Source organism: Typha angustifolia, chromosome 2, assembly GCF_048772165.1.
Source record: "Typha angustifolia cultivar Huaian chromosome 2, ASM4877216v1, whole genome shotgun sequence".
Taxonomy (NCBI): domain Eukaryota; kingdom Viridiplantae; phylum Streptophyta; class Magnoliopsida; order Poales; family Typhaceae; genus Typha; species Typha angustifolia.
The window spans coordinates 6,199,800-6,322,838 of NC_133240.1; the positions used below are offsets into that span (position 1 = coordinate 6,199,800).

The 123,039-nt window shown below is 34.8% G+C and overlaps 7 protein-coding genes across 9 annotated transcripts; 4 read left to right on the top strand and 3 right to left on the bottom strand.

Moving 5' to 3' along the window:
* The first annotated feature begins 17,962 nt into the window (after positions 1 to 17,962).
* LOC140777629 (ABC transporter G family member 45-like) lies at positions 17,963 to 44,536 on the top strand. 3 transcript variants are annotated; one of them, XM_073121868.1, is made up of 22 exons: positions 17,963 to 18,264; positions 18,375 to 18,495; positions 22,823 to 22,911; positions 30,364 to 30,448; positions 30,562 to 30,721; positions 31,747 to 31,823; positions 31,918 to 31,968; positions 36,075 to 36,165; positions 38,084 to 38,385; positions 39,385 to 39,983; positions 40,073 to 40,233; positions 40,309 to 40,412; positions 40,537 to 40,690; positions 41,057 to 41,223; positions 41,314 to 41,646; positions 41,734 to 42,024; positions 42,545 to 42,628; positions 42,707 to 42,840; positions 42,927 to 43,154; positions 43,254 to 43,425; positions 43,569 to 43,823; positions 43,911 to 44,536. In XM_073121868.1, exons 1-22 carry the CDS (start codon positions 18,185 to 18,187, stop codon positions 44,178 to 44,180), a joined length of 4,008 nt encoding a protein of 1,335 aa, XP_072977969.1. In that variant the 5' UTR covers positions 17,963 to 18,184; the 3' UTR covers positions 44,181 to 44,536. The 3 variants fall into 3 exon arrangements, with proteins under 3 accessions (XP_072977969.1, XP_072977978.1, XP_072977988.1); XM_073121877.1 differs by lacking the exons at positions 17,963 to 18,264; positions 18,375 to 18,495; positions 22,823 to 22,911 and adding an exon at positions 23,376 to 23,573 and having other exon boundaries at positions 43,911 to 44,535; XM_073121887.1 differs by lacking the exons at positions 17,963 to 18,264; positions 18,375 to 18,495; positions 22,823 to 22,911; ... (2 more) ...; positions 31,747 to 31,823; positions 31,918 to 31,968 and adding an exon at positions 35,396 to 35,535 and having other exon boundaries at positions 43,911 to 44,534.
* A 335-nt stretch (positions 44,537 to 44,871) lies between these two features.
* Positions 44,872 to 76,767, bottom strand: LOC140777623 (probable protein NAP1). The gene is made up of 24 exons (XM_073121855.1): positions 76,607 to 76,767; positions 73,994 to 74,398; positions 73,844 to 73,918; positions 72,879 to 72,959; positions 72,700 to 72,780; positions 72,511 to 72,593; positions 71,596 to 71,680; positions 70,524 to 70,649; positions 70,304 to 70,411; positions 65,409 to 65,453; positions 65,177 to 65,319; positions 62,896 to 63,028; positions 62,311 to 62,421; positions 62,154 to 62,232; positions 57,202 to 57,395; positions 55,941 to 56,086; positions 51,910 to 51,991; positions 51,675 to 51,785; positions 50,542 to 50,667; positions 50,344 to 50,459; positions 50,172 to 50,268; positions 48,310 to 49,301; positions 46,284 to 46,493; positions 44,872 to 45,627 (listed from the first exon to the last, which is right to left on the bottom strand). Exons 2-24 carry the CDS (start codon positions 74,387 to 74,389, stop codon positions 45,135 to 45,137), a joined length of 4,113 nt encoding a protein of 1,370 aa, XP_072977956.1. The 5' UTR covers positions 74,390 to 74,398; positions 76,607 to 76,767; the 3' UTR covers positions 44,872 to 45,134.
* A 4,836-nt stretch (positions 76,768 to 81,603) lies between these two features.
* On the top strand, positions 81,604 to 87,147 carry LOC140770201 (DEAD-box ATP-dependent RNA helicase 7). The gene is made up of 14 exons (XM_073111261.1): positions 81,604 to 82,190; positions 83,351 to 83,485; positions 83,563 to 83,703; positions 83,809 to 83,920; positions 84,206 to 84,276; positions 84,408 to 84,562; positions 84,642 to 84,753; positions 85,216 to 85,317; positions 85,406 to 85,466; positions 85,543 to 85,714; positions 85,820 to 85,916; positions 85,992 to 86,086; positions 86,337 to 86,470; positions 86,700 to 87,147. Exons 1-14 carry the CDS (start codon positions 81,669 to 81,671, stop codon positions 86,951 to 86,953), a joined length of 2,163 nt encoding a protein of 720 aa, XP_072967362.1. The 5' UTR covers positions 81,604 to 81,668; the 3' UTR covers positions 86,954 to 87,147.
* A 3,044-nt stretch (positions 87,148 to 90,191) lies between these two features.
* Positions 90,192 to 93,902, top strand: LOC140772636 (cytochrome P450 704C1-like). The gene is made up of 6 exons (XM_073114801.1): positions 90,192 to 90,555; positions 92,078 to 92,293; positions 92,383 to 92,667; positions 92,792 to 93,139; positions 93,219 to 93,422; positions 93,595 to 93,902. The coding sequence occupies exons 1-6, from the start codon at positions 90,223 to 90,225 to the stop codon at positions 93,772 to 93,774; spliced, it is 1,566 nt and encodes a 521-aa protein (XP_072970902.1). The 5' UTR covers positions 90,192 to 90,222; the 3' UTR covers positions 93,775 to 93,902.
* Positions 93,903 to 94,346: 444 nt separating this feature from the next.
* On the bottom strand, positions 94,347 to 102,824 carry LOC140772645 (uncharacterized). Its single transcript, XM_073114813.1, has 5 exons — positions 102,548 to 102,824; positions 102,405 to 102,457; positions 98,841 to 99,061; positions 94,987 to 95,113; positions 94,347 to 94,881 (listed from the first exon to the last, which is right to left on the bottom strand). The coding sequence occupies exons 1-5, from the start codon at positions 102,708 to 102,710 to the stop codon at positions 94,750 to 94,752; spliced, it is 696 nt and encodes a 231-aa protein (XP_072970914.1). The 5' UTR covers positions 102,711 to 102,824; the 3' UTR covers positions 94,347 to 94,749.
* Positions 102,825 to 105,390: 2,566 nt separating this feature from the next.
* LOC140770152 (nudix hydrolase 14, chloroplastic) lies at positions 105,391 to 111,806 on the top strand. Its single transcript, XM_073111186.1, has 7 exons — positions 105,391 to 105,675; positions 105,884 to 105,989; positions 106,377 to 106,454; positions 108,092 to 108,184; positions 108,381 to 108,473; positions 110,951 to 111,049; positions 111,403 to 111,806. Exons 1-7 carry the CDS (start codon positions 105,413 to 105,415, stop codon positions 111,640 to 111,642), a joined length of 972 nt encoding a protein of 323 aa, XP_072967287.1. The 5' UTR covers positions 105,391 to 105,412; the 3' UTR covers positions 111,643 to 111,806.
* Positions 111,807 to 114,755: 2,949 nt separating this feature from the next.
* LOC140770146 (alpha-L-fucosidase 1-like) lies at positions 114,756 to 117,185 on the bottom strand. Its single transcript, XM_073111172.1, has 3 exons — positions 116,175 to 117,185; positions 115,851 to 116,090; positions 114,756 to 115,778 (listed from the first exon to the last, which is right to left on the bottom strand). Exons 1-3 carry the CDS (start codon positions 116,699 to 116,701, stop codon positions 115,106 to 115,108), a joined length of 1,440 nt encoding a protein of 479 aa, XP_072967273.1. The 5' UTR covers positions 116,702 to 117,185; the 3' UTR covers positions 114,756 to 115,105.
* Positions 117,186 to 123,039: the final 5,854 nt, after the last annotated feature.

A 123,039-nucleotide genomic window follows, 5' to 3' on the forward strand; every position in this document is an offset into this window, starting at 1 on the left:
AGGTTTTTTTTATTCTTATTGACACTAAAACCTATTTAAAATAAAGTATTAACAATTATAATGAAACCATTTGACTCTTTCAAAACTATCGTTACATCCAACCAACCAAATTAATAACGTACTTTTTTTAGCTCTAATTACCGTTAACACCCTATTATATAGATATTTATCTTTGGCTATTTTATTTTGCTTTTCGGTATTTTACTTTCATTATTTAGGTATCCTAAGTAGAGCAAGCACTAACTTTTAAATCTTAATACCTAAATAATATTATGAAAATTATAGGCATACATATGATATTGTTATATATATATATATAATTAATTTTCCCCAACTCTGGATCAAACTTAGAGTGCCTCAACTTTTATTTGTGTCACTTAACAACATTAATTTTGTAATATAAAATAATTAAAATCTCCTTTTTATTTTTAATATACAGTTACTAAAATATTAGAGCATCAAATAATTATCAATAATTTCATCTTGCATAAAAATAAAAAATAAAAAATAAAAAATAAAAATTTCCTCCTTGTATCAAGGTACTTGTAACCTCAGATAAAATTGTTTAAACCAATTTAGAATGGTCTTTTCCTAGTCTTAATTTATATTTAATCATATAAGTAAGACTTAATTAATGTAATAATATTTTTTAAAAAAAGCACCATAATTTTAACGGCGGCAATGTAAAGATCACTAAATTCTAAAATTAAAGAATCGTCCCAACCACTCTTGTCCAAGTCTTTCCTTTCTTGTCTCTCATTTAGGGCTATATGTGGGTCTCATGCATTGCATGATCCCCCCCAAATCTTTATTAGATCCCATAGAATCTTCCCCCTAACATAGTAAAGTAGTAAAGAATCCTCCCTCTCTCTCTCACTCTCTCTCTGCTTGCCAATTGGCATTATCTGGTTGCATCCTTACAAAGGAATTGGATTGGAATATAATACCCACCTGATGTCCAAGTTAGGGGGGGGTCATAGAGTTCACTTGGAAATTTGAGACCTAGATGGCCCATCAATCAAATGGACCCATTCGCATAGAAGAGATAGGATACTAGTTCTATGGACGGTCCATGTTGCATGACAAACATTATCAGCAACTGTAGCCACAAATGTGTCTGCTTGGTCATAATAACGTTAGGAAATTATGGGGAATGATGAGTCACAGTTGGACTTTCCCTGAAGCCAATGGAGTGGTCCGGGGCCGGGGCCGGGGCCAGGCCGGAGGGAGTTCGTATCGGTTTAACTGGGACACTATTAAGTTTAAAAAAAGTTATCCAAACGGAAACTTTTAGCTATGGTGTAAGCAAATGGAATGAGTGTGAATCAGGAGCTTTGTATACATTTTGTTGCCAAGTATCTTCTCATTTTTTACTCCACTCCCATAATTTAACAATCAATTGCCAGGTATCAATGAATTGCTTGGCAAACTCTTGGAAACGTTGTTCTCAATGGAAAGAAGACTTGGAAGCAAGTGGTGTAGGTGATGGTCGTTGGATAAACGGATAGGAAGAGAAAGTCCTGGTTACAAACCTTTTGGCCCTATTAGTTGATTTGAAACATAGGGTTCTGGAAAGTTTCAATTGATTCTTGTGGTGTTAGCATTATTATTATTCTTATTATTATTTTCTTTGGATGCCAGAAAATAACGCGAGTAATAATCTTAATGCTCTTAAAAAGAGTATACGGTACACAAGAGTATTAAGTATAAACTTGCTAAAATTAAGCTAGCTAATAGGGCTCGGCTCGGCTCAGCTCAGTCAGGTCGGAAGATATAATGAGTCAGTCAGCTCAAGCTCGGCTCGAGAGTTTTTTGAGTCATCTTTCTCAAACTTAGGGTTCCTCTTACCAATTATTATACAATGTAGTCTAGTGCTATTGTACATAATTAGTTAGTATCCGGGAAGGTTAATTATACTGGAATAATCTATGTATATTATTACATATAATGATGTTTGTGGAACAAAAAATAAACATGCTATAGATAGGGAAGCAAAGTTATGTTTCAGTAAGTTTTACTAACCATCTGAGCATAATCCCATTGGCTTAATTCATCTTCAATATTGTAGTGTTATAAGACTACAATGTACTCAATATATCTTATGATCTTATATGTGGTGACATGTTTTGACATGAGTTCTCCATCTAATTACATATATTTATGATGGTAAATCCAGTCACATTATTTTGTAGGCATGGATCTCAAAGCTAAGCATTAGTAGATAATAGACAATATGTTATCTTTAATTATGTGAAATGTAATTAGTTAATTACAAATATATATCATACATCAAACCAAGGAAAAGAGAATAAATCAATTTGATCATTCTTATCCCTTATTCTTATCCTAAAAAGAAAATAAGAATGGCACCATCCTTTATCCAATGATAAATACAACCTGACAAACTTAGCACAATAGCAGTACTTCATTCATTTTGTAAAACATAATCCATTTATTATGTTCTCTTCTCATCATAAATATCATCAAAAACACACTATACACAATAGGAATAGCACTCAACTATTGGAAATAATCTAACAATTTGGGATTCACAAACCAAAAGAGAGATGCTTGCATGACTTAAATTCTCAAACTTTGGAAGCTTGTTAAACCTTCTACCGGGTCCAACAAGAAACAGACCAAAAGAACCAACTTGCAAAAATGGGAAGGCAAAGAAACAAGAGCAAGACAACGACTAACAAGAGAGAAAGTATAAGATTGGAGATTTGTACCAAATATTTAATGAAGAGATGGTCAGTTGCGGCCTTTGTCCCGTCCAAATTGCTCCAAGGGATAGAGGAGTCTACAATGTGACAACCAAAATTATATTAGTAAATAAGAAGAAAGAATGTCTGTCTGAATTGTGCCTGTTAATAGATTAACTGATTTTTTTAACAAGACTAACTAGTCAGGTTAGTTTCAAGCTCTCAATGAAGAATCGAGTGTCTCGACTACTAGAAAACCGATTAAGAGACGACAACTAGTCAAGTTAGCTAAGTAAAAAATTTTTGCAGTGATACCTATTTGAATAGGTAATGGCACCACTTAGTGACTGTAAGACTAGCACTTACTAGTTTGAAAACAAAAGGAATAAAGACCCTAACATTGTGTTACATAGCATGGACTCTTATAATGGGCCAGGAACAAGCCTAAGTTTTTTTGGGCTAGGGTTTAGACTGGTTGACTGCATTAGTTTACTTCAAGCTTTCGGCCCACTCTGTTCTTGATTTAATCAGCAGACATTGAGCTCATGCAGAATCCAATCAGACCTAAACGAAAGATCCAATAGCTCATCATTTATTATATTCCAATCAGTGGAGGATCACAATAGTAATGCTCTAATGATAAATTAACAGGCAACTTTGGCAGAAGTCACATAAAAAAGGGTCAATTTGAGGGGGTTGGAATTTCTACATTTGTCCTACAAGATCCATCCCTTTCTTTCTTTATCGTGATGAGTAAGTAAATTGTCCTAGTTATGCAAAGTCATCATCCAACAATAGACAAAAAATTGGCAATCAACTATAACTTACTTCTATACAAGCACAACAATCTGAAGTAGCTCCTATCCTAGATTAGGCTTGCTTTCCACTAATTTCTCATATTTACCTAACAACACTTATGAAAACAACAAATATCGAGATTCCAATAATGATAGCTAACGTAAAATAAAACAAAGATTAGGAATCCAAGTTATTGATTGAAATCCCTAGTCCTACTCCTGCATTAGTCAGAAAATTACATGGATATAACAGAAATAGAATTTCTCTAAAGATTATCTCAAAAGACTGTAGTCCTTAAAGCCAAGCATAAGACCCGGAGATACTCAACATGTCTAGTAGACTGAAAATCATGCAAGATCTCAAATTGCCCCAAACTTTATGGTTAATAGCTATAATAGATGTCCAGAGACCTCATCCAGTTGCAAGCTACCAAGTTACTATTAGTATTCTAATTTAGAGTCATTAACCTATAGTTCACATCCCAGTACATTCCATAGAATGTCTAGATTAATAACACCTAGTATGCTAACGATAAATACAAAAACAGGAATTGGTCACAATTGAATAGTTGGAAGTTATGTATTGTCTCTTTCTTTTCAATTAAGAACCACCAAGTAATCATAAAATACAATGGATCAAATACTATTATATTGAAAGCTTGAAGAAGTGCTGTGTAAACTTGAGCTCCATCACAATCACTGAATTTATACAACGATTAGACCTTCTAGCTATCCATCTTCTAGTGGACCTTTATCTATTTCGTCGTTATGATCTTATTCCAGTTCACTATTCTAGGCAGATAAGGATCTTAGCTTTATGTCTTATGATTAAACTATTGATCTTAGTAGGTCAAGATCTTTTGCTGCAGAAATAAATCACCATAAAAAAAACCATTTGGCTCACCAAGTTGTCATTACATCCATCTCTTCTAATCAGTGTGTCACTATGTGTATAAGTTCTTTTCAAAACAACAAACTGTGCATTGAGACAATGCCTTACACACTGAAACTATATCAAGTCAATGATCTATAGAAAGTGTTTACAATGTAATATTGCAGTAAATGTACCACATCAAGTAGGAAAATCACTTTTCTGGAGGTGGATGCTCAGACAAAGTCAATGAAATACACAAAAGGAAGATATGTGGCATGATATTAACATTTTAGTTGGATTGTCACCATTGCAACCTCATCGCCAAAGAATAACATGGAAAATATATTTAAGTAAGCAAACCATATCCCCCTCAAACATAAAATAAAGCATCCTATCTCCGATCCTGTTTGATCACCCTAAACTGTTAATTAATAATTATATTCATCTGTGGGCCAAACAAAGCTGGTTGATTAACTTTACAGGACAAATTGCACAGTATGCCAATAAGCAATCTATTTAAGGCAGGATTTATTATATTTGACTAGCATTTATACTTATTCTAAAGCTGACCAAAGCTTCTTTTTCTTCGTAGGGTCTATTTTTCCCACATCAACATCTTCTTTATATTCCCCCACTTCACACTATACTGCAAGTTTTGACTGTTGCACTCATGATTGTCATTTCATTTTCCCTATGCCATCATTAATGTATTATTTTTCCCTGTGAAATCATCAATTCATATTTACAACAACCTGTTACATGCCCACACTTGTTAGAAGCTCAGGATTGCTATCACCACTAAGGCACTAATTTATCTCACAAGATCCCGTTGCAAATTTTGTATGATATATTAGCTAATTTTCATTAAAAAAAAAACTATGGTACAGCATGAGCAGTAATAAAAAAAACCAAATGCATACTTCATAAGTTGTTTGTTATAGTCAAAGAGGTTAAGGTGCTTAAAGTATTACATCAATTGGGTGAATTCTTCTAAAAGAAAAGCATTAATTGGATGGATATATTAGGCTGGCCAATAGGTTCTTTTTGCTAGTGTACCTTTCGTACTTAGACAATATTTTGTGTGTGTATGTGATTGAGTACTTGGAAAACAGTTGTGTTGAATGTCTATGTCATTGACATGAAATAGATAGATATATGTGCTTTGGTCAATACCACCACACATACATTACTTTATAACTTGCATTTCCCTTAATTTTCAATAGTGATAATTGAACAGAAGATGAAACTTTCATCATTGCTTTCGATTTACAGGGCCAGTTAAAGTTCCTTAAATCACAATTCAATTCCTAATTTTCCCTTCATCGTATACCAATTGATTTAACTAAAAAATTATTGTGATTCATGATTTTGATGTTCTTAAGTTTCGTCTACTAATTAAGACGATAATAGTTGTGTGTCACACCAAAGAATAAGTAGCCTCCATTCTCTTCATCTTGTTCCTATCTTCTCAGATTTCATTTCTTCAATTCTTGAACAACAGTATAAACCATGTGCATTCAATTATTTTAGTTGTCCAACATTTTTTGCTACATTATCTAAATTCGGATCAGTAGTGTAATGACAAAGATTGTTCCAGTCAGGTGGAGATAATGTTAATAGCTAACCCTGCTACTTGGACTGTTTTAGATCAGATGATTTCACAGTTAGGAGATGTTGCTAGTCCTAAACATATTGAAGGGACATCAGATAAATGTGTGGAGGGGATTTGTCAATGACTATCTTGCTTTACAATATATACCAGTCATTGTGATCCTTCATGCTAAAATTATCAAATTACATTTGTTTCTCTATCACTTCAGCATCTCAAGTATCTGAATTTCCAGAACAAATATTAGCTGAAATATAGCTTTCATGCCAGCACAAATAGAATTTCCCGAAGCAAGTTCGAGAAACATCATGCTTGTTACATTCTACTGGTTTGGCAAAGGACAAGATTGTATGTCCTTTTCAAAATATGTTTTACCTAAAACATTATCTGCTACTGTATATGAAAAGGAATTACATGACTAAGGGCTTCAAGGATTTAAAATTCCTCCAACAAAAGAATATGGGAAGGAAGATGGAAACTGGGAGTGGACACTAAATGCAAGACGGTTGCGTAGGATGGCAAGAAAGAAGAGTAGAAAGGTCTGATCAGGAGTAATCTTACTTACATAATACTGATAATAAATGTTCCACTTGTAGCATACCATGTGCACATGTCTAACATAAGCATCACAACACCGACAACCATTTGGTTGGAATTGGAACCAAACTTCATATGCATGAATTTAGCACCTTTGCACATTGCAAGGCCCAACTGAAGTACCTCAGAAATGCAAATAGGACCAAAAAGACTATGATTGCAGGCATCGATCATATAAGGTAGACGAATAAGTATTCCATAGTGAAGCAAGTGGATATGAGAATCTAATACAAACAGATTTAAAAATCTGTTACAAACAACACTCAACATTATGATTAAAAAAAAAAATAGTAGGCAGTTTAGAGAACACGAAGAGCAGAATGTGATGTCTCTGAGACAAAACAACAAGCAACTGGCGGACTACTTCACAAAATTCTATGATTAGTCATAAGTTCTAATTTGCCCACTTAAAATATAGCTACCGATAATGTTAAAAGGTAAAACTAAGTTAAAAATGGGAACTTTGGCAAAAGGAGACCTTGAATCGAAGGAGAGCTGTAGGGTTCAATCTCGCTTCGGCCATGTTGGAGTTAAAGACGCCACAATTGAAGCCAACCACCTCGAATGACAGCGAAACACAGCACACTTCCGGCCCGGGATGACCAAAAAACACTAACAACAGTAGCTAGAAAGTATAGGAAAGAAAACAACAAAGCTAGATTAGCAAGTAGCAACAACAATAATTTATTAATTCAAGCCTTTGATCCTGAGTCCCAACTAGCGGGAGATTTTGACCGACTAGATCTAAAACTTATTTATGAAAATAGATGATAGATCACCCCAAAACTTAAATACTAAAACCGGTCGAATTTACTGTAGCTCTAATTAAAATGCTTATCTTTTAAGCGGTTTTCTAAATAGACACATTCCTAGCCTAAGGGATATGAAGTATTATCCAAAGTGTTTTAATAAAAACGCTAATAAGATTAGCATTTTAGTTAAGAAAATACTAATCTCATTAACGTTTTACTTAGAGTTACAATAAAATAGATCAAATTTAGTATTTAAGTTTGTGGGTGATCCATTTTGATAAATATATTTAAAAAAATAGATCTATTTTGGTCAACAACTCCTATTAACAGTTAAAAAGTAAGTTCTAGAAAGTGGAGCAGGAAAGTAAGATTTAGAAAATTGGAGTTTCTAGAAGTTATTTGTTACGCTATATGTATTTGGATACACATAATCGTACACATGGTTATGTGATTTGCATGAAAAGATCTTCTAATTATGGTATTCTAATTTTGGGCTAGCAAATTTGACTTTTTTTTTTTTTTTTTTGCTCATTTAACCTTTATTGAAAGTATATATTTAGATGTGCAAAGTAGAAGCATACATTTTGCATACTTTTTTTATAATTTATGTTGGTAATGTATGTTATTTTTTTATTAAAACTTGAATACATATCTTAGCAAAATTGAAATGCGCTACCTTTTTTAATATTCTTTACTTATAGTTTTAGGATACGATATTTTTTCGGGGTTAAATGCATTTAACCCCCAATACTTATACCCAGATCATTTTACTCTCCTATACTTTTAAAAGTCTCAAACTAATCTCTATACTTATGGCTAAAGTGAAATCGTTAATAATTTTATTAAACTTAACTAAACGACGTCAAAATAATTCAAATGTCCCTATCATATTTGTTAGGTAGCAATGCAGATTTTGATATGATGCAACAAAATTACTAAAATAGTCGTAATAGTAAGTTAAATTTAATATAAAAATTGTCAGGCTCACTTTAATCATAAATATAGAGACTAGTTTGAGACTTTTTAAAATACAGAGGAATAAAGTGATTTTGAGCATAAACACAAAGGGTAAAAATATATTTAATTTTTTTTTTAAACTTTCTTAGGGCTAAATGAGTAAAAGAGGCATGAAAGTGTAATCAAAATTTTTATTATAGTTATTTCTCTATCAGTTTGTTGTGGAGAGCACTATGCTTATGAGGAAGCATAGCTATCCTAAAGCAATATGATCCTCATATAATTTCTAGGAACACAATAAGAATAAGATAAGATTTAGTATAGAAGATATCTTTTGCACACTAAAATATGGAGTTGTTCTGCATCATTATTCTAATGCCAAAGTATTGTTTCCAAAGTGCAAGTCACTTTTTAATAAATATCAAGTAATACAATTAAATAGTTTTGAACCATTTGAATAATTATGATACTTTAAATAACACAGTAACAATTATGATATTGTTTGTTAATAAAATAAAGATCTTTTATAATCTTCAGAAGGTTAGGCAAGAGACTTTTAATTGATCATCTATGCAATCCTATAGCCAACCCAAATAATTGGAAAAAAAAAATGTAAATGTTGTTTGCTAGCATTGATTGATTTCTATTTAAAAATATATAATAATATGTTGGATTGGACCCTATAAATATATTAGGCCAAACCCACCAAACTTTGAAGGACAGAACTCTCCAAGATTACTCAACTGAGAGTGTCTCAAAACTGGTGTCTTTGGTATCTTACTTTCAGGGAGTAACATGTATGTGTATGTATGTTGTCTCATAGTATAACATCAAACATTACTAGGATGTACTTCTTGGTGCCCTAAACAGTAGCCCAAATTTAAGTTTTTTGCTACAGAAATTTAAAAACCTTTTTTGTCACATTAAATTAAGATATTTGGAAGTCATGGAGTATAACTCCAACCATAGATTTTGATTACTAGGTAGATTTAGTCCCATAATTGAACCACAAAACCTTTTTTTTGCTACTAACAGTGTATACCTATTGGTCCTTGTGAGGTTGGTCTGAGTTATTGTATTCTTAGCCATTTTGGCTCAACTTGGAAAAGAAAAGAAAAACATGGAATACTATTCAATATTTAAATGGTTAACTATAGATGAGTTGCTTTACTTTGAGGGTAACTCAACTCCTAAACATGAGAAAGATGAGGCTAAATGGTCATAAAATTTGAATATTAGGGTTGAATGGTAGTGATAATAAGAGCAAAATGAATCATTTATCTTCCTAAGATGGTCATAATCTGACTTCAATAAATCATCACTTCAGTTTTAAGATAGTTTGAACCGAAAGCTTAAGTTGTTAATGAACGATATTTTTTTATATTTTGGGAAATTTGTATATAACACCCTACCTTTTAGTTAAATTTGTATTTACACCTTACGTTTTCACTATTTATAGATTGAGCCCTATGATTTAATTAATATTTGCAGAAAGCACCATGTGTTAGATTTTAACTAACACCGTTTGGGCAGATGGGAATATTCCGTCAAATTTACAATTAATTTTTTTAAATGATGAAGATACCCTTACACTTCTTTTTCCTCCCTATTTCTACTTCTTCTCTCTTCCTCTCTTTTAGGGTAGAACCCTATAACTTCTTTCGATCAAGAAAATGTAGGATTTTCTCTTCTAACAACTCTCTCTTCTCCTCCTCTATCTTAGGTTTGATATTTTCTTTAGATTTAGTTTTAGATTTGGGAAATGGCATAGCTTCCATTTTTGGAAATGGCACAGCTTGGGTTTTACTTTTTACAATAATTTCACTAATCAAATCCTGAACCTACATCCTATTTGAAATGTTAAAGTATAGATTTCAGAAATGGCATAGCTCAAATTTACTTTTTATGTAGCTCCTAAGAGGATTAATGTCATCATCAATGAGCTCAAATTTGAGTTGCAATGATGTGGGCGAAAACTTTAGTTGCCCTTGTGGTAGGGGTGTTTGCAAAATAAGAAGAATAAAAATAGAAGATTTTAAATTAACAATGATCGCATTGAGGGTTTTTTGAAATCTGAGATAGATTTGGGTATTTGTTGGGTTAAGTTTGGTTAGGTTAAGTTAAGTTAGGTTAGGTTAGGTTAGGCTAGGTTAGGTTAGGCTGCGTTAGGTTGGGTTGGGTTTGGGTTAAATTGTGTATATGTTGGGTAACTTAGACGAGGGTATTTTGGTAATCATATTAGTGTAGTTAACTTAATCGTGGGGTTTGATTAAGTTAAGCTAACAGAACTAACAGCAGGGTGTTTTCTGTAAATATTAATTGAATCATATGACTCGATCTGCAAAAAGTGAAAACGTACGATATAAATGCAAATTTAGCTAAAAGGCAGTGTTATATACAAATTTTTCTTATATTTTATTCTAACACTACATGCAAAGATTTGAATCGACGACTACTGGTTTTGATATAATTTTAATTCATTGATTACTTTAAAAACTTTAAACGTTAAAGAATAATAATTTTTATAATTTATATTCTAACAGGAGACAGTTGTGACTAAGTTAGCTATATGATTCTATCAAAGAGAAGGGTTCAATATACTTCATTAGCTACTCTCTTTCACATAATAAATGCACATTCAAAACTTATCAATTGGCAAGAAAGAGACCTCTCTCTCTCTCTCTCTCTCTGAACTCAATTATAAACTTGGTGGCCACCATCAGGTATATCATGGCCTTCAAATCTGCAAATTAATCATGCCGTGTGAGAGGTTGTCTCCTCTTCTGTTGAGCATTAGTCACATTATGGGGAAAATATTATGCCCACAAATATCTTATTGAAATATGAGTCATGAGATGTTGCCACATTGCTAAGTTTATTAATGGCATGACATAAATTTTTAGTTTGCCGTCTAACAACTTAAATTCGTTGACCAAATTAATTATTTAAAAAAAAAATCTATCGAGAATATCTTATATTTTACTTTTATCATCGTTTACGCACCGCCATATATATATTTACTATAAGACTCTCGCATTTAGCTTAAAATACTTCTTGTTAAACGATCGGTTACTGTATAGATGAGTTAAGATAACTATAGAAGCAAAATTACATAATACCTTTAAAATTATTTTCTAGGTTAAGGTAAAAATAAATTGAGAAGTAGATTTTTAAAGTTAAATTAGTGGGTTTTTAGGTATTTTAAATTTTTTGAAATTAATAAAATATTCTCTATTGCATTAATTGTTATTACCATAAAAATTAACCAAATGTGTTTTTGCTCTCATCCGACCATGTGGATCGAGTTAGTCGAGTCGAGTCAAGTTGGCCTAATTTACTTATTATTTTTAATTTTGAATTAAAATAGATAATCTGCATATAAATCTGTCTTGCTGGGATTTACTTCTATAAATATGAGTGGTTATGAGTTAATTAGAAGGCGTAGAATGATATTGAATATAGTTATTTTTATTATCTTATTTTTATTTTTTACCCTTATCATTGAAAATAATAGATCTAACAAGTCAAAGCCTAAAAAACATATTAGACCGTCATTTTATTGGGAAAATATTATGCCCACAAATATCTTATTGAAATATGAGTTATGAGATGTTGCCTTATTGCTAAGTCTATTAATGGCGTGACATAAATTTTTGGTTTGTTGTCTGACAACTTAAATTTGTTGACTAAATTAAATTATTTTAAAAAAAAATCTATCAAGAATATCTTATATTTTGCTTTTATCATCGTTTACGCGTTGCCATATAAATATTTATTATTTGATTCTTGCATTTAGCTTAAAATACTTCAAAAGCACACTAATGTTAATTTTGTTAAATGATCGGTTACCGAATAGATGAGTTAAAGACAACTATAGAAGCAAAATGACATAATACCCTTAAATATGTAGGGTATGAGTGGTCATAAGTTAATTAGGGGGTGTGGAATGATATTTATCTTGTTTTTAATTTTTATCGTTACCATTAGATCGTCTTTATCTTCTTAGGGGTATATCGTAATTCTATATTCATTCAAAACTTCTAAGTCCTACCCATCATCCTCCACTACAAGCCATCCTACCTATCTTACGGCCGTCCACTATCACTCGTGGTCGTCCGATACCCTCCGACGATCGTTGATCTATCCAAATTTAATATTCCCTTATTATTTTATTTTTAACTTTTCACATAGACCTCAGATTCACATGAAACTAAGTCCATTAGATCCATAACTCGTGAGGCTACTATCAATAAAAAATTCATAATTTTCTTACATCCTGATCTATCAAAGTCTTATTTGTAACAGTTTTTGAGACATTTAAAACAAAATACAGGTGGTCAAATAATAAATGCAAATAGTATTGAGTGCAAATGATAATAAAAATAAAATATAAGGTGTTTTAGATAAATTTATCATTATTTAAATATAGTATTGGAGTTGTTGGAAGTATAATATATATATATATATATATATATATATATATATATATATATATATATATATATCCACGACCTAAGTTATGAATTTTTTATGGTTGGAACCCTACATTATAGTTTTTTTATAAGAACCCCTGTCTTTAATATTAAAATATTTAATTATCATTATAACGCCTTAATATTGCTATCATAATTTTAGGTTCTGAAATTTCTAAACACCCCTGGTAAGAGAACAAATTTAGTACCCAATGACATGAGACTAATTTCAAATGAAAATTTTGGAAAACATTTCCATATGAGCAAATTATGGCTATTAATGAGCTTTACTTAGGAACTTAAGAAATATCATTTTGAAAAAGAGAATATATATTTTTTTCTTACAAGTCTAATTAGGTGAGTTAAAATTAATCCAAAGTTTTAAATTAATATTTTCATAATATATATTATAAGTTTATTACCTAATTTTAAGTTTTTAGATTAACTAGTTATCTAATACCAGCAAATTTTTCAAGAAATAATTACACGAAGCTTAAATCATTGGCTTAGTCTCACCAAACACCGAACCCAGTTGTGCACATCCAACAGTTCTGACTATATCCGACATATCTTTAAATCCCTATACACTTAATCGGATGAAATTAGCAAAGTCGGATGCACACAACTTATTGCATTGTTATGCATCCGACGACCACTCGGGTTGACCCACACAAGATTAGCTCACATGAAAACCGAGCAGGTGTGTTAAAGTTATGATATTGATACATACCAAAGTTAGTTTCTCTTAGGTAAGACATTAATTCCTATAAGTTATAAAGGGTGATAATATGCAAAGTTGACTATAATTTGCCAAGTCATTGTATCAGTAAGTAAGTTTACCCAACATAATGTGGAGAACAACGTTTCCAGTGAGTTGTTGCTCCCATGCATTCATAAGCAACTTACATGCAAGCCATTAGGTACTCCATTTGGTTTCATGCATATGTTTATTATATATTTATCATATGAACCACGATTTAGTCACATATAACAATATACAAGTTATCCTCTGAACTAGCTATAAAGAGTAAGTGAAAATATAATAGTTTAGACTTTTATTATTATTATTATTATCGAACTCTCATTGAGACAGGAGTTATGTATAGGGAGAGAGTTCGAACTCCCAGCACAACGGACCATACCATGTTGGACAACGACTCAACATGATATAGTACCATTTGAAACTCGAGAATTAGGGTTTAAGGTTTAGGGTTTACGTTTAAATTTTTTATTATTTTAATACTTTTTTGACAATAAAGAACCTCAAACCGTTAGGAACTAATTCTTTAAGCTAAGCCTAGGTCAACGGAGAAGTCTATTAGGAGAGACTTGGTAAGGTAACAAATGAATAAGTTTAATTTGATAAGGGTGGAGCATGTGGTGGTTGGTAGTTACAACGCCCGCCATGGCTATGATCTATTAATAAGATCCATCTTGGACCACTATTTCTAATGCATTATATATGAACACCTCCTCGCTTTAAATTTTCTCATCCAACATCTTACTAATAGTCACCATATATAATGCCAAGGCATGTGCATACGAACATGTATATGTTTTTCATGTAAAGATAAACGATTCTAGATCGGGTCAAATTTAAGTCAATACCTGTGTAACTCGTTTACTAAATGGGTCGCAAGAATTATTGTACATGTTAATTGAATTATAAATGTTTCATGTCATAAATACCTTATTATATCTTAGATAGATAGTCAGGTCATGAATAAGATTGCACCACTCGGAGCCAATAACTATAATGAAATATGAAATACTATATAAGCGAATCGAGTCTAGTGTGTTTGACACTATATCCTTATAAACAATTACATATTATAAAATATGAAATACTATATAAGCGAATCAGAAGAAAAATACATAATATTTTTATACTTTTTTTTTATATAGACTCTTATTCAATTTAAAATAATGAACAGCCACTAGTGAAACTAACAATGAGCAACTACTTACTTTAACTTATGATTTAATTCTTTACTTAAGGTGCATTGTATCTATTCAGATAATATACATACAGAGGAAGGGTCGCATATCCTGTTATCTATTTATGCACTCTAAGTAGGGGTTTAATATTGATGACCGAAAGAACCGAGTATCTTATTGAATCAGACTTATTTCATCAACTTCAAAAATATTGGGCACGACCAAACTTAATTTAGCAATGCATCTTAATTATATTAGAATATAAGATAACTTATAACTTAAGTTGAGTGTTTAATAGTGAACTTAAGTTGTTTTCAACCCTAAGACACTCTCTTTCTTTCTCTCTTTTGTTAATTATTCATATCATGCATGCATCTCTGAGATAGTTGTCAGTTATTCACATCATTCATGCATCTCTAACATGGATTTGTGGTTGATTCGTCAACTCATGTCATGTCATGTCATGATGCATGTCAACATCCATTATAAATTTGAGTAGTGGAAGCCCATCCTTAGCATTCATGATCTCCATCCATAAACATATTAAAATATAAGATCTAGAGATTTCCTGTAACATGAACGTACGTTATTACATGTATGATAATGGATCCATGTGCATGTGTGCATGGCAGCTGATGACATGCATGGAATAACATTATTTAGTTGTCAGAATCCGTTAGTTTTAGTTTCTTCTGATTTAATGACAGACAGTACGCTTCATGCAACAGTAAGAGAATTTACGTTGCATGCATGCAACTTGGTTTAAAACGGAGTCCATTTTTACGTATACCTCTTTCTATTATATATATATATTGACCTTTTTAACTATATAAAATGTTTTATTAAAAAGTAATATGTGAGTGTCACATGATTGATATTATTCTCATTAGGAACTATTTTATCCTTATTTTAGATAAATAGAAGGAAAAAAAAATATTAAAGATAAAGTGATGAGAGGTTTGGGAATAAATAAACAATGGTTCGAGAGATTTTATTATAATTATTTCTTTAGAAAAATTATAATACTAAGAAAATTTAATGAAATTCATTTATATTCATGTGCCTATTAAAATTTATGTTCGATCCGTACATTATTATTTCTTGAACTAACCATTTAAGCATCCTAAGATCCTTTGAATAGGGTGGTGGTTTTAGTGATTTATTGGGAAGAAGATACAATTATCGAACTAATAAATAGCGATAAGACGATGTCTAAACCACGCAATAAATATAATAATGAGTTTGGTTAGATCAATAGTTCCTTCATTTAGGGATTAAATTATTTTGTTCGACTCTTATGAATTTTTAATGTCCCAATTAAATCGATGCAGAAATACTAACATGATATCAACTTATTTTATCTTGATATGCACAATAATTTGGAGTAACTCATACCATGAATCATGTTCTTGAAAGTTAAAATAATCTCACAGACATAAATACAGACAAATCTAATTATATGTAAGATTTTTACATAATTGCTACTAAAAACTTTCTTAAACATTATCATTACCACTGAAAATATTGAGCTCTTTCAAAAATATTATTTTATTAGTTAAATCTAACTAATTACTGTTCAAACTAAATTTAAATTTAAAAGATTATTTTACCACTGTATAAATTGTTTAAAATTGTTCTAAGGTTAGGAATATTATATAAATATTTATCTAAAATAAGGATTAAATAGTTCTTAAAGAGCATAATATCAATCATGTGACATTCACATATTACTTTTTAATAAAAAATTCAATGAATAATTAACCAAAGATGTATTTTGAAAATGATATATATATATATATATATATAAATTAGCTCAATTTTAACTTACCTCTTTATATTTTAAACTTAAGCACTTATCTCTCCCCTCCCCCACACCCTTTGCAGTTGTCAGCACCAATATTGCAATAATTTTCCATCCAAAATTAATAACTTTTAATTGACACCAACATTTTTCACTATAAATAAATTGCAAAATAACTGAGCCCCTACCATTTGTATATTAGACTCTACTTCTTGAATGGTAATTAAGGTTTTTTTTCTTTTACGTTCTACAGTTGACTAATAGTCGCAACTCAATCTAGACGGCAAGAGGATTAAATATTTAAGTTCAAAATATATGAGGTAATCAGGTCAAATCATAAGAAGATTAACTAATATATATATATAATTTGCTATCTATATCTAAAGTTAAATATAGACATAAGATTGCATGGCACAATTAAAAATGGCCCACCACAATGAAAAAGGGGGGGGGGGATCCAAGTAATAGTATTCCAACTAGCCCATTCAATCTCATCAATGCCTCTCACCTGTCTGAAGGTTACACTAGTGGCAATGACACCTCCACCCTCATTTATACCCTTCACCAGAAATCAACTACTCCCATGCAACCTTCTCCCTCCACCTCCTATGCTGCTATAAGCCAGTAACAATTAAGCTTAATTGGATTTGTTTTTCTCTTTTTCTTTTTCTGTGTTTATTTGTTGAACACCCTACTTGGGAGTTTTGGTATTTTTGTGCTTTTATTGGCGATAATTAAAGGAGAACTCTCCAACATGTTGCCCTATTTATGCATGTTTTTTCTCTCTTCGGTATACATTGATCAACTTTGATTTCTTTCTCTCTTCTGAAAATAAGAGTAAAATAATTTCTAGAGGACCTAAAATTGATCGCTTGATATTTGTATACTATAACTATCGCTCATTCATACACTCTATAATGTTTCTTTTGGTATATACAAACCCCACTTATTATGCAAAAATCTCTCAAATCTCCATTCAATTAATTTTTATTACTTTCTCCATCCATAAGTTATCATATGATTAAATTTGTGACCTCTATATCCTTATTTTAATTTGGAGGGAAAAAAAGAGAAATATTAATACACAAAGTAGAGGGATATTTTTGTCTTTTAACATTTAACATTAATAGCACCCGACGGTCAGAGAATTTTGATTTATATGTACCAAAAAAAAAGTTTAGAAGATAAATATGAAAATGAGCAATAGTTCGAGGAGTCTATGTAAATGGAATTATATATCCCTAATTATTATTCCACACCTCCTGTTACCGCCGCATAGAAATATATATATATATATATATATATATATATATATATATATATATATATATATATACTGCAGTAGCTACTACTACATCTAAAGTGGTGAGTTTCTATGGGGACCATCTTCCACACTTGCACTATAAATTCCTCGGCCCACCTCCTCCTTCCATTCTCATGGCAGTAAACCAAGCCAGAGACCCAACTATTTCAAGTATAGTAGATAAGGAATTATAAATGTCCCATTAGAGTTGTGTATAGATAACTCTCTCTCTCTCTCTCTCTCTCTCTCTCTCTCTCTCTCTCTCTCTCTCTCTCTCTCTCTCTCTCTCTAAGTGCTCTTCTATACTATAGCATTCCATGCAATCCTCCTAGTTAGTCTCTTGTTCATTGGTGAGTGAGTGATTGATCTCGTAGTAGTGATGGAGAGGAAGGGGGAGTCTCCGTTAACTTACGCTGATAACGAGGAGTTCCTCCAGATGCTCAAGGAGAAGAAGATGAGGTGTGTGTGTGTGTGTGTATATGTGTAGAGAAATTAAGTTTGTTATGTATGTGTTTATTTAGATATAGAAGATGATGATATTGAATTATGAGTATTGGAATGGTACGTAGCATGGGGATCGAAGCGCCGAAGGTGGAAGTCCGGTTCGAGGGATTGACCGTCGAGGCCGACATGCACGTCGGCCGGAGGGCTCTCCCAACCCTAATCAATGCTACTATCAATGGGCTGCAGGTATCACCAAGTTTCCATCTTTCTTTCTTTCTTTCTTTCTTTCTTTCTTTTTCTATCTATCTATCTATCTATCTATCTATCTATCTATCTATCTATCATGTGTGCATGAAAGAGGTTGGCATGAAGGGTTTATGGAGACAAAACTATAAGTTGGCAGTTACTTCGTGTAAAGTTGAAAGATGTCTTCCTGAAGATAAATAGCAAAAGGAAGGTAGTGAGAGAGAGATAGAGATAGAGGGATAGGTGGAGACATTTAAAGTACTCGTAGTTATGGCATGGGATCTAACCAGTATACCGTATGCAACTTGAGTGGTACACAAAGATCTCATCACCTCATTCCTCTCTTATCTGGTCATTAAATAGGCCCTAATTAAATAACTATATATATATATATATATATATTAATATATGGTTAAACTAAAAAATTTGTGTCCAATTGTTAAGAATTAAATATTTAAGAGATTTATAAGCCTCCAGATCAAGAATAATAGTAGCTCGGATGTGGTAAAAAGAATTAGTTTAAAGAATTTGTCTGAAAAATGGTGATAGTTTGGATGACTAAGTGTAATTAGTTTTATTTTATTTTTATTTGAATTGTTGACTAAACTACTGTTCCTCCCAAAATATACTACCATTTTATTATAGTAATAAGTGTTTATAGTTTCATTAGATGGGAAGATGTATATTATTTGTATGTGTTGGATGTTATATGTGAGGGAATGCTTATATACTCCTATCTAATAATTTTAGCTTTTTAGGTTAAATTAAAATTTAAAATTTGTTCTAAGCATTACTTTTGACTCGAATTATTTGTATGTCTTCTTTTGACTTTGACTCGAATTCTTATCTTTATAATTATCATTCATAATTACCTTTTTAATATTTATCATTCAGCCTTGTACAACCTCTTATGAGAAAACTTAATGATAAACAGTAAACAACATGAACACACAAGATTTACCTAGAAAACCTCAAACTAGGGTATAAATCATGAATCATTTTTGCTATGATCAAATCAACCACTAATAAAGAGCAAATACAAGAACCATTTACAAATTACTTGTTGAATCCTACAATTATATCTAAAGTTTTTTTGTTCACTAGATTCCACAATGAATTGCTTCACGTAATTGTTTGCACTGATTTCTTTAACCCTTGAGATCATACGAACTTATCTTAGTAACCCTTGAAATAATGAGTTGTTTCAAGAACAACGATGAAATAATCAAGAAAATTCTTTAGGTGCTCAAGTCTTTTATCTTCTTGATCAATGAAGAACTCTTAACCTGATCTTCACTAGAGCTTCAATTCACATTCTTCAATTGAGTCACCTATTCTAGGGTTCAAGTGCTTATATAGGTTTCCAAAATATGATAAACTTAGTTTATAAATCAGTCCAGAATAAGTTAGCTTTGTTAGTGCATTCGAATGCCCTTAGTGAAATAAACAATTCAACCAAGGCCATTCGAATGGCCCTTGTATAAGACATTTCTATTCTCTAGGAAATGCATTAGAACACCCTCAGAAGCCCGCTACTCTCGGGCATATACGTTTAAACACTTACAAAAGCTATTTGAACGCCAAATTGGTGGTTCTACTCTTGACCTTTAACATTCAAATGCCTTGCATAGAGTTCTATCCTCCGGCAAGAGAGTTCGAACACCTCCAAAGGCTGTTCGAACACTGAAACGCTAATACAACAAACTTTAAGCATATCTTTTATAATATAATCTTTATACAAGTCTATCAACACAATGAAAATAAGATTTTATTCACTTAATTGCCAACAAAATAATCTTATACATTGAGTTAACTGTAATCTAATAACAAGTAACGAAATCGAGAATAAAATGCTAAAATCTCTAAATACCCACGATCATCTGCCTTTAAAACTCCTTTTAAACACTTACTTACTCAAAATATTAAGAATATTTTTGCATCTATAGTTAACTGAATAAGGCAATCAAAAGTCAATTTAGCTTGGTTCTATAGTGTTATCTTAAAAGTCATAACAAGAACTATAAATGCACTTTAATTCCGTTTGCTTCAAAGCAAACTGCAATAAATGATACCGAATGGATGACATCAAATAACACTGTCCTTTGGCAGTATACAAAGAAGCATCATTAGGATTAAATAGAGGAAGTGAATTACTGATAAAAAATTACTACTAGACCTCTTCATATCTATCTATCTTTCTTTCTAGATGAAAGAGGAATCCAACGGTGATATACTTAAAAGGTATAATAAGAACACTAAAAAATTAAGTGCTATAACCGATTCAACATATTATTATTTATTGTTTAATTATAATAACTCCAGTTTAAGAAAGAGCTCTTTTTGCATGTAAACCTTTGTAAAATAAGAGTAAAATAATTCTTAAAGAGTTTGATCACATGTGATAATTTATGTTTTAATATTTGGTTAAAAAATTAAGGATAAAGATTACTGATGAGTGATTCATGTACAAACCCTAGAGAACAAACTTCATCTTTATTTTTAGTTACATTTCATGTATAAAATCAGGATTTATCTGCAGATAGAACCCCTCTATTCTATGAATAAATGTTAGAAAAAATTACTTTTAACTATAGCAAGCATGTACCTTTTCCTATTAAATGTTATGGTTAGTTATATTTATTGAGTTGATCCAGACATCATGTTGATAGAAAAATATCTTCCATTTTTAGATGTAGCATATATCCATACATCAACTACTGTAGCTGGGCCTTGAGTAGTATTTCCAAAAATTAGAAACTTGGGAAATTAGGTCGGAGAGAAATAGATTATGTTTTACTCTCACGTAGTTAGGTCTAAGTTCACTTTACTCTTATCTTTTTATAGTTTTATTTATGTCACTTTATCTGTCAAGACTAAAGTATAATCGTTTTATTTTCCGTCATACTAGATCATATTTCATGTTGAATTTGATAATATCTATTAGACAAAAATTGTTGAATATTGGATAAAGTTTTGAATAATATCGATTGGATGATAAATATATTAAATATACGCATGTGTTTGTAGTGTTTTTATCATATGAAATTCATCAGTTTTATTTTAATACGTCGAAAAACATACCTAATTCTCTACAACTTAGTCTCTAAATAAATATCTTTAAATTCGATCTATAATTCGAGTGGCGTTACGAAGTAGATCTGGAACGATTTGAAGGTAAGAAAAATATGATATTTTTATATAAGAAAATCTTAAAGTCACAACGTAATATCTCCTTGAGTCAATCCGATTTGACATGATTCACATTAAACCATAGTCCCGGGGTAACTAATAATATGTTATTATTTACTAAAATCGAAATGCAATATTCTTATATATATATATATATATATATATATATATATCCAAGTCAAAGAAAGAGTTATTGACTAATATGATGGGAATAGATTTGGTGATAGATATTGTAGATAAGAAAGTCTTATCCAACCGTCATCAAAGCCAGGTCCAATTTCGGATAAAAGGTGGGGTTATCTATCCCTCTCACGATAGGGGACCAAACAAGGATAAAGAGGTCCGATAAGTGTTCACATTTCAAGCCCCATATATTGAACTGTACTGATAAAAACATTATATAATTTACACTTATATGGTCGATCAAATCAAAATTAATAGTGCCACTCTGAACTTTTATTTATATCACTATACTCCATTGTTATTCTAATATATATAATTATCTAATAAATATTAATTTTATAATAAATGAATTAAAAATACTCTTTTTTTATTTTACAACAGCTAATTAGAAAAATTATAAAAAATCTAACATAATTAAAGTTTATAGAGATATTTAATAAAATACTCCAAGTTAATCAAATTTAACATTAAAACTATTAAACCAGAAAATTTTAATGAAATTTTCCAAAAAGAACCTTATATTATCTCTCTAGAAAATATAATATAAGAGGGTAGTTTTGTAATATCATGTCCGCTTCTAAAAAAATATTCGGCTTTTGATGCTTTCCATCAATTCAGGTTAATATGGGGTGGATTTTGAAAATGGGTAAAAACATAAATATATGAAATTGTAGGGTGCAAAATGTGACTTTGAATAAATAAATAAATAAATAATATACGATGAATTGTTTAATTTGTTTTGCTCGATTTTCTTTTTATTTCACTTTGTAACACTAATTTACGCATCACCGAATTATTATTACTACAAATATAAGCTTCTTTTTAACTACCTACAGACTCTGTAAATAATTAAAAAAAAGTTTGAGTAATTATGCAAAATAGCCCATATAAAATTTAAATTTTGATTAATTTGCATCAACTAATATTTTTTATTTTTTTATTTTGGAAAAAAAAGGAAGTAGCAGGATTCTCGCATTTATTTTCCAAAAAGAAAAGAGCTGTCAAAATTCTGAAAGGAATGAGTGGGATTATAAGACCATCAAGGTAAGTACATGCTTCCTATTTCCATTTTAAAGATTTAAATTTAAATTTAAATTTTTTGAGAATATTTTCATTAAATCTTCTTTCAATGTATGGAGAACTTGCATAGGACACCCTGCATTTAATCAATTTTGTGGTTCAGATCCTGCAATCGCATTTTTAACTAAGATTTAGAGCTCATAATAATAAAGTGACATAAATAAAAGTTTAGGTGAGTAGTTTGATTTTAGATTAATTCAAAAAGATAATTTGTACTTTTACGTTAGAAAAAACACACACCGAGGGTTATTAGTGAATAAATAGGCGTTGTTGTCTTAAAAATGTCACTAAATAGGAGGTCTCATTTATAAATAGTCAATAAAGAGGAAAAGCTACAATAATGCAGAAAGAACCCCAAGAGAAAAAAAATAACTTGGAGTAAGCTGGGAATTGGGCTTGAGAGAGAGAGAGAGAGAGAGAGAGAGAGAGAGAGAGAGAGAGAGAGAGAGAGAGAGAGAGGCATTCTACTACCTGGAGTAACCGGGGAACTGCAATGGCGAGGCGAGATGATCGCGAAGATACGATCGCCACGGACGGCGACTGGGCGAAGCTGAGTAGCCGAAGAGTGGCGATCGCCATGGCCTTCTACTACTCGATCAACGGTCGACAGCGCAAAGAGGAACCAGGTAAGGCATAGAGGAAGGAGAAAGAGCGATGGGAATGTCATGTTTTGGAACCCTAGAAATCACAAGGATTTGTTTTGTTCAATACTAAATGCTTATAGCAAGATGTGATATTTTTCGGGGTTGATTAATTTGCTTAGAAAGTCTTGGGTAAGCAAAATCATGGGGAATTAATTACACCAAGAACCCCGACCAGTTTTACCTATTTCAGCTGTAAGATGACGACAAATACTTTTGTAAGTATTTAGGTGGACCACGCTACCATCAACTACAACACTAAATGCCCTTGTCTTTTCTAAATTTAAATGCTGTATTTGCCTTTTCTATGTAGAGGATGCTTCTATCTTTTCTATATAAAATGCTGCTGTTGTCTTTTGTTCGTTTTATATTCATCAGGAAATAGTATATGTACGTTCTAAAGAAATAGGGTATGGAGAGACAGATTAGTTCTTATTTTTTCTCCTCCAGCAATATAACAACACTCTATTCGTATTCTTTTCATTAGAACCAATCTGTCATACTATCTACAAGTTTATTATTGGTTACTATATCTATAATTGAATTTAATGAAATATGTCATATTATCTACAAGTTTATTGCTGGTTACTATATGTATAATTGAATTTAATAAAATGTTTCATATTATCTATAACATAGTGTATTTGAAATTATTTTCTTTGAAATCTCTAGTTAGTATCTATCGAATTCATAGTAATTGCCACTGTTTTGAAAAGCGGAAAAGGCAGCCGCCATGGCGGGGCAGTGCACCGGCCGCCCCGCCATGTAGAAAGGCGGCCAAGTGCCTTGGCAGGCTGCCTAGGCGCTATATAGCGCTAGGCGGGCTGCCTGGCCCGACTTGGCGGGCTAGCGCTTCGGCCCGCCAAGTCGAGATGCGGTTATTAGTGAGCGGGTCAGATTTTATAGCGGACCGGGTTTAATAAAACTAGCCAATATAAAAATACCAAACACTATGTTAATCTCTCATTCTCTCTCTCTCTCTCTCTCTCTCTCTCTCTCTCTCTCTCTCTCTCTCTCTCTCTCTCTCTCTCTCGCTGCACATCTCTCACCGACAAACCCTAGAACTAGCTCTTCCATAGCCGACGGTAGCAAAAGGCGGCGACCACAGCGAAAGCAGCAAGTAGTTGACGGCATCAGGCGACAATGTGCGATGCTCTCTCTCCCACTCTCTCTTAGTTAGTCTCTCCCACAAGGGTACTCATCTCTCCTCTCTCTCTCACTCTCGCAGTCTCTCTCAGTTTCTCTAACTCTCTCCCACTCTCTCCCATTATGAATCAATGGGTTTACTGTTTTCTTTTCCCGAGCTTAAATGTTCCCAATTTTTCCTAACTTATTTTTTCAATTACTCTTAATCTGCTATAATATATAGTTATAGGAATTAATTAGAAACTTAGAGGAGTTAATTGCTAATTACTTTATAAATTATTGAATTAAGATTACAGAGAAGGAATTTTTTTTCAGTGTCATGCATTATTAATTGGGGGAATTACTAATTGCCTGCTATTTAAGTATATAATTTCTGATTAGAGGATTTTGAAATGTGATTCATGTGAATAAACTAGAGTTAGTAAACAGATATCTCAGTTATTTAGTTATCACTAATAAGCAATTAGCCAATGTGAAAATGTTATTTAGTGTTTTGGTTTAGTGCACTATTAAAATTTCTGTATATACTATATTTATTTATTTATTTATATTAAAAATGCTAGACCGCCTTGTCATCAGCCTTGTCGCCCGCCTTCCGCCTAGGCGCTAGATGGTGGGGTGGCCGCCTGCCACCCGCGGCCTCTTTTTAAAACATTGGTAATTGCTTAGTTATTAATTATAGAATCCATAGTTAACAATTATGGAATCCAGAGTTTTTTAATGGTTTTTCCTCTTTAAAAAAAGGATAAATAGTCATTCTCAGCGTCGAGATCAAACACTGGCTTGCGTACTTCATCCTCCGAGAATGGTAGGGCTAGGTCAGATAGGTCAAGGTCATCCTTAGGGAATAGAGAGGGCTAATTAATTATAAACAAATTGAAGTGCTCCTTGTAGGCAGAGAAAAAAGGGTTGCAAATTTCTATTCAATTGGAAAAATGGCGGTCCTCATGTACCAAGTTAGAGATAAAGTTCCTTCTCCGTCTACCATATGTATAGGAACAGAAGAATAATTTGGTATTGGCATCCAATTCTTTGAGCCATAACTGGCGGGATGTTTGCCTCAAAAAGACTTCTTCTTGAAGGAGAATATCACTGAAGTTATGGATAGGTCAGCCCTCATTGCCCAGTCAAATAAGGAGAGGGAGGCCACATCTTCTTGTCTATCAAAAGAGAAATATTAGCAAGAAGAGCCTTTTCAGTGCCAAATACTATTAAAATCTGTAAAGCACCAAGACTGAAGTCTGACCAAAGGAATCTGAGCTTGAGGAGGAAGGAGGCAGACGCATTCGCTGAAGAAGGGGCAGAGATCCACCATTGGCGAATGAGGCTCTTAAGGCTAGGGTGGAGGAGCCAAGCCTTCTCGAAGCGATAGAGTTTAGGAGATTGAGGAATGAGATCCAAATCAAGGTGTAATTAGATGTGAGGCAAAGGAGGGTATTAGAGTAGGATCCCTGGTAAGAAGCGTCATAATCCGATGACATGAGAGCCCTATTGAGCTTTGACAAGATTGATGGTTGGATCACGCAAATCATTTCTCTTTGAGAGAGCAGTCGAGGAGACCATGAGTGGTATAAAATAATTGAAAGCGGTAAGGTCAACCAAGGAGAGCCGTTGGATTTTTCATGGGAGAAGTGGACGGCGTTGAAGTCACCACATGTACAAAAGTTATCCTTGACCACGGAGATAGAGTAGTAGAGCTCAACCCAGAAGGCAACCTTGAGATTGGAGGCTGTAGGATTATAAACATTGATAATTGAGAAGAGGACCCCTAAATAAACCAAAGCAAAGAAGGGCTCAACCTAATAGAAACCTAGTTGTCGAGACGATGACCCCTAAATAAACTGAAGCAAAGAAGGCTCAGGTCAGCAAGCTTTATTTTTTGAATGCAGAGTAATCACACGAAGAAGATAACACTAAGTCACAAAGGCATCTTTCTTTTTTACAATTTCCCCCCAGTCCTCCGATACTCTAAAATACAATCTTTATAAGATTAGTAAAAAACCCCAAACAAACACTAGGAAGGGTAAAAAAAAAATGCAAAGCCCAGTAGACAGCTAAGCAAGGCCTTTTCCATTAGCCTCTCTCATTCAAATAAGGCCCACGACCTCGACCAAATTTTCGAGCTTGATAGAGAAGCTAAGCGCTTGGGCTAAGGACGTGAGTTGGGTTGAATCCAAAATGCAGGCTTCGTCGTCGAGTTGGACCGGTTGAGCAATAACAACTTGCCCAGCAAGCCTCCCCCTTCTTGAGTGGCTCTCTCAGGAAGGGCTATGTAAGCTGAAGATATACTTGGACGATTGGCCCATGCTTCCACCAACTTCCGTAGGTAGTGGCTAAGAAGCGTCAAGGATTTGACTCATTGCCAAAAGGGTGATAGTTGTAGCCTTCTAAGCCAACATCAGACCTCAGAAAAGCACTCAAGTGAGGCGGTGGGCCTAGGGCATTTAAGGCTGAGTCGAGGATGAGAACAGTCCATGCCACATGGCCTCTAATGATTCGTCTGTCTAAGGAGATGGTGTAGAACGTGAGGAGGCCAATCTTTCAAGATTCACCTTGTTCACTGAAGGGGGGAAGTGGTTGGTCAACCTATTTAGGTTGGCTTTTGAAAGGACAATAGAAGCCACCTTAGAAATAGTATCCCAGGCTAGGGAGGGTACAGGAGCAGTAACCTCTCCAGCAGTCACGTCGAGCCCATGCACGTGATGAGAATGTTCTCCACCATGTCACTAGGGTTGATCTCAACCACTCTTGCGCAGTGGAGATGCTCCATCTACAAAAGGCACTGAAACTCCTTAACTGTCGAAGTGTACTGCCTGCACTCGTTAGCTTTCACTGTATTACGGTAATGATACTCTACTAGGGGCAGACATTGCTCCTGATGGATGGCTTGGAAGTGAGCAACTTCCTCAAGCCATCGGCTCCAATTGACCTTGGAGTCAGAGGGAGTTTAGAGGGAGGCAGAGATGGGGCCCTCGACCTAGGCTTGGAGTTGACCCTAACCGGGTGACTAAAGCCTGCTATAGAACAAGGACCTTCTTGGTGATGATGGAGAGGTCTTCATAAGATACTATTGTCTTGAACGCGAACAAGTTACAGTGCCACAAACAACCAACATCGAGCAACTCTAGATGCTACAGGTAGAGATGGAGAGGACAACCTACTTCTTCCAACAGTCGAAATGTGGGTCATGATAAGAAACCCAGGCACAATATATAAAAGCAACCTTAGAGGACCCCTAAGAGACACTCTAGGGTTGCTAAATGAATTTGGCTCCATGAGCATGAAGAACATCTTGTTGAGCCACCTTCCACGGTAGCTCACAAGAAGAGAAAGGGACCAAAGAAAGCTCATCCGAGAGTGGCCAGGCTAAGTATTCCTGGCCGCTGAGCTCTACTAAGCTTGCTAAAGTTATTTGAGGCTTTCTTGGTCAATGCCCCTCTTGCGATGGCTATGTCGAAGAGAAGGAGAGTCTCATAATCTTGGTCGGCACCCGTGTGAGGAGGAAGGATAATCCTACTGGAAGGGACTTGACCGATAATAGAGGATCTAGAAGATGAGGCCATTGGAGCTTGGAAGAAGAGCAACAGCTCTTATGATCAAGCTTTCCACACGAAAGACACCTTTCAGCATTCCTAGTACCCAACAACATGATGCCCCTGTTCACAACGGAAGCATCAACTGGAAAGAACTCGAAATGGAGGTTGAGAGGTGATGAGGGTTCATTGACAAGGATGGTAGGGGGAGGGGAGTTGGCAAAAGAGGAGGGAGTCTGGATATAGGTGATAAAGGAATGAGGCAATGAAAAAGAAGAAAAATAGTGGACACAGAGGGCTAGTACAAGAAACTTTAAAGGAGTGAGGTCAGGGAAACGGGAGAGGGGAATGTGTAGGGGATAGGAAAGGAGGCAGGTGGAATGGATTTGACAAAGGAGGCGAAAGGATGCCAGGCTTAGGCTAATGCTTCGAAGGGAAGGTAGAGTGCTGGGAGTGCCACCAAGCATTCGACAATTAGAGGAAGGGTCCACTAATACAAGGACAACGTTCCAACCGACGAGAAAGAACTCGTCAGTCATTATGAGATGAGATTAAGGGGATGTTGAAAGAAGCAGGAAGGGTAGGATTGAGGCGTGGGCATGGTTGACAACGTCCAGAGTGCTAGAGGTTGCGTTGAGAGCCATCGGTCTGGCCGTAGTGAGCATGCTCACGAAATGCCGATCGGTGCAACCAATTTCATCACTAAATTGCTTCAGCTTTGCCAAAGCCTCACTCTATTATAAATCTCTTCGGCTTCTACTATAGTTGAATGTAAATTTAGAGATTTTACATAGTCAAAGAGGTAAATGCACCACGATAAAAAATATAGTCTATTTGAAAATAGGCAAAAGCTCAGGTAACTAGGTCTAATTATCACATTTTTTCCCATTTCTAAATATAACTTGAAAAGTACCTTTTGTATATTTAGTTGTTTATCTTGAGTACCTTTTTGTATGTTTAGTTGTTTACCTTGAGTTTTTAACCAAACTAATTGCCTGCAAAAACTTGTTACCCAAATAAGTTGGTCCTTGAACGAAATACCTAATTAGGTGATTTTTTAGAGTTTTTGACCAAACTAATCCTGTTCCAAATTATATTTATTAATATAGATTGTTCCTCAAACTTATTACCAAAATTGATCTATTTTACTATAGCTTTATAAAACATGTTGAACCTAAAAACATTTTACATCTAGGATAAAAACGCTACCAAGATAAGCATTTTTATATAAAAGCAAAATTTTAACTTAAGCTGTTAAAATACTAACTTAATTAGACTCCTACAAATAAAACATTAAAATGTTCAGCGTTTTAGTGTCAGATCGCTGAATTGATCAAACGGTTGTGTAAAAACATAAAACACAAATTATTTCATCATTTTAGTTAGGGCTATAGTAACATAGATTCCTTTTGGTAATAAGTTTGAGGAGCAAATTATTTTAGTAAAAATAATTTATAACGGGGCTAGCTTGGTCAATCGCTCAATTTTTTATCATACAGGTATCAAACTTTTGATCTTCACACTAAGTCGCTAATCCAGAAACGGTTTATATGCTAAATAGGAATTGCTCTTTGGTTTGACGCTAAGGATAAATTGCTATTTTGGGTGTCTTATTTTGCATGTAATACTATCCTTCCCTCTTAAACTCAAAGACCAAACTATAACTATTACATATGTAACCAATCTAGTTGATTAAGTAATACTGAAACTAAAATTTAGTAAGCATTACTGTAATTGAATTGTACACTTGTAACCAAGTAATACTACTTAACAGTTAAAACATATAGAAAAATAAGGACTAGTTACTTCTTACTTATAATAGCATTTTTTTTTGTATCTTTAACCATTAGTTAACCATTTTATGCTCGAATATTAATTTTCCATTTTAATCGACTAAGAACTAAACAATATATTCTTAGTTTAAAGCTCATTTACATTGTTATTCTCTTCAGATTTGTATAGTATTCTAATGCAGTTGTAAGAGGAAACCAATAATAAGTTAAAGAGATCTATATATGATATAATCAATATATCAAATATCAATTCAGTCGTGCTTGGATAAACTTTATGACTTGTGACGCATTTTTTGCGATCAGGATGACACTTGTCCTTGGACCACCAGGATCAGGAAAATCCACTTTTTTAAGAGCCTTATCTGGAAAGTTGGAGAATTCGTTAAAGGTAAGCAAGCCATTTTTTTTTAATGTTACAACATATGCCTTCAAATATTAATCTTCATATGATTAGTTGACCTGTAATTTATTTTTTGCTTGTTAAATGATATTTGTTGCCAGTTCCATGGAAGGGTAACATACAATGGAGAAGAACTTAGTACTTCAAATCCTCAGTACATGTGCGCATATGTCAGTCAATTCGATCTTCATCATGCTGAGATGACTGTGAGGGATACAATAGATTTCTCTTCTCATTTGTTGGGAACAGAAAACGATTTCAGTAAGAATTTTTTTCTGTTGTCCTTATTTATTTATATGAGAACAACTAAACAATGATCTCCTTCATTCCCAGAAGAAATTATTTCTTTATGTTTAATAATATAGGATGCATGTGATATTCTCATTTTTTTTGCATAATAATACAATCAAGTTAAACTTTAGAAGATCAACTTATAAGGTCTCAATTGAAATCGAAAAGTATAAAGAGCAAACAAGAATTATTAAGGTGTAGCATATCATCTAATGTGGTAATTGTAAAAGATCATAGCCTCTTGATTCGGAATCCAATTTGCATAGTGGTTTCAAAGTAATTCAATTAGACGTTCCGTGGATAAGCTTTCCTTTCAAATGTATGTGAGAAATTTTATATTTTTCTAGGTAGTGATAAAATTTTATACGATAACTAATAGTGTACATTTGCACCTGTTTCATTTAAAGCATGGTTACTTTGTAGATATACAGCTACTATTTAACTCCTTAAATAGATTGATAAATACCAGTCAGATAGTTATTGACTTATTTTAGATATCTAAATAAACAAACAGATGGCTATTGTATATAATGTATATGTATAGGAACAATCTCCAAACCATGCATTAAAATCTTTTTGGAGGCCTTTATGTATATGTATACTCTCTCTCTCTCTCTCTCTCTCTCTCTCTCTCTCTCTCTCTCTATATATATATATATATATATTTATGCCCTCTTGTATATGTACACCTAGAAGCAAGGCATGTATAAACATATTATGTGATTGTAGATAAAGTAAGAGAAAATATTCAATTATAGCAGGACTTAACTGCTTTTAGGAGTATCTTAACCAATTGAAGGCTTACAACAGTTATGTGACTCTAGGTTTCAATAATATATATGCATAGTCATTTCATGTATTCATTTCCTTGTCCATTAAAATTCATAATTCTTCTGGTTAATTATGAAGTCATCATCAGACAAACATTATTTGCCAGAAGGAACACTAATTTTTTATGATGAATTTGATAAGATAATTTGGTTACTTTACTTTAGAGATGTTAGGAGGAGCAGTAAGAAAGAAAAAGGCTACCGTCAACAAGTTTGACTCAGAGATTGATGCTTTTCTCAAGGTGTTGTACTATGTCAATTTTTTTTTATCAAATTTGACTTCAGTATTAGTATTTAATCTACCAGTTGGTTTAACTTCTGTACTTATTTTGTTAGGCCACCACTTGTGGAGAAGGAAGCAACCTTACAACAAATTATGTTTTGAAGGTAATTTCATTTATTTTGTCAAAATTTGCAGTTAGAAAATTTAATGATAAGTTAATATTTCTCTTATTGGAAGAAACAATGAAGAGTAACTTTAAAATTGTCTTCACACTGTAATGCACTTGCATAGATAGACTTTGCAAAGGATGTCCACATAAACTTTTGTTCCTTAACTTAGTCTCTTCTTACTATCTAAAAGTTGTCTTTGAGAGAAAATCTCAATGGTAACCGGTCCATCTTCTGATGATTGAGGTCTTCCATTCATATCAGGTTCTTCCACTTTCTAGCAAGTAGCAAGTAACAAGATAAACAGATGACAAGTAGTATATGGGTTTATGATGAGTAGGATTCTATGAATTCAGAATCCACAAGGCTCCGTTCACTTGTGGAATAAACATAAGCTTATTCTAATATAAGCCTCTTTATACTAGTATAATAACTAAACAACAATGTATCTCAACATTAGTTAATTAATAACTTACCTACTTCTCTCTTCTTTCACTTTGCACCACTAAAAGCATAAATTGTTAGAGTAGTTGGTAAGTTAATATGATATTATAGCAAAGGTCCCGAGTTTGAATTTTGCCAGACCCATCTATCTATTAAAATATAAAAATCTCCACCCATTTAAATCAAATCCATCTTTTGGCCCATCATAATGACTCAGCCCTGAAGTAAGGGAGAGTGTTACATAGAAAAAATAAAAAACTATCATTCTCTAATAGAGTAAGCTTTTAAAGTAGTTGGTTTGTTAACATAAAGGTTTCCTTTAAAATTATATTGAAGTGAGTATTTTAACTATCAGAAGTGTTATAACTGTGAAAGATCTTATTTCTCAATCTAGATTTTGCTCTTTTAGAAGATTATTGATACATTTCACGTAAGTTTCTTTTTAAGTAAAACTCTTATGACCTAGAATTTTATAGCATTCATCTATACTGGTATAATCTGGTGGATGATCTATAAGTTGTGAATATGAAACTTAGCTCAAACAAAGTTTTGTGGATCTTCTTTCAATTATTTATCTTGCTTTTAGTTTTCTAGAAGCTGCTTAGAGTAACTGTCAGAATGCAACAATTTCACTTTGTTTACCTGTTATCTATTTTCCTTAGATGACAACTTAAAGTTGGAACTATACTTGGCAATTGGCATTTCATACTAAGCATATGAAAATTGTTTCTTGATGACAAGTTATTACTTTAAACAGCGATTTATTCCATATGCATCTCCATATTTTATTTCTTTTAGTTGAATAGTCTTATCTTATGCAATTGAACCAAAATTTACATTATTACAAAAGCTTTCCAAAGAATTTTGAGGCTTGCCAGTGGTCACTAGACTCACTACAACTGCCAAGAGTTAACTACGTTAATGGTTACCTCAATTGGAGAGATGATTAAAATGGCATCCAAGTGTAACTTCTATTGAGTTGCATTGCTAGTTATCTCGTGTGCCTTTTCAAACATTATCATTTTGTTATTCCCACTTGATTATAATAGGAATTTCATTCTCATAAGGGTCAGAAGAAGGGGTTCTCTATTCAAAGGCAGGATAACCTAAGTCTTAAAGGGAACAAACTGTCACCAAGCATTTTTTGACCTTCTTTATGTTGTACATTGATGTAGGAGGAAACTTTTCCTGTAGGAATTCCCAGTCCGAAAATAAGATGACCTAAGGAGCAACTATCACCGAACATCCAGTGGTTCCAAACTTCCATTGTTTATCTTTTTTCACTGCTCTAGGAGTTAGAGGAAGTTTTTCTCAGTGGCTTTACAAGTAATAAAAAGAGAGGTAATAATTGAAATTCACAAAGGGAAACTATATGCAATTTGATGTAAACTAGCACAATGGATGATCTAACATTATTATTGGTTGAGATTTTGAGAATTGCAACTCCAATTAATTAAAAATAAATTGTATAGGTGGAGGGCTTCTGGGTGAACGAAGTATTTATTTGCACAAGCAAAAAGGGCAGTCTTTAAGGTCAAGAGTCACAGACATACTGATAAAAATATAAAATTGAGGGTTTCTTGCATGTATACCCTTCTAAACTCCCTTAGTTGCTTTATATACCCCTCTAAAGTTAATATTTATTTATATACCCTTCAAAACACAACTTCAAAACACTTATTTTTTTGCATGAATGCCCTTTAAAGCTAATCAACTATGAAGATTCAATCCATTTAATGTATTTTCATCTTAGTTATGGGTACTTTTGTCTTTTTGCCTATTGAAGGGTTTAGATTTGACCTATAACTGTCAAAAAGTAACCTGAAGGGTATTGATGCAAACAAACAAAATAAGAAGGGTTTTGAAGTGTATATATGCAAATACTATATTTAGAAGGGTATACATGCAAATAAGAGAATTTTGAAGGGTACGCATGCAAAAAACCCTAAGATAAAAGCTCTTATAGTAAATTAAGATACAATCAGAAGAATTTAAGAGTTAAATTAGAAGGTAGAAAAATCTTTGAAATGAAAAATTGGCAAGAGTGGAGGGGGAGGGGATTTAAAGAGTGAAAATAATATATGAATTTCTGGACAAGAATATGCTCAATATATATGCAGGACTATGTATCAATGGGATGATATGCAAGACTCTATGGTTGGTGTATATGCATTGACTTCCACTTTTAAGAGGCACAAGCATCAATAATCACTTCAAAAGTTTTTAAATCAAACTCCTCTTGAGTGTTGTCTATGTAAATTGCTTCACACCCAGTAGGAACAATCAGTCTCTCCTCAACTTGAGGCATTATTCATCTCATGGAGGAGAGGAAGAAATGTGTCTTGAGATGACGGATCAGCATCCATTATACTGAAACTTATGCTCTACCATGGCTGATTGGATTGCCAGAGGCCACCTAAATTAAGAATACACAAAAACACATATTAGCAGCAATAGGGAAGAATAAAAATGAGGATATATTCGTCCATTATTTTTGGACCAAAATAAACTTAAGTTCTTTTCCCCCAACAAGGACATCTAGGTCATTTTGCAGTTGATGTACTCTAATATAACTGCCATATAAGCTGAGTCGCCCAATTCTGATGGTATACTAATGGATGAGTGACATGGAAATGTTTTCAAAGTTTAGGGAGGATATTATAATATGAAAAGCTTAGAAGATCCTCGTGAAAACCAAATATAGCTCAGAGGGTGTAAACATAATTAACCCTACCAATATATTATCAGATGGGAGTGTCTAATCATTGCATTAGCAAATGAGATAACATTTGACCTATCAAAAATTTAAAACTAAATCTCACCAAAGATTATAAATTACTATGTTGGCAGCTTGGCAGGTGGTTTTTAAGCTCATCCCTATTCTTTTCCTAGCTTCCTATTCTTCACTTCTCCCGTATGGTAACTAGACCCTCTATGCCTTTACTACTACAAGGTTTATCACAAGATAGAGAGCATTTAAGGAGACTTCTATTCTCTCCCTCCCCAACGTTGCTACCACCCATGGTTTGCCCTTACCCCCAGCAAGGGTGCTGGTAGATCTCCACCACGATAGGATCACTGAGGAGGGAGCATCAGGAGGATCGCGCCGCATGGGATAGGGTAATTATGTAATTTTCTATATATATTTATTTTTATATAAAAATTATTGTGATATATTAATGAGGGGTATAATAGTTATTAGGTGTATTCCATCATTGTTGTTTGCCTTTTCACTTAGATTCTAAATTTAAGAGGAACATTGTAATCTAAAAAAGTTTATGAGGTCCCCATAAAAACTGGGTATAAATCAGGGGTTGTAGTTGTAATTAACCCTTTATTGGTCCTGCTTTTTCGTCCATCAAGTACCAAATTAGTTTCTATTCAAATACTATTACATATGCACATAAATATCAACATAATGGTGAAACTTTATTTCTAATCTGAAGCTAGTTGCTTTATAAGGGACTATCCAGTAATCTATTTATCTATCTAATGATGTGTTAGATTCTTTTGCAGTCAATGAAGCTATTTATAAGTACACTTTTATTTATAAGTACACATGTATTTCATCTTCTTTTGTCTAGCATAGCAAGTCAACATATATAATTGATCTTTGTACTTTATATTATAGAAAAAGCTCTTAACATTAGTTTATGCAGATGCTTGGCTTATCTGAATGTGCTGATACAATAATAGGAGATGAGATGAGAAGAGGAATATCAGGAGGACAAAAAAAACGAGTTACAATTGGTATGTATTGATGCAAATTGATTTATCCTAATGAAATGGATGATATATATGAAACATGATTGTCCTTTTATGAGAAAAGAATTTTTTGGAAAATAAGCATATGATTTAGTATTGAATCCTAAAGAATACTCTGAAAGAAAGAGAACCATGGGCCATATATATCTAATCAACTTTAAGTATAATGACAATTTGGAAGATCACTTTTCTAGTCCATATTTTTATGGCTTGCAATCATGTAATGAAGAAAATAATCTTAAAAGATGCACTTTTTGTCAGAAACATATGTAGAAAAACAGCTAAATGGAAATTTCCATAATTAATCAATGAGTTATGGAAAAAGAAAATTGTTTACTCACCTTGAGCCCATTGCTGGAAAGCTCAGAAGCAAGTACAGAATGATTAACTATTTCAAAAGAGAGCCTAAACAGTTCTATACTTCCATTAGATGAATGTGCTCTCACATTGAACTGATTCTTTCTTAAGCACAGATAGAAAATGAAATCTTTTGTAAGAATTCCTTGAAGGATTGTTGTGCAGTGGTTAGTGAATGAAAGGTAAAACAAGCAATTGGCTAGCTTAATGGATCCTCTACTCCCTCATTTGAAAAGGTTAGTAAAACAGAGAAGTGGCACTTTCCAATACATGTAGGAAATAGAGTGCTAGGAATATCAAGAAGTCGGCTTTCATGTAAAACCTATTCTAAAGATCATGTTTGGTAACTGTACATATGTTTATTGGAAGTTTTTCGCACCTTGCCACTCCTTTATGTGATTGCAAGTCGGAGCTAGGAAGTACGTAATTTGGAAAATCAACAAATTAACTGTTGAGTCATAAATTTTGAAAGATCATTTTTGTTACCTTTCCTTGAAATACTTACTCAAATTTCTTCACTTTAATTTCTTGTCCTTCTTGGGCATATCTTTTATTTCATATTATGCAAAAAGATATGTAAATAATACATTTTACATGTGACAATTTAAACATTCTAATTTGTGTCAAGCCTCTAAAGTTGATAATCATAATACATGGAGAAGTGGAAAGAGACTTTGTTTGATACCATGTCTTACTTTCTTTTGGATCATAAAAGATTATATAATGCTTCCTTGGCACCTTGACTTTTGCTTTCATTAAATCAACTTCTTTTAAATATAATCTTCCTATTTTACTAATGGAAAAGAAATTGGAATTACCATCTCACCATTTAGATTGATTCTCTTTAATTGTAGAGTAACTTGTAATATAAGCAGATTTAGAGAATTACCAAAAAGATGCTAGCAAGGTTGGAAGAACTAATCCTATTTTTGAAAAATTGGTCCTACGGGGGAGTGTTGAGGCGGCAGATATGGTCTAGAAAGATGATCTATTGAGAGGAGTCTTCCTGACCTTACGGAATATGGAGTTTCTAAAGAGGGACATCTCCAGATGTCAAGTGATAAGAGTCTTCATAGGACAAGTATATCTAAAATTGGTTTGTGATGTGGTGGGTAACATGAAAAATTGAAGATAGATTTTTTCTAAGTTGCACCGGAAGAGTTTATTCACTCAACTTCTCATGCATACTTTGTGCATTAAGGTTTTAACTTTTTATAACCCTAGGAGAAAAAAATAATGTTTTAAATTAATTAGCACTAACCTCTATGATATGCGTGTTAGATCAAGTTTATGGTCTTAGGACTCAACCTACTAATAGTGTAAATTTGGTTGAACAACAAGAAGAAATGCACATTCTTCAAGATATAAAAAAGTTTCATGTTCATTTATACTTACACAGCATGTCAAATTTGATGCTCAAAGCAATCTGCTGGTATATTTGCTAAGGAAAAAAAAATAGCAACTATAGATGGTTTACATTATTTATATTGCTTGTCCTTTATTTGATTGTGATATCTGGTACTTATTTTCTGTGACCATATTGCAGGTGAGATGCTAGTTGGCTTTTCAAGATGCTTATTTATGGATGACATTTCGACTGGTCTAGATAGTTCTACCACCTTTGAGATCATCAAGTTTCTCCAGCAAATGGCTCATTTAATGGATCTCACCTTGGTTATTTCCTTGCTTCAGCCACCACCTGAGACATTCAATTTATTTGACGATGTTATCCTTTTGAGCGAGGGGCAAATTGCTTATCAAGGTCCTCGAGAAAATGTCATCGAATTTTTTGATCTCATGGGCTTTAGATGCCCCGATAGAAAGAACATTGCAGACTTTCTTCAAGAGGTACTTGATTATTTACTATTTTATGACTGAATATCATCAGAAACCTTTTCTAAAGCATCTCCTTTTGAAAGTTGTTTAAAGTTGGTATGTAATTTTATCACTATAGTGTGTTTGTTCCTGATTTATAGCTAATCTGACTGAGATTTCTACCGAAAATATAATTTTTGACTATAAGAAAAGTAGGAGGGTGTTAGAATTTGCAAGCCAAGTCCTTCTGCAAAGTGGCACCTTCAATTATATAAGACGAAAATATATACTACCCTTATTCTCTGTAGTGCTTCTTATTTTGAGTTCCTTTTAAATGATAGGTAAGCCTAAGAAGAAAACAATCTAAAATATGATTAAATTATAAAGATAAGTCCAAAATCAGAAGCACGTCTATTGTCAAAATTGTTATCAATAGGTGATTGCTCTGAATTTCTCTTATGTTTGAATTGAATCGTGAAAATTTGCTAAGAGGTAAATTTAGTTGGTAGACTGCTATCATCTTCTTTGTAAATTTTGATCAAGACAGAGTGATGACAGCTTCAACCTTCAAGTAAATTGTTTATATATGACACAAAAATCAACTGCTTGAGGAGAATTCAATCACTATATATTCAAGCAACTTAACAGATTCCAACTAAGGAGAATTAGTAGTTCATTTAACCATAAATTTTGGTTCAAACAGATAGTCACAAGTGAATATAATTTTAATATATGCACAGTAAATTAAATCAAGTCTTCTCACAAAGTATATCCTACCCGTCCACCTATGTCCCTATGGATAACTTATATATCTTTAGATATGTCATCTGCCATTTTCCACTTGAATCCAAAGCTTTCTAATAGCTGAAGGAAGTTGTCCTTAAGGAGCCCATGGTTGGTAATTATATACAGAGAAATGTCTGCTCTTTGGGTATTTATTATTGTATTTTTCGTTCATTTCTATTATTATTTATAACTGTGTGATGTCTACCAAATTATGAAGAATAACTTTTCGTTGTGAATGGGGGACAGGTCATCTCGAAGATGGACCAAGCACAATACTGGATTGGTGATCATAGTGGATACCGATACCGTTCAATTGAAGATTTTGCAGAATCCTTTCGTTCTTTTTATCTCGGCCAAGTAATAGAGAAAAAACTCCGTGAGCCATTTGATATTACAAAGTGCAATGCAGCAATCAAATCGAATGGAATCCATACCATCTCAAGATGGGAGGTTTTCAAGGCATGCTTTTCAAGGGAAACTTTATTGATAAAGAGAAATTCTCCAGTGCACATATTTAAGACCATACAGATAACATTTCTTGCTTTCGTGATTATGACACTTTTTCTCCGAACAGAGATGAATCACCAGTCAGTAGAAGATGGTAACAAGTATATGGGAGCTTTATTTACTGCAGTGGTGATAGTAAACTTTAATGGCATGACTGAGCTAGCAATGACCATAAGGAGACTTCCCATATTTTACAAGCAAAGAGAGCTATTAGCTTTGCCTGGGTGGGCTCTCCTTTCTTCAATTTATATTCTTAGTCTTCCGATGTCATTGGTTGAGACAGGGATCTGGACCTGCTTGACCTACTTTGTCATTGGCTTCGCACCTTCATTTATCAGGTATCTAATGTTGTCATTGTAAAACTCTAGCTTCTTGTAAGACAAAATGGAATGAAAAACGCTAAGGACCATCTGCATGGGTTTCATAGGTTTCTTCAGCAGTTCCTGGTACTTTTTAGCATGCATCAAATGGCCATAAGCCTTTATCGGTTCCTTGCTTCTCTAGGAAGAACACAAGTTATGGCAAACACCCTAGGGACTACAACTCTCATTGCAATTTTCGTTCTTGGTGGCTTCGTAATATCAAAAGGTTAATTATTTCAACTTTGCATAATTGGAGCTATGAAATTGTTTGCTATTCTCACTGTTGTTGTACCTTCAACAGATGATCTTCAACCATGGGTGCGTTGGGCTCATTGGGCCTCTCCTTTTACATATGCACAGAATGCAGTATCACTCAATGAATTCCTCGACAAAAGATGGAATACAGTAAGCCCTCATTAAATTAGCAAGTTGCTTTCGCTGCTCTGACAAATCTGATATTGCATGACAGGACACATGTTAAATACTATGCAGCTGCAAAATGATATTTCATAATCCCCATTTCTGACAGGAATACATTGGTGGAGATACTCTTGGCATGGCTATTCTCAAGTCCAGAGGGATGGCCACAGAATGGCACTGGTTCTGGATTTCTGTTGGTGCTTTAATTGGCTTCTCTGTCATCTTCAACATTCTCAGTCTATTTGCTTTGATGCTCCTCAATCGTATGTATTAGAAAATTAAGCGTTAAGCTATCATTCTCTAATAACTTAGGTTTTTATAGAAGATAGTAAATATGGTATTAGGAGCAGAAAGTCCTCGGTACAAATTTTGTTAGTCCTATTTGTCATTTAAAATATAAAACTTACACTCGTTGAATCAAATTAACTTTTTAGGCTTACTAAAATATCTCAAGCCCAGAAGTGAGGAAAAGTGCCTGAATATAAAATATTAATCTTTTGTTCTCTAACAGGTTAGGCATTTTAAGATGATAAATTGGTACTATGTACTTCAAACAACACCATGTTTTTTATATGCTTAAGTCTTAAGGAGGATTGAAGCTAAGTTGTTTGGCCCGTATTAATATGCAGCTCCACACGAGCATCAGGCTACCATTGATTCTAAAGATGTAAGGCAGATGGAATATACTGAGCTAAAAACAACAAATGGAGTGTCACCAAAGGATCAAATTGTCTTCCCGTTTCTGCCTCTGACCCTCGTATTTAAGCATGTCAATTATTTTGTAGACATGCCTCCGGTAAATACGCATCTACTTTATTGTTGCTACATCTTTCTTTCCTCTCTTCTTTATATAATTACTCATACATTATTTTTTTTTCCTGTCCAGGAGATGATAAAATATGGAGCAACTGAGAAGAGGCTTCAGTTATTAAGAGATGTCAGCGGTGCTTTTAGGCCAGGTGTTCTAACTGCATTGATGGGGATCACTGGTGCTGGCAAAACTACATTGTTAGATGTTTTGGCTGGAAGAAAAACTGGAGGGTATATTGAAGGTACTGTCAGCATATCTGGTTTTCCAAAAAAGCAAGAGACATTTTCAAGGATTTCCGGTTACTGTGAACAGACAGATATCCATTCCCCTTTTGTTACTGTTCTTGAATCTCTGCAATACTCTGCATGGCTTCGCCTGCCTGCAAATATTGAACCCCATGGAAGAAGTGTAAGTTTCTAGGACCAATTTCATGTTCATTTTGTTTGCATTATTCATGAGCTACTCTTTTTTCTTATCCTTTCCATTCTTGTTCAGATGTTTATAGAAGAAGTCATGAGATTAGTTGAGCTAACACCCCTGAAAGATGCCATGGTGGGAATCCCAGGGGTTAATGGTCTGTCAGCTGAGCAGAGAAAAAGGCTTACAATAGCAGTAGAGTTGGTTTCTAGCCCTTCAATTATATTCATGGATGAACCAACGACTGGGTTGGATGCTCGTGCTGCAGCAATTGTCATGAGGACAGTCAGAAAGACTGTGGACACCGGGCGGACTGTTGTCTGCACAATCCATCAACCAAGCATTGAGATATTTGAAGCTTTTGATGAGGTAGGAACTAGCTTTGATGCTTAAATATTACTAGTGGATAGTTTTCCCAAAAAGAACAAGATATGAGAATTGCATGAAGAGGAAGAGGTAAAGAGCATGTATACATAAATTGGTAGAAACCAACCAAAAATGCCTCCTTCAAAGTGGAAAAAGCTCAAGTCAATTGAGCTACTAATGCAGAAGAGTCTTGTCAATGATCAAATGAAAATATCACTTAGGATAGAATATAAACCTTTAAAAGGTGAAGTATCCATTAACTTAGCCCCTGATTTTACTTCAACAAGGTAGACATTTGTGGCTAGAAGAAAAATTTAGAGTCCATACATTACCAACAGAAACAAGACATAGAACGCAGAAATAACTGAATAACAAATATCATAAAGGAAAAGCAGAATTACCTAGACCCTCACAGCTTTGACATCCCACACTAGCTATTTGCTCAGTAAAACTTACTATATCGAATAAAAGAAATCGCATATACTTTTTCTTCTAACCATTTGAACTCTTTGAGTAATCGTAGTTGCTACTGATGAAAAGAGGAGGGCAGATCATTTACAACGGTTTTCTGGGTCCTCTGTCTACAAATATGATACAGTATTTTGAGGTAAGGACAGTTGAGTCACATTGTTATAGCTTTAAGATGCAGGGAGGATTTTAAAGTGATCTGATAACTGTGTGGCAGGCTATTCCAGGAGTTCCCAAAATGAAGAAAGGCCAAAATCCAGCAGCTTGGATGTTAGATATTACTTCACATACCATGGAATATGCCATTTGCACAGATTATGCAGAGATTTTCCGTAATTCTGCTCTATATATGTAAGCTAAAAATAAGCATGTAATAACAAATCAAGATTGGAAACCAGGTTAGCTACTTAGCTTACTGAATGATGCTCATGCCACAGGGAAAATATGCATCTAATTGATGAACTGAATAAACCAAAGGCAGAGATAGAGGATCTTCATTTCCCTCCTGAATACTGGCTGAGCTTTAGATCACAGTGCATGGCATGTTTGTGGAAGCAACACCGTTCATATTGGAAAAATCCTGAACATAATGTTGTTCGCTTCATAAACACACTTGTGACATCACTTTTATTTGGAACTATCTTTTGGCAAATTGGATCCACTATGTAAGTTTGAATTGATGTTTCCTCTTATTGTCCTTTTAGAGTAGAAGATGTTTATCCTAGTTCATAAGATCTTAGCTTTCTTTCCCCACTGTGGAACAGTACCAATGAGCAGGATATATTCAACATACTGGGAGTGTCTTATGGATCAGCATTGTTCCTGGGCTTTACAAATGCTAGCATATTACAGCCCGTGGTAGGGATGGAGAGAGCTGTGTTCTATCGAGAGAGATCAGCTGGCATGTATTCTTCCCTGCCTTACGCTGTTGCTCAGGTAAGGAAGTTAAAATAGTTCATCTAAAGAATGTTGAAGTAAATGGTGCATATTGAAACTTTAATCAATAAAGAAATATATCTAATCTTGTTTGATACAATGCTTATCGCTTGCAATCTCTGAAGCTTTGGTGTCACATGCAGATTGCAATTGAAATTCCATACATGATGGTCCAAGTGTTTGTCTTCTCAGTAATTCTATATCCAATGATAGGTTTCCAATTCACCGTAGTAAAGTTCTTTTGGTTCGTTCTCTTCATGGTGTTAAGCTTTATCTACTACACACTATATGGGATGATGACAGTTGCACTTACACCAAGCCAAGAAATAGCTGCTGGGTTAGCCTTCCTTATTTTTATTCTATGGAATATGTTCTCTGGCTTCATTATTTCTAGAAAGGTATGCTAATATCCTCACCTTCTTATTTTATTAACTCTTGGAAAATCAGGATGTTGGATTTATAATACTTACACTATGTTATTGCAGATGATACCGGTTTGGTGGAGATGGCTGTATTGGGCTAATCCTGCAGCATGGACTGTCTATGGTGTCATGTTTAGTCAATTGGGCGATAGAGATGAATTAATTCATTTGCCAGGAGGACAAATTCAGACTGTGAAGGAGTTCCTTGAGGATTATCTAGGATTGCAAGATCACTTTTTTACTCTAATTATAATCCTTCACGTTGTAGTTATTGTATTGTTTTTGGTCATTTTCATTGTCAGCATCAAGCATCTGAATTTCCAGAAGAGATGATTTCAGCACAGAGATGGACATAATAACACAAGCATGTGGGTTGACTTGGACTCGTTTGTTCAGTGCAAATTGAGCAAATACAAAGCCAGAGACAACAATTTCAAGGTAGCGAGCATTTAGATTGCTCTTACTTTCTCTTTGTTTTTCTGCCTCCTATCAAATAGTTTGGGTAAGAAGGTGATTTCATATACAATGTTCATAGAATCATCAAAGGTGTATCAGATAAAAGATTCTGTCCTATTATAAATTAAGTCTCAAGCAGTGGATATAACAAATGCTCTTTATAGCTGTGATATTGTAACATGTCTCCTTTAGTAGATAAATAAAAGTAAATTCTTGTAATCTGGCAACAAGAGCTGTGAAGTGACATTTAAAATCTTCCATGAGACTAGTGTTTGTTGGAAAAGGAATAAATCGACAAACTTGATCTATGAAAAACTGCATCGTGCACAGACTGACACGGCCTGTATGAAAGCATTGATCATTCCATGAAGGGGTTAAGGTACAAGTCAAGAAAACATACAGGACTCAAATTGGGAAATATCCCTGAAATCAGAGCAAATTCATGGAATTGCGTCTGCACCCTGTCAATTTCAAAATTAACACAAGATTTCTTGGACTCTGATAGGAAAATCCTCAGAGACAGTGGTCATCCACATTGCTAAGAGTGTCTTTACCCCTTAGAGCCCTTGTGGCCAATCTGTCCAGTCTTTGATAACTTCAAAGAAAGAGTTTTTGAATTTCAAGGGATAATATATATATGAATAAGGGATTCTACATGGATATACACAAAAACGTGCAATTGTAAGAAGAAAAAAATAAGATAACAAACTAATAAATAGTACTGGGACAATTACTTGCCACGTTAAGGAGTACATTAGATCAGTAGCTGTTTGATCCAAAACTTACAGAACTGCAGCCCAGACTTATTAGCATTGATTTGTTCAGCAATTTTTACTTGTATGATAGGGGGCCAGATCTTGACACTGCGAATCTCGGCAAAGGGCTAGGTCCATGGCCTACAGAACTTGATCCATCGACAAACTTTACTTTCCGGCTAGAACTGTACTCTAGCGGTCCAGACCCTCTCATACTACGCATTTGCTTCTCACTGGCCTTTAACCTTGTACTATCCCCATCATAACCTTCCTCATGCTGGTGTGTCGACGAGCTATAGTTACCTGAGTCATACGGGTTATACTGAGGCGTCAAATCACCTCTGTTCTGCCTGATTGCAGGAGACGCATGAGCAAGAGATATAAAGGGTGATTGCCTTGGTGACGGTGCCAGTAGGTCTGTGATCATCGATGAAGAACTTCCATAGTGCTGACGATGTATTGAGCGAAGAATAGTATAAGGTACATGAACTTCAAGGGTACTTCTTGGGAGGTAGGGGGAGAGTTCACAGAGCTGGTCCAGGAATATCAGCTTGGGAATTATATATGCTCTACATTTAAGATGAGAAAAATATTTATCAGAAAAAGCACAACCCCAAGTAAAATTTCACTAAAACATACTAGTAATTGTCAGAACCAACTCCGAGAGAAGCCATTGAGAGAAAATGATATATTTGGCTATGGTAGCTCTTTAAATTAGAGGTCATTCAGAAAAAACAACAAATAATAGATAGTGAAAATAATATGCCAAATCAATTGAATCACAGTTATCTGTCCTTGCATGCATTTCCTGTGACCATCACTATATGTGTGGAAGTCCCATCTAACTTGTTGTCATAGCAATAGAGGTTTTCTGCTTAGTGTACCATAGAGAAGCTCTATAATATGTTAACCATGCGGCTGCTCTGTTCAAAATCTTCCAGGAACATTTCTCTCACACAAGAACAAGATTACTTCGAATGTTTGAAATAATTTAGCTTTCAGAATTTTCAACTTTATGTTTCCAACACATAACCAACATAAATAACTAGGTCAAGTTAGGAAGTCCAAAAGAAGTAAATAGAGATTAGTAGTGCATGAGAATAATACTCTGAGACGATCATCTTTTGCAGAAATGACTAAACAACAATAATTGTTGTTGTTGAAGAAAGACTTTGGCAACATTTCTACTTGGATACTAGAGTACTAGTAGAAAAGAAAACTTTACCTGCTGCTGTCATTCCATGAATCCAGTACAATCCCTGCAGAACATTTAACATAAATTTGCATGGCAGACTTTATGTTTGCTACAACTGAGACACGACTCAGCGTTTCAGATTCTTGCATCTCACTAGCATGCCCATTTGAAAGCGACTGCCTATGTTGTTCCTTTTCCATTTTAATATACTCACTTGCTCCAATAACGGCACTGATACACCTGCAAAAGACAAATAGTTGTGAACCGATGTTGGCAGCACATGTCCAGAATCAATCCTACATTCACCAGAGCTGTGGTGGCTTCTAAAATATGAGGATCAAGAAATGAGGCCATATGTAAGTCTTTGATGATTAAAAATGGTCCATATAAAGGAAGTGCAAATCAATTGGAAGTTTAACAATTTCATTGTGGATGCTGCTCTAAATAGCATGGTTCCAAGTTTCAACCGATCCCGAGTGGGATCGGCCAAAATGGATCAGGAGCCGAAATCAATCTAGCGACCAGTTTCGGCCAGGTATCGGCCAATCCCACCTAATACGGGCTCTCTCTCTCTCTCTCTAATTTTTTTATTTCTTCTCTCTCTGTTGCCCCATCTCTCATTTCTCTCTCTACTCTCTCTAGCCTCTCTCTCACTTTTTCTTCCTCTCTTTCCTCCAATCTTGCTCCCTCTTTTTCTGTCTGTCTCTCTCTTTAAATCTCTGTTACTGCAGCAGAAAATATGTTGCAGTAATAGAGAGTTGGATAGAGAGACGAGAGAGAGGGAGGAAGAGATTGAGAGGGAGTGGCAGAGAGACGAAGAGGGAGAGAGGGAAAGAGAAGGGAGAAAATAAATGAAAAGGAAAATGAGAGACAAAAATTGCCTTGCAACAATAAGAGAGAGAGGAAGAGAGAGAGAGAAAGAGGGAGGGAGTGAGAAGAAATGAAAAAAAAAACTAGAAAAATAAAATTTGCCTTGTAGCAGTAAAAGAAGGGAGAAAAAGAAAAGGGAGAGAGAAGTAGAATTTTTTTCTTTGCCTTGGTAGTAATAGAGAGAACAAAAGAGAGGGAAAGAGAAGGGAGCTCAATTTTTATCAAAATCTTGAGTAAATTTATGCATTTTTTAGTTTTTAAGCTTCCTTCTTGAGTATTTATAATTTTCTTATTTTCTTGTCATTTTTCTAAATTTTTAAATTTTTCTGTATTTTTAAATGATATTTAGAATTTTACGTAATTAAAAAATAGTCCGATTCAAACAGGTAATCAATACAACCGATATACATCATTTTTTCGAATGGCCAATCCTGATGCCGATATCGAGTTTTGAAACCTTGTTAAATATATTTGACTTTTGTAAAAAAATCATAAATATTTGTAGTAGTTGACAAACGATGTTTATGAATTTGTATCTGCTAAGTTGATATGAGAGATATCAAAACCTATCTGCTAAGTGTTATTAGCAAACTAATTGTCATCAATAGGGGACTTGCCTGAGACAATTTTACTATGAGTATCCATCGTTTTGTCATTTGGTTCATTAGACGCAAAAGCATAGCGTCCCATGACAATATTATTAACCATTAAAAACCCGATACCTTCAAAGTGTACAAATCCTTTGTCTCGACATCATTGACATCTCGTGTCATCTAGAAAGTCAAAAAAACATTTGTATTACTATGTTTGATAAACACCTTTGTTGTGTGGTTTCAAAGGTTGAGCAAATCAAATTTACAAGGATTATGTAAAAGAAAATCCCAACTCTTACTTATTTAAACAAGGATTAATTAATATATTAATGAAACAAACCCTACAAACTATTTGCCCACAAAAGAAGCAAGTCCAACACTTTTCGACATTCAAAGAGATCTTGATCTTTCAATAATTTCAGAAAAATTGCAGCACAATAAGTTTAAACTAATCAACCTTCTAAATTCTATATTAATGAACTTCAGTGGTGGCTAATAAGAAACAAGACAATATATGAAACATAGCGATGTAAACAACAGGAAGAATTAAGGTTAGTCAGCTCAAAGATGAATTTCAAGCTATTAAATTTTACCTTGCTAAGCAGTGTAAGTTGTTGTTGAATCCTCCAATATTGACATTATAAATAGTCATACTCCACATATTAGACACCATAAATGAAGCACAAAGATATGGAAGCAAGTTCCAAGAATTATCATTTGCAGCACCTGCTTCTACCATAATGGAATATATCCACTCTGTGTCATGCTCACCACCTACGCCAATACTGCTAATAACCCTTCTCAACCTCATAATTTCATCCTTGTCGGGTATCTCATCTGGCAACTGCTTAGCTACCCCATGTAGTAGTGAATAAATCAGCGGTGCTTTTTCTTCTAGAACTGATCCAACAGCCTCTACTAGCAATTTGCGGAAAGCTATTGCCTGCCCTGCTTGAATACAAAAACTAACCAGCGTTTCCAAATCAATAATTTGCTTTAAGTTTGCTTCTCTTTCGATCCGATCACCAGAATTTACACTACCAGAAAGGCTCTCTAAGGCTTCACGGTTTGATCGCAATGTTGTGTCAACGCAATTTAATAGTGCAGCTGTGTGTTCTCTAAGCATCTTGTCAATTCGATCAAATCCGTAACCACCAAAAAGACGAACAAGGGCTTTCAATTCTCTTACATCAGTAAACGACTCTGCTGAATATCCGCCAATAGTTTCTGCGCTCTTAAAGCAATTCCCAGCTGTCACAAAAATGACTCCCGCACCAGATATATCCTTAACAATGTTCTCAAGATACCAGTTGCTGATAATCTCTATGGCAGATCCTGTTTGCGTCTCTGCAGGTTTTTCAGAAACCTGTAAGTAGGAAGATGTCCCACTGAAGCTCTCTGATAATAGAACTTCTCGAATGCCTTGAGTTAGGTCCATACTAATGTGCTGCTCGGCTAGATGGATGATGCTTATGTGTCTTCGTAAGAGTGATTCTATGATGGATGGACGCTGGAGGCAGCTATCAGTTCTCAATATTGCATTTAGTCTTCTCCTGAAGTTTCCGAGGATGCAATCTCTCATGTACTGTCGAAAAGAGCACAACGAAAGCAGTTAAAAAATACCTTTAAATCACACTCAGTATCAAAAAGTAAGTGAGAAGGAACTTTACAAAAGAAGACACATTAACATGTAATCTAGACCGCAGGCTATAACCAAGGAGAGCATATTGATTTTCCTGTAGAGAAATGTCTCGATGAGGAGAATTCGAGATTTCACATTTCAATGGAAAATACTCCTTTCCATCTCCAAGCTTCGCAACTCAGAGAAGCATTCACAAAAGAGAACAAAAACAGACCCGTAAAATCTTCTGGACCCAAAAAAGCTCCATTAGAAGCTGTTTTTGCCTGGCATGTTTTCATTTCATGTAAGTGCAATGTAGTAACTGCTGACCGGAGATGTGTTTTCATAGATGTTCTAGACTTATCATGGGTTTTTGGCCTTCTAGACCCTTGGTCCAACCAAATATTCAGTCATATATATTTCCAATTTGCATTATCAGCCGCCTTTACCCTACATTACTGCAATATATAACTTGTCACAATTTAGTATCTTTATAACACAAGCAGATCATCCATCTAAACATCCTAATAACAGCTATAGTGATGTACACTTTTTGTCTTCCAGATTGCCCACAGCATATTTTTCGGATGCAATCCCACAGCCATACCTCTAATCCAGGAGGCAACCCATGTGATGATATGTCACAACATGCCATCTGTAGGCTAGCATGGAGTGCCACAGGAACAGGAATCCTTGACGACATAGACAAACATAAAATCTAAAAACTCAGCGAGGTCTTTTCACCCATACAGAAGCATGAGTAATTGTGCTATCTATCTATTGATATCTGGAGATGCCATATGTGAAAGAAAAATACAGAGACCAGGTACGAACCTCACGTAGAACAAAAACATGGTTCAGCACACATATAGGTTCCATGTCATTTAGAACAGAGCATAGATTTGTCAGTCTCTGCATGGCGGCTTCTAACCTGTCTTTAGGATAATTATAAACTTTCTCCAAGTTGTAAAATCAAGAAATATTGAGTCAAAATGAATTGACTTACATTTTGACAGAATTACAATTTTCAGGGTAGCTCTCATGTCCTGGTGCTACCAAACCGGAGATTACTTTTGTTTTCATTGCATTGTTCAAACGAATAGCTGCTTGCTCTGGAAGAAGCTGAAAAAAATTCAGTATGGTGAGTTCTACATTGAGAAATATCTTCCTCGGAATACCTAGCAGAATGTAGATATGTGCACACCTGCATTTCTAATGAGCCAAATCCACCTTCTGAATCTAGAATATTTATCAAACCTTCCAATCCACCCATGATGGATTCAATGAGAGATTCTACATATAATATGGCATCTCTACCTACTTTATTCACCTGCATTTGCAATAAAGGAAGGGTCAACATTTTACAACTTCCAAGCAGCTTATGTGTAAGGAAAGCATATTCTCAAAGTAAAACATAAAGAAGGAAGCAACAGGCCAAAGTTACAATGCTGTAAGTTCTTTTGTATTAGTCACTTCTATCTCTCTTTGCAGATTACATGTTTTCTGCATTGCTAATTGTCACCCACAAATAGGAATAATTAATGATCCTTGATAAAGTACATCTCTTTGTTGCTATCCATCCTTCATACAAGTAACCCATACACTGCTTTTGTACTTGTTTTCATGCAAAGCAAAGTTCTTGGAGTTCATAAATTAATCACGCCTAGAATAAACATATATGTTACAATAGTTTGAAATTTACTACCAACTCATAACCTAATTTAACTTGTAGGCTACACAAGGATTGCAATGCCAATTGGCACGGTTGATACATATAGTACCAGTAAATAATAAGTATCTATATAGAGAGAGTATCAATACTCATAGATATATCACTTTCTATAATAAACTGCATGTGCTAAACTAATATTTAATGACAAAGACTTAATTTAGCTCCTAAAACCTATTTCAAGGCCCTAAAAAAGTTCAAAATTTATTTTATTGGCATATTAAGGTCATGCAATGTGCTACTGATACCGGCTTGACATGGTACATGCCATGACACGTCGTGCCAAGAGAAAATCAGCACAATTCATACCCCTCTAGCACATCAATCATTGAAGGTAGCTGTTATATGTTGTCTTTTCATTTATTATTCTTAAGACATAAGATTAGGCAATTATCCACAGAGTTCATCTGATAGACCACATGTCTCTATATGCACCAGCCTAACATACATACATTAGATGGTACTTTGGCAGTCTACGTATTGCTGCTGTCTTTTAAAATCTTGTCTACCATCTATTGCATAAGGACATAATTATTCTTGATGTTGCAACCATGTAGTAGTTATTACTTTTTAGCTTTCAAAAACTTGTGTAATGTAAAAACTAATACCTCTTCTGGAACGATTGCAGAGGCACATTCGGGAAAACAACTAGCTACTCCAAGCCATGCACAACAATGTTGTGGACGTCCTTCCGGACCAAACATTGTGTTGCGGAAAACCTGTTAGGATCAATTATTGGCATAGGGACAACAATTGACACAAAAATCTGGTACATGTTTTGGAAGAGAAGGCATTTAAAATATTAATATGTTGCGATCTAGCAACAATTGAACAAATGCTTACAGCTGTAAGATGTTGATGATAAAAATATAGCTTTTTGAGGCTTCCATGCTTTGACAGTTGACTCTCAAGTTCATCCACACATCTAGTAGATAAATACATTATAGTGAGCGGACCAAAAGGAAATATACACAAACTCTATGTGAAGCAAATATGTCAGAAAATTAACCATGAAAAAGTCAAACCACAGTGAATAATTATTTACATGTCATCTTTGATGTGGATAAATAAACAAAAATATCAAAATTTTCGCAGTCTTGTAGTAAAACTAATATATCATGATGCTACAGATTGTTAGGTAGCAAATAAAAGCATAAGATGTCTGTTGAAGCATGCCTTTGATATATCTTGTAGTAAAACTAATATATCATAAGCTACAAGATCGATAAAAAACTTATCTACTGTCATCCTTGATATGGTTTAGTCTAGGATATAAGTAGCTACTACAATGTATAAGTAGCTACTACAATGCCATTTATCAAGGGTCCATCGTCCCTTGGCTACATTTGTCTACCAATGTGCAGGTGCTATCACCTGATGCATATGTACACTATGTAGCCCTTCAACTGCAGACATTCTGCAACTTCCTCTTAAAACATCTGATATAGCTTTGGTGTCATCTGAAAGAGTTTCACAGCAAGCCCCTCCTGTTTGGTTATTTTAATCATTATAATTTTAGCTGCTTTTTGGTAACAGCTCTGTAAGGTTGGCATCAGCTTGATAACCAAATAAAGTATATTAGTATAACGTGTTGAGTTTTATACACTCTCAACCTTGAGCTGTTCTCTGGGTAAACCTAAATCGGCAGGGAATTATCTATATGCAGGTCCATATGCATTTCTTATTTATTGACACTTCAAGTTCATAAACATGCTTATATGGATTGTAGCAGTGGCACCAATATACAAATGTTAATTAAAGTATTTATTTGTTAGTGACTTTCCAGACATTATTAATTAAAAGCAGAGAAAATTATCTGCGGTCAGCTGTTTCTTAGAAGTTAGAATGGTAATACTTCTAAAGATGATGGGTCGTCAGTAGACATTTTAGAACAGTCAGCCCTTCAGTTTGCTCGCATGGCCTGAAAGGAAAATGCAAAGAAGTTTTAGGCTTATATTCACTGATCATTGCTCATCAGCATGTCTTAGCATTAGCAAGCTAATTTTCAAGCTTATAATAATTACAATTTACCCCCGGGTAAGACCTAGAATCAAGGTACCCCCTTGAATTTGAATCTTGCACTTAACCACCCTGAGGTCCTAACCAGTAAGCAAGTGTTAGAATTTCTGTCTAACTTAACAAAGCTGACATATTTTCCCTTAAGAAGATTGAATTAATGGCAAAATGCCCTTTTCACTATTAAAGCATCTACAAAGAAGACGATGGCCTTTTGTGCAACAAAACAAAATTTCACGATTCACATGGGACCTTGATTTTGGGCCTAACAGCAGGGGATATATTGCATTTAACTCTTGAAACTAGTGAAGCTCATTAATCCCCCTCCAATTATGAATATCGTTGTTTGGTTACATTCAGCTAATGTACAAATCATGGATCCAAGTTTTAGCCGATCCCACTCCAAATTGGGGTTGGCACCGATAAATGGCTGAAACCAGTCCAAGTATCAGCCAGATCGCCGATACCCGATACGGGCTCTCCCTCTCATCTCTCTAATTTCTTTATTTCCCTCTCCCATGCCACATCTCTCTCATCTCTCTACTAGGGGTGGCAACTCTTTACCCGACCTGATAACTTGATACAATAACCCGGATCTTAATTGGGTTCGGCTCGTAAATTGAGTCATGTTCGGGTTTATATAATTGACCCGTTTGACCTATTTAAGTACACAAGTAACTAAAGTTTAACACTTAAATCATTCACTCAATCACCTTCTCGTTCTCTCCACTTTCCAGCACAGACGCAGCCGCCTCATCTCACCAAAACAGCAAAAAAAATTTCACCACGCCTCCTCTCCAATCTCTCTGACTACCGTTTGCCGCCTCCCGCTTAGTCTCCACCTATTTTCTGCCCCGAGAGTTCATCGGTGTCCGTCCGCAATGCCCCCGCATCTCCTCTCTCTCTCTCCAAATCTCTCCAACCGCCTCCATCCGCGGTGCCTCCCGGCTCCCACCTTCATCTCCGTTCGGGTGCCTCCCACCTCTTCTCTCTCTGAATCTCTCCAACCCCCTCACCCTCGTCGGATCTCTTCCCTATCTACCCTAACCCTCACCGTCGCTACTGTCCTTCACCGTAGCTGCTGCCCACCGCCTTCACTGTCGATGTGGCTTTTGCTAAGGTAACATATAGGTGAGTTAAGGGTGCCTCCGCGCCTCCTCTCTCTCCAAATCTCTCCAACCACCTCCGCCCACGGTGCCTCCCGGCTCCCACCTCCATCTCCACCTCTGTCCGGGTGCCTCCCACCTCCTCTCTCTCCTCTCTCTCCAACCCCCTCACCCTCGTTGAATCTCGTCCCTATCTGCCCTAACCCTCACTGCCACTACTTGCCACCTTCACACCGTTGCTGTTTCAGCTAATTTTTAGTTTTTCGATGCAGTTTTAACTCATTTTTTTAACAGTGTATTTTGAGTTGTATAAGTTTTGATGTTGTAATCCTGAAAACCTCAAGAGATGGACATATATGTATTAGGATTGTAATTTTGATGTTGTATGGGTTTTGAGTTGAAAATAAGTTATTCTGTATGTATAATACACCATTTATATAGGATAAATAAGTAAATATTGATTTTTTTATAAATTTTATATTAAATGGATTAGATGGGTCGTATTAACGTGTCGGGTTAACATGACCTGTTTAAGTATACAGATTAGATGGATCGTGTTAGCATGTTGTGTTAACCCAACCTCTTTCTTAAACGAGTTAGGTGGGTCAGGTCGTGTTACCATTTATAATCGGATCGTGTTCGTGTTTACCAAATGCAACCCATTTATTAATAGAATCGTCCCCGTGTCAAGATAAAGTTGACCTAACTTGAACCCGCTTAACCCAACCGGATTGCCATCCCTACTCTCTACTCTCTCTCTCTGTCTCTCTCTCTAGCCTCCCTCTCTCCTTTTCTTCCTCTCTTTCCTCCAATCTTCCTCCCTCTCTTTTTGTCTCTCTTTTAATCTTTGTTATTGCAGCAAAAACCTGTTGCAATAATAGAGAGTTAGATAGAGAGACGAGAGAGAGAGTGGAGAGTGGAGAGTGGAGAGTGGAGAGTGAGAGAGGAAGGAAGAGATTGAGAGGGTGTAAGACTGAGAGAGAGGGGGGAAAGAGAAGGGAGAGAGAATAAATAAAAAAGAAAATGAGAGAAAATTTGAGGTTGATACTCATCGGATACTTCCATACCCTCTTCGTATCTATATCTAATATGATACTCATCGAATACTTTAAAATACATATTAAATATTTCTTTAGTTAAAAAGAAGTTAATGTTGCAGATACTTCTCAGATACTTATACTTTCCAAATTCCTATTGATGTGAATCAAATTGAAGGAGATCATTACCTTTTATTTCTTATCATATCCCAATGATTTGTCTTTGTGAAAAGATTGAATTCGCTTGTTTATTTTCTAACCTATATTAGGAAATCGCATTACAAAGATCAATTGCTTCCAACTAATAGATTGAATTTGTTCGTTTGTCTTACATCTTAGTTAGTACTATGCTATGTAATATATTGATTAATGGTAGTTCTTTTAGTGGATAAATTGAAGGTCTCCTTATATAAACTAGCATATGCAACAAAAATATATATAATTCCTCAATTTAGGAAATTTATGTATAAAAGTTAACTATATATATCCACGAGCTACATATCCTAAGCATATCATATCCTTGTTTTTTAAGATTTGTCATATCGGCATATATCTATATCGTATCCTATCATATCTTGTATCCTTATCCGTGCTTCATAGTAATAACTACCAAGAATAGCAACACTACAGTTTTAATTCTTACAATTGAATATCATAATCATCAAGACAATCAAAACAAGAATAAAAATATATTAATTTATAAACCTTGCATCACCTTGACCAATTATAGGCAGCATTTCCTTCTGATACCAAGCCTTCCTTTCCAGTGGATACTGTAGCCTTCTCAAGGTGTCTAATATTTATAGATGATCGTGAAGATGTGACAATCATTAAAATTGATAACCAGTGCTTACGCAGATCCTGCATATTAAATCAACAAAATAAAAGTAATAAGAAAGTACATAATTCTGTCAAAATTAAAATTTCTAGGTAAAATGGCTTGAAATGAATTAATTTTATCATGAGATGAATGACATGGGAACACTTGTGGTCATCTTGCAAACATGGTGATCAGGATAGTAGCAAAGAGGCAATTTGCCTATTGTTCATCATATTTTTAGATTTTGGGTACCAAGTACGTAGTACATACCAAATAGTCTATATTGCATAAGACAAAGAAACTATCTTTGCTTTCTTTCTCGATCATGTTTTTAACACTATGCTACAATAGTACCATAAAGGACGAGTCTCAAAATTTGAAGAGAACAGAGATAGCGAGAAGCAAGATTTTGAGGAAAATGCACTAAACACTCCATCACTCTACATGTTGTAACAATAACCCAATTACGCACTAAAAAGATAGTTACAAGATACATCTGATCCATGAATAATATCATAAAAGATAGATACAAACTTTTGACTGCTACTTGGTATAGGGAATGGGTCTGCAAAAGTATCTTAAGTGGCAAAATGCCTTCTTACGCTGAGTGGAAGTTGCTGCATTGCACAAACTATTAAAACAGATATTATTGCAGCAAATGAAAGTCAACCAGTTAACTAATTCAAATATGGGATAATAACTAAGAGAGCTTCAGCCAAAATAGATGTCTATGGAGAGGAGGAATCACAAAAGTTTGTATCTGATATGAAGGATATATGTACCTAGAATAAATTAAAGACTTCTCATTGCATGTACGATAGAACTGCACAACATATGTCCAGACAAATGCTGTCATTCTCGTTAAAGAAACAGGAAGACAAGGTTCTCTGGTGGATTTCCAGTTTCCCACACCAAGTTTGAAATTTGAAATCTTAAATTACCATATTTTTCCTATGCTTTCTAGACATCTGAGAGCATATCCAGAGACTTTACATGGACTTAATCTAGTTATTACTCACACTCCTTACCTGTTGTAGATCTCAGAGAAAGTATGGAAAGCAAACAACTTTGTAACTCATAGAAATGATATCACATCCTTTAAGTCTAAAGTAGCACATTAGACGAAATCTCTAATACAAGAGCAAATCTTTCTTACAGATAAATCACATGTAATAGCAGAAATACTTTCTCCTTGAGGCTTTGGAATGTTCTCTAGACAATGCACAACTTGCTGAAAGAGGCCCTTCAACGTGGCATCTAGGTCAAGAGCCACCATTCCTGGAGTACCGAGTAAGAAACGAATTCTTCCAGCACATGATGATAAGTATGAAAGTGCGTAACCTTTTATTGCTGCAAAGAAATAAGCAAGTGGTAAGCATGTACCTCCAAAAAAGTTTTTCTCTAGTCTAGTTTAAAGATCCTGTTTAGCTAGAATATTTGCAAAGGAAACTTATTAAACCAACTTTCAAATTTATACAGAAAAAAAAAAACATCCATTTAGAGCCGACCCAAAAGTTGACACTAAATTTAATTCCTACTGTGGTTGATACTTGATGACTAAAATCTGTTATCTTTCACAGTTCAAGAGACTTTTTAGATCACCTGGAAGGTAAAACTAGTTAGGCTTACACAGTTCCTCTGTTTTTCTAGGTGTTCATGCTGCAGATTAAGATGTACAAGACCAAGACTGCTCATTCAGCAGTACAAGATTGTGGATTAAATTCAGCCTACAAATGGGTTCAATTCTATTCACCACAATTGTTCTTCATCCATGCGAACATTCAATATCTCTCCGGTCTCACCGGTAAAAGAGGGGTAATATATCCATGCTGCCTTTCAAAAACAGGTCAACCTTTGGGTAAAAAGGACTAGGAAACAGCACAAGGAATGCTGAATAGCAGTTCAACATTTAGAAGCTTTCAGAATTAAAACATCCTTATCATTATCCAAGCCTTCTTTCACAACAAGCGAGGCCAGCTAGAGAGAAACACTCAAATTTGAGAAGGATCTTGCAAGAATTGACATTTAAAGACTGATTATCAACCTAACACCGACACTCTAGAAATGGTGCATAAATCCAAGATGGCAAAACAAGCACATGAGAGGCCCCACGATAAAATGTCAATAGCTAACAAACCATAAGGGTGGCCCACACACAAGGCTTCTTCCAACATAGGATCAGGGGGCAGCAAAACGTACCCATTTCTAGAGAGACTGTTGTAATGATGCATCAATGACCACATGGTGCATGGTAGCAAGCCATACTTTACACTATATGATGTCCTCTATCCTTTTTTTGCTTTTCTTTATTTGATGACCTCTATCCAGGAAATGAATATTGGATTATTTAAAATTTAAATTGTTAAATGGAAGAAACATAAGCTCCCTCAACCTGCTAAGTGGCTGCTGCAGTAATAGCACAATTGCCCGGTTTTCTGCAGGGAGGCTAAAACTTTCATCAGCCTCCAAATCTCTCCCTCAAATTTGGAGGTGGATGGCTACCTTCCCACCAAAGTCCCCCTCTCCTTTGGGAAGTTTTCTTTTCTCTCACTGTAACCTTCCTCTCCTCTCCTCTCCCCTCTTATATAGTTTTTCCCTTTTAATAAATATAAAAGACCGCCTTCACCCACTTTTCTCAGTAAAAAGAAACTACTTTTGAATGATAGTGCACTTACTTATGTATTAATCGACGATGGTTGAGCCAACCGGCACAGGGCGTGCCGGTCGGCACTTGCCGTGCTAGCGACGTATTGCACGTGGCACAAGAGGTGCCGCATGGCACCCTCCTAGCAGCGGTCTCGTCACCGTCATCGCCCATTGTTCGAGTGCCAGAGAGTTCCATCGACGAAAGCACCGTCGCATTCCATGCAGACGCCCAAGCCCTAAGAGGAAGAAGACCTTGAGCAGGTCGGGGCGAGTGAATAAAGAGACTTAAGTTACGGATCAACATGCAAATGACGAGCGACGATGGTGGGGAGCGGCGACGACGAGGTCTAAGAATAAAGGTGAGTAATCTTCCTCCTCTTTTTCTCTCCCTCTCTTGCAGCACGGCTGGCACATGTCGTGCATGCTGTGCTGACCATGGTATCAAATTGCCTTCAAATATTGACTATATAGTAGGTAACTTTTGGAACCGGAACCAGCTACAAATTAGAAATTCTTGGTTAATAAATCTTCTAAGTTCCATAAATGTGAAAACTGAAAAAAAAAAATTGAGAGAGAAGAGGGTGCACGTGCAACCCCCTCCCCTCTCCCTCTTCGGCATGCGACGAGACGGCTGCAGAATTCTCGCCGAATCCAAATCTAATTTAGATTTGGATTTTTACTCTATAAATTTAACCTTAGTTCTCTCTCTACTTAACCCCCCAACCTCCTTTCCATTTTTTTCTTCTCCTTCGTTTTCTCATTTCTCACCATCTAAGTCACGCCATGGAATCAGCCTTTCGAAGTGTTGTCGAAGCCATCAGAAAGGACCACGTGACTCCTTAGTAAGCCCTCTCCCACCCCCTCAAGTTTAATTTCAGTTTAATTAGTTAAAAATAAATACCTAATTTGTGAGATTTTAGCTTCGTCGGTGAATCACGCCGGCCGGCGGCTTCGGGTCGCTACCGCTCCACCACTGAAAACCTCTTATCATTGGCCTCGTGCCATGGACGTTCACCTTTGGAGCCCTCGTGGCTCCGATCGCCGTCAACCATGTAGTCAATTGTCTTTTGTAATTTCTTCTCCACCTCGTGAGTACGACGACTTCGCGAGAGCGTCGGGGAGCTTGAGGTGTGGCCGTTGAACTCACCGGCGAACACTCTCTATCTTCTCTTCCTCGCATCAATCGTGGGGAGGAATTTGGTTGGGCTCGGGTTTAACCTGAACCGACCATTTTTCTTATGTTTGCAGGTTCGGGTTCGGGTTTGGGTTCAGGTCTGGATTTCGGATCCAAAGACCCGACCCGAACTACTTAAATGGAAGGTGGGCTCCCAGTCCATTGCATTTTGGTTGGGCCTTAGCCCAGACCGATTGATTTATTAGTGTGGGTTGCGGGCCAGTAGCAGCCCAGCCCAATCCAATAGATAATTTAACCCATTTTAGTTTTTTTAGTTTTAAATTTTAGAAATTTTGATATTATTCAATTTAAAAATTTTATTGTTATTTATTATGGAAGGTAGTGACCTTTAGCACGTGAGCTAAAGATTAGAGATTTCAGTTGTCTTACCTAGACTCAGGTGAGTGGGTTCGCTCACATATTTATTTATATTATACTTCGTACCTTTGTCAGACCGTGTAATTTGCTATGTGCAAATTTATTTATTTCATTCTTATATGCAAATTTATTTATTATACTTTCTGTGTGCAATTAATCATTATACTCAGTGCATCGACATACCTTGTGCAAATTACAAATTTTAGTGAAAAGAAAAATAAAACTAGTATTGGTATGACTTAAAGAACAGTCCCAGTATAAGTCGCTTGCGGTTTTCCGTGGTGATTCAAGTTTATCTGAAAATTCAGAAAAAAATCATATATCAAATTACTGCGGTGACTTTCTTAAATGACTCTGGCGGGGTTAAGGAACAGGAATCAAAAACTTCCTGATATAACTCTAACCTCTCTCAAAGGTTAGTAGAAAAGACAGGGTGCGCTGATTACACAGTGACACCTCCTGATGACCCTAACTGAATCAACTATGAGAAAAAACCTTGAGCATTATCTCAAGATAACTTCTAATTAATGTGGATCCACAAGATATAGACCCATTGAAACAAATGACATTATAAACATCGGAAAGATATTAATATGTTGAAACTGAGTAAAGTTACAAGTTATGACTCTCTACCGTTATCATTGTCATTAAATTAAAAGCATGCCTGTTGAAAATTGTTATTTATATTGTTGAACTTGGGTTTTATTTAACACTATAAATTTTATAATTATTTGGTTGAGTGGATTCTACTCACTGAACTATAGTTGTTGGCTCATGGATTTTTCTTTTTCTCCTTTATTATTTCAGGTAAAGGTCAGCGTGGCGACTGAGCAAGATGCACCGAGACCCTATCTCTACTTAGAACCTTCCTATTTACCTTTTAGTTCTTTTGGTTTTATGTTTTAAATTAATTGTTAATTTAATTTTGTTTAGAGACATAGTAATGATGACATTTGTTTTATTTTCATTGCAATTAGTTTAAATTAAACAAAGCAAATCCTCTTTGTTTATTTATTCTTGCCATTGTACACTTAGGAAATATTAGTAACGCTTCGTATATCTTAAACGTATTGAGGTACATGGTCGGTCATGATTCCGATTTCGGATCGTGATAATAAAGGCATCCCAAGAATATCATGTGATACAACAGTATATAGATAAAATTACCAATGAGATGGAGTTAAGACAAATAAGTTCTGGTTTAAAGATAAAATACAAAATCTCCAGAGGTAAGCACTAGATACAAGATAGGAGGCATAACCTGCCCACTTTTCTTTAGTACATTATGATTACTCAGACTCTAAATAATCATGAAGGTTCACTAACCATTCTCTCAAAGCTCAAGTTGTGTCGAAAGGTAGTTCTAACATTTTATATTCTAGCCTTCTCCCTCAGCTTAAGACATTTTAATAGTCCAATGAAGTGGATATGAATTGAATGTGTAGAGACTTTATATTTTAAATGACAGAGACCTGGTGGGATTTGAATCTAACATGATGTTAGATAACCATCTTCTCTAAAAGTTCAATCTATTAGAGAAAGGTGGTTCTAATTTTTTATATTCTAACAACGGGAAATGTAATTACAGAAGGGGACTATCGGATTGATGCCATGAACATTATATAGCTTGTAGAGGACATCTTTCTAACTGCAATATATACCCTTGACATAGCCTCACATGCAAAAGACCCCCTCCATTAATGTTTTCCTTGCTTCTCCTTGTAGTTATATAAAACTCTAAGGTGAGAAGAGAACAGAAAATATGGCAAAAAGGTGTGTCTATGTTCAGAAGTAGGTTCAGCACCAACACTGCCACCTACAGCAGATGGGTTTCTCTGAAAGATGTGCAAACATGTTTCTGTAACCATCATCAATTACAAAGAAATTAACCACAAGATATTCAGACTAACCTGCAATATATTTTCGAACTAAACAGCAAAGTTTGTCCATTCCATCTAAAAGGAAACCAATAGTAGGATCTGCTGCATCCTGGAAAAAGTAAATCAGCAATTTCATATCGCAAAACCATAAAGCAGAATGCAGAAAAGAAAAGTAACTAGAGCTTACAATGTCAATTGGTTTCAACCGCATAGCTTTGGAATTTGATGATGCAATTCCAACATGTTGAAAGTACCAAACTATCTCACACTGAGCTAAAGCTAGTGCAGAAAAGACCATCTGTACATATCGCAGACAGAACCATTATAGATGATCAAAAATTGTAATTTAAAGAATATCAAAATATACACTGGCAAATTCACACAAATAAACAGGAAAATGGAGATCTGAATAAATAAGAATATCTTTTACATTTTAAAACCCCAATTCATAAGACATTGTAACTGATTCAGTCTTACTCCCTGTTTCAAGAAGTAAAATAGCTAATTTCAAAAGTGAGTAGAAAATTCAGCTTCTAAGGATTTACATAAGATATTAAAGGTCTCATAATAACTGGAATAGTTTGATGAGCATCCCTTGCATCAAGCCATCAAGTTGGATTAAACTGAAACTCCAATTATTAATTTACTGAAGCACATATCATACCTAATTTCCAGCATCAACTCATGCTGGATTCAAGCTATCACTTGACTCGTAGGTTCTCACAAAGATTTTAGTACATGGGATAAACATAGCCAGCAGGTAGTGCATTACCTGAATATTAGGTGCCAATAAACTAGGTTGATCAGCAAAAAATAAAACCATTCTTCCAATCTCTTGCTTTAATAGAATTCTCCTTTCACGATGTATGGCATCACAAGATATCAGCGCTTGTTCGTGCACTTCACTGCAACAAATAATCATCGTAGTCTTAACATGGCAATCCATTGGGCATGTAACCATTAAATAAGGAATCTCAATGTCAAACAGCCAAACAAGTGAAATTGGAAATGGTCAGGAGTAGCTAATGAGAAATAGTGTAAAGACTTGAGAAAGAAGAGCAAGATGAACAGATATGATGCAATACTATGAAATAGAAGCTACTGGCTGGAAGAGACACAAGTTAACTACACTTCTCACTGAAGACCCTCCTCCAATGCACACAATAACACATGATCCGCACCTGCTTGGTGTGAAGCAAGCTCAAGTCCTTTATAGCTAACCTGTCGTGAAAAGGCCAGTCTAGATTATCCAAAAATCTTGCTGAAGGAGTAGGTGGCATTTTCTGGTAAGCATCTCCATAAATCACATGTAGCAGAGAATGGGAACTTACAAATGTATACATGCATTAGTAAACACATCGCAATCAAGTTGAGTTTCGACATCATCATACTGCTTTTAGTTTTCACAGAGCACAACTTGTTATGTTCCACTGATTAGAAACCTCGCGTGAGGATTATTCTCCTCATGCCTCAAGGGAAAGGTCTCAGAAGCATAATAAGGCTCACAGATGAGGTTATATATTGTATCAAGAAGTGATTCTAAAGTAACCTATCGCAACTTGTTTAAGCCTTACACCAGAGCCATAGATGCTGAAATAATATGTAATATATTTTCAAAAGGTCATGAGATGCAACATGACTTGATGGAAAAACATAATGAATCAGCATAAAAAACAAATTATCTTGTGCAACACGTATAATAGCCATGCATGTTTAATTAAAAATATTCGTAGCTATCAACAAGACCAACATTTATCTGAATTAGCTGAATAGATTAATGAAAAAAGTGGTTTCAAATAATAAGTATAATGTTTCCGAACAACAAGAATATTTTATCATCAATTATCTCAAAGGTGTCTACATCTATGATTACTGCAATATCTCAGGGAACAATCAACCAATAGTCTAGCACCAAAAATAACTTAGGGGCAGTAGCCCAGTTAAATGACTTGTACTTAGAGTCACCTTAGTGTGGCACTTGCTGGGTAGGAGTGTCAAAATAAACGAGCAACTCAGGGTCAGCTTAAATATAATATTTATTATTATTATATATATTAATATATATTATATATAAATATATTTATAACCATTGATCTTTGATCCAATGGCTACTATTATCCTATCTCTATCTAACCCTAACCTAAAATCTAATAAAAATTTCTCTAACAAGCCCACCTCCTCCTTTTCCTTCATTGACAAATCACGGCCACCTCTTTCTCTTCCTTCAGCCGCCTCCTCATTCGGTAAGCCATCGTCCCCACTGCCTCCTCCTCCTCCTCTAATCAAGCTCAGGCTCGGTCTGGCTCAGCTAGAATTGAGCTGAGCAAAGCCAAAACATCAAAGTAGGGTTGGAAATTAATTTTGAGCCAAGCCTGAGCTAGAGCTAGCTCACCCCGGCTCGGCTCATTTACACCCATACTTCTGGGTTCCTCAACAGGGAGATCTGGTTATGGTCACTTAGTGCACCAAGTTCTTTCAAATAGTTAAGAAACTATCACTGGTTTCTCCAAATCTGCTCACTAGCTTGCTAAATTAACTCCAAATATGGGAGTATGTTCCTTCTCCCTTCAGTCAATCCAAATAAGTTCACCCTAAGAGCATTCCATCACAACCCATGAAGACCAGGGAAATCATTCCTCCGTGCAGCCAACTCTTGCAAGCTAGAGAAGATTTGACAGTTCAAAGCTTTAACCATATAGGCATACCAATGGTCATGATACTTCAGAATACTGAGTTTAAGATAATGCTATTAAGTCATCTTGGGAGAGATATGCATGACATGAAACTGCAGAACATGCTTCCAAATAATTTATGGAATATCTACAGACAAGTTTCTAGTTCATTGCTCAAAGGAACGATGTCACAGCTCAACTTCTTTCTAATAAGAAACAGGTCATCAATGTCTAATGCCAGCATGTCCCAGCAAAGTAATTTATAATTTAGTATATCTTTCTAATAAGATACTGAAATTACAGACTCATAATCAGAAAATCAACTATCTTAAAAGATGATCACAGCAAATAAATGCATATTAATACAGTTGATCAACATACCTTAACATTTTCTCAACCTGCTTTGCAACATTATACTCAAGATCTGCTTCCTTTTGTTTAGCACGTCCTGATTTGGCCAACTTCTTTGATTCTAAGACCCTTGGAAGAACATAAAGCTGATAATCTTCATGAAGTAGCTCGTACTACATAACCAATTATAGAAAACATCATCAGCATTAGAAAACAAAGAACAACTTTAGAGTTTAGGCATCAGAAAAGAATAGTTAATTACCTCATCTCTAAATAATGGGAGAATTAAATGCTCCTTCAATACAACCTAGAAATAAGAACATTATACATAATGAGAAAAGGAGAAGAAGAAGAACCAAGTACCATCACGAAGGAAATAATTACCAGGATGGTTGCAAAAATGCGAAGGAACATCTATAATACTGAAAGAAAAGCTACCACACATCAATCATCTAAGAAGACAAACAGTGTGCAATCAATCAAATTAGAGTATAGAGACAATTAAACAAATGAAGAAAGGATGTCCATGGTAATATATATAAATTGGCTATAGATTTTATATTCACTTAAATTACACATTCAATTAGTTCTGCAACTATAGGATGGATGTAAACCAGGAAATGGAAAGCATCTGAAATGTGTAAGTGCTAAGGCAACAAAAAAGAAATGCTCACAAGGCACAGGTAGTGAACCAATGACAAAGACCTTCACCCCATCTCTCTCAAATATTGCGGGCCCTTGATAGGAAGCATCCATGTATGCCTTAATAGTATTCTGGTATTACTTATCAATGTATATGTTAAACATTATATAGTACAACATGCAACTAGGAGGGTCATTGGCACTTAGCACAAACCATACAACTATTTTGGTATAGATAATGGGATCTTATATTAACAGCCGACCTTTTCTATCAAAAGAGCATTAATGCTCAATATTCTAGCACTTCATCACTATAGAAGTATAGATCATACAAGAATATAGTGAAAGGATGACGAAATGATAATCCGCAATAGGAGCTAACATTCAAGGTAAGACGCATGTAGTTCTTAAGTGTGTTCTACAGCTGAAGGAGTAGGATGATCAAAAGTCATCTGTCTACACTTAAAACAAATTTCCAGCTCTTTCTAAAAAACATTAAGGTTAACTTTGATCTAATCTCCAATTTAATAGTATGATAAAATGATTCTGAGAAGCTAACTCAGCCCTACAAATACTAAACTGGTGATTACGTGTTCTATTCACCAAAGTATCCTATCATGCAAAATACTAATACATGAAAAATCAGAATAAGGTTACGGAGATTGTAATAACCAGAAATTTAACCAAAAAAAAAAAATTAGCCCAATGTTTCTCTTCCTTCTCCCACTCAGTGCCGCTTTGATCAAGATAATCTCACCGATAATGTTGGGGTGAAGGAACGTGTTAAACCTACTCCTCCAGTCTATAAGCCCTTCTTTGCACTAGGTTCAAGGAGGGTCCTAAACTTGGTCAAGGACCCCTAGCCAAGTTCAATAGCCAAACATCTTATTATCTTTTTTATTCCTAACCAAGTGTATTCCCCCAATAAATAAAATAAAAATAAAATCTAAGTTCTAATATAAATTTAAATTAATTCTAATTTTACCCTTAACATGATTTAAATCTATTACTTTTATCATTACAGTCTAAGGTTAATTTTCTCCATTAATTTTATATATCATTTATTTTCCTACAAAACTAATACTATTTTCACTTTTTTACATCACATCAAAAGTAATAATTACACTTTAGCCTGGTTCACAACCAAACACCATATTTTCTTTGTCTAGTTTAAGGTACCTAAATCAAGACTAAAAAATAGGATCAGCTAATCAAGTTTGGAGCTTAGCCTCAAACTAAACACAGCCTAAAAGCCCCCCATCTCTCCTCTCCACCTCTATACAGTATCTCTCTCTCTCTCTATTCTCCTACTTTCTTCTCCTTCATCATCTCTCACTAAGGTGTGCATTGTCAAATCCAATCATCAAAGCGTCACCAAAGCAAATAGAGACTACCTTGAGATTCGCAAGTGAGTCCTCTTCAACCTCCTACAGTTATGGGTGAAAACGGGTCGGATTAACTCCAACTCAACCCACTATCTAACTCGATTCGAATCAAATTAGGATAAAAAATTTCTATCTGATTCGGATACGGATAGAAATTTAATTAAAAATCAAATACGGATTCGGAAACGGGTTGGATATAATTTTCGGATTCGGATACAGATATCAAATATCTGTTTACCTGCATATTTTTTTAAATGATTTACAGTTTTTAATTTGTTTATTTAAATAATGAATATTGATACAATTACTAATGATGTGTTATATATTATTTGTAGATATTAATTTTTTTAATTTTATATATATTTGACATACAAAAAATTTATTTTTTTAAACTCTTAATATTTTTGTATTAATTATGTCTAAATAAAATATTATAATTCGTTTAAAATTCAATTAACATTTGTTTAAGATCCGATACTCTATCTGAAAATTATTCGTATCCGTTTAGTTAATATGGTATTAAATTTTACTGTCTGTCCAATATTTGTATCTGAATCTGTATCCGAACTAAAAATATAAATCCGGATGTGGGTTGAGCATAATCGGGTCCGTATCCGATCCATCTTCACCCCTACCTATAGTTAATTTCAGCTTAATGGAGTATATAGTCATATAGCCTCATTTTTGTATCTGTGGCTTCATTGGAGTGACTCGTTGATTGGCAACTTTGACGCACTAGCCTAGGAAGCTTCATGTGGGTAGCCTCGTGTCATGGGTATCCCTCATGGGTTCTATAAGCCCCTAGTGGAGGCTACACCATGTAACCTCCCTTCAAGCTTCCAAATCATATTTGTGACCGTCGTAGTCTTCTTCGATCGTATTTAGCCGCTCATATGTTTTCTCTTCCTTGTGGACGGTTTGATGTTTTGTTGTGTGCCCTCATGGTTGGGGTCATCGGAGCAATAATCTCCATGACCATCAACCATGGAGTTTTAGGATGACTGTTGTTGGCCACTCCAACCAACAAATCTGTCTCTTTCTTCCCTCGACTTCCTCTACCTTTCAGTGTCATCCTCCATTTTTCGACCGCGTGACGGAGAAGTTAGTGGTGGTTATCGTGGCTTCCATTGAGGAAAGGGAGTTGTACTCGATTCTATCGATGGGTGAGCATTATGGTGGGTCAGAAGTATGGTCCAACCCTTTTGTGTGGCTCAACCTAAATTGAATATGGTTTGGTTGGGTGAGCATTGGGTTTGGGCCAAGAGAGGGCCCAACCGATGGCCTATATGTGGGTTGTGACTAACAGCTCAACCCAATATGGTTTGGGGTTGGGCCGAACCATTTGTTTAGTGTTGTGAGCTGCATGTCTTAGGCTTGATTTTGGCCAAAGTTAATTACATGTTAACTTTAGAAGATTTATATATTGCATAATTAAAATATAAATTTATTTATGAATAAAGGTGAAGATCTTTATTTGGATTAGAGATTTGAGTTATTCCACTTGGACCACAGATGAGTGGATTAACTCACGTATTTAAAATCTTATATTTCGCACTATAATTCCATTGTTTTACATTTGTGAAATATGATACTTTGTGTCATACTCTACTTCATGCAATAATATAGTTCACAAAATGTTAATCTTCGTGTATTACAATTTTTCGTGCAAATAGCAAATATTAATTATGAGTAGCTAACAAAACGTTCACTATGAGTAGGTAGGACTTTAAGAACAAACCGAAACTAGATATTTTTCGTGTATCTCCTTATGGTGACTCAAATCTACCTTAGAAGTCCAAAAAAGACCCATTTCTAATCAGCCTATAATCCATTTAGATGACCCTGGCAAGGTAAGAGAACGGTCTCATGCTAAACTATAAATCTTTCTAAGATGACTCTTAACTCTATGGTTATTAAAAAAAAAAAAAAACCAATGTGCATTTATCCTAATAACTATAACTGGATTAGCTACGAGGAAAAAATTTCGAGCATCATCTCGTGGTGATTTTCGAGTTGATGCAAATCTAATTCACAGGCACAAACCCAAAATAAGAAATATGACATTTAATGAGATCAAAAAATTCTGCATAATGAAACTAGTTTGTCACTCATATTATCATTACTTATGCTTTATTATTCACGTTATGAAAATGTTGGTTATTATTGTTAAATATTGAATTTTGCTTTTTAAGCATGCCTCACGGATTCTAGTTTTTACTAGCTTTGGATGCAATCACCTACTAAGCTAAAGTTGTTAGCTCATCAAACTCTATTAATATTTTAGATGCTAATAGACATAGGGAATAAACATGGTGCATTAGGACTCTTTGTCTCCACTTAGGATTTGTTTTACCGTTTACTTGCATTAGTTGTTTCAATATTATTTTGAGAGATATTTGTTATCTAAATTGAACCTCCTTATTTCAACGAGGGTTTTTATTTAATTAAGTTAGAGTTATTAAGTTACATTGAGTTTCTTTTCTATTGAGGATTTGGAAAGTTAATGTCAATGCTTCGTGTACTCCAATCTATTAGGGTATATGGCAGGTCATGATTCTGATTTCGGATCATGATAGAGATAATCCAATTTCACTCCTCTCATATACATTAGGTAGAACTTTTTGAACTATGTGAAGAAAAAAAATAAAGATATGTCATCTTTTAAACTTTTACAGAATTTTCAAAATTGGCATGTAGATGAAGACATGTGCTGCAGTATTATGAATCTGGAAATTGAAGTTACTCCAACAATAATTGATTCCCATTCATCAATGAAGATTAAGGTTTTAAAGGATTGTAGGCAACAGTTGGTTGGACAAAGGGCCATGTAACACTTAGGCGCTAGACAGGTGCCTAGACGGCCGCCTAGAATTCAAGACAGTTCAAAAATAAACAAACAAATTACAATAGTTAAAGAAAAAAAGGAACAATCAAAAAAAATAAATTAATCCCTCTTGTTAAGAGCATAAATTAATCCCTCTTGTTATGGCAATTTTGAATTTCAAGGTCAACCTACATACTGAAATATGATACGAGATGCTAAGGCGACCACCTAAGCGGAGCGTAGTCATAGGTGATTAGGCAAAAGTTTTTCAAAACAATGATGGAGATAAAGAATGAACAAACATACCATAGCAATATCAATGCTAGTCACACGAAGTAGTTCATCAGGACAAACAAGAAAACCAAATAGAACCCACTCCCGATATGATGTGACATTAGCCAAGTCTTGAGCCCTCTGATAGCAAATAACAAAAAACAATAAGAAACTAGAGATTTTAATCATGTTAGGCATTAATATGGAAAACATAATCAACATAATCATCATAACACATTAATAGCAAACCAACCATGGGATGAGCTGAGTTCGTCAGTATGTCAGGATAACGAGGGTGAAATGGACTTAGAAACCCCTCATTTCGTAGCTTTTTTGTATCAGTTGAAAGGAAAATAATGGGTCCTACAGCTTCCAGTACCTGAAGAAAGAAAGAATGGTGAGGTCAGTGCACAAAAGAAGAAATTGAGAATATTACTGCAAGCATTGCAAAGGGCAAAGTAAAGGTGCCACTGAGAGATAACAATGAATCAGGGTAAGCACAAAGGGAGAACATGTCATGTTCTGAAGCATATAAGTCAATGATCTAAACTACTATTGGAGGGTCAACGAAATTTCAAAGTTAGTTGGTACTTGATAGTCTAACATAACTTTTCAAGAGAGCAGGTTTTCAGGCAACATAATATATGTAATTGCATGGCTTGGCATAGGATACTATATTAGGTGTTCCAGCAGAAGAAAATGCATATTCCGAAGATTCACAATAATAACTTCTTTAACTAACCAAAAGAATTGTCAAAATATTTTTTCAGAACCTCAAAATTATACCCTTTTAACTCACAACACAAAAACCAATACTGATCCTCTCATAGTTGAATTATTTGCCTTGCCTTAATGTAAATGGACAGACTACCATAATGAGTTATGCAAACAATAGGCCGAAACCAACAAAAATGTAACTCCTATAGAGGAATTTAGAAAAGAATGTTGTTAGAATATAAAAGATAAAAACCATTATTCTCTAACAACTTAAGTTTTTAGAGTAGTTAGTGAGTTAATATGATATTAGTGCAGGATAAGCTAAGCTCAAATCCCACCAAGCTTGCCTTGCTAATCGAATATTAGTGCAGGAACCACCAACTCATGTTTATCAAATTAATCATCTTTAAAGAAATTGAAAACAATAATCAGTATTTTATTTGTTCAGCAGATTAGCACTTATGAAAAATCCATAAATTAGCTCTACAAAGTACAAACAAAGGATCAAAACATTATTGATGCAGGATATGAGTGGGCAAAAACATATAGTTCAGCAATATCATGTGTATAACATTGATATCAAAACTAGTAAAGGATAGCAGTATGACTTCTCCGATGCGAGGACTGACGAAGTTGAGGTCATCTTGCAACCCTTTGACAGGTGGATCATAAGAGTCCACAAACTGAACTAATCTGCAAATCAGGAAAATTAGGTAAGTAAAGCAACAAAGGAGAGCATGCTAATAAAGAAAATACTGTTCTTACTACGAGATGCATCATAGAACAATTTCACACAATTAAGTTATGGATCAAACACGACAGGGTGATCCCTCAGATGATATCCACTGCACTCTAATTGGCAAATCATAAATATTTGGAAATGCTTCTCGTTAGGCAATAAACACCTTATTCCACTCAGAAGAAGAAAGGGGGAAGATCATTGTCAGTAGACGAACCCACTACTATGCATTTTTGCCAGAAATTTTTTCTGCTTAAATATCTATGTGGGTTACTGTTAAAAATATTGACCGGTATATATCTGACAAATTGTGGTCATCTGAAAGCCTTGTTAAATGGGAAGGTTGGTAAAGATTACCCAGGATATATCTAGATTCTAGAATGTCCCAATAATACTTCCAATTAAGTTCTAGCAAAATTTATGAAAATATCAGCATCCTCTCTGTTATCATAATTTAAAAGTACTAAGTACTGATTATTGAACAGCCTGATAGGTATCTAAGATATCAAGGATCACATATCAAAACATCTTTCCTCCTTCCAGTGTCTAGTGAAATACTCTAGCGTCTGGAATCTCCTAATAAATCAAAAGGATAAGGAATGCTACTAATCTACTTATTTGATATGAGCAAGTAGCGATGAAGAAACCAACAGATCATCTCTAAAACATGTTACAGTAGCAATTTAATGAAATTTATGAAAAATGCTTCAGAAAACTTGCATATTGTACCAAAATGCACTTAATACATTTGCATAAGGATGTGTTTGAGAAATAACTTTCCTACCGATGATAAAACTCACAATCTCGACCACTTTTTAGCATGCTGTGCAAGATGTTATACACCTGCAGCATCATTTTTCTTGGTATCTGTATGAGCAATCAGTTCAAATATATGAGCATGTGATCATCAGAATAGCTAGTAAAATATTGCTTCAAAAATATAGCGCATACAACAAAAATAAAAGAGATTTACCTTGTCAGAGAAAAGATTTACTCGGACAAATGAACAGAAGAGGTCCATAAAAGCATGCAGGATCAAAGAATTTTGATGGGGCTGCAAAGAATAGAACTATCTTCTTCACAAATGATTAAAAGTTAAGTACTCAGGCAACATAAAGAAAACTGAATTGGACTATAAAGAAATTATCTTACCAGCAATGTGATAACTGTACTACTCAAGTCCAAGATGAGTCGCAATGCTTGTTCCCGAAATGCCATTAAATCAAGAAGCAGCTAACAGGAAGAGAAATTGAAAGAACATTGACCACATTTCACAAGGCAGTTATAACCACATTGTTGAAATACTAAGATAGTTTATACTTTATAGTGAAGAAAGGATCTGCATAACATATTAATGGTTCACAAAATCCTCCGATAGTGAGTACCAGAGAACTATTTTGTTGGGCTTTTGGAAATGAATGCAGCATCAGCTAATATATAAATGTGAATGACACAGACAGATCAAAAGATCAGTTGTAAAAGCTGCCAAATTTCACTTGAAACCTTCTCATTTGTGATTTGTACTCTATTGATGCAATAGAATTTCAATAATCAAATATAGATCTCACAACAGATATGAAAGAAAGGGGTGCATATCTTCATTCTTTAATCAAAAATTTTACATATCAAAAATAACAGAAATGCATATATTCTGATGGCAAAAGTCCTATAAGGACAAGACAAGAGAAAACCCTAGGGGTTATGGGAGGTAAGGTTTAACTTTTGCAAACAGAAAGGGGCAAAATAAAACCTTCAATAGCTTCTCCAGTCCAAGAAAGAAAAACAGAGGTAGAGATAGAAGCATGCCATTATATCAACAAGGCATCAGGTTTTCATATCAAAAGAGAAGAGAAAGAAGATTAGAGAGTTAATGACTGAAATTGGGGAAGGAAGAGTACAACCACCTGACTGAAAATATAGAATAATAAATATCTTCCTAAAAATCCTCAAGATTTATAATTTCGTAGTGACATAGATGAAGAGTCTTTAATAGAACATGTTCTGGTGAATAATTGAGTTAACAGGAACAAAGAAACAATAAGGGCATAAAAAGACTGAAGTATTAATCCTATATATGTGCATGAAAGGAATAGAACAGTAATAGGCACATTATATACCATGATCCACGGCTCTAGGATTTGAAGATAAGCTTCTGCATTCTCATTCAAGGCATCAAGAGCAACCTTATCAACCTGAAAGATACTGCAGTTATCAAGCAAGACTTAGTAATCATGAAGGAAGCTCATTCCAGACAGAAATGATCTTACTCTTTCAAGCTGAAGTTTGTTTGGATGCTCTGGGAACTTCTTAGACACAAGTATGCATAGTTTTGGAAAGTTGGGTATTATGCCAGCTTTCCAGAAGGAATCTGAAAATGTATGTGAAGCCAGATCTGGGTAATCAAGAACATTGTTTAGTCTGTACATTTTGGTTAATAAACCTTCTGCGACTTTTGAAAGTTGAACCACCCATTCCATTTGGAGAGCTTTTTGGACACTTCCAGAACCTGGAGGTCCGTCCGTACTCATATGCTTCCAGCTTGTAGATGTTGAAGGGGAAGAATCTTCAACATTTAGGTACTCTGACCATCTAGACATGCTGTCCGATTTTATGGATCTAGGAGAAGAGTCCTGACTAGAGAAAAACTGTCTAGGCCTTGCCATGACTCAATACTGCAAGCATAAGTCTTTCATCAAATGGTGAAATATTTCAGCATTTTAGGATGTCCAAAAATATTGATTCACAGAATATATTTAACAAAAACGACTAGAGTATAAATTGTCATGAAAAAAGATAACAATCTCAGACTCAATTCTATGGTACAAGAGCTATAGAAATGTGCTGGGGCACATGTCACGAACCAGCTTGCTAGCACGGCTTGGCCTGTGCTGGCAAAGGTGTCTTTGCAACCTTGTTGAATAAAAGGATAAAATGAAACTAAACATAAAGTTCTACACTGATCTTATGAAAATGAAATAAATTCTTGGAATTTTATCTCCTATGTCGCTGTACTACTGTTACCGTTTCCAATATCCAATATTTGGAGGAGTCACATATTGTAGTTTCACAAAGAAAATGTAGCTTCCCAATTTTCATGTATTTTTTGTAATTTGGTTAAAACAGTAGGGGAAATTTACAGTCAAAATCAAAAAGAAAAATCACCTCAAATGATCAATTTACACATATCTACATGATCTTCCTAACAATTAAATGGCAATTAACAAATTTCCTCTTTCTGGTTTCAACTTTTAAGCTAAGAAGTTGAGGGAAAATCCAACTTTTCCCAATTTTAAGTTTTTAACAAGCATCAGAATTCATAATTTGAGAATTTCGAATGAGATGACTGTTGAATTCTTGAAAAGTACAATTATGTAATCTTTCCTTCAATTAGTCACCAACTTTAAATTTTCTCAATTTTTTCATGATTTTTTTCTTTGTCTTCGAAAAGTAGAATGTTGATTTGTTTCCAAAGTTCGAGACGAATCTCACTCCTAGATGCAAATCTACAAATTCTTAGCCTCCCCCCATCCAAACAATGGAAATCAGGATTCTATGGGAGTTCACTTTAGCACTTTGGGTTATAGATACACTAACATGGAAATCCTTTAACATACGTAGTGCTAGCAAAGGGACTCCACATAAGTGCTTGAACAGTGAGTAAAAGTTTTAAGGCCACTCTTGGCCATTAACCTGTAATTGTTAAAAACAACATATAAAAGGTTAATCATTGCCCTGGTTCAAAAGGAGTTACTTAGGCTCAATTTGGGGGAATGTGAGCACTATCATGGCAAGGTTGGCATAACATAGACACAGAGCAGACTCGTTAAGGGTCAAGTTACATGACAAGTAACCAACTCATCTATAAATGGATCAACTTGGATGGTATGGCTAATGTCTGGTAAACAGATAAATCAAATTTTAGATATTTTCTCAGACTGTGCCAAGATAAACTATCAAGATATCTTGTGTTTGATCCAAAACAACTTGTTGGTAGACCCTTCTATTCTCATGCATAATCAATATAACAAATTTACAATGCAACATATTTGGGCAACAGGTCTAGCCAATTGTAAGGCCTTATTCATGCAAGCATGCCTACGAAAGTTGTGCCTCTTAATAGCATAGAAGTAAGCTAGAATGGGACCTTAATGAGAAGAAGTCTTGCTCAAATTTCCTAATCCATAGTTTAAATAAGTTCTAAGAGAATATAGCTATATGATGTAACTCCAATAAGAAGCATATGGATATGAAGAAATATAATGAGGTAGACAGATCAACACCAAGCCAAGGGATCTTGAGATTCCATTTCCACTCCAAGTGCCTTTTTGAATTAGCACAATAAGATAAACAGTAGGAATGGGAAACTTGTTGCTTAGTTAATCATGTAGGTGGTCGGCGGAAGAAACATGATTTTCTAAGCAGTTGCAAAGGATATGAAGCTTAAAAGATTGAGAAAACGGGAAAGTCCACTACTAACTCGATCATAACATACCATAATCTCTAAAGCGATCAAAGTGAATTGAAGCGAATTAAATCACTCTGCATATTCCTTGCAACCGGCGCCTACACTATGTAAATGCAACTAGAGATTCTTGATATCTACATCAGTTTCACCAGAGAAAAAGAAAAATCTACGCATTTCTCCACTTCACAGTGCTACACTTGACACATTAGGCTCTCGGGATTACAGCTTACTACACTGGGGCATCCGTTGTTGCTATCTGGGTTGTAATTTCACGAATTAAGATCAAAATTGCACGTCGTTCTCAGATTTAGCCACGCGGGAGATGGACTCTTAACGGGAATCAAGAAATCAAGAACAACGAAGAGAACGAAATGAATACTTCAAACAGGGACATAGATTTGGACGCAGAGTTCACCTGGATGGAAGCAGAATCCTCGTATACAGCAAGAAGCACGCCTCCCTGTCGCCGTCGACCCTCGAGATCTACAGATCTAGAGTAGCGGAATCGGGATCTCACGACAGTTGAGGCAATGGAGACGAAGTAGACGAGGAGAGAGAGTAGGGGTGAATGGAAGCGTCGCCGATAAAGTTATTCCGGGTTTTGGAATTTCTTTTTACTGTCGTGTAAAAATATAAAACGGAGTAGATTGTATGGATCCACTCATGTGTGAATTCGATCTATTATCCAAACTTTGGTTGCCACGTATGAATATATGTCGTAAATTCCTTTTGGAGGTTGCAGACGATCGGTTCTCTAGATTAAAGACGGATCCGTTACTCGGATTTATTTTATCTTTGCTTGTTCTTGACTCCGAAGCATTTGATGTGCGCGTCAGGACGTGCTTAGTGGAGACTGGAGTGGTGGGGACCGGAATATCGGATCGTAGAGAATGGATGGATCCGGATTCGGATCCGAATCCGACCCGTAGGTATTGGGATTTGGATCTAAATACCCCGATCCTGATAAGTATAGTTTTTGGCCAAACTAACTCTATTTTAAAATTTATTTACCAAAATAGGTAATACCTAAACTTTAATACCAAAATTGGTCTATTTTACTATAGCTCTAACTAAAGCGCTCAATTGTTAAGTATTTTCTAATTAAAGACCTTCTTAGACTAAGAGATATGAAAGTATTATCTAAAGCGTTTCAATAAAAATATTGATAAAATTAGCATTTTACTTGAGAAAATGCTTATCTTCTCAGTTTTTTAAGCGTTTTACTTAGGCTATAATAAAGTAGACTCATCTTGATATTTAAGTTTCGGGCTGATCTATTTTGGTAAATATATTAAAAAATATATCTATTTTGGTCAACAACTCCTTAAAGAATTGAGAAGTTATGACAATGAACACATAATACTTACAATATATGTACAGTATTGAGGAGTTGAAGCTATATATCTCGCCCCTTAGGTATTTACGAGTTAGATCTAGATACTTCAATCGTAACTCAATATTTAGGAGTTAGATCAAACTATGTTTAATGTCGATTCAATTAGCACCTGTTAATTCTATTGGAAGCAAAAAAGAATTAAATTGACATAAATCTGATACATTTAACAATAGCTAGGATTCAATGCATGCTAAGATGAAATTCAAAATATGGTTAAAGAGAAATGTCATTAACATGCACGATTCTTTCAAAGTGAAAGCATCTAAAATCTAAATTTTTATATGTCAAATGCAACTAAGATTATATTTATTGATGGAGGTTAAGGGCATAGTTATATAAAAGCTATGATATATAGAAAATTATAAAATATAATAATCTATATATTTGCCTTATCCTTCTTTGTATAAGGATCATCATCAGTTGGACATTAAGTTGTTTGTACATAAGATTAAGAGATTTATTATTAAAAACACACCGATTAGTATTGCTTATTTATAGATGTGCATTCTTGAGAAGTATAGTTATAAAATTTTATATTAAAAGGCTTGGAAGGAAAAATAAAAGATTATTGCAAACATATTCGATGATTGGATTGATTCTTATAATCAATTGTCATCATTTATGCATGTATTCTAATATAAAATTCTGGTACAGTTGTTGTGTGGGATAAAGCTATTTGAGCGAACCAAATAAGAAGATTCTTAAATGTATCTTTGGTCATTTGATCCTTCCATCAAGAGAATTAATTATTATAGATTGGTGTTAAAGTATTAAGAAAAACACGCATTTATGAAAAATATAAAGAGATTTTGCCTATTACATCACTATTGGATTAGAATGATGGTGTATTCTCTCTTACTTTTGTTATGGTAAAAAGTATGAATACTTTAATAACCAAATAAAAATAATATAGAAATACATAATAATAATAATAATAATAATAATAATAATAATACGAATAATAATGTACTTCTCCTTAGCCTTTTTAATATCGAAATCCTATTAGGAAATATAAAAGATACTACATCGTATATCTTTAAGTTTTATTTCCTCGTATATACACGCTACAATAGTGAGAAAAAATAAAGAAGAGAGAAGTCCTACACATTAGAGAGAGAGCGAGAGAAAATGCGACCTCAACGGTGATGGTAGTATGCTCGGTATTGCTACAGCAATGGGTTAAAGGCAAAAGGGAGAGAAGAAAGAAGATTTAGAGAAAAAAAAATTATATCTGTTATGTTTATGTGATTTCGAGTGTGCTAGCATGATTAGCTAGATGAGTGTCACTATTAGAATATAAAATATTAAAGACCATTATTCTGTAACAGTTTAAACGTTTAGAGTAGTTGGTGAGTTAACATAGTATCAGAACTAGAGATTATGGGTATAATATCCATATTTGTTTAAAATATATAAAAGTCCACCAATTTAAATTAAATCAACTTTTTGAGTCCGTCAAACTATCTTAGCTAAAAGTGAGGGAAAGTGTTGAAATATAACATATTAAAGAATAATGTTATATAACAACAAAGTAATTGGTGAATTAACAGCCACACTAGCAACACTTTATTGAGAGCTATGTCATAAAAATCGATAATGTATCACAGATAGCAAGCCCACTAATTTTGCTACAATTAGTATTATAAAAAACAAATATTTATAGCAATGTGTGAATTTATTTATTTTTAACATTTTTATATAGTATATATAGGCAAACCTAAAGGATATCCAACTCTTTCTTAGATTGTTACTAACTAGGTCGATGATAAACACCAGGTTGAGTGTAAGCTCTGATCTCTATAATATTAAAAGCTAGTTAAGCTCTGATTTCTATAATATTAAAGAGGGTATAAGAAAGACGTAATACTCGATGGTGAAGCGTCTAGTAAATGAACACTTTGCCCAATTCGAGTCACAATAAGCACGTAATTTTAAGTTATTATGAAAGAAAAATAATAATCCTTGGCCTACTGCACTCTTAAGGTATCAAACCACTCGAAAATTCGCTTCCATATGCTGCTTCGTTGGTTGATGCATGAATCAACTTAATACATAAGCCAATGTAATATCTAGCCTTAAGATAGTCAAATATATCAAGTGACAAACTAGTCTTCTATAGTCATTCAGATCTTTAAGCAATTCTCCTTTATCTAAAAATTTTAGCTCTTTCTCCATTGGAGTGTCAATTGAGACAACACCCAAAAGCTTTGTGTCTTTAATAATTTTCAGCGTATATTTGCGCTGTGACATCAAGATTCCATTTCATTAATAGAAGCCTAATTGCAACAGCTAATTAACCTTCTAAAAAACTATGATGAAGGTAGCTCTAATCTGAAGACTAACTCTATTACAAAGCTAAGTTTGTCTAAATCAAAAATTATAATTAAAGATTAGTATTTACGCTTCTGCAATAATATTTTTTTATAATTTCAGTCGTAATTTTGAAGGAGAAAATATTTTTTTGTTATGCATGCATGTCACATCAGTTCATTTGGCAAGTTAGGAGTACAATTGTTGATTTTTTTTTATTTGGCTATGCATGTTAAGTTGGTACAATATTTTTTGGGGCTGCCATGCTGAGTGGGTTACTATTCTATTTTTGGACAAATTGTTATAATGTTATTTCTAAATTATTAAAAAATTGGTAAACAATAAAGTACTTCCAATATATTATGTATGATTTTATATGCATCCATTATATATATAATGATAGACCCAATGAAAGTTTATATAATAAAAAAATTAAACTAATAATGTTGCTCTTAATAATTGGTCATTATCAATTTTACTAACTTTAATTGTAATTGCCATTTTGTTAATAAGAACTTTATAATATTTTTAAGTTACAATTATGTTTATACATTTAATAAATTATGAAAGCTAATTTTACCACATTTAATGCCACTGTAATTTATTAAGTGAATTATTTTTTCAATTCAATTTATTTCTGCCTAACGATGAAATAAATTATTATACAACAACTGTTATGATTAGAACTGAAATAATTTTTGACGTTTTATTATTTATTTCAGTTTAATTAATGTTAGTCCTTCTATATATAATTGATTTAATATTATTATATTAATTGTGGATTTGGAGTTGATAATAGTAAGTATATCATTTTTTTTTTCTAAATCTAATGTTGCAATCTAATATAGCATTAAATAATATTTATGCGTAAATATCTAGAATAGTACTATTGAACAGAACTAATTTTTTCATTTGGAAAGAGTAACTTGAAATTTCTCTTGGTGTTTTGGAAATGGATCGGTCATTAATTATGGACACTCCTAGTCAAGATGAGGTAGGGAGTGATGAGGTTATTGGAGGTGGGTTTTTTTGATTCATCCTAGTCTTTGGCAGTAGTGATGAGCCATGACTTATTGATGGTGTTAATGTTGAAGAGCATGATGCTTGTCAGCAACGGGTCAATTGGCCATATGGTGCTCGGGACAGAGGGAGGAAGAGAGGCAATATAGGTATGAGGACAATGAAAATATTAATAAAAGAAATTACAATGTACCATTATAGATAGATGGGCAATTTAGTTATTTTTTCAATTACATTTTATTTTTAATAGTTCATAGGGTCATTATGTACTAAAAAGGAGTTCAAAGGGTTATATTCAGGGAGTTAAAAATAAAGTATCTTGACGTATATTTTAGTCGTTTAGGTGTTTAAATATTGTTAGTTAAATATTTTACATAACCACTAAAATAGCTGAACTCTCCAATTTTATTATTAATTTATGATTATAGCACTGATGGCAAAACAAGCCACCTATGGTAAAAATATTCGGATGATGCCCATTTTGGTAAAAAAAAAAAAACTTGGCTAGATTTTTATCTATAGCCGAGATAAAAGTGTATTCATCCGCATACCGGATCCGTCTACAATCCGACCCGTTGATCCTCTGAGTGCCACGTTACCATTCCTAGTTGGCGTCACGTGCCGACCGCTAGGGTTTCTTCTTCCCACACCAAACTGTATAAAAATCTAAACCCTAACCCTCTACTCCTCCTCTTTCCTCCTGCTGCTAAGAGCGCCCACATCCTTCTCTCGCAGGAGAAGCTCCACCACCATGCCTTCTATCCTACTATCCTCTCACGAGCTCGAGGAATCTAAGAAATCGAAGTCCAAGAAGCTCAAGAATCCCGATTCCCCGACCATGGAGGAGGACAAGAAGAGCAAGAAGACGAAGAAGAAGGCTAAGTCCGACGAAGGTGAGATCGAGAACATAGACGAATCCCCCTCGGAGAAGAAGTCCAAGAAAAGTAAGAAACGGAAGGCATCCGATGACGACGAGAGGAGCGAAACCAGCTCCGATGCCGGAGAGATCGCGACGCCGGCGGTGGTGGCGGCGAAGAAGGCGAAGGTGACACAGATGGAGGAGAAGGTGTCGGATGAGGACGGGGAGGTGACGGCGAGCGGAGATGAGGATGCTGAACTGGGGCCGGATGCCGTGTCGAAATTTAGGATTTCGAAGATGCTAAGGGAGAAATTGAAGTCGAAGGGGATCGAGTCGCTGTTCCCCATCCAATCTATGACGTTTGATCTTATTCTTGATGGGTTTGATTTGGTTGGTCGAGCACGAACTGGTCAGGTATGAACTCTTTTGGCTTTTTCGCTTTTATTCCACTGGTTAAAATGCTACCAGAAGCTAATTTTCTCATTTTTCACCTTTTCTTTTGGGTTGGGAAAAGGTCATATTGGTGGTTTTGTACGTTGTCTGCTACTTTTATGTGCTTTTAGTTAGTGTTAATTACGGAAATGCGAGACATTTGAAACGGCTCTGGATGATTCTTAGGATGCAAGGATGAGACCTAGAGAACTTCTTCGTGCATCCATAAATTTGATGATCTAATAGAGATTTGGAAATATTGGAATGAGATTACTGAGTTAGTCCACCTTTCCTAACAGATCCATGAAAAACCATTGAGGAGAGCACTTTTTGATATGTAAAGTATGTCACTTAGATGGTACAATTAATAGGCTTATGGTTATATGTGACATCAAGCATCCATGTAGGTGTCATTTGATAAGCCTATACCATTTGTGATCATTTTCCTGACTGCGAGATGATTCTTCCATGTGTGTGTGATTGTTGTAACTTGTAAAGGCATGTGTGATAATTTCAGTGATAAAATAATATAGTTTTTCCCATAAAAAAGGCAACTTTTAAACAGAGGTTTGAAATGAGAATCTGAGAAATAGATGATATGATTTTCTTAAACTGTGAGGTCTGTGTGGATGCTGCCTGACATGTTGTCCTAAAATCCCTCAGTTGTTGTAGAAACCTTATGATTTATGTGATATGCTGTTTGGCTAACTTTTGAGGGCGGAACATTCTCTCTGTCTATCTTCCAGTTCTGTGTAGTTACTTTTACTGGGGCTCTTGTTGACGCAAGTAATGAGTTCAGCCTTTTACTACTATTACATCTTATCATCCTTGATGCAAATGGGCTCCTTTTCATTTGTTTAATTTATGACTAACTTCAAATATTACCCTTTTTAAAACTATTTGCAACATCTTTCAAAAGGTTGTCATCTATGCCTTGAAAGTTTGTGATCTTGCCTTGTTGGGCTTCTTTTGATTCCAAATTCTCACTGCAAGGTTGTTGCTTTGTTATTTTTTGAAATCTGGACAGTTGCGTTGACTGAATTCTTATTTCACTTCTTCGTGTACCCTATTCACCTGTCAGATTTTTACTTGTTCTAACTAGAGTGAAAACGTTAGTTCATTAAACATTTTCTCAATGGCAGGGCAAAACCTTAGCATTTGTGCTGCCTATATTGGAGTCTTTAACAAATGGACCGCATAAGGCATCTAGGAAGACTGGTTATGGAAGACCTCCAAGTGTATTGGTACTTCTGCCAACGAGGGAGCTGGCAAATCAGGTACATGTTGGGCAAATTGATTTGATTCTTAATCTGCAAGTTGTTTGTGCATATATAATATATTATACTGCTTGTAGGTACATGCAGACTTTGAGTTTTATGGTGCAGCAATGGGTCTATCTGCGTGCTGTTTGTATGGTGGGTCTCCATATCGTGCTCAAGAGCTTTCCCTTAAAAGAGGGGTCGATATAGTTGTTGGAACACCTGGACGAATAAAAGTAATCTTTTTCTGGTATTTTTGTGATTTTGATGCTTTCAGATTTTTCTGGAAGTTTAATTGTTGTATTTGTTTTCCTGATTTCTCACATACTCATCCTGCACAGGATCATATTGAAAGAGGGAGTCTTGACTTGAAATTTTTGAAGTTTCGTGTTCTTGATGAAGCTGATGAGATGCTTAATATGGGTTTTGTTGATGATGTTGAACTTATCCTTGGTATATTCTCTTTAACACAATTTTTACATGGTCTTGTAGGTCTTCTAACAGTTATAAAAAGACTGTAGGTGAATTAAGCTTAGATAAATATTCCATGACAAGATGTCTGAGTTTCTCATAGTTAGTTGGATAGTTTCTCACTGTTATGATTGTTAAGTTCTGCATTTCTAAATTTAAGTTTGTTATAGATTCTGTGTATCATTGGCATGGTCTGTTGGGTGGGGATTTCAGGGATGACTTACATGTCTGGCTCTTATTCAGTGGAGGTCCTTTTTGTGTTTGCAGGAAAAGTTGAGGATGTCAGCAAAGTACAGACGCTTCTTTTCAGTGCTACACTACCTCTCTGGGTGAAGAAGGTGTTTGACGAATATTTTAATGCATAAGTTGAAACTGTCATAAGTTTTAGCAATTTCATTGAGGGTTTTTTAAATGTATCTCTATGTTTCTTTCTTTGTATATTTTCTGATTCATTTCTAAAAACTGCTAGATTTCTTCAAGGTTCTTGAAAGCTGATAAGAAAACTGCAGATCTTGTTGGTAATGAGAAGTTGAAGGCCAGTGCGAGTGTTAAGCACCTTGTCATGCCCTGCACTCGTGCAGCAAGGCCCCAGCTTATTCCAGATATTATTCGGTGTTATAGTCGGTTGGTATCTTCTATATACACCATATAACTGCTTTACTCTTTTATCTAGTTTCTTACAACTCTGTGTTTACTGACTCAGTGGAGGCCGAACCATTATTTTCACTGAGACAAAGGAATCTGCATCAGAACTTGCTGGATTGCTGCCCGGGGCACGAGCATTACATGGAGACATAATGCAGAGCCAGCGTGAAGTAAGTAAATTGAAGACAAAGATCATATGCTATCTCTCAGTGATCACATTCATGTTAGAGCTAGATATTCTTGGCTTAATCTAGTGTGTATGATATTTTTTAATTCAACCTATTTCTTACCAAGCCATTTTTTCCTTTTCAGTTTGTGTTGTATGTGATTCCAATGTTTCATATCAGCTAGGCATAAGTGACAAATGTGCATATAATTATATTTTGCATCCATAACCACTTACTGTAAGATCATGATTATAAGGTGTTACAATGACTGTACTTGATTTGATTGAAATGCTTTTCTATTTCTTGAGCCAATATTTCCTACTTTGGAAAAGTATATCAGGTTGTTGACAAAAGATTAGGAGATTATTTCTGTAATGCTGAAGAAATAGGTTTAGCACTTCATTTTTATTCCAATCTTTTCATAGTTGAATTTCATTATGAATGTTTGGAGTTGATGTTATGCAGGTCATACTTGCTGGATTCAGGTCGGGAAGGTTTCTAACTTTAGTTGCTACAAATGTGGCGGCACGTGGCTTGGATATTAATGATGTCCAGTTGATTATTCAGGTATCCCTTGTTTCCTAAAATATTATCGTGGATCAAAGCTTTACTCTACGAAAAAAAAGAGGCGCTAATGATTTTATTAAATCTGCAGTGTGAGCCCCCACGTGATGTTGAAGCTTATATCCATCGTTCAGGACGCACTGGGAGAGCTGGTATATTTATCACTACCACTTCTTTGTAATTATCCTTTTAGTTCATTTCTTTCTAAGTGTTGAAATTAACTTTCAGGCAATACTGGTGTTGCTATACTGCTTTATGAACCCAAGTATTCATATAGCATTTCTAGAATAGAAAGGGAGTCAGGTGTCAAGTTTGAGCACATCTCTGCCCCCCAACCTTCTGATGTTGCTGAATCAGCTGGTACTGAAGCAGCAGATGCAATATCAAATGTGTCAGACAGGTTTGGTATTTGATTTATATGGATTATTTTGACTTGTAATTAAAATCAAGTCCTGATGTAGTTTAGAATGATGGGATCTAAGCTGTACATTTGTATTTGATGCAGTGTTGTTCCAGTTTTCCGCTCACAAGCAGAGCAGCTCTTAAGCTCCTCTGGTTTATCTCCTGTGGATTTGCTTGCAAAAGCACTTGCAAAGGCTGCGGTATGAATTTTCTTCTCTTAAGCTCTTCATAAATGTTAGGTGGTAGTTCTTATGGTAAATTGCAAAATTTTCCAGGGATACACTGACATCAAGAAGAGATCGCTGCTTTCTTCCATGGAGAACTGTGTGACTTTACTTCTTCAGGCAGGAAAATCTATCTACACACCATCGTAAGAATATGATCTTTTCTTGCTTTCTGTTTGTTCCATTATAATTACCACAAATCGGATACTGAACTTGATTAATGGTTAGTGTATCTATTCGTCAGAGTGCAGATGATAACACTGACTTGAATGCATTTCCTTATTGAAACCATTTTTTAATGAGCAAATTTCTTTGTTGTTGCATGATTGATCCTCTACCATGTTGCTGAATTTTCATCTGTAACTGATTTTACTCGTTCTGGTACTTGTTACTTAGGTTTGCTTTTAGTATCTTAAGAAGATTCATACCTGATGAAAAAGTTGAAGGGGTCAAAGGTCTATCTCTTACTGCTGATGGAATGGGTGCGGTGTTTGATGTACCTGCTGATGATGTGGCTGCATTCCTTGATGGTATATATATATGCTACTAGTCCGTTATGCTCGTAAAATTGAGTTCTTGCTTATTTAGTTTTCTTGCAACATATGGATGATCTGCAATTGTGTAGCTCTTAATGTCTCGGATCTGTATCGGTTTAATTAATGCTTATTAACTCTCTGCTAGTATTTTCCATAAGTTGGTTTGTTTCAAAAGATTAAAGCTGCGGTGCAATGGTCTTGACTTATTTTCCCCTTCCTGCAGGTCAAGACAATGCCAACATGGTTACCATAGAGGTAGTGAAAAGCTTGCCACCGTTGCAAGACAAAGATCAAGCAAGAGGAGGAGGAGGTGGACGAGGAAGGTATGGTGGCGGCGGCTATTCTGGTGGTAAAAGTGGCGGCAGCAGATTCTCCGGTGGCAGAGGTGGCAGCGGCGGTTCAGGCCGAAGAGGGTTTTCTAGCAGAGGCCGTGGTGGTGGCGGCGGTGGCGGAAACAGATTTAACAAGTGGAACTGAAGTAGTTACATGATTTTAACCCGAAACAGTGAAATATTTTTGGAGTGATAGTTCACCAAACTTGGCTACGATTTATATTATTTGTTCCTGTAACAAATTCGTAAAGAGTTGTAACGTGAGATTTAAACAGATTTCAATATTATGATAAAGTGATCTTAAAAGCTGCAATGAAGAAATATTTTTGTTGATGAGTATTCAGAAAATTCTCATTTTATTTAAGTAAACATATGACAACTCCATTTCAATGGTGTTTTAATTAACCTAATGTTATTTTGATTGTACGACTGAGTTTGGGCACAATTTTATTGGATACGTATATCTTAATATGTTATAAGTCCTTGATTTACAGAATTTCTCCAGCTTTTTTCTTTGTAAAATTAGACATATAGTAGCCGTAGAATTTTCTAAGTACGCATTAATGCGATAGAGACGTGGAAGCATTCCAATATGGGACCATGATTAGTTTTGTCTGTCAATCTTGTAGGTTAATTTGACTTATAATAAATCCATGAACTACTACATTGACTTTGGAAAAAACAAGTTGACTGTAGATATGCCTCGAATTTGCCAAAATGGGAAGTTATTATATTGTAAGATGGGCTCTCGTTTCTCTCTCCCACACTATTCTTTACTTACCTTCTCCAGCTTATGGTTGCCATTCCTTAGTTATATATATTATTAATTAGTTAGCTCCTAATTTTAATTAGTTGATCTCGTATCAAAGAATAGTAGCGCTAAGATTTAGTGTGTTACATATAAAGAAGGTAAGCTTATTAAAAATCCATGTGTCTTTACTTTTATTACCATTGGCATCCTGAATATTTAATATTTGACCTCTCCATTTTATATTTAATTTCTCAACAAAATTCTGAGTTAATTTTAAGGATAATTCTATTTACATTCTTGAACTATTGTCATTTTCCACAAACGTCTGAGTTTTTTCTTATAATATATAGATCTCCTAAACTATAAAAAAAATCTCAAAATGAATTGATTAATTTTGTGAACATAGAATGCAGAGTTTGAGTTAGAAAGAAAGAGTTGCTTAGAGTTATTTCCAGTGCAAACAAAATCTTAATAACTTCTTTTATTCATCATGAGCCCATGAATAATTAGCTATATAAAAGGACTAGTTTCTTTTAAAAAAAATTTACAACTCACACATTATATTTTATCTATTTTGTAATCTTTGAGGTTTTTGTAATTCAACTCCTACTTTTTCCTTATAATTTTTATTTAATATTCTTCATTAATTTAAATGGTACCAGTAAAAAAATATTTTATTATAATATATAAATTAATTTATAAATACTTAAATAACTCATGTCTTCTTTAGAGGAGGGCAAAGAGGCGAAAAAGAGAAAAATAATGTCAAGAGTGTGATTTTAGTAATTTGGATAATAATAATTAGTCAAAATAACGTCAGGATATTAAATGAGAATTATTAAAGAAAAGGGAAGGATCGGATTGCAAAATCATCAAAGACGATATGAATTATAAAATAGGTAAAATATAAGGTATGATTTATAAAATACTCTTTTTTAAATATATAAATTGAACAATTAAGTTGAATCTTGAATATATATATATATATATATAGCTTTGGACAAAAGTACTAATTTTCTCTAATACATACATCGGACAACTAAACTAGATCTTGCATATATAGCTCTCTAATAGTTTTTTTATTATTAATATCAACCTTAATGGGAGGAATTAGACTTATAATTTCTATTATAAGTTGATAAGATCATAAGACCTAACTACTTATTAAGCAACCATAGTGGCGTACAACTCTAATAATTTCACATGCATATTTATTCTTTGAAGATTTTGACGTATCCATTTCTCAAATTATTTTTACTGAAATAAATTACTCCTAAAATTTGACAAACTAATATTGACCAAGTTACTAAAATATCATCACCATTCTCTCTTATTTTCTATATTCCTTGACCATCTTCCTTACCTACATCCTCCACCGTCGCCATCTCCGTCATTCCTCATCTTTCCCCCTCTCCCTCTTCCTCCTCCTCCTCTTCTTTGGGAAGAAAAAACAGAGGATGAAAAAGACATGAATAATGTAGGTATTTACAAATTATTTTATATATTATAATATAATATTTATTTCTAGTACTATCTGAGTTAACCCAAGTTGTTAAATAAAAATTACAAAGAAAACTAAGGGGTCGAGTTACAAAATCCTCAAAAAGATAAGGTGTGAATAAAAAAATAGGTAAAATATAAATTTATAAAAAACCTTACATTTTAAAAGTTATATATAAAATTAAGTATATTCTAAAATCATTGTTTCAGTCAGTAACTTTTAAAACATAAGTCACTAACTGACTCAGCGACTTAGTTAGTGAGATTAAATATATTCTAAAATTATTATTTCAGTCAGTAATTTTTAAAATATAAGTCACTAACTAACCGAGTCAGCGACTTACGTAACAATTTTATAACTATTTAGAGAATTGCTAACCTTAAAAAAAAAAATCTCCATATAAAATTGCTTTCCGATACATCAATTTTCATATAAATCGTTGATAAAAAAATAATTTATATGGAAAAAATTTCTCATCACAATTTATCTTGAAACACACCTAATTTCGTACTTAAGTTTTGAAATTTTTGGAATGGCTGGTTAGGCCAAAAACTCTGCTATCTCTCGGTAGGTGGGTTGTTCCTTGCAGATCCAAATATCTAGCCTCTATCTATCGCCCAACATCAGATTCCTCGCATCCCAATTCTTGGCAGCTCATAAGTAGAAGTTCAAAATATTTCAAAATCCTGAGGAGGTTATGATTCCATGTTTAGTTGTCAAAATGTGAGTGAGAGAGATTTGAAGCCAAATACCAAACTATCATAGATGCTTTTTGAGAAGTGTTGGTTTTCTATCGCTTTTAGTAGTACTTTTAGCAATTATCTATGTGAAGAAGGAAAAGAAAAAGGTTTAAGGTTGGCTTTGGCTAATTTCAAGCTTGAATAAAATGTTAGATGATCTACATTTCATTAAAATTAATTTAAACATAAATATAAATCGAGCTTGCATATGCTCGAGGTCGCATTAAAATTAATTTCGAGTCTAATCCAATTGAGTAATCTCAATTTATTTTAAAGTTAAGCCGAGCTCGATCGAGTCTATTGAGCCGAGCTTGAACCAAGCTCGAGCTGGCTCGATTTGTCTTCTTCTGTTAACAGGCTTGCGGATAAATAGCTCAAAGGAAATCTACCCATGCTCACATTGAGCAGATCATTAAAAAATCATGGAGTTCTCCTCACAAGTAGTAGTATCTCTGCTGCTACTTGCTGCTGCTTTAACTTTTCTACTCCTATCATTGTTGAGATCACTCAGAATTACTACTACTACTACTACTACTAAGAACAACAACAAGAATAAGAAGAGAAGATATCACCCAGTGGCTGGAACCATATTCCACCATCTTCTAAACTTCAATAGGCTCCATGACTACTCCACTAGCCAAGCTCGCCGGCACAAGACCTACCGGTTGCTCGCGCCTTTCCGCCATGAGGTCTACACCGCAGACCCTGCAAACATTGAGTATATCCTTCAGACCAACTTCTCAAATTATGGCAAGGTATCATCTATTCAGCTTCTTCTTCTTTTTTCCCCTTTTGGTTTTAAAGAATAATTGGCTTCTTTCTTATCTTTCTTAACTTGAACAGTAAGTACAAGCTTTTATAGCATTTGGTGGTATCAAATCATGAGGTCTTGAGTTTGAATCTCGTCAGATCTATCTTATCAACTAAATTTTAGTATCAGCTATTCAGCTTCTTCTTTTTCAACAAAAAATAAAAAAAAAGTTGGCTTCTTTTTTATCTTTCTTGACATGAACCGTAGATGTATTTACTGTTCAGTTTAAGCTTTTAGAGCATTTGGTGGTATTAAATCATGAGGTCTTGAGTTTGAATCTCGTCAGATCTATCTTATCAACTACACTTTAAAAGAAATAACTCCACAGATGGTGTTTCTTTTATCATTATAATCAATCTCTGAGATTTCATATTCAGAAATACAAGTAAATATATTAGCACCAAAAAGGCCCAATAATCAAATTGTCAATTGGTTTCCTTTTAAGGAGTTTATGATTCCCTGGATGACTCTTAAGATGTATAAATGATTTTCCACCAATCTCTAAAGGATAATGTTAATCTGATTTTAACTAAATTCTCATTATCTGAATATGTTAAGTTCTCTTTTTGAATTTATGAGGGAAAAAGTGCTTTACATGGTGAGAGGATTACTTATGAATTTTTAGAGGTTTTAGAAAGTACACACTATGAGTCACTGATGAATAACCCATTTCAGAGTACTTTCAGACATTAAGTAGTTCTGAGGCCATCTAGAGAGTAAGTGTTGAGATGCTAGATGGCAGGATTGCTGTTATATTACACAAGCCTAAATTGCTACCAAGAAGGTGGTGGATTACTCAACTTGTCAATTTGGCCTTACCATTCATAAGACAGGTTGTTCTTATATCACATTCAGAATTTGGTACCAATTTCTAGAGGCTGGACATCAAGTTGATAGCCAGTCATAATATTTCTCATCTACTTTGAAGCCTTCTCATATTTGAGCTATCCAACCCCAGATTGTTAAGGAAAGGTTAGAATATGAATTTATTCCTAACTTCTCTCTTATGCTTTCATATTTCTCTGACCCTCTTCTAGATTCAAGTTTTCACATCTACCAGCATGTTGCTTCTAGTGATAAATCATATAGATAATTGTTATACAAATCTTTGTGCCAACCTATGTATCTTCTCTCTTTTCTGTATGAAAGATTTTGTAACAATTACCTATTTGATTTAATACTAGAAGAAAAAAGTAATGCAAAAAGAGAGTTCATAACTAATCTATAAGAGATACATGGAACATCCTTTGTGATGATTATATTTTACATATCGATAATGGATCAACGCTGCGGTCCGATGTTCTAGGGTTTTACCTCTTCTAGTCTTAGACAATTTCTTTTCTTTGTATAGGCTATGGAAAGTTTAAACCTTCAAAATTGATACACCTTCCTCATTTACCTAAGCGAAAAGTAGGGACTACTTTAAGGATTTATTTATGACCAGCCTAAACTTGATAATTTTACAGGGAGAATATAACTATAGTCTGATGAAGGATCTCCTTGGTGATGGAATATTTGCAGTGGATGGACAGAAATGGAAACACCAAAGAAATGTAGCAAGCTTTGAGTTTTCTGGGAGGGTCTTGAGGGATTATAGTTGTTTGACTTTCCGAAGCAATGCAGCCAAGCTTGCTTTGCTGATTTCAAATGCTGTGAGATCTGAACAGATATTTGATATTCAAGTGAGCAATCTTGCTATAATGACTATCTACTACTTAGCATACTCATTGAAAGTTAATTCTTAGTAAGTAAGAAGCAATATCACTTACAGGACCTATTCATGAAGTCAACAATGGACTCAATATTCCAACTAGCATTTGGTGTGGAACTAAATTGTTTGAGTGGATCGTTCGAAGAAGGAAGCAGATTTGCAAAGGCATTCGATGACTCAAGCACTTTGATCGTATGGCGCTACGTTGATATCTCTTGGAAGATTAAGAAGTTCTTAAACATCGGATGTGAAGCAATATTGAGGAGAAGATTGGAAGTAGTCAATGATTTTGTGTACAAAATGATTCTAAGCAAGATTGAATGTATGTCTAAGCAACATGATGCGGTAAGATCTATTGTCTCTTACATTCTCTTTTCTGTCCACTTATCTTTACCTACAAAGCTCTTTAGAAGAAGTATAAAGACATTGAAGTGTTATGTTGTGTTGAAGTTGTTGCTTCTTTGTATAGATGGATGTAAGGTCTAAGGGTGATATTCTATCAAGGTTTCTGATTGAGAGTGAGAATGATCCAGATAACATCACTCACCAGTACTTGAGAGACATCATCTTAAACTTCATCATGGCAGGAAAAGATACGACCGCCGTCAGTCTGTCATGGTTCTTTTATATTCTCTGCAAACATCCTTCCATCGAAGAAAGGGTCGCCCAAGAAGTCGAAGTAACTACAAAAGAGTTTGGAATTTGTACATCAATAGATGAATTTAGTGCAAAGTTAACTGAAGAGACCATCAACAAAATGCAGTATCTCCATGCTGCCTTAACTGAGACTTTAAGGATGTATCCTGCTGTTCCTCTTGTAAGTTAAACATTCTCAGCAAAATACCATTGTTTTCGCTAATCGCAGTGTCATCAAAAGTTTAGGATGTGTGATACAGGACCCAAAAATTTGTTTGTCAGATGATACTTTACCAGATGGCTATGATGTGAGAAAGGGGGATCTGGTGGTTTACATGCCTTATGCCATGGGAAGATTGAAGTCCATATGGGGTGATGATGCTGAGAATTTTCGACCAGAGAGATGGCTTAACCGTGATGGAAATTTCTCTCATGAAAGTCCATTCAAGTTTACAGCATTCCAGGTAGTGATGTAACTAACAATCACAGATGTCTAATAGTTTCTATCCTAATTATTATCCTAGTATAATATTAGCATCAACAGCCCCTTTCTAACTCTTAGGATATACATCTGACATTCAACAGTAGGATTATACAAAACCTATGTACTCATAAAATCTATTTGTTTCAATGCAGGCTGGACCAAGAATATGTTTGGGAAAAGAATTTGCTTACAGGCAGATGAAGATCTTCGCGGCTGTCCTCCTGCGCTTCTTCAGATTCAGGCTAAGTGACGAAGAGAAACCTGTCAATTATAAGACCATGATGACTCTTCAAATCGATAACGGTCTTCATCTCCACGCATCGCACCGATGAAACCAGGATATATATCTGTTTATCTATCTATCTATCTATCTATTATCAGTATTTGCTTGGTGATTTGTCACTACTAGTGGATAATAATCTTGTTGCAATTATGATAGGCATGACCAGATGTTAGTTCACTCTTCTATAGCAGTCTACTGGACTATTTCATAGCATCATGCATCTCTTTATTTTATCCCCATCAAGAATGTCGCAGAAGTGATTTTGTTAGATGATCCTTCTGTTCTCTTGAATCACTAGATGCAAAGATGATTTTATACTAGGGCAGACATCACCATGGATCACCGTTGCACAGAGAATTGATTGCTTTGGCTATTGTTCACAAGGTTGTGCACTGGATAAAAATCCATAGTTCTGAACTTTGAAGGCAATGGTTATCTTCTGCGCCAGCTTCATCATGGCAATATTGAATCTAAAGTCCAAAAATCAAGTTGCCAATCACCAAGGAATAAGGATACTGTTAACATGAACTGTTTCTCTCCAAGTAAAAGCAACATGATAAAAATAGCTACACCGATGAAATTATGCCAACTCATAAGAAAATGAAACAATGGTTCGATCACATAAAGAAGTAAAATATCAGTTTGACCTCAAAGATTTGATACTAAGAGAAAATAAATACTAACAGCTATGGGCTAGTCATGTAGCCAGGAGTTCAACTCCTTCAGAGGATGGCCCAAGACCGACATGTAAGGAGAATAGAGAGAACCACACGGCTAGTTAGTATGAGCTTATTTTGTTATCATATCCTTTTTACTGCATTTATTTGCTCATATTAGATCATATCAGAAGAATACATGGATCAGATGATCATATGCTCAGAATGGCAATGATTTAGAAAGAATATCTCGGGCCATACTATACTTGGCTGGATTACAAATGCAAGGAGAATATTTGTCTATAAAACAAGCATCTGCAAAATTGGAGGATAGCGAAACTTGAACAAAAACAAAATGGTCAGTGTCATTAGGTCAGGTCTTCTGCTAGAGTTGGAAGTTGGATCCCTGGCCTAGACATCCAACCTCTGCGATTTCTGTATTCTTCAATTGCCTGTAATCTGAGTCTTTCCCGTGAAGCATCCAAAGGATTCTTGATCCGCTATGAAAGGATAACAGCTTTAGTTCATAGTACTTCAAACCTCAAAATACTAATCAGCAATCAAATTTTGAACTGTTGAGAAGGACCAGGGATGAAAAGGGATACCTTAGGGAAGGTTAATTTGGGTGGAGCTTCAACAACTTCACCAAATTTGATTTGTTCGCACCCAGGGAAATTTCGGACGTTATCTGTCTTGTCATTCTTCTTTTTCTTCTTTTTGGCTTCAAGGTACCTTAATTAACAGCAGATGACATGAGATTGCAATCCAAGTTATTTCAAGAGCACGTTTTCAAAGAGAGGAGGTAATTGAAGAGTTTATCAAGTACAATCCAATGCAATCATATTTCAGCTGTCTAAAATAAGAGAAATCCAAACCCTAAATCATGTAATTACTAAATAAAGAATAAAAAGATAGCCAGTACACAGCTGCTCATGTTGCTCGAGATTTAGAAAAAGTAACACTTCTCAGAAAATGATATGGTTTGGCAGCATTTCGATATAATTAGTGTCCTCACCAAATCTACCATAAATGGAGCTTTAGATACACTTAAATCGACATTTGTTTGTTATTTCCTTCTGTTACATACTCTTCAATTGACATTTTGTTATTTATTAATTATTTTTTTCATGTACAAGTATTTTCTTAGCCATCAAACGGGCTCCAAGTATGAAAATATGACACTATGAACCGGCTGGGGGACAAGGATTACATATGCCAATCCTAGAAAGAGCATCCACAATTCACAACTTTGATACCAAGGAGCAAAATGACATTATGAAGCATTGAAATCTAGTGGATAGTTTGAGCAATCTATTAAAGATACTTACATCCTTGGACTTCTGCCAATATCTCTGTCATCTTCTCCCTACCTTTTCGGTTCAGTTAGACAAGTAACATGAGCTAAGCTGGAGTGTTCAGACTATATATTTTGAGCAGAGTATGAAGAAACAGAGTCTTCAACTTTCACATCTCCATGCATCATTCCATGGATATCAAACTCATAGACCTAATTGTTCAATGTGATACTTCTTGATAATCTAGTTAAGGCATGTTTGGTTGCAGAAAAGTGAGGGAAGTGAAATGGATAGTTTCAGCCTTTCAGGAACTACCACACTTTCTATTATTTGGTTGAAATTAGTGAGTTGGAATGCGACTTATTAGACCTCCTCTAACTTGTAGGACTTTCCTATTTTTGACCAAATTCACCTTCTCTCCATAGGAGGGAGAGTCGACTTCCCAACTCTAGTTCCTAGTCACATGCAAATCATTAAGTTCCTAAAATAATCTATATTATTTTCCAACTTATATACCCTTCTAAAATCTATTATTTACATATATATACTCCTCTAAAATTAATATTTATGTTTCTCTACTTTAAAATCCTTGATTTTCTTTCATTGATACTTTTTCAAAAGAAATTTCTAAATACCCCTCAAACCAAACTAATAATTAAAATTTCATCAACTTGACTAAAAAGACAAATACCCTTATTTTTTATACACTTCTTTTTCAATTAATGGTATTTATGTCTTTTACATAAATTTGTTAAAAACTGACATGAAAGGTACATATGCAATAACTATGACTTTTACAATATAAACATATAAATATAAATTTTAAAAGGATATGCATAGAAATAAAGAACTTTAGAAGGGTATAGACATAAATAAATCTTTTTTTGTTTAGAAGTTTTTTCTTCTATTTTTTATTTTTCTCAGCCAAACAATTGAAGATAAAAAAAAAATCACAACGTCAAGTTCAAACTCTCTGTCTCACCAGATATTAGGAAGTCACAAGTTTAGGAAGTAAGTTCCCCAGGAACTTTTACTTTCTAAGATCACCTCACTTCCTAACAATCAAATATGCTCTAAATAAGAATCACATACTGAGAAGTTCAACCTAACCATTGGGGAGATCTAAAGTTGCCACAAAGAATATTTGATAAATAAACTAGGTGTGTACACCTCCCATGCTTGTGGTTACTAGAAAATTAATGTGCTTAATGAAAAGAAGCGTAGCATTCTGAAATTATTCTCCTTAGTTGCAGTCCCCTCTAGGCCAAGCCTATTGACAATTTATTCCTTATGCCTGAATCATGTGGCCTCCTTCACCCAAAAGCAAGAAAAACTACCAGCACTCAGCCACAATCTCTGTGGCATCATAAGTAGCCACTCCTTTCATCCAACTCCACAACTTATCTTTGGTTACCTGTCTTTTGCCAGTAGGAATAGTAAAAGCTACCTTTGTAATTACTCCAAGCATGAATCATGTGGTCTCCTTGATACAAAACCAAGAAAAACTCCCTAGCACCCAAGACAAGCTTTTTGCCATCATAAGTGACTACTCCCTTCACCCAACTCCACAACTTGTATTTGGTTACATATGACATTTGCCGATAGGAATACCAAACACTACTTTTCTAACCTCCTACAGGAGAAAAAAAGGAAACTTGTTGCAAAAGATGGGTTAAAGTTATTACACACACAACGTGAATAGATAGGCAAGTAATATATGTATCGACCAGTGGAGCCTATGCCAACTACATTTCTCTTCAAAATAAAAAAGTTTTGGTCAGAATAAATTGAACCTTTGTTCAACAATCGAGTATAGCCTAAATACATATGTATATCAACGAATCAAATTTAATAACCACACAACAGCTTTGAAGGAAAATATCATATAATCATCCAAAAGATCAAGGTGATAAATTACTGCTTAAGCTTTTAGGGCGCCAATGTAATGACAAAGAAATGAACAGCTGTTACATATTAAATATGCCATTTAGCAGGCAAGCACTACATAAGCATTTATGTGGTAAAGACATCAGTTCAGTTAATACCAGAAAGAACTGACTGTTGCTTCGTATCAGAACTTATCTTATCAGCTAAATTCAGAAGCTAACTGCAAAGGCTTAATATGTTCTAAAATGATGCTCAAATATCACTATAGTTTGCAGGAATCTGGTTTGTCTGTGACCACGAAAGGCCGATATCTCAGCAAAGAAATACAAGCTTACAAAATGTTATGGTCCGAGTATGGCTCGATCCGCAGCAAGGGTCTATACATTAGCTAAGGTGGGGCCAACCGTTTGATGAGGATGGAAGGTGGTGGACCATGATGGAGAGAGAGAAAAGGAGGACAGCAATGGTGGTGATGGAGGTAGATTAGATTATGACTACTTTTATATTACTCTTACTCCTATGGTAGTCTAATGCTAAATGATAATCTCAATGCTTCAATTTATAAACAAATGGATTGACACCTCCTATTTATAAAAGTCAAGTACAACAAGTTTTATTAAGACTATGACTAGCCTTAAAGCTTACACAACTCAAATTAAAATTAATCCTAAAGGTTTACATGACTCGAACTATTATTAACCCTCAAGGCTTACATAAGAGATAAATATGAATTAACTAAAAGATAAATAGCCCATTCAATATGGCCGGGATTACTCCCCTCTAACACGGACCCTTGGCCCGTGATGCTTGATTCTAGCTCGATTTGGCTTGGACCACATAGGAAAGTTCCCAATTTTATAGAAACACTAAGTCAACACTATTCTATAAAGCATTAAGATATATGCTCAATAACCCTAAACAATTAGTAACAAAGTCATTCAGCATATCTAATGCACTTACTCATGCATGAGTATTGGATATTTGGATGGACATACAATATTACTGTTTTGTCTACTGATTGTAAGAACAGAAAAAACTGTTATGTCTTTCTCAGTTTCTTGAACAAAACATACTAGGGACTAACCAGATAAAGTCTAAAATCTAAAGTACCTGGTACTAGATAGATGTTCAGTTAACTGGAAGGAAAGGCATATAAACTCATTCGAGAGGACAACAGGTTAAATTTGAAAGGCAAAAAATAAACTGTGAAACAAGCAGAGACAGTTTGATGATGAAATAAATCAGTATTTGCAAATAAATATAAACCCAAAGCTTACTCCTTGCGTTTCTTCTTCCTTGACTGAGTACCAGACTGATCCAAGTCCTGAAAGCGGAGATCTTCAACTGTCTTACGCTTTCGTTTTCCTTTCTTAATATCATCAATTCCTGTATTTTGATCTTTCTCTTTAATATGTGTTTCCGACATAACTTTATCATCATCATCTCCCATTTTTAACTTGGAGTCAGCAGGAGAATGCATATCTTTTGGAATTGCTTTCTGTAGTTAAATTTTCCACTCTTAACATTAACATTGAGAATACATGTTTTCCCAAAGAAAATTACTGAACCTAGTCCATTCTATAAAAGTGCATTTGAAGCTACATCTCATAAGTACTTAACACATTATTCTACACAAATGAACTATGCAATCAATTATAATAAGTGAAGGCAGACAATTTGTTAACACATATCAGGAATCATCTTACAGTCTGAGGCACTAGAAATCTGACAGCTCAGTAGACATAACATAATATTTCTATAATAACGTAAGCAGTCTTGAAATCTGAAAATACCTAAAGATTTTTTTTTTTTGGTTCACAAAAGGCACTATTGCCATATTTCATTGAAACAATAAAACAACTTATCAAGTTTAGAACTATCCAGACTTATCAAGCCTATAACAGAAAAAAAAAACAACATATCCCCCTCACATCCAAACAATCCTACCAAACAAACAACAACTATACTAGGGGTAACCCCACAAAATGTTTACATATCAACTTACATCCAGAATGGAAACAAGCAACATAAAAGACCCCGAAATGTTTTGAGCTATGAGATGACTCCCCCTATCTGAGCCATGTAAGCAAACAAGCATCATAAGAGGTTTTGAACAGAGACAATTAGACAAAATCCTCCCCAATTTACAGGCTGCCATCAGCTAATTTATGATCTCCACTATCTGAGCCATTTTTTAGTGTTCTTTACCGCCTCTTCTCCCTGCAATCTTGCCCGGCAAAAGAATGGAGAAGTTATTCTATTTTGGAGTTCTTCCCAAGATTTGGATTTATCTGTAAACACACTACCAATTCCTTCTAGCATAGATTCCAAATCAGGGCCGTAACCTAGATAAGAATCCACTTCGTAAGGTCTTTTCGTGTTAGTTGTATCCAAAAACAGGTCCTTAGCATGTTTAGGCGTGCTGGTCATTCCAAAGTCAGGAGCTATTCCTCTAATAAGTTTCTTCACATACTTACATTTCACAAAAAGATGGTCCACAAGCTCCTCTTTAGAGCAAGGACACAATCTACATTTCCATTCCAACCCCTCTTTTGCAAATTACTTTTTGTTAAAATTTTATTCCATTACATCAGCTAAGAAGGCACGTACCTTTAAAGGTATTTTCAATTTCTAAATAGTTGGAAAAGAGTGAGAGATAATACCTCCATAGCTTAGAAAACAATAAAGGGATTTCGCAGTATAAATCTCATTGCTCACAAGCCACCATTTTATTTTGTCCCTGCTTTCATTGAATCTAACCCCACTGCTCTCCACCAGAGCAATCAAATCTTATTCATCCTTCCTCTGATTTCAATAAGATGTCTTCTATATTACAAGTTCCAATTAGTTCCATTCTAAACATTCTGCACAGTTACTTTTTCATTCCAAACAATCTCAAATAAATCAGAAAATCTAGTAACCATATTGCATTCTTCACACCAAATATCCTACCAAAAGCTAACAGTCCTCCCATTCTAGACATCCCAGCTAGCACCAGTGTGAAAGATCTTACTAGTCTACATTACTATTCTCCAAAAGGGAGACACCCGTGTGGAGCTATTAAGTTTAACACTTTAAGTTTTTCGTAGAATCTTTGCATAACTACCTCTACCTATAACTGATTCTCAAAACTGAGTAATCGCCACCACCACTTTGCAAGTAAAACTCTTTTCATGTCAGATAAATCAATAATCTTCATTCCTCAAAATTCTTTACTCATACATTTTTTTTCTATTGGATCAAAGAGCATCCCTTTATAGCCTCCTCCATACCCTTTCACAGAAAAATTCTCCTCAATTTATCAATCCTTATTTTCGCCCACATCAACATATTAAAAAGGAACATATAGTATAACGAAATAGAACTCAACACTGAATTGATTAGAGTTATCGCACCCCTAAGGAGAAAAATTTACCCTTCCAGCTCGCATGCTTCTTCTCAATCTTATCAATCACTGGTAACCAATCACATTTGGCTACTTACTATCAAGTAAAGGTAGTCCCAAATATTAGGGAGTTCACCAATTTCTCTTTCTTCTCAGGATTTCTACTTAAATACACTAGAGAGCTCTTATTAAAGTTTAATTTCAAACCCAACACTACTACAAAATAGTACAGAATAAATTTCAAAATACCAACTTCATGTTCATCTACCCTAAAAAATTAGTGTATCATCTGCATATTGCAAGTTTATAATCCTTTTAGGTTTCACATCCTTGCCCAAAAGAAAGTAGCCTGCTCAATCATCTTGTGCAAGCCATCCGCTATACAAAAATGTAAGGTGACAGTGGATCCTCTTGTCTCAACCCTTTGTCACACAGAAAGTATTTGCCTAACTTCCCATTAATCATGACAGTTGAACATCTAGTCGTGATCACTTGCATCACCTAATGAATCCAATTATCAGGGAATCCTCTCCACTTCAAGACATCCCGCAAGAAGTCCACTTAATCATATGCTTTTTCAAAATCCAACTTCAACATCAGCCCTTCTCCTTTACTTTTCTTAACCTCAAAAATGATCTCATGAGCACAAGCCTAGTAGTCAGCACTATTTTATAAAGGCACTTTCAATTCCCCTATAACACTACACAGTCTAGTAGTCAGCACTTTTGAAACAATTTTATAGCTATTGTTCAAAACTCTAGTGGAGGCATATGAACTATACTCAGGCATATGAACTATGCCTAAGCGAGGTGAAGCTAGAGGAAAGTTCGATGGAGGCCTGAAGTAATAATGACGTGAAAATACCTAAAGATATGGAATCATGAAATGGTACAGCAAAATAGAATTGCAATTTTAGTAGCCCAGAACTACTACCGCTTGATACGATATAAGGAAAACTTTGGAGTTATTACATCTTGTTACATCACCTACCAAAACTGTCTAAATTTTTTTTTATCCTACTAAAAATCCTATAACCATGGTGCCAAGTAATCCCTGGAAACGTAAAGAAAGTAGCATAACAAAACTAAGGGGAAAACACAATACTAATCATTGATTTCAATAGTTTATATGATACTGTCTTCTGTCATGTCTCCACGCTTGTATATAGATGTATAGCATTAAGCAAGTACAGAACTATCTCAGAATTCTTAACTTCCCCAATTCCTCTGATACAAACTTCCACATCTCCAACAGAAATTCTTGTACGAATACCCGGCGACCTAATTTCCCATAATTTTCTTTTACAAACCGTCGAAGTAGACGTAATCGACATATCAATGCGAGCTAGAAAATCCAGTCAATAGCTAAAAATCTAACAATTCTCTACCCATAAGCACATAAACAATAAAAGCAAACAAATTCTGCAACCCCAAAATAAAACACCACGACAACTTACGTTTCCTCCTTTCTCTTTCTGTTTTCCTGCATCCTTCCCACTTCTCGAAGGCCCTAAAACCACCATTAAAAAGTTAACACAAGGCTTAAAGATTAGTGCAACGATAAAATAAAATTAAAAAAAAAATCCGAGAAACTAGAGACCTGGCTTATTGGAAAACGGGTTGTTCTTGAGCTCCATAAGGCGGCGGAGTTTAGAAGGGAGGGCTTCGAGCTCCTTGAGCTTCGGAGGAGGAGGGAGGCGAGATTCGCCCCCATGGGCCGCTCGGTAGTTCTTCTCCCTTCGCCGTTTTCCTTTTCCCACCATTGCACTCGCCTAGGGTTTATTCAACCGAAGGGGAGAAAGAGTGGAGCGGACAGGCGGCGGCGACAGCTGACGCAGCCAACGCCAACGAGGAGGTTCAAAGTGCAAACTTAAATTGGGGCTTCGTTTTAACTTGAGTTGCTGCATAGGCAAAAGAAGTCGGCAAACTGATGCGTCTACTCACCGACTCATCCCTTAATTACAATACGTTGCATACTTCCGTCTCGCTATTGGTATCTCTCCAAGTCAACGTATTCGGAGTCTACTTCCTCTCACCATTATTTCCTCAAGAGCTCTCAAACTCCCCACCATATTCTGAGAAAGAAGAGAGGGAGAGATTGATATAGGAGGCGGTGATTCGTGAGACAACTATATGTGATGCACTATTAAAATTTTGGTTGAAACTGAAGTGCTATAGTAGTCAAAGAGCCTAAGCGATGCAACAACGAAGTCTGACTCGAGGAATACTATGATAATTAAGTAAAACTTGAACTTATCCACTACTTGAACTTATATATTAGGTGGATGTATAAGGATAAGGAATAATCTCTCTTAATCTTATCTTTAGCCTCCTAAATATTTAGGAAAAATATTTAAAAAACTTAGTAGCTAAGTTTTACTTATAATTATTTAAAGTTTAGCCAATAAAAAGAAGTGGGAGCTTCACCAAAAAAAACTTGTCTTTTTTAAATGTTATTGAAGCCTCCTTTTCTTTTCTTACTTCTACACTATCTTATTTCAAGGCCTACACCATCCTACAGAGAAGTTGGTGTGCCACATGCCAGTAGGCCGCCAACACGATATAGCCATCGTTGTGGGGAAACTATTGTATGCGATAAACTTCAAGGTCCAACAAGGATCTTCCTTGAGGCCAATCGAGGGATCGAGCAGAATTGTATTGATGATCCATAATTTAAACATACAGACTAGAGAAGCTGCATTGATAGGCTTCTCCGTATCAAGGCTTTTGCATTATATTTAGATGTAAGTGAAAGCACCATTAATGAGTTGGAGGGTTTGGGAAAGAAACTTGCAAACAAATGTAGAGGATGCGAGCCGAAAGAAACTGCTCGTAGAGCTTTGGATGTGTTAGCCCGTGCATGCTCCAAGTTGCGGAGAGAAGCATAGCGTAGGAATGGATCGATTCTATTCACATCTATGATGTGCTACGTATGTGACTCAAGTATCAAAGGACGAAAGTCTACAACAAGCGGGTAGCTTTGGAGATCCCATTCCTCACGTTTACCGTTGTCCCCAGACTAATTTCAACTCATCATTGACGAACCTTCGCCCACGTCTGCCTCCGAGTCAACTCGCAAACGGCGTAGGAGGCTTTCTCAAACCTTCTCTGTTTTCCTCCAAACCGGAGGGTCACTGGGGGATGTCTCAAGCTCTTGCATTCCTCTCGTAGAGTACTGTATCGTCTCAGACCAGATACATCTATGGAAAGAAAGGATTTCTCAACCATGCATATAGATGTCGAGACAGCAAATTCATATGCAATGTTAGCATATCGCCTTGCTCTCCATGACTTCTTTGACTATAAACTTGGTGAAGCTATACAAAATCTACAAACTCTCATGGGCTTCAAGTTGAGAGGGAGAGAGAGAGAGCAGATCTGCGAGGAGACATCTATAGCTCAAATAATTACCTTTCTCTCGTTAACAGCGATCTAGTTACTATGTCTAAATGTAAAAATATATTAACCGTTAACGGTAACAACCAATATTACTCCATACGAGTTAAACAGTATCACGTATAACCGGTAGAAAGTAAATAAGAATAGATCTAGTTAGTTGATTAGGTTGATGCAATGCAAAAGAATTAATTAGGTGGCAATTCCAAAAGAAATAATTTAGCATCTTTTAAGCCTTTGGCAATCCCTTCATAATTCGGATGTCTATTGAGAATATAAAAAAGAATTAAATTACTTTCACAAAAACATAATTTGATATTTTAATTTTTGTTGAGGGATGGCTCGTCGGTAAATATTTTTATTAACTTGTACATTATACAATGATTACAGCCTGATAAACATAATAAAAAAGAGAATAATGACGACGACTTTTTGACACAAATCACATATCTAACTATAATATACTATCAAAGAAACGTAGCTCACATAAATTCGTAGGCGCAAAAGCTTTAAGTCAATTTATGGCTCCATCACCCCATAAAATAGGTAAAAGACTCGAGGGACGATAAATCTAAAGAAAAGATAAAAAAAACCTTATTAGTAATTGGTCTAAGAGTTTCTTACCGATATAATTAATAGAGCCACTATTTGAAATAGTGATTTTAGAAATAAAATTTGCTGATATAGTGCGCGTTATTTAGTCGATTTATATATTTAATACTCGAACATTTATGAGTATTCAAAATATCACTCACTAATAAAGTAATTTATATTAAGTGAAATTACTAACGGGAATAACAAATTTATATATGTATACTTGTCATCCAATGTAGCATTCGCGTCGAGTAAAACTTAAGTTTGAAACTCACTCAAAATTCGAATAAGAAATTGAGTTCTTATAACTTAATATTTTTTTTATACTAAATATATATATAATATAAATTTATAATAAAATATGTATAATTTACACAAAAATACACTAGGAGTCTATTTTTGCTATTTTAATTACTCATTTTTCTTTTTATCTTTTTCCGCAAATGTCTCTAAGAAATTTCCCACGCACCGAAACATGGCGTCAGTTCGTGCTCGTCTCCTCATCTCCTCAGCCTTCCCCTGCTGCATTCTTCCCTTCTTCCACCCGCCCAGAAGCCTATTCGTCAACTCTCCGATCCGTAGCTCCCGAATCCTCGCACGCATCACCGTGCGGATGGCGTCCCCCGATTCTCGAGGCGCATCTCCTCCTACTCATCCCGCGGCCCACACCGTCACCTTGCCCGGTGGCGAACCCGTCGAGATCGTCGCCGGCCCCGGCCTGTCCGATTCGGATTTCAGGTTATTATGGTTCCCCTCTATAATTTTTTTTATCTTTTAAATTCTTTATCGAGAAGGGTTTGATGTTGGCTGTTGCTTTGAATAGCCTGATTTACCATTCTATACCGTAATGATAACTTTATTTACTATTCAATTATTATATGCAATAATTGGCATGCATTGAGGGCTATGATCAGCGCTGTATTTATCATTATTCTTTTATCCACAGGCGAGCTATCGATTCTTCTTTGTTTAAGCAATGGCTGAAGAATATGCAGAGCGAAAGGGGGATTTTAGCTTATGAGAAGATGTGTTTAAGACAAATAGAAGTTCAGGTTGTCTTTTAATTGTTGTACATCTATGTAGATGCGCGCACGTACTGCTGAAATTACTCTTTGATAAACAATGATACTGTTATTGTATAATGTCTGGATTACTACTCCATTTTCATGGTGAAATCCAATTGTTTGAAAGCAAAGCGATTGCTATGAGTGAGACAATTCCTTGTGGCTTGTATAGGAACAATAACCGCACCACAAGCAACATACCGCCTCTTAAGCTTTATTATCTGGAATTGGTATATTAGGCGTTAAAGTTCTTTTGGCCATAAAAAATCATACCCAATTGTATGTCATAGGCAATTTTTGTCTTTTTACCCATTGTTTTAATTGGTTTTTCTACTTTTCGAGCTTTATTTTAAATGTCTAGTGTGTTGTTGGCAGAGTGTGGATATGTTTGGAAGACGCGTTGGCTTTTTAAAATTCAAAGCAGATGTACTTGAGAAGGAAACAGGAGCAAAGGTAAGCCGTTAGAAACTATTTAAAAATATAGAAATATTTTAGCATCTCTTCTCAAGTTTCAACTTTGTAGAATCAAGTTTATCTTTCTTTTCAGGTTTACTTTTATATGTAAACTAATGTGCTTCTAGCTTCCTTATCAATGATGTATTGCAACTGATTCTAAAACTTTTTATTCTTTTTATTGTTTTCTCTGGAGAGTTGTCATCTTTTTACTTATCCAAGATACTTGTGCTTTCTATTTGTTCACTTTCTAAATAACTAAATATTCATCATTCATGTCAAACAGTCATTACTTTTCCGCATATATTTCTTGGGGTTCATGTTCTAGGAATATGATTATATCATATCACATTATTAGTTTTAAGTATTTTTAATTTATTAGTTGGGCTTGCATAAGGGAGTAAGAATCCAATGTAATGAGTATTTGCTATCATACACCAACTTTTTCTCTTATAGATGTTTTAGACGTTGATTAAGATAATGCATATATATGAAGAGAGAAAGGATGTCTATTGCTTCACGCATATGGATCAATGCTGGCCGTGCCACCGTTGGCACAGGGCGTGCCGACCGGCACACTCGTAGCATGGCACACATTTAATAAAAAATTTAGAATATTTAAAGATGTTTTGGATTTTTGGCACGTAAATTTTTGGTTTTTAGCAAGGTTTCGAAACTCGGTGTTCGAAACAGTATCAGCTATCTGAAAAAACGATACGTATCGGCTATATTAGCTGCTTGTACCAAATCAAATTATTTTTTAATTATATACAATTTAAATATTATTTAAAAACTATAGGAAATTTTTTAACAAATTAGAAAAAATAATAAGAAAGTAAGGAAATAAAAGTTACTCATATATGAAGTCTAAAAACTTATTTCTCTCTTTTCATCTCTTGCCCTCTTTTTCTCTCTCAGTCTCTTTTCTTCCCTATCCCTCTTACCGCCGCAACCTAACTCCCATGCATGATTTTTTTTCTCCATTTCTTTTCTCTCTCCCTTCTCTTTCTCTCCCATTGCCTAAATTTTAAGCATGATTTTTTCCTCCATTTCTTCTCTCTCCCCTTTTTTACCCCTTCCTCTCTTTCTCTCTCCCTCCTATCTGCTACCAGGCATAGTTTTGTATTTTTTATTTTTTTTCCCACGTCCCTATCTCCCGTCTCTTCACCTCTCTCTTCTTTCCTCTCTCTTATTGCCGCAACCCACAAACTCTCTTTTCCTCCTTTTACTTTCTCTCTTTCCCTCTCTCTCCCCCCCCCTCTTCTCTCTCTCCCTCTCTTTCCCTCTCTTTCTCTCTTACTCATACCTGTCTCGAGCGGGATCGGCCGATACCCAGTCGAAACCAGTCAAATAGATGGAATATTTTTCAGAGTTTTGTTCATATCATGATACTGAAAAAGAAAATATATAGTTCTAGTAAGAATGTGACTGATAATTCTAGTAAGAATTTGACTTTGGACACTTGTTCCATCTTTTTATGCTGTATGGGTGATGTCTGTGTGAAAAAGCTTATCTTTTATGTATTTACTTGCTTTTCTTTTCTTGCATCAGTTATTACCTATATATATAAATATATACTCTTTTTGAGGTAATGCCCATACGCATTTTGTTTATATGTTTCCTGACATCATTTTTAGATTCCAGGAATTGTGTTTGCAAGGGGGCCTGCTGTTGCTATCTTAATTCTATTGGAGTCTGGAGGGGAAACCTATGTTGTTCTTACAGAACAGGTATGCATTTTGATTGGTAATGTGTGCGATGTCTCCTTTAGTTTACTTTATACTTTGTTGTTCAGAAAGATTTAATTTCAGAAGGGTATTGTGCTAAATGCCCATAAAACCTGAGAAGATGTGGAATCCCTTCAATTAAAACTTTGTCTCGAATTAATTTGACTTTGCTTAATTGAATGTCTTTTGAATACCCAAGGTTAGGGTTCCTGTTGGAAAGTTCATATTGGAACTACCAGCTGGCATGTTAGATGATGAAAAAGGTGATCTTGTCGGCACTGCAGTTCGTGAGGTAAGATCTGTTAAATTTCCTAACATCAATAAAGGGTATAATATGCATCCACCAACGTAGAGCCTAGAGTTGAAAAATTGTTATGCTTGAATCTATAAGAGGAAAACAAATCTGTGTAACTAGCAGAAGCATCAGTGCAAATGCATTTAATAACTAAAATAGGCATTACAATTGACAATCAATTTCACACTGTAAGTTGATAGAAATTGTTGTTATATGTGCAGTTACCTGACGTCTGAAATGTCAATGCTAGTTAGGAACGTAGAACAGTTAGCTATCACACAAGTGTTTCTGGTACTGTGATACTTGAACTAAAACATGAGTATGATATAGGGGTGAAAACGGATCCGATACGGATCGGATAGTGCTCAACCCATATCCGGATCCGTATTTTTAGTTCGGATACGGATTCGAATATGAATATTGGACGGATAGCAAAATTTAAAACCATATCCTAACTAAACGGATACGGATAATTTTCGGATAAAGGATCGGATCTTAAACGGATATTGATTGAATTTAAAATAATTATAATATTTTATTTAAATATAATTAATACAAAATTATTAAGAGTTTTACAACAAATATTTTTTTTGTATGTCAAATATATAAAATTAGAGAAATTAATCTCTATAAATAATATATAACGTATTATTAGTAATAGTATTAATATTTACTATTTAAATAAGCAAACTAAAAACTGTAAATCATTTAAAAAAATATGCGGTTAAACGGATATTCGATATCCGTATCCGAATCCGAAAAATATATCCGACCCGTATCCGAATCCGTATCCGAATTTTTTTCGAAAGTTCTATCCGTATTCGAATCCGAATCCAATCCGAGTCAGGTCGGATAGCGGGTCGGGTCGGAGTTAATCCGACCCGTTTTCACCCCTAGTATGATATGAACATTTGAGAAAGCTAGACTTCAGTTGCTGCAGCAGTAAAATACTAAAATGTGCAAGATAGTGAATATCACGACGGATAAGACTGGTAACTGCAGATATACTGCTAATAATTACTGATGACGGACTCTCCATTGAAGAGTTCACATTCTACTGATGAACAACTGACATTAACACCCTTAACTTTTACTGCCAACTTTGTGTGGCTGAAATGAGGCAGGAGAGCGGCTAGTCATGTGAACTAGAGAGGGCCATGTTATAGGTACATAAATTTAGACATAATCTTGAAGTTTAAAATTATTCAATAGTGGAGCAAACATGTAGAATTTCCTATAAAACATACTCAAGAGACCTTCACATTTCTACTGAGCATTGCATAACATGTGTTCTCATTCCAACAAAGTGTGTATCTAAGATAGAAAAACCAACAGGCAAGCCTATTTGATAGATATTACTATCCCAAGTGATATTGAAGAGCATCATGAAGATGGGGTATACATGTGGACTAATAAGTGAAGATGTGGAAGAGTCAGTGGTTGAAGCAGCAACGTGAAGGATATAGCTGCACATGAACATCAGTTACAAACTAGGGGATACTGGGATCTACATGTTTCAGTTGAATTGATCAAGTACCTATGATTGAGTGGTTGATATTTTATTGTGAATGTAGGGGCATGTGCAACAAGAATGTGAGAGGTAAAGATGGTTAGATTAAAGACAACTTGGAGGAAAGCTGAGGAGAGATAGCTTGATGATACGATAGGATATATTATTGAATGAGGTTTCAGAGAACTGACCAAATAATCATGGCATTTTGTTGATTATGGCGAATAGTACCTAGTGCAATCAGGCGTTCGATTGATGGTAAACTGAAGCTTATGGTGAGCATTGGTAATGCAAGTATTTTAGATGATATGCAGTATTTTTGAAGGCACTCTCTTGAATATGTAAGAAAGTTGGGAAAGTTGAGAGATAGCTTGACGATACGATAGGATATATTATTGAATGAGGTTTCAGAGAACTGGCCAAATAATCATGGCATTTTGTTGATTATGGCTAATAGTACCTAGTGCAATCAGGCGGTCCATTGATGGTAAAGTGAAGCTTATGGCGAGCATTGGTAATGCGAGTATTTTAGATGATATGCAGTAATTTTGAAGACACTCTCTTGAATATGTAAGAAAGTTGCCCACTGACTTGAGAATTTCAAAGGAACCTTTGATTTATTTTTCAGATGGATCTTGACAATTGCTCACCAAAGTTAAGAGTACATCGACCAATATATTCATGCTTATCTACCATAGAGTAGATCTTTTGTGCTTCAGACTTTTCGTGTGTATTTTGACCATTTGGAATTATAGTGAAGTCGTTTTACATTCAACATATCTTCATGATCTTTTCATTAATTGGCATCTTAAATTTTCGTAGTGACATTTATATGAGATAGGTACACTATTTAGTTTGGGGTTCTTTAGCAATTATAAGATAAGAGATGACCATACTTGCATATCAGCTCTAGATATCGCAACTCTCTTGTCAATGATGCTTTCTAGTTACCAAATGCTGACAGGTTGAGGAGGAGACAGGTATATGCTTAAAGATGGAGGACATGGTTAATCTCACAGGTTTTCTTGACCCAACAACTGGGTGCAAAGTTTTTCCATCACCGGTAAATTGTCAACCTTTCTGACTAACATCTAATTTAATTACCTGGTTAGATGTAGAAGGAAAAGAACTTTGCAAATTTATAAAGATTTATTAAATTGTTAGCTGCCATGTCGTATATAGGATGCTTCTTGGATTCTGTGCTGAGTCATGCAATACAGGAATGTAGTACTTATTCATAATATGGGTTCCATTCTAACTAATTGGTTAGCTGTTAGAGGTGAAATAATACAACTGATTGGATGAACCTTACATTTTTATTGCAGTCCTCTTGGAGAATGATTGAGTTGATATCTTCATAATTTTCTCAAGTGAGGTTAAATCTTTTCCTTTTACAGTTTGTGTCTTTCTTGTTAGGGTGGTTGTGATGAGGAAATAAGTCTGTTCCTGTATAAGGGGCATGTTGATAAGGAGACTATAAATGCACTTCAGGGAAAGGAAACAGGGCTACGTGATCATGGTGAGCTAATCAAGGTACATTTAGTTCCTTACAATAATCTTTGGCGAGTGACTGCAGATGCAAAAGCTCTTTGTGCAATTGCTCTATATGAAATGGCCAAAAAAGATGGCCTTTTGCCACACGGTGTTTCTAGATGAGTTTATGTACAATTGTTTCAGACTTTCAGTAGGATTATTGTCTGAAGTCTGAACAGTTTATAGGTAAAAGTTCCTTTCTGATATGGTACCCAGCTAAGTGACTTGTATTTCTGCCAGTTAATCATTTCTTTTAACCTAGAAATCAATGAAAGTAAATTCTTCCATAGGTGTAATGCTATGGCACTTGATCATTTAATCCTTTTGCTAATTTGAGATTTAAGCCTTTTCTTTTCTACTTAATCCCAAAAGAAACAGCTCCAGCAAAAACTACAACCTTGTATATATGAGTTTGTTCCCAGCATTGATGTCCTCTTTATTATTTTGAGGTATTTACTTTTAAATGCTTACTGCCCAAAGGTGAGTTAGCCAGTTAGAAATTAGCAACACATATTTCTTATCTTGAGTTTCCCCCCAAAGCACTGCCCTTCTGGCTTACTACTGTCCTTCTAATATGCTATGCCGTTCTTCAACACAAAATGATGTCCAAAAGATTGGATGGCCATAGATTAAAATTTTTTTCCTTTTCAAACTATTTATAAGGTATAAATGTCCATAAGACAGTTGATCAGGTCTCTCTTTTGAGAAACATCTTTTGATCTTGAGGACACTGAAAGTCTATAATATAACTTGATTGATCTCTGATATTTAGTAGTAGACATGCGCTAAATCAAACCAAGTTGCTTTGTGGTTTACTGGATCTTTTATCGCCTCCTGGAGTATATGGAGTTTCAGTTGCCTTCTACTTTAATTATTCCAAAAAGCATTTTCTTCCATTTTGCACGGGAGCTTCTTGATTGATTGTCTCCCTGCTTAGACATCTTTCAGTGGCATGCTTGATTGTGCAAAAAGGCTGTCTTGAACTCTTGTAGATGTTAATCAGTTTGTTTAGTAGTTACCTACCGAGGTGAATTTATGTTTTTGGTTGAAATTCACATTCTGAGCATGAATTTGATCGAGATTAGATGTGTATATATCATTCTGCTTTCTTTCTTTTTATCTGTTGATATGGAGATAATATTGAAGGTTTCAGCATGAAAAAGTTGGATTTAGGGGTAGGGTGCATTATTTCCTTTACTTTTCTTTCCTGGGTATGAGAGCATGCATTGCCTACTCTTCACCAGGCATTAGAAGCACCTCATTAGTGCCAGTGGGATTATTTTCCAACAATCAAAGAGATTCATTGTTCGATACTTTTAAATGATCTTTGTGTTCTTTTGTTTTGACTTGGATATTTTTTTTGTTTCCAGATAGTTTCGGAATCAATTAAGTTGAATTCAATTGATTTCATTTGGAAATGAATTCTGCTGTTTGGGAAATAATGAAACTGAAATGAAATTCATCTAATCTTGTTGTTTGAAAGAGATAAGAATTCATTTCATTATGTTCATTCTTTTTAACCATACCTAAAAGTTCCAATAAATATGTAACATATTTAGGATTAATTTGATATTTGAAAAATGTAATTTAAGTGGCAAATAAATTTTATCCAAAGTTGGCCTCGAATTATTGGATTTTATTGCATACATTGACATACATCCAAATCCACGAAAATCAATTGAAATCTCATCACTTAATGGTTTCAAGCAAGAATTCCACCCATTTGGTGCTTCCAAAATGGGTGTTAGGTGCTTAGGCCATTGTGGAATTTGAGTCAGCTACTCTTTATACATTTGAGGTTGGAGTTGGTAGATTTTATGCTTTTTTGGTTGGTGTAGATTTATCTATTTAACTGTTTGATAAATTTTATTCAATTATTGTAGCTTTTAGTTGATAGTGTATGATCTGCTATATTTCTGCCCCTTTTTAAGCCAATTTAGAAGATTTGTGTAGAGAAAAATTAACAATTTACGGAATTATAAATTAAGCCCTCTCTTTCATTATTTATAAATAGGGCTTTCTATTTGCAAACAAATACTGTGCAACATCTCAAGTTAAGTTTAATTTAATAACCACTTGACGGAATAGATATTTTTATATTTTCTTAATTACCTCTGTCTCACTCCTCCAATATGACCTTTTAGATTAAACAATAGTAGTTGAAAACAATTGATCTTGGGATGTGATGCTTGGATGCAGTTCTAGTAATTTAGAGGTTTGATTTGATCTTTGTTTGTTGACAATTTGTATTGTGATTTATCCCCAAACTGTTTTAGACGCTTAATTTCATTGGATGATCTGATTAAGTAATATCTATCTCAAACATCAAACAGTAGTGTGGGTTGGTATTTTTTTTTAGCAAATAGAAAGCTCTATTTATAAATAATTAAAAGAGAGAGATTTATTTATAATACTAACTAATATAGTCATCTACATTTTCCTGGGAATAGATATCATTGTATCCATTTGAGTTTTTTTTTGTGTGTCATGCAAGTGCTCAGTTTTCAGGTGAACTGATCTTATTTACACCCAAAGTCTTTCTTTTTCCCTTTTTTTCTCTTTTGTTTCCTGTGGAAAGAAACTTCTATGCTGTTCTCCACCTCAGATTCTCCTTCAAATTTGTAGGTGTGAAATATGTAATTAGTGATGACCTTGCAGCCATTGATGCAAGGCTACTTGCTTCTAGTTTCCTGCTATTCCAGACTAACAAGTAAAAAAAAAAAAGAAGTAGAAACAATTTATTGATATTTTTTTTTTCTCTTTCCATTGATTTCATGATTTTAGTTTTGAGATATTTCTTTTAGTAATTAGATTTTAATTAGAGGTTTGGAATAAGTCTTTCCTTTAGGTTGTCCTTTATTTTTCCCTTTTCTCCTGTTCTTTCATCACTTTGTGTGGATAAATTAGACAAACGATTATAATCTTTGATCATCTCCCTTGATGAGTGCATTTTGAGAAGAGACCAAGAGATAATGGACGGTTCTCTCTCCAAAAGCAAAAGTTAATTTTCTTTTCTCTCCCTTTCTTTTCTGTATCTGAGTTAACAGTGAATAAACTCTATAATACCAATTTATATTCTCAGATATTGTTTTAAAGAAATAAACTTTTCCTTTCCCTTTTCCTTTTTTTCTCTTCTCTCTCATCTTTTCCATCTAAACATGGCATAGAAGTTTCTATCTTGTCTAATCACTTGGGATAGAAACTTACCAACCACTTCACTGCTTGACACACAAAAAGGCACCAAAAGTAAAGGTATACTCTATTGTCAATGGGCCATTGAAGGAGACTAGAGAAGAATAACATCCAAAACTTGCCATCTATTCAGCACTAATGAGCTCCTTATTCTGGACCACAGCAGTACGTCAATCATGCAAGGAGTATGTGATGAAGAAAGCCACAGAAAAAGGAGTTGAGCACTAAGCCATCACTAATGGTAGTTGAGCCATAACTTTTCTTAGTTTAACTGGTTAAAGCAACGGCCAGTAATAAAAAAGAGAGATTCATTCCAAGGAGATAATGTTTTGGTATCAAGGAAGAGAAGGGTGTGCGTGTTTAGATCTTTTGTCTCATTACTTTCCAATGAATTCTAATGGAAGGGATCAAAATGGAGGCCCACAGAAGAGATTAATGGGGGCCCTTTTGATTCCTTGATCCATATTCTCACCGCCCGGGCGTGGACCGCCGACTCTAGCCGGTGGAGCCGCTTGTGCCCCACCGTCGTCCCATTTGTGACGACCGCCTTCCCGTCGGCGTAGACCTTGTGCTGCTTAATTCGCTGCCCCATTGTGATTGCCTCCTGGATCCTGATCACATTGAATCTAACAGTTGGGTCCAATTCACCCAGCTTAAGCCAGTAACCGGATGTCTGCCGGCGGCCGTCGACCTCCGACGGCGCCCAGTAGGTCGTGTCTTCGCCGTCGAGCACGTTGCACGCCGCGAACCCGCCATTCTTGCCGCCTCTTTGGCTGCTGGCCTGAGCCTTGCTCCCCTTGGCGAAGTCCGTCGAGAAGATGGTGTTGAGAGCTGAACGGAATTCTTTCAGCCTTACGACGTCGGCATCGGATATCAGCCCGGTGGTGTTCGGCGGCACGTTGAGCAGAAGCACGCAGTTCCGGCCGACTGACTTGTAGTATATGTCTAGCAACTGGCTCAGCGGCTTCGCCGTCTCATTCTTGTGCCAGAACCAGCCCGGCCGGATCGACACGTCGCACTCCGGCGGCACCCAGTCAGTCCCCCGCGGATCGCCGGTGTTGAGGTAGCTGAATTCAGTAACTACATATAATCAGCAATTCTAACGACTTATACTTAATAGTAATGGATTAGGAATTTACTTCTCAATGCCTGCTTCTCCAATCTTTAGCATGGTTCTGTTGATGCTGGACCAGCAGGTCGGTCCGGCGAACCCCGACTCGTCGCCGACCCACCGGATGTCGGGGCCGGCATCGGAGAATATGTTGATGGATCCTTGCAGCTGCTTCACCGTTTGAAACCAATCCTGGAAGTAGTATGTCATGTTTGTGGCATTCTTCCCCTTGGCTCCATCAAACCAAATCTCTGATACACTCCCATATCTAAGAACACAAACACATTGCAGCGAGACTCAATCGTGAATAAGAAGTACAAATCTTGCACGGATGGTTTGCAACTTTGCGTACCTAGTGAGTAATTCTTGCAGCTGTGCCATGTAGTATTCGTTGTACTCAATCTCCTGGCCGTAGGTCTTCTCATGCCGGTCCCACGGCGAGAGGTAGAGCCCCACGTCGACGCCCCGGGAGCGGGCGGCGTCGACGAATTCCCGGACGACGTCGCCGCGCCCGCCCCTCCACGGGCTCCGCTCGACGGAGTGGTCGGTGTACCGTGACGGCCACAGGCAGAAACCATCGTGGTGCTTCGCGGTGAGGATCACAAGGTCGACGCCGGCCGCAGCGGCCGCATCGACCCATTGGCCGGCATCGAGCGCCGCCGGATCGAAGAGCCCCGGGCTCTCGTACCCGGTCCCCCATTCCCGGTCCGTGAAGGTGTTCATGCCGAAATGGAAGAACATTATGATCTCCCGGCGTTGCCACCGGAGTTGCGCCACCGAGGGGATGGGGAGCACCGGCAAGGGTGGTGTTGCAGTCCTGGACTGGAGCTGTTCGAAGTGAAGAAGTAAAACCAAGAGCCAGAAACTTAGCCTTCTCATCTTTAACCTCTGCTTGTATGAAGCTCTACCTATTGAATGTAGTTATAGGAAAACAGAGGAGTTGGAAGAATATATATTGAGTTCCAAAGATCAACACATATTGATCACTGTTGGATAACATTCATATATTTCCTTTGATTCTTAGAGCATTTAACCCTGAGGAAGGTACAGAGTAACTGGTGGATCAATGAGTTCACGTGTTGGTTTTCATCTGGGCATATGAAAGATTCCAGGGAAGAAAGAAACAGAGCAAGGTTTTGGACTTATGCCTGCCAAGAGTATCATGTGTCATCTTCTAGTAACACAAACAAATTTCTTACTTTGTATTTGGATTTTTCTTCTTCTTCATCTTCTCTTGCTTCATGGTGAGAGAATAATGCAGTACTTGTCATGAAAGCATAGATGGATGGCATTTTTCATCTTGTCCATTTCCATGTAGATAAACTTACCCATGAGCATTTAAGGATGTACAAAGAAAGACTTTCAATAAATCCAATCAGTTGAACTATGTAGATATAATTCTAGAGATATTAAAATAATATAAAAACTAATTTGAGTCAATAGTCATTGCTATTGATACCAGAAGTAAGAAGAAAAATGAAGGAGATGGTTGAGAAATTCTAAGTAATAGATTTTCACACCTTTCAGTTCAACACACAATGGGAATAGAAACTGAATCGATATTTTATTAAAACCTCTCTCAGGGATCACAACCCAATAAACTTTATCGTCACAAGCCCATTAATTATGACATGGACTTCTATACATTTAAATTCTAAGAGATATTAAAATAATATAAAAACTAATTTGAGTCAATAGTCATTGCTATTGATACCAGAAGTAAGAAGAAAAATGAAGGAGATGGTTGAGAAATTCTAAGTAATAGATTTTCACACCTTTCAGTTTCACACACAATGGGAATAGGAACTGAATCGATATTTTATTAAAACCTCTCTCAGGGATCACAACCCAATAAACTTTATCATCACAAGCCCATTAATTGTGACATGGACTTCTACACATTTAAAACCATATCAACTTAATTATATTTCTAAAGCCTAAAATAAATTTAAACTTATAGATCACTTAAGCGGGCTTAACATTAATGACAGATCCATATACATTTTATTAAACATATGAGCCTGCTAATCAAATTATTAACATTGAATGATTAGAAGATTAGGCTATGGTTTTAGAATGCACACTAGAAATAATTTCTTTTAGAGAATTAGAAATTTAATACTGGAATTCAAACTCATATTGCCATTGTACCTTAAAGATTTATGAAAGAATTAGTCTAATTTATACTAGAGAAATAAGGTTGTAGATTTTGAAGAAATAAAACTACTCATGGATGAATTGAATTTTACATAATTATCACCAATTTTTTTAAAAAAAATATTACAAGTATTACTATATTTTTAAAATGTTATGTTGTTTCAAATGATTGGGCTATTTTAAAAATACTATTTGCCAGTTAAATCTAACTCTCAAAATTAAAACCCAAATTGAAAGGACTATTTTACCTTTGTATGAATTGCTTGGGCTGTTCAAAACCCATTTAATACCTGATATCATATCATAATACAAGAAGAAGATTCATTTTTTATACAAGAAAAATAAATCAATAACACATATTACATTCATATATGCTTATGAATGTTTTTTAAAAAAAAATAATAGTAATAATAATTGTAACTTTGAATGTCTAGTGATTTCAATGGCAATTATAGAATTTTAAAGAATATATGGTCAATTATAATATTTGTGGCAATCATATGAAAAGAAAACTATGACTAAATCATTGGGTGTATAGACTGAGCATTCTTTGCTATTCTTTCATATGTTGTATAAATCTATTAATAAGAGCACAAAATGTGCACTCTATCAGTCAAGAATTTAATGAAGATAATATCTGAAACTTGTCAAATGATACACCTAACTTTTATTAAATTCAACAATTCACTCAAAATTATTAAATATATATTATTAGTCTATTATTTAACATCTTAAATTTTTGGATATTCTAACATGACGGCACATCCTACTAACTAATCATAATTAATGCGATATTAGGGACTCATTCAGGGGGCATGTTTAAGGCATGGTGTTAGATGTTGGTCCGGTAATATATTTATGTGCTTAAATATTTTGGGCAATTAATAATCTAATCAAAAATAATTTAGTAAATTACTAAAATACTCTTGATTTTACTATGGGTACTCTGGTCAACCCACCCAAAAATGACATTAAAAAAATGCTTTGTGGGGGTAAAAAAAGATATAGCTAGCTTGTTTAGTTAGGTTACGCTCCGAACTCGATTATAATTTTTTGAAAAATAAACTTAGATTAGTTATAAAAATAAAATAAAAAGATGATTGGTTACTGAACCAAACGGATACCTCCTAGATTATTATCATTTTACATAGTGACTCTTTGAATTTTATTTTTAAGTACTCAATTACCATCCAAACTATCATGAATAGGCCACTTAGCCCCCTTATGTTAGAATTATGTTACCTAATTACATCCATAGTTGTGATGTAATACTCAAGTGACAGTAATTTGACAAAAATACCCTCTTCCCATCTACACCGGATCCTCCTCCTACCATACGAATCCCCCCCTCCCCCCTCCCGCTCTCTGTCTTCCTCTCCTTCCACACCGCCTACTGTCGCGTCATCCTTTCCTCCGGTCCTAACCCATCCGCCGTCAGTGTCGACATTGCATGTCTCCTTCCTCCTTGGGCTCCACCTTGTCGTCGCCACCATCGGGTGGAGAAGACTAAAGAAACAGGATAAGATCACGATCACTATGGCAGGAGATAAGAGGTCGGAGAGACATGTCAACCATAGCCATCATCGGTCGAAGATCGATGAGCTTGCGTCGGCACTAACATCGAGCCTTGGAATCGAAGAGATCAACGAGGCGAGCCAGGGAGGAAACGAGGAGATCAAGTTCTAATCTCAAGTTTACTTTCGGCACGAGTGTTTGTGTGAAAGAGAAACAGGGAGAGACTAGCTGCTTGCCATGCTCTTTATTTTTTGGCACGAGTGGGAAAAGAGTAGGAGAAAATACTACTTCACACGGGTTGGGTGAGGGAAGGGTCGGCAGAAAACAACAAAGGGAGTTTTGACTCTTTAGTTGGCAGGAAATGTGACTCCTTTGGTAGTTGTGCCACTGTTTCTACTTTCTAGGCTCCAATTCTAAGTTAGAATATCTTTTTGAATTAATTTATAGGGATAATTTATAGGAATATTTTCACATATACTCTCATATATAAATCTTCTGACCTTGAAAGAATTCTTGGTTGAGTCTCTTAATTTTGGAGTTTTATAAAGATAATAAAAAAGTTTGTGAGTATACGTGATAAACTACGGTCACTTATAAAATAATATCAATTCCAGAGAAAATATTCTAATTTTTCATACTAGAAGAAGAGTAGCAAGCTAATATTGATATAAAATTAGCATTAAAATAATGGAGAATGAAATTGTATTAGGTAGGGTAGTGATGATAAAAAAGAAGATCAAAATACTATAGAAAGAAGTGCTAATTAATCTTTGGATGATGTTTTAATTGATGGGAATTGATGATGTTATGCAAACTTGAGAGTGAGTACCTTCCAATGAGGACATTTTTTTTTTTACATGTTTAAATGTAATGTGGACTTATATAGACAATATAAACTTCTTACCATAAAGCCAAGCATATTTTCTCGCACCATGGACAACTATTTTTTACTATACAATGCGAACATATTTTATTGTCCGGTGTATACTTAAATATAATGCAAACATATAGGGGTAATGCAGTGTGGACTGTTTAGAATACACTTAATGTGACATTTGAGAGAGAGCGAGAACAATATACTATGATTTTTGATAAAGAGAGAAGATTACACTTGATGTGAACTGTGAGAGAAGACAATAAAACAGTTGATTTTTGAGTGTTATCCTCCCGGAGCATCTCCAACGGTTGCTCTATATTTGGAGCCAACGGTGCACTCCAATGCAGCAGAGCTCTATTTTTATTAAAATAATAATATAATATTTTATATTTATATTAGTTATTTTAAATTTTAATAGGTCTTTTTAGTGTTATTATTTTTTAATAAAAAAAAAATATATGGTTAAAAAACTCTCATCGAGATCTTTAAGATAAGACTAATATTCAATAGTTTCAGAAGAAATTTTAAATTACTAATTTTTAATTAAACGCATCGAAATTACATTACACAAAATAAATATCAAAATAAGCATTACATGTCATCAACTAAAAATATTAAAATTACATTACATGAAATAAGCAGAAATTAATATTTCATAATAAAAATAATAGATATTTAATAGTATAGTAAGTCATTTTGAGCTTCGAAATGCACTGATTGAACAATTATGACAGAGCCACAGGAATGAAGGAATATAAATTTTAATGTAATTTTTATTTGATGTATTTCATATATGATGTATTTTAATATTTAATATTTACATTGAGAAATAATTTTGAGTAATTATATTTTAGGACACATAATTTATTAGACTCATTTTTATAAATAATAAAAAATATAAAAATTTTAAATTAATTTAAAATAATTTAATATTAGACTCATTTTAAACGTCTCGAGGTCTCGATGAGACCTTTAAAATGGTATTATTTTTTGTTAAAAATTGATTAGTAAAACTAATTATATACTCAGTTTAACTAATTAGATTATTTAATAAAGGATACAAATAAAATTAAAATTGTTGAATGCAATAATTATTAGGTAAATTTGGTATTTTCAAAAGGCTGAAAAGACAAATGGAGCCGGTCTCCATTTTTTGGTGGGACTCCAAATTTGGAGCCCCACTATGCATTGGAGCCCGGTTGGAGTTGCTCTTAAGGATAAATATATAATTTTTTTGTTATTAATATGATAGTATAAAATGAGAGGAGAGATGAATAAAAATTATTATACTAGTATAAACCTAAATGGTTGTTTAGTTACTATACCAATATAAGGAGTCTTATGGCCAATAGTTTAAGAAGCTAAGTATAATTAAGCTAAGTATAATTATCTTTTTCATTTAGGTGGATACATTTTTAAGATTAACATTTTACTCACCGTATACTTAGTAAGATTTCAGTTCATGGTTTCCAAATATAATTTGAAAGCTATCTACCCAAATACAGACATAACCTATTACTAATTATGTACTAATTTGTTAAGTAATTTTGAGCATAAAATATAAATAAATATTAAGTAGGAACAAGAACACAATATATAAAAAGGGGATAAGCCATTTCTTAAGCCTATCAAAATATCTCCTTTCAAAATATATTATTTATAAAGTAGTTGATAAGCTAACACCATCTATTTAAAAAGACATCATAAAAATTATTTTCTCAGAGTTTCAGATCTATATATATATATATATACATATATTATTTTGTAATTATTTTTAAACTATTTAACTAAAATACAATGGATAAGTGTGCCATCAGCAAGATAAATTATTTTTAAAAAATAATTTAAATAATAGCATGTCCTATGGAAGTGTTTTATTGTCTTAAATTAATAGAAGTCTAAAGAGCAATTTTATAAATAATTTTCTACATAAAAATAAGATTTATGTGGCTAATTATTTGAAAAAAAAAACCATAATAATTTAATAAATAGTTTAAAAACTATAGTAGATGAGCTAATAAATTCAGAGAAAGAAGTCCATTTTCGCCAAGTTAAAAGTAAAAGCTATTAGGTCGTTTGAGTCCAAGCTCATTACTTCTAAACGTATGTGAGAGATAGACGCAGCATCGTTTGGTGCTTATCCGTGTATTAGTTCTACTTTATCTACCTAGTTTATTCGTGTGGAATTCATTGGTTGTGTAGTTGTTATTTGCATCTATTCTGAATAATCTGAATAGCTCTTATAAACTCGGATAACTCGGAGCCCCAAATTTTTTTTTTTCGAAAGTGGTTTTAGGTATCCGGTGAGATACCCGAAGCATCCCTATATAATAGACTAGCAAGATTATTTGGTTGGATATGGAATTAAACCATAGAAAAAGATAGAATTCTATCTCGGTTAGCTAACTTATCCGTTAATAAGTTAGGCTTCCCGATAACAATGAGAGACGATCGAAATTTTTAAACATGTATAAAATAAAAAAATATTCAAGAAAAGTATATCGCCATCACCAAGGATAATCCTTCTTGAACTTTAGTATAATCAAATTCGGATTGTAAACGAGACAACTCATCTAACCTGATTATTAAATGAAATCCTATTTGTGTTTATATAATATGATAATCCGATTATGATAACCTATTATAATAATAATAACTCATCTATCAC

Coding starts and splice junctions, on each gene's coding strand:
- LOC140777629 (XM_073121868.1), top strand. CDS start 18,185: ATGGAGAGGAAGGGGGAGTCTCCGTTAACTTACGCTGATAACGAGGAG. Junction 30,449..30,561: donor AGTTGGAGAATTCGTTAAAG/GTAAGCAAGCCA, acceptor ATTTGTTGCCAG/TTCCATGGAAGGGTAACATA. Junction 41,647..41,733: donor TTGAACCCCATGGAAGAAGT/GTAAGTTTCTAG, acceptor ATTCTTGTTCAG/ATGTTTATAGAAGAAGTCAT.
- LOC140777623 (XM_073121855.1), bottom strand. CDS start 74,389: ATGGCAAGGCCTAGACAGTTTTTCTCTAGTCAGGACTCTTCTCCTAGA. Junction 72,594..72,699: donor TAAATCTTTTCTCTGACAAG/GTAAATCTCTTT, acceptor TTGCTCATACAG/ATACCAAGAAAAATGATGCT. Junction 56,087..57,201: donor CTATTACATGTGATTTATCT/GTAAGAAAGATT, acceptor TTTAATATGCAG/GATCTGCGTAAGCACTGGTT.
- LOC140770201 (XM_073111261.1), top strand. CDS start 81,669: ATGCCTTCTATCCTACTATCCTCTCACGAGCTCGAGGAATCTAAGAAA. Junction 83,921..84,205: donor TGATGTTGAACTTATCCTTG/GTATATTCTCTT, acceptor TTGTGTTTGCAG/GAAAAGTTGAGGATGTCAGC. Junction 85,917..85,991: donor AAGCACTTGCAAAGGCTGCG/GTATGAATTTTC, acceptor AAAATTTTCCAG/GGATACACTGACATCAAGAA.
- LOC140772636 (XM_073114801.1), top strand. CDS start 90,223: ATGGAGTTCTCCTCACAAGTAGTAGTATCTCTGCTGCTACTTGCTGCT. Junction 92,668..92,791: donor TGTCTAAGCAACATGATGCG/GTAAGATCTATT, acceptor TTCTTTGTATAG/ATGGATGTAAGGTCTAAGGG. Junction 93,140..93,218: donor TGTATCCTGCTGTTCCTCTT/GTAAGTTAAACA, acceptor TGTGTGATACAG/GACCCAAAAATTTGTTTGTC.
- LOC140772645 (XM_073114813.1), bottom strand. CDS start 102,710: ATGGTGGGAAAAGGAAAACGGCGAAGGGAGAAGAACTACCGAGCGGCC. Junction 99,062..102,404: donor AGAAAGAGAAAGGAGGAAAC/GTAAGTTGTCGT, acceptor ATTTAACTACAG/AAAGCAATTCCAAAAGATAT. Junction 94,882..94,986: donor CCAAATTAACCTTCCCTAAG/GTATCCCTTTTC, acceptor ATCCTTTCATAG/CGGATCAAGAATCCTTTGGA.
- LOC140770152 (XM_073111186.1), top strand. CDS start 105,413: ATGGCGTCAGTTCGTGCTCGTCTCCTCATCTCCTCAGCCTTCCCCTGC. Junction 105,676..105,883: donor CTGTCCGATTCGGATTTCAG/GTTATTATGGTT, acceptor TTTTATCCACAG/GCGAGCTATCGATTCTTCTT. Junction 108,474..110,950: donor TCGGCACTGCAGTTCGTGAG/GTAAGATCTGTT, acceptor AAATGCTGACAG/GTTGAGGAGGAGACAGGTAT.
- LOC140770146 (XM_073111172.1), bottom strand. CDS start 116,701: ATGAGAAGGCTAAGTTTCTGGCTCTTGGTTTTACTTCTTCACTTCGAA. Junction 116,091..116,174: donor CTGCAAGAATTACTCACTAG/GTACGCAAAGTT, acceptor TTGTGTTCTTAG/ATATGGGAGTGTATCAGAGA. Junction 115,779..115,850: donor GGAGAAGCAGGCATTGAGAA/GTAAATTCCTAA, acceptor TACTGAATTCAG/CTACCTCAACACCGGCGATC.